Below are 121896 nucleotides of genomic sequence, written 5' to 3'. Positions count from 1 at the left end.
TTTAATTTTTAAAGCACTTAGAAACGGCAGGACTGCATGAAGTGCTATTGGTATTTCCACCAAGAAGTTCCCTTGCACGAACTTTGACAGTGCTCTGCGTGAACATCCAGCACATGTACCTAAACGTGAAAACTCATCATGTCCTGAACACAACAAATGCAGGTGCAAGCAGCGGGCACAACTACCCTGTTAATGCCAGTCCGTGAGGCATGTACCACGCTGCCCCTTTCACAAGAGTATGCATTTTCATAACATGGAACACACAGCTATGGCTTGGACCTGACGAAGGTCAGTATATTGTGAGCGCTCGTGCCTTTAACCTCGACCAAGGGGCAGTTTTCGCTGCATTTGTACCCCGTGGGTGTGCGTGAAACAGACTTAAGTTGTACTTCACAGCTCCTCACACTATCACACATTGTATCAGGCATATAACACAGGGCTGTGCTGAGGAGGTCACAGGGGCAGCTGTGGGCACGGCTTGCACTAGTGTGTGTTAATCTCTGAACCTGTCCGGTGTGCCCTGAAGCACTTGCGTTACAGGGTTAGTTCACTTCATCTTTCCAGATTAAAAAAAGTGCTTACTGTTCTTTATATAGAAGCTCCACATGTCGTGGGGATAATTGAGGAATCGTGGCCTTCTTCTTCGCGTTGATTCGGTCTCCTACGCAGCTCGCTGTCCATTCATCCATACATGTATCCATTCATCCATTGACTCGTCCCGTGCTGTCCAGTTGTTTATTCTTCTGCCCCAGATGTAACCATTCAGGACAGAGAGGCTAGAGGCGAGGTGCAGCGCTGAGAGACTGAGGCCTTGGCAGTCAGTGCGCTTTACACCATGCCTTGGATGCGTTGCGCATACGGTGCCTGGCACTGCTGCCGGGCTCTCCAGTTACAGGGATCTGTGCCCCAATCAGTGCCTAGGGGAGTCCCAGGTGGCCCCCACCGAGGTCAGGGCGGTCTGAAGCGGCCAAGAAATGTCATGGCCCCCAAGGTCAGCAACTTCACTTTTGTGGCAGCACCAAGCCCCCGTTCTGCCGTGGCTGTCCCTCACCTTCCATGGGGTGCGGCTCCCGTCTGTCCGCCCTTAGCTTTATTCGCCCCTATGTTCTCGCAGCCCCCCTCCTGCCCTCGGTCACTAGCCTGTTCACAGCCCCATCTCCACTCTTACCTCTCCTTGAACTCTCCCCCCCTCTGCCGACCTTCACATCGGCTGATGCGCCCTCTCCTACGTGCAGCTCCCCGGCTGCCTCCTCAGGCCTCAGTGTCCCTTCCCCGCCTCCACGCCTCCCCTTCTCTTCAGAGGAGGTGCTGCACACCCCGGATCCACGTTCAACAAACTTATTTTTACCATCGCCATATTCCAGTTACTCCTTATTCACCGCCTTCCCACTCCTTATCCACTCACCTGCCATTCACCCCTTTCCTGCCCATTCACCACCCTCCTGCCCATTCACCGCCGTCCTGCCAAGTCACCCCTCTCCCCCATTCACCCCTCTCATCCCCATCCACCCCTCTCCTGCCCATTTCAGTGCTCCTGTCCATTCTCTGCTCTCTTGCCCATTCACCACTCTCCTGCCCATTCACCACTCTCCTACCCATCACCGCTCTCCTGCCCATTCACTGCTCTCTTGTCCATTCACCCCTCTCCTGCCCATTCACCGCTCTCCTGCCCATTCACCATACCCCTGCCCAACACCGCGCTCCTGCCCATCCACCCCTCTCAAACCAGTAAATCCTCTCCTGCTCATTCACCGCCCTCCGCCCCATTCACCGCTCTCCAGCTCATTCATCCCTCTCCTGCCCATTCACCCCTATCCCACCAGTAAACCCTCTCCTGCCCATTCACCGCTCTCCTGCCCAGTCACCCTCTCCCGCTAATCACCCCCTCCCACCCCCCTCCTGCCCATTGCCCCCCTCCTGCCCATTCACCCCCTCCTGCCCATTCACCGCTCTCCTGTCCATTCACCGCTCTCCTGCCCATTCACTGCTCTCCTGCCCATTCAATGCTCTCCTGCCCATTCACCCCTCTCCTGCCCATTCACCGCTCTCCTGCCCATCATCGCTCTCCTGCTCATTCACTGCTCTCTTGCCCAGTCACCCTCTCCCGCTATTCACCCCCTCCTGCCCCCTCCTGCCCATTACCCCCCTCCTGCCCATTCACCCCCTCCTGCCCGTTCACCACTCTCCTGCCCTTTCACCGCTCTCCTGCCCATTCATTGCTCTCCTGCCCATTCACTGCTCTCCTGCCCATTCACCCCTCTCCTGCCCAGTCACGCCTCTCCTGCCCAGTCACCCCTCTCCTGCCCACTCACCCCTCTCCTGCCCACTCACCCCTCTCCTGCCCAGTTACCCCTCTCCCACTCACCGCTCTCCTGCCCAGTCACCCCTCTACTGCCCAGTCACCCCTCTCCTGCTCAGTCACCCCTCTCCTTCCCATTCACAGCTCTCCTGCCCATTGACAGCTCTCCTGCCCATTCACAGCTCTCCTGCCCATTCACAGCTCTCCTGCCCATTCACCCATTTCCTTCCCATTCACTGATCTCCAGCCCAGTCACCCCTCTCCCGTCATTCACCCCTCTCCCGCCATTCACCCCTCTCCCGCCATTCACCCCTCTCCTGCCCATTCGCCTTTCACCTGCCCATTTAACTCTCTCCTGCCATTCACTGCTCTCCTGCCCATTCACCGCTCCCCTGCCCACTCACCCCTCCCCCGCCATTCACTGCTCTCCTGCCCATTCACCAGTCCTGCCCATTTACCCCTCTCCTGCTCATTCACTGCTCTCCTGCCAGGTCACCCCTCTCCTGCCCACCCACCTCTCTCCTGCCTATTCACTGCTCTCCTGCCCATTCACTGCTCTCCTGCCCATTCACATCTCCTGTCCATTCACATCTACTGTCCATTCACCCCTCTCCCGCCATTCATAGCATTGCTATAAATTTCACAAGAGTGCTATAGTGATAGCAGTCTTTGGCTCCCCTATAGTTCAGGTTACCACAAACAACACAAAGTGTTGCTGTGGTAATACCACGCCCTATAAATACTGATCCTGCAGGGTGCAGTAGGTGCCGCATGGAGTATTACCACATTACTTACAGCTCCGCATCTTAAAAGAAAGGATAACAATATAGTGTTTTTCCATGTGCAAATTCAGCCAAGACTCTGCCCAGTTCCACCTGGTGAAAAACATGTGTGCAAACCCCCACTGATCTTGGAATCCTCAAGCGGGCACAAACCATCTACAGCTCATTTGGTATTCTGCAGCTCTTTGAAGGAGGGACAACAATTTTAATATGAGGTGAGGTTACTTGGGTTCAGGCTACAACAGTTACAAAAAGTCACCCTGACAGTCTTGCACTCCAGATGTTGAGGTACAACACGACAATGCTGTGCGAAAACTTGTTTATATATTTTTTTGTGCAAAATTAGAACCCACACACACTCTGCACCCTCACACACACTGCACCCTCACACACTGCACCCTCACACACACTGCACCCACACACACACTGCACCCATGCACACCGCACCCACACGCACTCTGCACCCTCCTACACTGCACCCTCACACACTCTGCACCCTCACACACTCTGCACCCTCACACTCTCTGCACCCTCACACACTCTGCACCCTCACACTCTCACACTACTCACACTCACACTCTGCACCCTCACACTCTGCACCCTTTCACTCTGCACCCTCACACTCACACTCTGCACCCTCACACACTCCACAATGGAACATACACTCCAAATACCACTCAGTGCCACATAATTACACTCCACATAATTACACTGCACTCAATGTAACATACACTCCAAATACCACTCAGTACACATAATTACACGCCACATAATTACCCTGCACTCAATGCAACATACACTCCAAATCCCACTCAATGCCACATTTTACACAGCACTCAATGCAACAAACACTCCAAATACCACTCAGTGCCACATAATTACACGCCACATAATTACACTCTACTGAATGCAACACACACTCCACACAATACCACTCAGTGCCACATAATTATACGCTACATAGTTACACTGCACTCAATGCAACATACACTCCATACAATACCACTCAGTGCCATATAATTACACAACCACATAATTACACTGCACTCAATGCAACATACACTCCAAATACCATTCAGTGCCACATAATTGCACGCTCATAATTACACTGCACTCAATGCAACATACACTCCAAATAATACCACTCAGTGCCACATAATTACACGCCACACAATTACACTCTACTGAATACAACATAACCTCCCCATAATACCACTCAGTGCCACATAATTATATGCAACATAATTACACTGCACTCCATGCAACATACACTCCAAATACCACTCAGTGCCAGATAATTACACACCACATAATTACACTCTACTGAATGCAACACACACTCCACACAATACCACTCAGTGCCACATAATTATATGCTACATAATTACACTGCACTCAATGCAACATACACTCCAAATACCACTCAGTGCCACAAATTTACATGCCACAAAATTACACTCTACTGAATACAACATACACTCCCCATATTACCACTCAGTGCTACATAATTATATGCCACATACTTACACTCTACTCAAGGCAACATAAAAACACTTTATCTGTCTATCTATCTATCGCCCTCACTCTGTCTATCTATCGCACTCACTCTATCGCCATCACTCTATCGATCGTCCTCACTCTGTCTATCAATCGCGCTCACTCTATCTATCTATCTATCTATCTATCTATCTATCTATCTATCTATCTATCTATCTATCTATCTATCTATCTATCACCCTCCCTCTATCTTTCACACTCACTCTATCTATCTATTGCACTCACTCTATCTATCGCACTCACTCTATCTTTTTATCACACTCACTCTATCTATTGCATCACCACAGCATCACTCAGCCCCACCACAGCATCACTCAGGGGCACCACAACATCACTATGCGCTACCACAGCCTCACTGAACGCCACAGCATTACTCGTAGCCACCACATCACTCAGCGCCACCACAGCATCAATCTGTGCAACCATTCAACAACAACTGGTTCAAATATGTTCTCTCAATGTTTCAAGCTTTTTTACAAATGTCACAAAAAGATGTTAATATTTCACTTCTGTTCTTGGATTTTCGTCACAAGAAAATACAATGAACATAATCTTCACAAAAGTTATTTACAAAAGCTATTGCCATTATAAATTACAATAACTTTTATTTAAGTATTAATGATTAAAAAAATTAAAAGCCATTGTTATTTGTAATATCAATACATCTAAGTCACGTAAATACAACACATATTGCATTACAAATGCTATAGGTGTCACATTTGCGAAAGTTAAAACTATTGGCATTGTAAATGACAAAGCTATTAATTTAGCTATTTTCAAAACCAACACATAAATAAATAAAAAAATTGTCATTTACAATACCAATAGCTCAAACTTTCCTAATGCGAGACCTATTGCATTGCAAAGGCTTGTTTTGCAAAGTGCCTAGCTGTAGTTTTTGAACCCTAGCTCTGCCGGCACCTAGGGAAACCTAGCAAACCTATATATTTTTAAAAACAAGACACCGAGGGGAATCCAGGATGGGGTGACTAGACTGGCTCTCACCAGGTTCTATTACCCAGAATCCCTTGCAAACCTAAACAATTGTTAAACAAAACACATTTTCCTCACATTTCTGTTGTGGAAAGTTCTGGAATCTGTGTGGATCCACAAAATTCCACCCACCCTGCGTTCCCCAACGTCTTCCGAGAAAAATGGTACCTCTCTTTTGTGGGTAGGCGTACTGCTTGCAATAGGAAAAAGCACAAAACGCAAGGTGGACACACAGCATTTTCTCAGTGAAAAATGACCCTTTTTTTGCAGAGTGCCTAGCTGTAGTTTTTTAACCCTAGCTCTGCCGGCACTTAGCAAACCAAGCAAACCTATACATTTTTTAACACTAGACACCTGGAGGAATTCTAGGGAGGTATGGCTTGCGTGGATCCCCCAACGTTTTCTTACCTTTGGGGATCCAAGCAAGCCATACCTCCCTGGAATTTCCCAGGTGTCTAGTTTTCAGAAATGTGTGGGTTTGGTAGGTTTCCCTTGATAGCCGCCGAGCCCGGGGCCAAAAACTAATGCGACCCCCTTCGAAAACCAGGTTGATTTGTGATAGGTAATTTTGATGTCGCCTCAATAGGTGTTGAGCCCTTGCCTGCTGCGGGTACTTGACCCACCCACACAAGTGAGGTAGCATTTTTCTCGGAAGACTTGGTGAATGTGCGGTGGGTGGAATTTTGTGGATCTACACAGATTCCAGAGCTTTACACCACAGAAATGTGAGGAAAATTTGTTTTTTATACACATTTTGAGGTTTGCAAGGGAATCTGGGTAACAGAACCTGGTGAGAGCCAGACAAGTCATCTCATTCAGGATTCCTCTGGGTGTCTAGTTTTCAAAAATGTATAGGTTTGCTGGGTTTCCCTAGGTGCCGGCAGAGCTAGGGTTCAAAATCTACAGCTAGGCACTCTGCAAAAAAAAGGTCAGTTTTCACTGAGAAAATGTGGTGTGTCCACGTTGCGTTTTAGTCTGTTTCCTGTCACTGGGCCTACCCACACAAGTGAGGTACCCTTTTTCTCGGAAGACTTTGGGAAATGCGGGTTGGGTGGAATTTTGTGGATCCACGCAGATTCCAGAACTTTCCACCACAAAAATATGAGGAAAATGTGTTTTTTTAGACAAAGCTTGAGGTTGGCAAGGGATTCTGGGTAACAGCACCTGGTGTGAGGTACACAAGTCACCCCAATCTGGATTCCCTTGGTTGTCTAGTTTTCAGAAGTATACAGGTTTGCTAGACTTCCCTATGAACCGGCTGCGCTAGGGCCTAAAATCCACAGGTAGGCGCAGCCTGAAGAAAATTCAGTGCATAGTGGTCTTTCTGCCGCCCTGGGGAGTGGGGAAATCGAGGGCTATTGCCCCAATATGCCCTGCAGAAAAACTGTGGCTATTCTTTTGGGGCGGTGGGGGCATTAGGATGACCATTCTGGGAAGCCCCCACCCCTACTAACAGAAAAGCCAGCATAATCGCTGGCGTCTAGTGGACGTCCTGCCCCTCCCTGGGGGGACAGATCAGGGGCTACTGCCCCCATCTGCCTCCTGACGGGGGCATAAAGCCATCACATCCTTTTTTGGGGGGGACTGTTTTAATGGCCGGGGGGTGGGGGCATTTGCGTGCCCATATTGGGCAGCGCCCACCCCTAAATAAAATATAAACAAAAATCATTGTTATCTATTGGGTTTTCTGCCCCCGCGGGGGCAAATTGGGACTACGGCCTCATCCGTCCAGGGGGGACTAAAAGATTAAAAATGCCCAAAATAATATGGGGGGAGCAAAGGCCCTTGCCCAAGGGGCAGCACCCCCTCCCTGGTGCATAGTGGGTTGATTCCTGCTTGGGGATCACCCTCCTGGGGCAATCCCCAAGCAGAGATCCACTAGGGAAATTCTTCCCTTTCCAATGATACCTTTCCTGACTTTCTACGTGCTGAGATAGCCCCCTGAGCACGTAGAAAACCTCTTCGCTCATTTCAGTTTAGTTTTCATTGCAATGATGTCAGCGCACCATGCGCGCGATCCGCATTACAATGAAAATGTAAATTGGCCTCGGGAGGTTGCGGAAGCTCTTCCCTAGCCTCCAAAGGCCAATTAAAAAAAGGGGAATCCCTCTGCTGTCTGCATCAGAGGGATTCAGTGCCCCTTTTCTCATGATGGAATCGTTCAGTCATGAGCACAGGAGCACCAATGCTCATGAAGGAACCATTCCGTCATGAGCATTGAATAGGTTAAGCAAGTCAGGAATTTATGACGCATTTGATACCTGCCTTAAGAGTTAGTTTCAGTGTCCTCTTTGTTGGCCAGCTTGTAGCAGTGATGATGTAATATATTGGAGTACACCACAATTTCTTGAGTACACATGTCAGGCGATGCAGGGGGCAACACTCCATTCCAGTCATCGGAAAGGAGCAGTAATGTGTAGGAATTATACCAACTACTCCTTTATGCCACTTTCTAAAAATCTCTGTGTTGTCAAGATGGATAATCTGTAGGTTTATCACCCCAATAGCCAAGTGTTCTGGAAGTCCTCCTTCATGAACATGTGCTAGCCACCGGGCTCGCTCATCTGTTACCCAGCCCATGTGACTGGTCTTTCCACATAATGGAGGGGAGTGTGCTTTCTTTTCTAGGAATAATGGTCTGTATTGAAACCTTTCAATATCTTTTTCACTCACCACCGTCACATTGGAAAATAACTGGCAACTTCTGGGTTTTCTTTCTGCTGTTAAATATGTTCTTTCCTTCCTGCCACTGAGGATATTCAAGTACATACAGTTAACTAGAAAATGACTTTTGTTATTGACGGTGCAGTGCTCAGAGGCTGGCTGTGCCACCACATTCACAGAACTACTGGGGGCTTGTTTTGCAAGTGTTTAAAGGAGTCCGGAAGTTTTGTGTATTGTGCGTGATTCAATAGATCGTGATTCTATACAACAGTGGTATTGGTAACCCATATATAACAGCATTTATTACACCTTGCGAGGATGCCATAGAGCGTGCAGCTGCCTTGCTGGTCTTCCCCACTGGAACTATGGGAAGCAGTAGACATGTGGCTCTCCAGGCTTGTAGCCTCCTCAGAACCAAGGCATGTGGGGAACAGGCTTCTGCTGTGGTCATCATTTGCTCCTCATCCCCTTAATGCCTGTAGACCTGATCTACCTGCAGGGTAGTTAGTGCTGCGGAGCCACTCCTACCTCCTATGTGCCTGTCCTTTCCTCTCACAATTATGTACAGACTCAAGGAGTGTAGAGAAGTGGCAGGTGCTCTAGAGCTGCCCCCTACCTGCCTTCCTATGAGTTGTCATAGGTCCATACGAAGCAAGGGAAGAGTTGGTCTTTCACCTCATACTATCTCCCTTCACAAACTCAAGGGCTATGGAGGAGAGGAAGATACGAGGTAAGTAGATTAGATATGTCTGGGCTGGGTTGCAGGTGAGCGAGTGCCATGGCTAGCACATGGTATTGAGTTGGATTACCAGAGCAATTGGTTATTGAGAGTGAATGAGAAGTTAAGATGGTAATTGCACAGAGGATTGAGTGATTGCATGTTTGTTTTCTAAGTTTGTATATGGATGCAGGGGGAGCTAGGTGGGGCTGAAGGAAAGAGGAAGAACATTAGGAGCCTCATAACAAGTTAGTAATTGTTTGGTGCTGGGACATCAGGGGACAGGATCTCCAATTGCAGTTGCTAGGAGTGCACCAAAGAATGGACACTGCAAGTTATTCCTCGTGTAACCTGGGGATGCCTGGTCCTTTGCCGCATGTCATTCTCCCATTCCGACCAAATAATGGGCCCCTTTCCTTTACATTTGCCACAGGCTCCTGTGGTGCTTTGGGCGGGCTTTGCCTCTGCCCACAGTTTCACCGGCTTCAGATCTGTACACTGTGAAAGAGGGCCTGGTGTTTTTGGATTTTAGATGACCAAATCTGCACATCCCGGATCTAGTCACCCCAGGTTGAGAAACTGCGGGTCACAAATGTGCCTAAGATGTTTTATGATGTATTTTCAAGGAGGAGTGAGGCATATGTCCATGAGCAGAAAGTGTCAGATGGCCAGCTATCTTTTTTAGAGGGGGTGGAAAACAATCAGGGGGGAGAGAATGACACTGTACACCAGGTACTTTAAAATGGTATTGTTCTGTGTATTTGCCAAGGGCCCGGTCAGTCAAACGTGACGAATCAAGAGCTTTAATTAACCTTCTGATATAGCAGTGAAATTTCATTCCTAAATATTGTCAAGTCCTTGTGTTATTGCTCATGACTCAGTTCTCTACCCTTTACCTTGCCTGTAATGGGTGCATTTAATGTGGGCTGGGAATGGATGTGAAATGGATATTTACAAAGTGTTTTATTTCCAATTTGAAGTTGCAAACGACGTAGAGAAATTGAGCGTGGCTCTTGCTCTCCAAGATATCGCACAGTAAATCGCACTAAATATTGCTGTTGTTACTAAGCCATGGATAAATGTACGTTTGTGGAAAAATATGTATCAAACAGCAGTTTAACTAAACAGTTTTACTGCAAAAAGTTGTATTTGTATCTCGTCTGAGTGTCCAGGAGTACAAAATGCCATCCTATCATTTTCACTAACTCTGTTTCAAAAGATATTTTTAAATTGCGTGCAATGATGCGTCTGTCTATACTTAAAAAAACTATATTTTCTTTCAGGCAACTACACTTTAAGAATTGACTGTACATCACTACTATACAAACTGGTGTATAATCTGACAAAAGAGGTAAAAACTTTGAGTATTGCATATAATGCGTCTCTTTTTTTCCTATTAGCTCACAGAAGCTAGATCCTTCTAGACACTTGCTGGCACCCATCCTTTGCAACAACTGAATATTGGCCTAAGCATCTGAACTGTTTTAAGTCTTTTAATAAAGACAATCCCTCTTATGGCATCGTTAATTCAGGTTCTGGTGTGATCAGGTACTGTGCGTTGTTCCTGTGTATAATATAGAAGAAGAATAGAATAGAAAATGCTCTTATATAGTTCATGGCTACCCGAAAGTATCCCAGCGCTTTGGACATTCGGTAAGGAGCAGAAGGAATTATTGTGGGAAGAGCCATGTTTTTAATTGTCTACGGAATGAGAGGTAATTGGTTTCATGGCAGATAGGGAGAGGCAGGGAGTTCCCGAGCCTGGATGCGTTGAAGGAGAAACAACGCCCTCCTGTGTGGGCCCTCCTGATTCTGGGGACCTTGGCTAGGAAAAGGTCATTGGAGGGAAGGTTTCTGGTTGATGTGTAGGGTTTAATGAGATTATTGAAAATAGGGGGGGCAGTGCCCCGCAGATTTTTGTGTGCCATGCAGAGAGCTTTGAAGTGTATTTGCTCTTTCATCGGGAGCCAATGGAGTGTTTTTAAGGCCGGTTTAACTGAGGAACGGAGGTTAGTGCCAGTAAGGAGTCTTGCAGCTGAGTTCTGGACTACCTGTAGTTTGTGAATAACAGAGGTGGGGGCTCCTAGATAAAGGACGTTTCCATAGTCCAGCCTTAATAAAATGAGGGCTTGAATTAAGATTGTTTTAGAGTTCTCAGGTAGGAGGGGCAGTATTTTCCGTGTTGAACTCAGAAGGCTAAAGCAGGTGGTGGCTGTTTTTCTTGCTTGGGCTCTAAAAGTGAGCTCATGGTCAAGCCAAATTCCCAGACTCTTTATTTCTTTTTTAGGGATTGGGGCGGGTCCCATGCATGACGGCCACAAAGTATGTGAGTTGAAGATTGCTTGATTACCCAACAACATGAGCTCCGTCTTGTCGCATTGAGTTTAAGGTGTGACTGACTCATCCAGCTAGCGACTTCTTTAAGACAGGAGCTCAGGTTTGTGGGGGCCTGACCTGCCTGGTTTAGTGCCACAATGAGCTGCTTGTCGTCTGCATAGCTGATAAGTTGAATTCCGAAGGGTGCAACCATCTCGGCCAATGGGGACATACACACGTTAAAAAGTGTGGGGCTCAGGGAGGAGCCCTGAGGAACCCCACGCTGTAGAGGAAGTGGTCGTGAGTGGGTGTTGCCTTCAAACACCTGAAAATATCTTCCTTTGAGGAACGATTCCAGCCAGGAAAGGGCCCTGCCTGTTACTTTCAGTTTTTTGAGTCGGTGTACAAAGGTACGGTGAGTCACCATATCGAAGGCTGCACTGAGGTCTAGGAGGATGATGGCCACAGATCCTCCGGAGTCCAAGATCTTTCTGGAAATAGGGATATAGGGATAGGGCTTAACAACTTTTAATTTTTATTAAGATGCAGTGCTTTACCTACAACTAAGAAAGCACCTCGATGAAGACCTCATCCCTGAGAATAATAGATTTGAACACTGGGTCAAGTAGTACATTTATAGTTTCTATGTATGGTGAGAAGGGAATAATCAGTCAATGTCAATAAACAGATGTTACACACAGCATGTCAGACATTTGGCATTCCTTAGTCCAGGATGCAAAGAACACAGAACTCTTTTCGGAGATTGGTTAACTTCCCAGGATATCCCTTTTATATTTTCCCCAATTGGTAGGTGATGCTGAAGGCCAGTGCATGCACTCAAACCATGGAGGGGGTAGAGGTCTGCAGGTCACGACCTGTGGTTGGCTGTGTTAAACAGGAAGAATGTGGTTATTTATAGTTCAGAGTTCGGGCCACAACCAGAAGGAATGCCAATGATTACATGAAGGATAAAGAAGGGAGGGTTTTTTTTCAGAGATTCCATGAAATTGAGGCATGGCAGACAAATGCACCAAAAGACAATTTAGCTCTAAACAAGCATTTTCAAAGCCAGTAGGTCTGGTGCTGGCCACCAGGCTATTGGTAATTCTAGTTTTATTGTGTCATGGTTTTTACAAAACGTTTTCTATATAGGTACAACATACAAGAGCACTGAAAGCCAACTAGAAAGCCACACAAGCAGGACATATAGACCACATTGGGTGGCAAGTGTGAATGTAGTCCTCAATTAAGATATATCATAAAGTGACCTACATGCATTTCATTGATTGCATACTTTACTAAGGACATTTTCAAATGGATAAAATCAGCTATGCTGTGACAAATGACATAGCAGCTGTCATGTAAACAAAGGCCAGCCCAGAAGGAATTTACTCAGTGGCATAGCAGTCCTCCCCACTCTTACCTGCAGCCGGCAAATGCTGGGGCCACCGGCACCCCACAGCCCCCGCTCTTACGGATGCAGCCCGGCAGCAAATGATGTGACCGCCATGGGTGGCAACAGGCCTATTTTCGCCACTGAATTTACTAATAGATTAGGAGGAGACTGAAACTAATATAGCTGGAATGTACTGTGTGCTCACATCAAAAGACATTGGGCCAGATGTAGGTAATTCCTATTTACCGACTCTTACATACCGAATCATACCGATTCGGTATTTAAGAGTAGGTAAATAGGAAGGAGGCATATGTAGGTAAATCTCATTTCTAATTTACTGATTCTGTAACAGTCGGTATTTACCGATTCGGTAAATACCGAATCAGTATTTCACTTTGATTCCTATGGGCCTTGAAGCCCATAGGAATCAATGTGAAATACCGATTCGGTATTTACAGAATCGGTAAATACCGAATCCTGCAAGGGTGCAGGGGGTGTCACTTTGACACCCTCTAGCACCCCAAGTACAGGCTTGTGTGACATGTGGCACACATACATGCCCTAAGGGCATGTCTGTGTGTCACATTGCATAGGTGTGCATGCACAGATGTGCATGCACACCTGAATTCGGTATTTTACCACCCAATAGGATTGGGTGGTAAAATACCGACTCTTAAGTGCCTGTTGCACTCTTAGGAGTGTGAGCTACATATGGATTTACAGAATCGGTATGTTTACCGATTCGGTAAAATACCGAAGTGGTAAATTTACCGATTCTGTAAATATACCGATTCTGTTAATAACTACCCAGATACATCTCAAATGCCAAATACCGGTCGGTAACGGCCGAAATCGGCCGTTACCGACCGGTATTTGGCTACCTACATCTGGCCCATTATCATTAGGCTCTAAGCGCCAGTACAACACTAACTTAAACACTTAAAAAGTCTGACACTGAAAGTAACTGCTTTTTGTGTCGAAGAGCAAAATGCAGTCACTCAAAGTGAATTTTGCCAGTGGCTGAAGTAGTCTGACCGATTGCTCCGTGCTGTGCACTGTAATGTGTGGAAGCAACATATGAAGAACACAGCAGGAGACCACTGGAGGAAAAGAGCTAACTAAAAGCCTCTTTAAGTAGGTATACTCTACATGTTATTTTAGTAAAATCAAAGGCCTTTACTAATTCCAAATCTAAAAATAGGACTTCTTCACATATACACTACACTTTTCAGAGAATTTCTCAATCACCAGAAGGAAGGCTGGAAACGTGCACGTTTCACAGGCACTTGTGCACCATTAGCTGGCCTTCCTATCGTAAACAATCGTAAACAATTCTTTTTAAATGACAAGTGATCCTTGTGAAGCATTAGAGCATTTGCCTCGTTCACAATCCATACTGACTTCTGACTGTATGTGTTACTAGAAATATTGCATTATATATTGTTTTTAGGAGCATGTTGGTTTTATCCATAAATCCTATGGATGTTGCCTTCTTCAATTGAAGATTAGATTTATGTTGGCAGCTCAATGTTCTCAGGTGGCCTTCCCTCTTACTGGTGTCACATGTAGTATAATTCATAACCTGCATGTCTACCTAGTCACACAGGATATGATTGCACTGCTCAGAGAACAGATTCAATTATTTTCAAAGTACTGGCCCTACCAAGATTCCCTTATCATTTAAAACATGGTCTAGAGAAAGTACAGCAATTGAGGGTTGCCTAAGAAACTTTTTTATTCCTAAATTGAAATTCCTAAGGAATAATAGTAGAAGTATTAAAGATATTTCTCACGGTACCACTGTTCACAGACAATGGAAAGAACAGTTCATTATTATTTGAGTAGTGTCGGATTGCAATCCTTTTCTTCATACCCCTAATGTATTAGCCAGTTCTCAGTTTATTTTTCTGGAATGTCTCACATTTGGTTAAGTTTCAAAATAGATGGTTACTTCTTTAAAATCTATCACATACCAAGAAGTTGAGAAGGTAAGATTTGGAAATGATTAACCTCTCGGGTTCCCATCTTATGGGATAAGAGTGCCCTTGCCCACTAATAGTGGCATGCTTCATCATAGGGCCTCTAACACACACCCTGTGTAACCCTCAACAGGGTGGGACCTCGGGCAGAGTTAACCATGCACGCACACGATTAGGTTGTTGTTTTTGATGTATTATATGATGCACCACGTTTAGTGACTTATGCTACTGTACCTGGCTCGCCTCCCTCACTGTGGGGTATTGTTGTTGTGAATGATATGTGGATCTGCTTACTTTTTGAAACAAAAAAGTAAACACATTTATTAAAAAATAAAGAGGGGTGGAGCAATGATTTTTGTTTTTTTTACCTATCATTCACAATGCAGTTTAAGGTATTCATGGTTCAATATATCGTTAAAACTACCACTCGTAGGAAAATCTAATTTCGTGTGGGTTTCCTACGTAGTGTCAAAAACCACCATAAGATGGTCTCTCCAAACTGTCGGCATGTTTCAGCCAATCCTCAGTTTCAACTTAGGGGCGGTGGCTTTTTTCAGGACTAACATTCCTACAGTCACTGCCACCGTCAAACTCAATCCTGCTCGTTAGGGAACTGTGAAATGATAATTTCATGCAGCGACCTTACTAGTCACCTAAATTCCTGAACCCAGGATTCTTCTGTAAAACAAATACACAACACTGTCAATCACATGCATTGAGAGGGTGAACGCATGCACTTCACACGTTCAAACATGCAATTTGTGATCTGATATTCTTAAAGTAAATCATGCCATGCTCTCCTATTAATTGTATGGCACCTCTAAATGAACTTGTGAAAACATAGGTGAAGTCAAAGGTCAATACGTTGGTTGGTATCACCTGTGTTTTCTACTTCGTGGATCACCCCCTGCTCACATGTTGCAATCTTGGGTGTAAGTTGCGAGAGCATGGGTACAAAAGAACATTTTGGGCGTAATCCCATGCCACTCTGATTAGTGGATCCCACTCTGATTAGTGGATCCAAGGGCTTCTTTGGCAAAAAATACCTTCAAGCGTATTTTGCTAAAGAATTCAGCCAATTCACAATGCAGTTAAAACATCTACCATACTTATTGGGACAAAACCCAATCTCTGCTGAGGAGACAGGGTAATGCCTGTGAGGTTCATTAAGAAACTGCTTCTTTGCTCGTCGCTGGCATGAAGTCCCATATCCTGCTCCATGTAATCTTCCGATTGAGAGATCCTCCCACGCGATCTCTTAAGATCTTTGTTTGACTGTTCCTTCCCCCTGTTGTCTCCCAGAAAAAAAGCTAGGGGTTGTGGTCGAACTGGAACAGCTGCATGGGGGGTTACATTGAGGGCCAACCAAACCTTGGCCCGATAGGGGAGGATGAAACATTTGTGGGTGTCCCTTAAAGGAAGCCCGACCTCTCTCTCTTGGTCTGGACTCATAATCACTGATGTCACTGCCCGATCTCGAGGTATCCACTGGCTTTATGCCTGGATGAGATATTTTTTCACCCCAATGCATATGATAGATCTTTTTTAATTGCAATGTGAATTGGCTGAATACTTTAGAATAATACACTTAAAGGTATTTTTCTGCGAAAGAAGTCCCAGGATCCACTAATCAGGGTGACACAGTATTGCTCCCAAAATCTACCTTGGTACCATGCTCTCACAACTTTCACCTGAGATTGAAGCATTTGAGCAGGCGGTATTCCATGGAGTAGAACACATGGGCGATATCAATTATCAGATTATTTTTTTTATCTAACTCAGAGAGACAGGCTATATAAGAACTGAGACAAACCCCTTTTATAGTGATAAAGCTTGCAGATAAGGGATGAGTTATAGTCATTTAAACTAAGGAGGTATATGAATGCCTGCATCTCCTTTCTGACCGGTGTATTTATCAGATACTGACCAGAGATCCTACCCCAGACTTACAGAAAGAGCTCATGACCCTAGTAGAGGAAGCAACCAATAATAACTGGAACTCACGATATGAGGGGGCTTTTCTCTGTAAACAAAAAACTATTATACCATATTTTTACACCCTACCTAAGGTACAAATAGCAACAGGCCACCCCCCCCCCCTACCTGGCCAACCTATTGTGTCAGACAAAAGATCTGTCCTGGCCAAACTCTTTAGTGACAATTTCGTCAGACCTCTAGTAGGGAAGATGCCTTCGTATCTGTAGGATTCAATTGATGATCCCCACACAGAAACATTGGTTGGTCTTGATAATGTTTCCCTTTATACAAACATCCCAGAAGAACTTTGAGTTATTGAGGAAATTCTTTACTAACAAGATTAGGGATTTCAGATTCCAATGCCCTTTATTCTGAATTTGGCAAAGATCATATTCAGAAAAAATATGAAAAATTCAATGAAAAACTGTACCTTCAATCGCATGGGAAGCACATTTGCACCACCTCTGGCCTGTTTATAAGTTTCCAAGTTAAAAAAGGATTTTATTTATTCACCCCATAAACCTTTTGAGAACAAGGTCAGAGACTATGGCGGTGTAGGTGCTTTGCTTCATCACTGGGTCTGCTCCTTATCGGGTCGGCGCTGCAATACCCGATCGGCACCCGTGATGGGGCCTTCTTGGTGGAGATCTTTCTTCTTAGCCATTGGGTGCGGTGCGTGTAAGGGCCCTCATGAGTGTAGATGTGTAGATATGTAATGTGTGAAATATAAAACAGGAGTTAGTTATCCACCCAAAACTATTTTAATGGCTGTGGTCACTCTCCTGATTATAAACCAAAAGAGGCGCACACGCCTGCTCTGAGGTTGCAGGGTTGTGCGCTAAAACTCTTTGCGCTAAAGCTCTTTTTACTCACATAGACCTGTGGGACTCTTTAGGAACAGCTACCTTTCTTGTTGTGAATTTGAGAAATCCCTTTCTACACTTCACGGCTTCAATTTCCAGCATTTCATTTCCTTTTCTTGATTTGAGAATTATGGCTCAAGATGGGAAATTTACTACAAAACTGTACCACAAGCCCACTGACAGAAATATTATACTGTCCTGTGAAAGTTTCCATCTTGGGTCCCTGTAGGAGACTAGCTTATTATATGGTGCACACATGTTTAAGTGATGCACCTTGTACTAAGCCAGGCAACCCTTGTGGTGATTTTAGTGGTCTTCGATAAGCAAAGACAGCTCTCTAAGTGGTAACTGTGGAGAGCAGGCTTCACGCTTATCCAAGAGGAGTGTTATACAGCTTGATTTACCAGGTTAATCATTCAGTGTAGGCTAAACAACAAAAACAACCACACAGTGTATATATAAAATATGGCTATTTATTGCACAACATTCACTGTCACAATGGTATATATCCTACCCTAAGATCTCAACACAAATACACAACAGTACTTCAATTACAATACAGTAAGTATTACAAAATACAGTGGTCTACAGGGGGAGACCAAACCATATACGGGAATGTGAGCATGAGACTCAGAGGAGCTGGTGACACAAGGAACCACCCAAGGAAAGTATCCAGGAACCCCATGGAGGGTGTGTGGAGAGTGGAAAAACAGCCAAATGCTCAATAAAAGTCAAGGGGTAAGGCATAGTTGTGGTTTTTAAGAAGGAGCCTTCCGAACGCACCCTGAAGAAACCCTGTAGAAGGCAGAATGTTGTAGAATCACCCCACCAGTGTATACCCCAGGAACCAGGATACCTACACCAGGGAAGCCAGGTGCAAAGGTGGGAAGTGATGTTGGAAACTGCCGTAGAACACTATGGAGGACTTCAAAGAAGATGACACTGGTGAAGACTGTGCAAGAGTTCAGTAGAATCCAAGGGTGGATTCTTGAAGAGGAGAACCTGTAAGCTGAGGGGATTGAGTCAATGCCACTTGGAGGCGAAGCAATACCCACCAATGTTGGATGGTTCAGTGATGATGGTGTCCTTGCAGCTGTGAGTACCAGGCGACGTTACACAAGGCCAGGAGTCCTCCACAAGCTATCCCACCTAGCGGACCAGTGGGAGCACCAACAAGCCTTGGCAGCGACAACTGGTGTGGAAAGCTAAGAAGAAGCAGACTCACCACAAGCAGGGGAGTCAAAGCAGGCCCTGAGCAAGCATAAGAGCCCACTGGAGCAGAAAAAGACCCTCAGGAGGACCCAGAGGCCAAGGGCACAGAAGTTGCAAGAGAACCTCGAGCAGCTCATCAATAATGAAGGCCCACGGTGCAGAGGATGTTGTGAGGACGCTGTATTTGGCAGGAAGAGATGCTGGAGGCTGGAGCTTTTTGTTGTCTGAAGATCTCTGGAGAGCAGAGCCAAAAATCTTTGGCAACGACAAGTTGACGCGGTGCACAGGGGGTTGGTCCCAGCGATTCCAACAAGGGATGCTGGCTTCAAAATTGCAGAGAGGACAGGCCAGGCCTCGGGAGTTGCAGAACCACCACCTGCATTGCTGAGCCATTTGGAGTCAGGAGCTGCAGACCGGTCAGCTTTGTTGCAGTGCCTGCATATGCAGGGGAGTGTCTCCTTCACTCCGAGGGAGATTACTTCAGGTGTATTTGATGCCCACAAGTCTGGTGAAGATCTTGGAAGAAGCACAGGCACATACGACGAAGACGACTTGCAGAACAGCAGGACCAGGAGCAGCAGAGTCTTCCTTGATGCAATCTTTGTTCCAGGGGAAGTCCAACTACCCAAACTATTGAAGAGTGACGTGGTTTCAGACTGGAGTCTTGTCCCACAATGAATCTAAGCCACCACCCACAGGTAAGCCCTTAAGTACCCCAGGGAAAGGATTGGAACGACTCAAGAGTCCCTCCCAGAGAGGGGGCAGAACAGAGGAGAGGATGCTCTAATGTCCTTTGCCCAGTTTCGCACCAGTGCAGGAGCCCAGGGATCCCTGAACAGACTCAAACTGGAGTATGCATGGAGGGCGCAAAATGTGACTTCAAAGCATTCTGGTGGCGCTGGTAAGCACCCCAATCCCAGTCCAATACAATATGCCCTGTTTGTTAGGTGGTCACACCATCCTGTGAAAGGAAGCCCATTGTTCTACCTTCCTCAAGCTTGGCTCAGTAATAGGAGAGCAGAATCGTGTCTGGGGTCGGCAGCAGCACTTTCTTACTGTGAGACCCTGAACAGCTCTAACTGGGAGTGCAGGGTGATACCTAAAGGGAGGTCCCTAGTACATGTGATCATAGTTCCAATGATGGAATCGATGTTGGGGTATGATTCCAACATGCTTCAAACCAAACTGTAGTGTAGTTCCTATATTCCCAATAGGCTCTGCGCATTGGAATAATGTATCCTACAGATTTGACGTACGACTTAGATCAGTAGGTCTCTATCGAATATGCTAAACTTAATTGTGTGTGTACCAGCTAACTCAGAGGTCACTAGAAACTTTCTCGAATACATAAGAAGGGATTTGTTTCTGACAACCGCATAAACATGACAACTTTGTTTCCCAAGAATAAGAATATATCTCGGAGTTGCGGAAACAATAGATAACTAGTTCACTCAGTCAATCGTGCATGCTTCGTTTCTACAGAGTTGCAGAGAAATAGAGAGAAGGGCATTTTCAATAAAAGGTTTATTGAACAGTCTTCTTTCTCATGCAAGAGAAGTGAACTGCTACAAGCGTTAAGCAGACTGCAAAGTATAATGCGTACAACATAAACAGTAATTTGAAATAATACTGTAAGAGCATTGTGTGGTTTCTAAGCCATATAAAAATACATACATAAATAACATAGACTAAAATAAATCAACTGGTGCTTCTAAAATACGCCTACCCCAATGTACCCAACCTAAGTCTAGTACGAGGGAAGAAGTAAGTATTGTTTAGCATAAGTTTTGTTTTTGCCAAGAATCTACAAAAGGTTTCTCTAGGTTCTAATCCCCTCCATACCTTAGAATGAAGGAGGTCTGGAATTTCTGTCTTGGGAACTCGATTTCCCAACACCCCGCAAGGGGAGCCGGAAACACTGGAGCTGGATTCTCGGCAGGAGAAAAGCAGCTTCCTGATCAGTGCGTCAGCTGGAAAGTCGTCTACCTTCGGCACTTGCTGTAGTGAGCTGCATCAGGCAAGTAGGTCTTCGAACTGCTCCAAACCACTGTATCTTGCTATAGAAAGTGAAGGTATATTTATTCCTTGAAGGTGTTTAGGAATGCCATAGTCTGACGTAAAGTCGGGCATATGAACGTCATGAATGAACCCCTGGGGAATAGTTGTTCATTGTAAATTAACTGAGTTAGTGGAGAAATCAATATTCAAGCAAGGGGAAGTTCCCTAATGGCTTAAGCTGGTTTTCCCAAAAATTGTTGTGACATTTGGTGAATGGATGGAAGTAGCCATGCCTGTATTTGGGTAGCATGGGCTATCCCTAAATAAGGGCTGGATTTCTATGTCTATATAAGGGCAACGTGAATCGTACCTATATAAGGGCATGAATCGGGAAAATTCAATCAAAGCCTAAATCGCCACACAACAAAGCCTGATTGGGTTCGGTGCAGCCACTATATAGCTAGACATCTTGTGATGACTGATGTCCACCATATGTATAAAAATGCCTGACTGTACTTACAACCCTGGGAGAAATGACTACCGGGTTTGTAGGGGTGTCCTGGTCATGCCTGGACACCCTCACACTTATAACCAAACACCCTGCTATCCGGACTGAAAGGCCTGACATAGGGGGTGACTTACAGGTTTTAAGTGTAGAGACCTCAGATATAAGAAAACGTATATCTGTCATGAGAGGTGCCAGCCCCAACTCACACAGGCTGCAATGGCAGGCCTGTAGTCACAGTTTGTGGTCTCTCATGGGTGGCACAATACATGCTGCAGCCCATACGAAACCTTTGGTGTACCTATGCCCTGGGTACCTTAGTACCATATACCAGGGACTGAAAAGTGTACAGCAGTAGCCAATTGTGGAGGTACAAAAGTACTTCTCATGGTCAATTTAGGGAGGAAGCACAGTGAATTGGGGTCCTGATTAGCAGGATCCCAGTCAGACTAGTCAGAAACATACTGACACCAGGCAAAAGGTAGGAGTAACTGTGCTAGAAGGATCCTAACTTACTACATTTGCCTTAGACAGAATTTGCCATATGGCCAATTCCTTTGCCTATGCATAAACTGTACTAACTTTGACAATTTCAAGCAGACAAATTAAGCATCTAACTTAGGGACAGACATTACCCAGATCAAGTAATTTCCTAAGCACAAAAGAGAGCGAGAAATAATATGTAGGCATTACTAAAAACAAAAAGGTGACCACAGCCAAATAGAACCATCTGTGTAACAACATTCTGGTCAGCTTCAAATTACATTGAGAGAATCGTTAACAAAAACTGGTTCATCTTAAATTCTAATGGATTAGGGCTACAAAAACCTATGTTTTCATTTCAACTTAATATACTTTATTCTCCTTTTTCACAACCATAAAAGTACACAGATCTTTGCTCAGTAAAACGAACTAAAACATAGAGCTTCACAATATCATATAGAAGAAATCATACATATATATAGTTTATCAAACATCCTAAGAAATAATAATGAATAAAAATATAAAAAGATTACAAAAATGTGAGAATATAATAAAATACAAATAGACACAATGCAACATATCTGAAAAAGTAAAATCAATCAACATTACAACATCAGTGATCTACGAAATGCCTATAGTTTCCCTACAGCTAAGAGAGTAGATGGGGTCCGGGTGTCTTTGTCCTGTAAATGCTTCTTAAATGGACTAATATTTCAAATCTTATCCACCACACCTGAACTATAAGCCAAAAAAGTGCAACCTTTGCTTTCTGCCCTATATACACGGGCAAGCAAACAAAGAAGCTCAGATCTTACTAATATACCTGACTTTAATTGGCCAAAACGACTATCCCAGTGCTCAACCTCTGATGGGCCAGGCTCCAGTAAAGATATTTTGTAACCACACAGATAACCATCTGACCATGCTCTATGCAAAGGAGCCTAAGAGCTATGTGGATCTGTCAACACCCCAACTGTTTACAGATGGGGACAATCCAGAATTTTCTAGGCTGTGCATACCTAGGACAAATGAACAAAAAATGGGACAATGATTCCTCTGCCTGAGAACAAGACGGGCAAACAGTACTTAAAGCGGAGTAAGTGCTTCATTTAGCTTGAACAGTGAGCAAAGGCAAAGTGCTATAGCAACATTTAATGTAGAGTTGTCTAACCCTGGTCAGAGGGATAAAATGTATAAAAGGTTCAAAAGCAGGATCAGGCTTAAAATCTAAATACAATTTATGTTAAGGACCCTTCGTTAGCATTCCTTATTTCATTTTCAAAAAAGTGGCCCCAGTAGACCTTCTTCAGGGTGTTACCAGGTAAACATTGTACAGAAGGATGGGGGGTTGACCAAAAATCTCCCAGGCCGTGCTGGGTTAATGAATCCTTTACATAACGTATCCACTTGATCTTACCTGGGGTATGTAATGGAACCACTTCTTGGACAGCTTTGTAGTAGTCATCCAGGTGTATATTTAAGCCCACACCAGTGCATTAATGGTCTCAATCTGCCTTTATTGACCTTTGGTTTATTGCCCATATCATGTCGTAATGGGACCAAAGGGTATTTGTAGGGAGACAGGCTAGACCTTTAAGGAAAGAGTGCAGACACATTGCCAATGCCCCATAACTTAGCGCCATAGACTGGACACCCTTCTGCCTTAGCCCAGTATGCCTTCATGGCAGGGGATATAAGTCTAACTCTGGATGACCTATAGAGCCTTATGATAGCTGCAGCATGCTGGGTTAAATTCAGGACACTTTTTTTAAATCTGGGTAGACCATGACATAGACCCAGTTTATGGTATTTCTATGTAGTCAAGCTCAGCCACCTTTTCCAGTGGTTTACCATTCTACTTCACCGTGCCCCTGAAAGACCTATGTGGGCTGATGGTCATGAACTTTGTTTTAGAATGATTGATCACCAGCCCACAATCAGCACAGAAAGCCTCAAACTTATCTACCAGATGTTGCAAAAGAAACCTATATTTTTGTTTAAAAAACGTGCCAGTATTACAAACAGTTTGGTACGTGCCAGACCTTAAGAGAATAATTCTATATCGGAGATTGGAGTTTAGAATTTACCACCGGTAGTGATTCACAATGTTTGTGGATCTTGTAAAGTCTGCACCTCACAAAAACCACTAAGACTGTTGTTGTGGGTTGTAGATAATTGGGTCCGAATGAGGCATAAAAATGTAATCTGTCTCATATGCTGTCCCTGCAACTTACTATATGTGGGCATAACCACTAGAAAGGTTAAGATAAGGATCTTGTAGCATAGAAGTAATGTGAAATGCAAACGAACATTGACTAAACTAATGACACATTTCCTTGAGATGAATCACTCCATGAATGACCAAGCATAGATAGTTCTAGATAAACCTAACATTTCATCATAAGTGAAGGATAATACATTTTCTGTTTTAACCAGAACAACAATGGATTTATAGGTTCCATAGCCATGTTAGAGGATTAAATGATGATATTTCCTGGCACAACCTAAATTGCCTGTGAGCCAATTACAATAGCAGACAAGTGACCTATCCTATTTCTATTTAGAGGATGTCTAGATACAAAAATATATAAATTAGTACAGGCAGAGCTGTCATGTTTTATACATTAGTATGGGTGATAACATTGAGGATCCTCGGCTGGTGGCTAAAAAAACAGCTGCAATTTTGGGATAGCCAACAGTTGATTGTATTTCTTTCTACTTAGCCAATTACTTTATTTATTTATATTTTATTAAGGAGAGCACAGTTCAAACCTAATGCCACTATCCTGCACTTTTAAAGAGAGTGACGGTCTAGACTTTGAGCCACGTTATGCACTGACGCCATTATGTGGCGGAATGCGAGGCAATTCTCATAGGTGTTACAGATGAATGTCCCAAGGCTCTCTCATTATCATCAGACGGTCAGAGAGCGGTATCCAGGGTGTCTTTGGTCCTTTGGCGAAGCAAGTGGGACACAGAGATTTTGGGAACTGCTCAACAAAGATTATCACAGAGTATGCAGATGCTGTATACTTAAGTGAGCACTTACGATGCATTTAACATATACAGACTGATATCTTAAGCGGGCTGAGATTTTGGGAACTGGATAATAATCATTTCAGACCAGCTGGTACGCACTACATGAAAGTTAGCTCCCGAGATTTGTGTAATGCATTCAGCTCGATATTTCGAAAAAAGTGATGTATGTACACAAGTCTTTTTTTAAAATAAAGCTTGCTAGATAACTGTTAGAAAAGGGAGTTTCTAGTTGACAGAGGTAGGTACCTTTGTCCAAATAGGGACCCTTGCTTCTTGTCAGGGTAAGGGGGAAAACACTTCTGAAATAAACCCTGCTCACCCCCTTGGTCGCTTGGCATATCTCAGAGGCAGTGGGTAAAGCATTTGTGAACACATACAGTAATACAGTGAAAACACTACAAATAGACACCACACCAGTTTAGAAAAATAGGTAATCTTTATCTAAACCAAACAAGAACAAAACGACAAAAATCTACTATACAGTCATAAAAATATGACTTTCAATTGGTAGAAATAGTTCAGTTAAAAGCAAATTGCAGATGCAACACTTTTCACACAAAATACTTTTGACGCATCGTGCACACAAACAGAAAGAGCCGCAAGGAAGGTGATGCGTTGGATGCTTACACTCTGGGAGGGTGATGCATCTGCTTCTTGTTCCGGGGAGGTGATGCGCCGGTTCCTTTCCGGAGAGGAGGTGATGCATCAGTTTCTTTCTGTGTGGGGAGGCGATGCGTCGGTTTCTTACTGTATCCCCCAACGATACAACAGACCTGGAGCCTTGATGTGCTGCGGCGATCCGGCACAATGCGTGGGTTCTTGCAGCTGCACAGCAGGGCTTGCGTCAGAATCGGTGCGAGGATTTAGGATTTCGGAGATCGGTACACTAGCGTGCAGCGATTTCTTGAGCCGTGGGCAGGCACTGTGACAATTTCTTCTGCAATGCATCAGAAACAGGTGCAGATGCATCATGCTTCTCATTTTTGCATTGCTTTTCCAGCTCCCAACAACCAGAACAACCTCCAGAGGCCCAGAACAGCTGCAGGCACCTCTTGGCTGGTCAGAACTCCCAGCAAGGCTGTTCAGGGGCTGAAGTCTTTGTGGGCCTGAGACTTCAGAACAGTAGTCAAACTCTTCTTCAAGCCCTTGGAGATCTTCCTCAAACAGGGGACACAGCAAACAGCAAAGTCCTCTTACCTTGGCAGAATGTAGCCACTGCAGGCCAACCTCAGACGGCAAACAGCACAGGGGCTGCAAAACAGCAGATATTCTACTGCCCTCCCTTGGTGCTGTGACTGCGTCCCCCCTCTGACCCCACTTATTAGAACTCTGCTCTCCAGGTTTGGGTCTTGACCTGACAAAATCTACGATTTGTATATATATATGTATGTAGAGCTAACTCTAACCACTAGTATAAGTAGTAGACCTTTGTACTCTATACCATTCCTATGTGATTCTTAGAGTTTATCCATATGTATCTCTTCCTTGAGTGACCTTACAACTTGTACATTTGCAATTTTTTCTGTTTCTATCTCTTCCTTGTGTGACTTTACAACTTGTACATTTGCAATTTTTTTTTGTTTATATCTCTTCTCTGTGTGACTTTACAACTTGTACATTTGCAATTTTTTTCTGTTTGTATCTTTTATGTTACTCATGTAATCCTAGGTCCTTATGTATCGCAAATGGTTCTTATGTAAAGTGCTTTGACACCTTCGTGTAATGTTCGCACTATATAAAATCGCATTACATAAATAAGGTGTCCCTCCTCAGTTTCTCCTGCTCTTCTCCTTGACAAAGGTTCCTCTTGATTCCCAGAAGTCTGGGATCTGGACCCCAATATTTATACTACAAAATCTTTTGTTCTCTGCTGGCAGAGAAGCCCTGTGCTCAGTCAAAACCAGTTCTGTCCTCTCTGGTGCTGTTTCCTGGCAGGAGGTGGAGACAGAATTGCCCTTGGCAGACCAGGCCCATTCAGGTAAAAGGAAATCTCCTCCCCCTAATCTAAACGCAGCTCAGGTCTATTCAGCCTAGCCCTGACTCATCCAGACTCTCTGGAGCCACTGCACCTCCCCGGCCCCTGTCGCTCCAAAGCCAGACAGTCAAAACACATCCTAGCAGAAGCACACTGGATGGCTAAGCAAGAAAATACCTACTTTCTAAAAGTGGTATTTTCAAACACAGAATGCAAAAATCACCCTCACTAAAAAATACATCTTAACATTGTGTTCAGGCACATCAAACTTTATTTTCCGATCTTGTTCCCAGGAGTAGTTACGCTTATAAGATTTTATAAGCAAACTCCCCATTCTTTCCTATGGGAGCAGATAGCCTTGCAATAGTGAAAAACGAAATTGACAGTATTTCACTATCGGAACATGCCACATGCATCAGGACATGTCCTACCTTTCACATACAATGCACCTTGCCCACAGGGGTACCTTGGGACTACCTTAGGGGTGACTAACATGTAAGAAAAGGGAAGGGTAATGCCTGGCAAGGGGGTGTACTTGCCAAGTCGACATGGCAGTACTAGACTGCACACAGGCACTGCAGTGGCAGGCCTGAGTTACATTTACAGGCTGCTTATGTGGGTGGCACAATCAGTGTAGCAAGCCCACTAGCAGCATTTGAGTTACATGCCCTGGGAACAAACGGTGCACTGTACTAGGGACTGACTCGTAAATCAAATAGCCAATTATGGAAACAACAATTTACAAAGGGAGCACTTGCATTTTGGCACTGAACAGCAGTGAAAAGTTCCCAAAGCAGCTAGACCAGTAAAACGAAGTCCAACACACAGCAAAAACACAGGAGGCTAAGGCAAAAATACAGGGAAAACCCACACCAATGGTGCCAGGTAATGTAAATGTAAATGTAAATGTAGGCGTATTTATAGAGCGCACTAATACTCCGGATTCCAGAGTGTCCTGGCGCTGTACTCATACCGCTAGGGAACCCGTCCTGGCTTTTCCCCGTGAAATGTCCACTCCTGGGCATCCCCGGGGTGCAACCAGGCATCCCCAGCGCTGTAGGGGCCGTTGTGGAGACTAAGCAAGCTATTGCCCAGAGTTGCAGCGTGGGACTCGTGCTCAGAGTAGGCACCGAGGCGAGAAATCAGGTCCAAGGAATTATGAGCCCAAGAACCGCCAAGGTCAGCCGAGATCAGCCGAGGCGGGATTTCCGAGCCAGGCCTCTACACCAGGGACTGCCGCTCTAAGCAGTGAGCCACACTTCTCCACCAATACAATACATTTATACATTGTTTATAGAGAGTGCGAATACAGGGCCCGCTCCCACCCCGGGTTCAGAGATAGCATACAGAAACTACGGGAACTTATGACCTCAATATTTACCTTTGACTTCACCTATGTTCTCACAAGTTTGTATAGACACCTCATGATTTTGCAGTATTTTTACACATTGAAATAATAGGAGTGCATGGCATGATTAATTTAACGAATAACAGATCACAATGTGTGGATTGTATACATTCAACCTCTCAGAAAAATCCTGGGTTCAGGAATATAGGAGACAAGTAAGGTCGCTGCATGAATTCATATCATAGTTCAATAACATACGGGACTGACTGACAGTGACAGTGAATGTAGGGATCTTAGTCCTGAAGACGACCACCAACCCTACGTGGTGACTGAGGATTGGCTGAAACATGTTGCCAGACAGTTTGGAGAGATGGTAGGGAGATAATATCCCGAGACTATCACATGGTGTGTTAACCCTACCTAGGAGGCCCAGAATATATTAGATTTACTTAGAAGTGTATGCTCCTAAGGTAGTTTTAACTTTATATTGAACTGTGAATCCCTTAAACTATATTGTGATTGATTGGTAAAAAATCATTGCTCCAACCCTGTTGATCGTTACACAAGGTATGAAATAGCAGCTCTATGCCGAAGCATGCCACTATTAGTGGGTGATTTATGTTTTGAGAGAAAGGTTGAGGAATTGTACCTCTTGCCTCTTTGTTTGTGTGTATACTGCTATAAAAAAAAAAATCTGTATGGCTGTTAGAGGAAACATCAGTCAAATGTGATGAATCTGGTATTTAATTAACGTTTTGATAGAGAAGTTTAAAGTCATGCCTAAATACTGGCTAATCGTTGTTTTTAAAAACTCTCTAAAATAGAAGCAAACGGGTGCATGGAAGACAGCAAAGACAGTAAAATCTGTAAGTCTCAATCTGGGCTCCGGTTGTGAAGGGAGGGACTTAAAGACAAATCTGCTCTTTATTTAGTTTGGCAGTATTTGTGGGACTCCATTGCTCCAAAGGTATATTTTAATTTGACTGCAGAAGAGTTGGACTATCTGGCTAGTAATTCTAGAACGTCAAGAAAGTTTTAGAATCTTAAAAGCCTTGAAACTGCTGGATATCTCATGCACCCATATGTTTTCCTTACACTGTGGACCCTATCAGATTTGTTTAAAATTCCTGAGCTTTCTGGCTCTGGTATCCATCATACTACCCTGACATGTGGGTCATAAAGCTTCGTTGGAGCATGCCACAATACAGTATGATTACCCATTTAGTCCATTACATACTATTTTCTTTTTTTGTCAGATTGCAAGTCCAGATGAAGATTCCGAAGGAAAATCTCTGTATGAAAGTTGGCTTAAAAAGTCTCCTTCCACAGAAAATAAAGATCTTCCCAGGTGAAGTTTAGACTGGTTTTATTCTTTGACTGAACACCACATACTGATTTTTTTAAAGTACTTTGTTTACAGGTCGTTTTTTCTTTGGAAATGCAAGTGGATTACGAACCTTTATGGTGTGCCAGATTAAAAAAATATTTACACCTCAGACTGTCAGCTGCATCGATACTGTTTTATTGATACATGGCTCACATGAATGCTGCTATGTCTTACACACAGTGGTATGACTGCCAACTGTAATTCATGGCATTTTGGTCAGAATGAAAAACATAAGACAAGATAAAAAAAAATGAGCAATAAAGCATGTTTTAAAGGGTTAGAAGTGCATTACAACATTGGCAAAAATGTTAATTGTGCTGAATGTTAAATGTTATGTCTTGCTTCATACCTTTCAATAAACTCCAAAAGATTTCTATACCCAATTTTTGCTGGTGGGCAAATTTGAGATAGTAAATCTTCTACCTTTTTAAGTGTCCTAACTATGTTAGAAGAAATGTGTGCATTTAATTTTCATGAACATAAGATGTCCTATGGGTGAAAGTAGACAAAATGAAGGTTTTGCCAAAACTGTTCCATAAACGTTTTGCCTTTCATGATATTTCAATATTTTAGGGAATATGCAGGCAACCATACCCAAAACACACAACAGTTTTTACTTTTAAGGTTTTGATTTTTTTCACTAAAATCGTTTAAAAAAATCTTTTTAACAAATCAGACCTAATATAAATATTAGGAAAATAAGCATAATTGCAGCAACTGACCCAGATTCTAAACTCTGGGTCACATATGTTTCTCAGTTAAACTATAAACTACATCAGTTAACCTTCCTCTTGAAACTAAAAGGCAGAGAATATTTCTCTTAAATGGACTTTTATAGGAGAAAGTTATGAGCACCTTGCATAATTTTTCTGTTTATCTTAATATTACTCCAGATTTTTTTAATGGCGTATCTAGATGAGGCATTCAAGGAGTGGGTAGTAATACATCTATAGCTCGCCTAGCCTTGACTGGGTTTTTACAGATTTTTAATTTAAATCTTTCACATGCTTACCATTCACAATTCATTAATTTCTACCATTTTCTTTTTTTTTTAAACTTTATTTATCAGTTTTTTCTTGACAAAGAGCAAGAGAAAACGGCATTCAAGTAGGTTACACTAGTCCACATTGCATTTCTAAGCATATACATAAATATAATAGGGTGTCTGGCGAGTCCGAGCAGGCCGGAAGCATGCAGACATCAGCTCCTAAGCTGCACTGCATCCCATAACCTAAAAATATAACACAGTAAGACATTACAGCAGAGTTAGTTGTCTCTGGAAGGCATCAAAAAAACATGACAATAAATTAACAGCAGCCAGGAAGACTGTGTCCATTGACATTCTTACACCCTTGTGAAACTGATTCTGTACCACTCCAAGCCACACAGCCCATATCGTATGATTCCCCAATCGTCCCACAGAGCAATCAGCAGTTAGGAGGGGGTGGTCCCGTACTCAGGAACAGATGGATATAGTATCCCACACAGAAATTTAAGGGGGTACCTTCGGCAGTCTCAGCGGAGCAGCCGCTGCAGCCTTCACACTCGACTGTCATTATCTGAGTCTGCTGATGCCGCTGCCTCTTTCCATAAATAGTTCTGCAATGGACCCCAGATATCGCCTGGCCTGCTTCGTACTGGTATCAAATCAGCATACACATTGTTCTGATCCTGGCAATAAACCATATCAGCAATCCACTCCTTAAACTTTGGGGCCCTCCCTCTGCCCCATCTGCACGCAACTCGTCTTTTGGCTAGTAGCAGTGCAACATCCACAAACCTGCGAATAGTCTTAGGTACCTCCCGTGTGTATCCCAACAGCATTATTAACGGATCTCTATCAATCACCCCTCCAGTCATAGTCTGCAAATCTTCCTGTACCTGCAACCAATAGTCTTATACACCAGGACACTCCCACACCAAGTGGACGAATCCCGCCCCTTCCGCCCTGCAGCGTTCACACCTATCGTTGTCCGCTAAACGAAAGCGTAGCTTTCTAGCAGGCGTATAGTAAAATCGTTGTAAGAACTTGAAATGAATGATCTTCAACCTGCTACTAGGCGAAATCTTAGCTGTAATGGCACAACAAAATTGCCATTGATCGTCAGATATAACCCTACCCAGGTCCTCGCTCCACTGTCTACGAGCGGAGCTCTCAGTCCCCTGTTGCTGTAGTCTGATATTGTTATATAACCTGGAAACGAGATGGCGGCCATCAGACAGCAGCATGGCATGTAGTGGCAAAACCACATCAGGTTCCCTCGGGAAGTCAGGCAGGATCGCTCTCAGCCCCTGTCTAAGCCTGACATAATAGAAAACCTCCAGAGGAGTGGGCACAACACCCTGAAACATTTGTTCCCTGGTATGGAACTGCCCGTTGAGGAACATGTCTCCCCACGTGGCAATCTTCAGGCGCTTACACATCAGCTGAAAGCCCGCCTCCTGTAGGAGCGATATACAAGGGTGAAACGTGAGGGGCAGAGCAGGTGAGTACAGCTGCGTGGCATGAAGAATCCTCGCAATGCGAGTCCAAGCGTCTATGGTGCATGTCACCGTAGTGAACGGTGTGTCTATGTCCCGCACCGAACCTTGTATCAGGCCATTGAGTGGCAGTGGCCGTGCGATCCAGTCCTCTGCAGCGACTTGTGGCATAAAAGGCGTGGGGTTAACCCAGTGATAGGCGTACTGCGCATGTGCAGCAATATAATAGGTTTCGAAGTCAGGCACGTCGAAACCTCCTTTCTCATAGGGCTGGGTTATAATGTCCCAACGCAGCCGCGGTTGTTTACCCCCCCAAAAAAGACGAAGAAGTTCCGACCTCAGCTGTTTAAAAAAAAAGACACCAGGGAAATAGGGTACGTTCTGGAATAGGTATAAAAACTGTGGCAGTATCACCATCTTTATTAGCGACGCTCTCCCCGCCATTGATAACGGCAGTGTCTTCCACTGTGTAACGTTATCCGCTAGCTTCGATACGGCTACCCCGTAATTCATCCTCAGCGTTTCCTCCCTATTCAGGGATATCATTATTCCCAGATATTTAAGATCTGAATCACACCACTCCAGTGGATAGTCCAACTGGAATCTTCGAACAGCACCCGTGAGCGGAAAGAATTGAGATTTTTTCCAATTTATTTGCACCCCTGATAGTTGTCCAAAAACTAGAAACTCTCTCAAGATAGGATTAAGATTAGTTTGCGGGTCCTTCACATAAATTGTGATGTCGTCCGCATACAATGATACACCGATTTGGCGTTGGCAGCAGCGAAAAGCACTGTCTCTGTGCAGTTGTCGAACACGACATGCCAGTGGCTCTATCGCTATAGCGAAGAGCAGTGGGGAGAGAGGACCCCCCTGTCTAGTGCCTCTGGTTATCGGTATCGGGCAGACAGCAATCCATTAATAACTATTCTGGCCGTCTGGGCAGTATACAGCAGTTCCACCCAGCTAACAAACATCTTCGGAAACCCCATCCTGTGCAATATATTAAACAGGTACGTCCATTCAACCGAGTCGAATGCTTTCGTGGCATCTAGGAATACGGCGGCGACTGGGATATCCGGGGCGATCGTCTGAATTAAAGAGAACAACGTTCTGAGATTATGCGAGGTAGCACGGCCCGGCACGAATCCAGCTTGATCCTGTAACACCAATTTAGACATAATCAACGAAAGGCGTGTTGCGAGGACTTTGGCTAGAATTTTAGCGTCGCAATTGATAAGTGACAGCGGACGATAGGAGTCCGTGTCTGTCGAGTCTTTCCCCGGTTTCAACAAAGAGGTAATGACCACCTCTCTCATCGATCCCGGCAATATCCCAGCTTCCAAAGAGTCTACATAGACTTCCCGAAGGACCGGTGCCATGATATCTATGTAACATTTATAGAACTCCGCAGGGAGCCCGTCCAGTCCCGCCGCCTTGCCATTAGCCAATGACATGATAGCGTTGCGTATCTCATCAAGCTCCAGCGGCGCGCTAAGGAACGCCCTATGCACATCGCTGATCCAGCACAGTGCAACGTCATCAAGGAAGCCACCCATGTCAACTGCAGTAGTCTGTTGCGAAGTATAAAGGTGACCATAATGCATCAGAAACTCCCTCTGAATGCTCCCAGTATCACGATACCTTTCACCGTCCTGCGCGACAATGTCTAATACAGTGGAGCTAAATCGTGGCTTCCTCGTCAGCGCAGCCAATACTTTGCCTGGCCGTTCTCCCTCGCAGTACCTACGCGCAGTCCAGTACTTCCCCTTGAAGTTGACCTCTCTCGCCGCCTCTTCCTCATACTCAGTTAGCTTATCTCTAAATGTCTTATGTAATCCCGCGTCTGGTCTTATCGCCATATCAATTTCTAGTACTCTCAGTTCATGCTCCAATCTACTTAATGTCCTTTGTATATCTCTCAGCACCCCCCCGCCCTTGGATATGCAAACCCCTCTGATCGTGACTTTGAATGCCTCCCACACTGTTTCCACACTAGCCACCGAGTCTTTGTTCCTAGGGAAAAATTCCTCAATTTCAGCTCCCAGTTCTGTCTTAAACACCGTATCCAGTAGCATGGATGGAAGCATCCTCCAGGGAGGTCTCATACGGTCATGACCCGGCACAGCAAGGGACAGCAGAACCGGGCAATGGTCAGAGTAAGTCCTGGGCAAGTGTGTTACCGTACCCATCCCCTCACAAAGTCCCCTCATCACAAAACAGTAGTCCAATCTGGCCCCGGTATTAGTGTGTGAAGTAAAGTGTGTGCCTTCCCTGCGTGTAGGGTGTGTGTGCCTCCAACTATCTACCAGCCCAGCTTCCTCAATAATGCCTACCAGCACATCTCGCACTTGTCTGTTATATTGCACGCAACCATCCGACCTATCCATACCAGGAATCAGTGTAACATTAAAATCCCCCCCCCAAATAACATGAGTGGCGCCCACCCCCAATATATGCCCCCAAAGTGTCGTAAAAAAATCCGGAGTGTCAACATTTGGAGCGTAACAACTCACAATCACAACGGTATCTGTGCCCAACCTCCCCCACAATAGTACAAAGCGACCATTAGGGTCCAGAATCTCACCCATCAAGTGAAAAGTAATGGAGTTTTTGATCAGCACAGCAGTTCCCCGTGAGTACGAGGAGTATGATGAAAATTTCCTGATCACAGCCCATTTTCTAGCAAACGTGGGATCCAATCGCGGCCTAAAGTGTGTCTCCTGCAACAGTGCTATGTGCACATTATGCCTATCCAGATATGCAAGGATATTTCTACCTTTTCTAGCATCATTAATGCCCCTCACATTCCATGACAGAATCGACAGTGAATTCCTAGACTTATCAGCCATAAGTATCTGCGCCCACTATAATGGTACACCTACCCACCCGCTCTAACCACCCGCCAGCCACCTCATAGCAATCCTTCCATTGGACATGCAATTTCCTGTGAAACCATCGTCCGTAGTAACCAACCAATTTCCTGTGCAACCATCGTCCGTAGTAACCAACCATCTCAGCCATACCCCTCATCCCGTGCCTCCCCCACCCAATGCAAACATCACAACAAACCCCCCCACCCCCAACCAAACAGTATCCCAGCATCCCAATTCCTTAACCTCCCAGAAGTGCTCTATGCATCCAACTCGTGTGCACTCCCCACCCACCCCCCTACCACTGAAGCATCCCCAACTCTCCAGCAATCCTTCCCCCCACCTCCCTTATCACCGCTAGCAAACCCCCAATGAGCTGCAGTGCAAAAAACAATGTCAAAGGGGCACACCCTAGTGGGGCCATCTAAGGTACGCACTTCATCACCCCCTTCGTCCCGCCCTTCGTTTCGAACCTCCCCACAGAGGTTTTCACGAGAGAAGGGGGTGTCGCCTGGCATACGTTACCACCATCAGTCCCAACGCCGACTTCAACAGCATCTCGTGTCCATAACAGCAGTGCTCATGCAGAGTCTCCAATTCGGCAGCACAGTTGAAGCTATTCAACGCGACCCATACTTGTCTCAGTTCAGTGAGCAATACATTTCAACAATGACCACTGAAAGGTCAATCCTCCTCTTCCTCCGCTTCTTCCTCTGCTCGACGGGGTCCTTGTTCTCTCCTCAGCGATTTCAGGAAGTCCTCAACTTGTTGTGGATTCACAAAAAAGTGTTGTTTCGCCTGGTGCGTGACTCTGAGCTTCGCAGGGTATAGTAGAGCATAATCAATTTGCATGTTTCTAAGCTTTCTTTTCACATCCAAAAACTTCCGTCTTTAGTCTTGTACCATTGGTGTGAAGTCTGGGTATAGGGAAAAATTCACTCCATCACACGTTAGTTGTTTCATGTTTCTTGCAGCCCGTAAAGCAGTATCCCGGTCTCTATAATTCAGTAGCCTCGCTATGATCGGTCTGGGCGGCGCTCCCGGTTTGGGTTGAGGGCCTAGAGAACGATGCGCCCTCTCGACAATGAATTGTTGTGAAAAGGCCTCCCCTCCCACCGCCGTTTTTAGAATCCGCTCCACATACTCTTCCATCCGCCCTGTGTTCGTCGATTCCGGCACACCTACCACGCGTACATTATTACGGCGGCTGCGCGCTTCCAACTCTTCGTTCTTTGCAGCTATCACCCGGAGGATGTTGTCCATTCTCGACAGCCTAGTAGCGTGGGACGCCGTAGTATCATCATTGTCCGAGATCCTCCTCTCAGCCGCCGTGATGCGTTCCTCGTGAACGTCCATCTTTTGTGGAGGAAAGCCGATCCACCTTGTCCACCACCGTCGCAAAACCCTGTTTCATCTCCTGCAGAATAAGATGCATATCCGGCGCAGCTGTGTTGCGGCTAGTCCCAGCTGTGGACGCGCTTTGAGGTCCTCCGGAGTCCGATTCCAATCTAGCGTTTTTCTTCGACGGCTGGGCAGAGTCGAAGGATAGTTTTGGCTGCCTAGTGTCTTGCCGCCCCATGGTAGCGCCCTTTGCCGACTTGACTCTGGTGACAGCGGTCCCTTTACCCCCTCCGCCACCGGGCGACCCTGAGGCCTCCGTCATAAACTAGCGCAGATAAACTGTGAACGATCCACCTGGCTAGCTCCGAATCCGTGAACTGTAGCTGTGGTCCTCAACAAGCGCCTCTCCGTCTCCAACACTTATGTCCACCAGATCGCTTTGCACTCTGGTATGAATCGTCCCGCTATGATGTAGGTAGTGTGCAGGGCAAGGCCGGCCTATTCTTGCAAGGGTCTAGCGCACATTGCCAAGGAGCAGGACTCACCGAATCACTCAGATATTTTTCAGCTCCACCAGCTTAGCGCAGCAGTCAATGTTCCACAAATAGTCCCCAATTTGCGCCTTCCAGTCTACAAACTCCCTTGCCAATAGCACACCAGCAGATATAGTTCTCTCCGCGCAACAGAGGGGGAATCGGCGACGTCGTGCGTGTTTCCACAATATTGCAACGAATAGTGTTAGCACCGCGTGACTACCAAGCTCTGTTCCCCATGGAAGAGTATGTAGGGCTTGCCAACGTTAGCCCAGCACTATCGGTCTGCCAGACATGTACTCACCAAAGTACCACGTCATACACTGTCCACTCCGCACACCTCCAGTGGTATGGTGCTCTCTCTCTGCTCTCCTGCGAGACTGTACGTCGCGAAGATCACGGCCGGATCACACCAGTTCCGTCTAGGAGTCCAACGGTCGTCCTTTCTCCCTGCGCGCTCAAACGCACTTTTGGCGCCAAGGTGTCCGTGACAGTACCGCCACAAATGGCACACAGTGCAGCAGTCCGCTTCGCCTCTGACAGCGGGGGGGACGGGGGGAGGTTAGGAGGGTATCGGTAAAACATGCAAAAACCAAAGCACCTCCCTTCCGGCATTCACAGCCTGCTCGGCGTCTCTCCGTGCCTCCACTCTGCCCCCGTATTCTTCAGGCTGTCGCCAATCCACACATTGGTGACTCTGACCTGGCCAAATCCGGTAGTTCCGGCAGTAGCGTGCCCAGCACCGCACCTCAGGGTCTCGATCTACAATTGGGCATGTCCACACAGCCACAATCAGGCCAGGGCCCTCTGACCTCGTGGGCTCCACGGTGTTGCGTAGGTTCGGCGCCCAGTCACGCGCAGCGTAGGCTCCGCAGCAGTAGCCGGTCGGGTCCTTTCGCGGTGATATCTCCGCAATTACGGGTCCGTGGCACTTCAAATTTTCAGCGAGTGTGGGAATACTGGCTCTCTACAAACCCACCAATTTTCATCGGCGTTGGAAGTGGTAAATGAAGGATAATAGCAGGATAGCGGCACAGGCTGCAGGAGCCTCACAAAAGTGCGGCCATGCTACTCGTGCGCCCTCTAGCGCCCCCAATTTCTACCATTTTATTAACATGCAAATTTATACATGTATGTGAGATTCCTGGTGTGGATAACTCATGTCTCCTTTTGAATCAGGTTATATAGGGGGGTAAAGCATGTTTTTAAATAAATAATCATTAGAAACCACATACATTTATTCTGTTTGTATTTGTGGCATATTCCTGTTATACATGCTTTTATTTGTTTATGCAGAATAAACAAATTGGGATCTGGGAGTGACTTTGAAGCGTACTTTCAACAATTGGGTATTGCAGCTGGCAGAGCTCGATACACAAAAAATTCAGTAAGTTATTTGCAGTTTGCTTGGAGATTTCTTGATTTGTGCATGCATTTGTATCCTTGTGGTAAATGACTTGAGAATTTACTACACTTGTACTTAAAGGATGTTTTGTTATCTGCCATTTTATTTTATTTACTTAAAACATGTTGAGTGGGCTGGTCCTTAATTTTTGTATGTAACATATCACTAGCATTCACACAGTCTGTTAACATCAGATAGAATGCATCCTGTGTACATGCCATAACATAAACAATATTGTAAATATTAATTCATGCAAAAGCTTTACAAGGGCAAGAGGAAAGGCGATTCTTATTTTGTTTTTAAATATAGGCAGAAAAATGTTTTATTTTTTACCATGATATTTTACCTATAAGTACATGCATGCTTTTCATTATATGCATTGTGTTCTTTAGAAATGTAAAATTGTTTTTGATGCTTGCATTGTGTTCATAAATGTTGCTTTAGGATAGCCAAGTAAGGCACAAGAGTGTTGAATGTAAAGTAGTATTTGCTCAGCTATGAAAATAATGTCAAGGATGCATGAACCAAATGGCTAGATCTTGTGAATTGTTGATGTGCTGATGCAGAGACTGAAGATAGATTTAGCGACTCATTAAGTTTGGCAGAGCAGAAGCCTTACCAAACGTTTGGTTTGCCTGCCTCGTCTGTTAGTGCAGATCTAAGTATTGAATTGCACTAACAGAGACCCAGCTAGCTCTACAGGAGGAAACTGTCACCTTGGTTGTAATTCCGACACAAGGCTGCCAGGTCATAGTGATTCTAGTTGCCTTATTTAGAGCAGGGAATCATCACTATATTTCCCTGCCTGGGGCTGTCATGGGAGGCATGGCAGTCCTAATTTAGGAAAATTGCCAAGTGCTCCCTGCTCACTCCACTGGACAAGCATTCTTAGTTCAAAGCTGAAAATTGGACTGGCAGTCCTGAGCAGAGGGTACGGGAGGCTATAGACTCCTTTGACATAGCGGGGCACCCACCAGGATCTAAATAACCCTGTTAGTGTTGGATAAATACACCCTGCTGAACCAGGTATTGAAATTTCCAAACATAAATACATTGGTTGTTCTAGAATGATTAAGGAGAGAGCATGCACACGCTTCTGCACAGGGTGGACTCAATGATGAGCGGTGACAGACATAATATCGACCTCAAAAATATCGACTGGACATAATATCGAGGTAAAAATATAGACTAGACAAAATATCGACCAGACATAATATAGACTACAAAAATATCGATTACTATCGATATTAATAGCCAAAATATCGAATCAAAAATATAGACTAGACATAATATCGACTACATAGAATATAGACAACAAAAATATCGAAAATAAGGTAAGTGTTTTATAATTTGTAATAATTGTGTAACATAAATCTGTAGCGGGTTGTGGGTTTATAGGGGAATAGGGTGGGAAGTAATTTAAATATAATTAATTAAATCTGTAATATAATAGTAATTGTTAATTAATTATTAATTGTTAATTAATTAAAATATAATTGGTAATTAATATTAATTGATTAATTGATCAATAATTACATTTTCGTAAAATATTTTCTGTAGCAGGTTGTGGGTTTATAGGGGAATAGGGTGGGAAGTAATTTAAATATAATTAATTAAATCTGTAATATAATAGTAATTGTTAATTAATTATTGTTAATTAATAAAAATATAATTGGTAATTAATAATAATTGATTAATTGATCAATAATTACATTTTCGTAAAATATTTTCTGTAGCGGGTTGTGGGTTTATAGGGGAATAGGGTGGGAAGTAATTTAAATATAATTAATTAAATCTGTAATATAATAGTAATTGTTAATTAATTATTAATTGTTAATTAATTAAAATATAATTGGTAATTAATAATAATTGATTAATTGATCAATAATTACATTTTCGTAAAATATTTTCTGTAGCGGGTTGTGGGTTTATAGGGGAATAGGGTGGGAAGTAATTTAAATTTAATTAATTAAATATGTAAATTAATAATAATTGTTAATTAATTATTATTTGGTAAATAATTAAAATATAATTGGTAATTATAAATATTTAAAGAATAAATAAATAATAATTAGTAAATTAATTTCTGTAGTGGGTTGTGAGTTTATAGGGGGATAGGGTGGGGAGTAATTTAATAATAACTAATTAAATATGTTAATTAATTAAATTTGTTAATTGATTAATAATTGACCATTAAATAAAATTTACTTTGTAAATAAAAGTAATTGGTTTTGGAAATTAAATTTAAGTTTTGGGTTTTTGGGTAAAGGGATATTTTTAGGGTTCAGGGTCAGTTTTGGGTTTTTGGGTAAAGGGGTATTTTTAGGGTTCAGGGTCAGTTTTCAGTTTTTGGGTAAAGGGGTATTTTTAGGGTTCAGGGTCAGTTTTCAGTTTTTGGGTAAAGGGGTATTTTTAGGGTTCAGGGTCAGTTTTCAGTTTTTGGGTAAAGGGGTATTTTTAGGGTTCAGGGTCAGTTTTCAGTTTTTGGGGTAAAGGGGTATTTTTAGGGTTCAGGGTCAGTTTTCAGTTTTTGGGTAAAGGGGTATTTTTAGGGTTCAGGGTCAGTTTTCAGTTTTTGGGTAAAGGGGTATTTTTAGGGTTCAGGGTCAGTTTTCAGTTTTTGGGGTAAAGGGGTATTTTTAGGGTTCAGGGTCAGTTTTCAGTTTTTGAGTAAAGGGGTATTTTTAGGGTTCAGGGTCATTTTTCAGTTTTTGGGTAAAGGGGTATTTTTAGGGTTCAGGGTCAGTTTTCAGTTTTTGGGGTAAAGGGGTATTTTTAGGTTTCAGGGTCAGTTTTCAGTTTTTGGGTAAAGGGGTATTTTTAGGGTTCAGGGTCAGTTTTCAGTTTTTAGGTAAAGGGGTATTTTTAGGGTTCAGGGTCAGTTTTCAGTTTTTGGGTAAAGGGGTATTTTTAGGGTTCAGGGTCAGTTTTGGGTTTTTGGGGTACAGGGGTACTTTGTAAAAATAAAGTAAAATTACATTTAAATTAAATTAATTAAATAAAATTAAATTATATTATAATAATTTTCATTAATTTATATTTAAAAAATTATTATATACTTACCAATACTTACGTTGTAATGGTATGCGTTGTAAAGGTATATGCGTTGTAAAATCTTGCGTTGTAAATGTATGCGTTTTAAAAGTTTTTGCGTTGTAAAAGTTTCGTTGTAATGGTAGGCGTTGTAAAAGTATGCGTTGTAACGTCATACATCCCTGGAGTGGGAATAGTAATTTTAACCCCTACGCTATCCAGCGCTTTCCCTACTGTTGCACCCACTGGAGTGGGAATAGTAATTTTAACCCCTACGCTATCCAGCGCTTTCCCTACTGTTGCACCCACTGGAGTGGGAATAGTAATTTTAACCCCTACGCTATCCAGCGCTTTCCCTACTGTTGCACCCACTGGAGTTCAAATAGTAATTTTAACCCGTATGCTATCCAGCGCTTTCCCTACTGTTGCACCCACTGGAGTGGGAATAGTAAATTTTACCTCTACGCTATCCAACACTTTTGCTAATGTTGAACTCACTATAGTTGTAACAATAAATTTTAACCATTTTCCATGCTACGCTAAAAATGTTATATATGTTTATTTAATAATATGTTTATATATATATATATATATGTATTCTTTTTGGTGATATAATTTTTTAAATTATATTAATTATTTATTAATACTACATTTATTTAATAATTATTTCTAAGTTTATATTAAATATATTTATTACTATATTAGTTTTAACTTAATTTTAAAACATTTAAAAAAATCGATATTTTGACTGTCTATATTTTTGTAAGTCGATATTTTGGAGTCGATATTTTAGTACTTACCTGTTTGAAGATAGGGAGTCGATATTTTGTCTCTCGATATTTTTGACTCGATATTTTTGTATCTCGATTTTTGTGAGGTCGATATTATGTCAGTGATCCTGATGAGCATCTATAAAATATCTTGCAGAAGGTTGAATTTGGGTTCAGGTTGCCACTCCCCAATAAAGATTGCCATTATACTTCAGAGAAAGAAGTGAATGCTTGAAGAAGCAGAAAATTGGGCTGGTAGTCCTAAGAAGAGGGCAGAAGAGGCAATAGACTCCTTAGGAATCTAATGATATTCAGCTGGGAAATTATTTGGGTACTAAAAGCCTCTTCTGCCTAAATGGAAGATCAAACCTAGACTGTCCAGCGAAGAAAACATTTAAATTAGGCTCACAAAATTGCCCAATAGATTACGTCTTTACGTCACCCTGGAATTTTAATTTAATTAAAGGATTTAGGATTACTAACACAGAAGGGAGTGGCCATAACCTTTTAGAACTAGACCTCCTAGATGTTCATTTGAATCCCTGTAATAAAGTCATTGAACAAAAACTGGGATATCCCAGGCGGATCACAACGAGGCTCACAGAAGTATATATAGCCCGGTTAGTAAGATTGCAGCAGAACCTAGATCTGGGCAGAGTAAGTGTTTAGTGCTTGGACTGAAAAATTGAAGAAGTGGTCCAAACCCTTTGTGATGGTCTGAGGAAAGATAAAATAAATGCTAAAAGGAAACAAAGAAAGCCGGAGAGACAAAGAAGGGGTTCTCAAAGAAATGTTTGGAAAAGAAGAGAGAACTGAGGAGAGTAGCACCTAGCCTTAGCATAAAGTATGAACAGGGTAGGGTCGATATTCTCACAAAATTAAAAAGAGAATATAACATGTTAATTAGGAGGGCAAAAAGAGCTTATAAAGAAGACTGTTGGACAAAGTTGCTTGAGGTAATAGAAACAAAGAATACATGTCAGTTTTGGAAACTGGTCAATCAGCAGTGGATCGCCCGGCGGCCAAAATGAACTCTGAGGTAGAAGAAGCTGTTTGGGAGGAATATTTGCTGGAATTATACAGCCCAGGGAGAGAACCAGAAGAGGGTGTGCAACCGGATTGGAGCAGTCTGGTAGCAGATTTAAAACCCGACTTCTCGGCCTCAGAAGTGAAAAACACAAAAAAAATCTCAGAATTTAACAAGGGCACGCGGTCCAGATAACCTCCCTACCCAGATAATTAAAACCCAGTTGAACTGGTGGGCAGAATTCTTTTCTAAGATGTTTCAAGTTATTTTAGATACTGGGAAGTTCCCAAATAATTGGAAGGGTGCAATAATTAGGCCTATACACAAGAAAGGTGATATGCTTGCCCCAAAGAACTACGGATTAATTAATCTGATAGATATAGGAGAAAAGATCTTCGCAAAAATAATACTAGGTAAACTAAAAGATTGGGCGGACCAGAACTCAGTGGTACGGGTTGAACTGGGGGCTTCAAAGAAGGTCATTCCACCATAGACCATTGTTTCACCCTCTGGGCACTCGCCTGGAAATCAATAGAGCAAAAGGGGAAAATGTACTGCTGCTTTGTTGATTTTCGGGCAGCTTTCGACTCAGTGGATCGCAAGAGCTTATGGGAGTGCCTGATGAAGTATGATATACCGGAAGGCCTACTGGCCATCCTAAAGGAACTACATAGAGGGAACTGGGCCCAAGTAATTAAGGACACCACACAAGGGTCACTGACATAGAAAATAGCCAAAGGGAATGGGCTAAGACAGGGTTGCGTCTTGGTTCCCCTGCTCTTCGCAATTTTCCTAGCTCACCTGCCAGCAGCACTGGAAGTTGAAAGAAGCGCAAGACCAGAATGAGTGGCAGAAAAGTATCAAGTCTTGTATCCGCTGATGACCTTGTGATAATGAATCAAACGGAACTTGGGCTCCAAAGGAAATTAAATGTTTTTTGAGAATACTGTTAGGCAAAGTTTTATAGTTGTAAATATGGATAAAACGAAGATTTTATGTTTTGGTGAGAGTAAGAAAAATTTAAGTTGGTTTTTAGGACAAATAAAACTGGAAATTGTAAAAGAATATAAACATCTGGGCCTTTGGTTCGACAGCTCCCTAAAATGGTATATCCACCTAAAAGCCTAAAAACAAAAATCTTTTTCATCCATTTGTGGGCTGAAAAAATGTAATAAAGATTATGGGGATATCTCGCATAGACCAATGTTAAAAGCTTATGAAGCTATGATTGCACCTCAAGCATTGTATGGGGCAGAAGATCTCCATCTAAGTGGTAAAGGAGGGTGGGATCGGGATGAAGGTAAGGCCTTAAAAACGCTATTGTCCCTACCAAGCTCTGCAATGATTCAGGCAATTAAAATGGAGACAGGAAATATAGCGTGGAGCAGCCTGGTCCAAATGTCTCTGTTAAGATTCTAGAAACAATTGTAAATCAACAAAAAAGGACACTAGTTACACTGCTTGACTTTTGGTTCTGTGCAAATTAGGAGACCCTCAGAGAAGTCAATGTATGCTTGAAGGTTGCGGTATATTGGTTTCATCCGCCCCACATTGACATTCATGCAGTTATCATCGGGTTATTCCTGTTAGTGGGTACTGCTAGCCTCATCCAGAGGCACCTCCAGTCTCGAGTGCAGTGTCCAGAGACAAAAGGACTTCCCAAAAAAGGTTAAAAATGAAAAATTGATGCCCTGAAAAACTTTATTATTGGGCAAGCTTTCATTTAGATAAAATAGTGAAATACTCGATTGTTGGCCGAGTTACTAGGCCATTTAGTATTATTTAATTGAGGTTGTCGACATGTTTCAGCTCTATTGGGCCAGGCGGTCTGTAGAGCTTTCGTCAGGACTTACAAAAAAAGAAATTTAAACAAACAATATAAACATATACACCATAATACTACTCACACGAGTTGTGCGGTAATTCCAGAAACTCATGGCATTTGCATGGGTATTGTACTCTTTACGATCTATGAGAGAATGTACAGATAACAATTTCCTTAGTTAGGAACAGTGGTTTTAGAAAAAGGGTAAGTGCAGTAAATTAACTAGTGGTCTAGATTCACCCTAGTAATACTCAAAAGGAGAATTTCTCGAAGAGCGTGCATCATACAGGTAATTATTTTATTAACTCTGCGATTGTTCTTAGCTGGAAGGAAATACGGGGTGGGTGGGATGAGTGAGAGAGCTTATTCATTGTTTCAAGCAGGCGCTACTTAATTAGTGAATGTTGTTGCCATAGGGTGAGTTAGCAATAGAAGGGGGGACTTTTTTCACCTGGAGTCAAATAACCTGTTGTTCATGGGCCTTTTGCTCGAGATAATATGCGTGCCCATCTCTTACTATGTATTAAGCATTGGTTTTACGATGTCTATCCGTAAATATTCATTGGTAATTAGGTGGTTCGTTATGATACCAGCTTTGGTTACAGATATTTCAAAACAGATATTTCAAAATAGATATTTCAAAACAGATAGAGCAAGGGGCTGGATTCTGTCCGGTGGTTATAAAGAGCCCTGCCGTGCAATATACATGGGCAGAGAGCCCGTGTTGGTTATGCCATGTGCCTCTTACCTGACGTGAATGTAAACTCTGCTTCCTCTGGGGATGCCTTTTAGTCGCTGCAGAGCTAGGGTAGAGTAAGGACTCCGGTCAGAAGAAGGGAACTTATCCGGCTTACCTTGGAACGAAGACACAGTGAAGCCTAGCGCCATTACCCGCATGTGGACCGCACTCCGGCCTTGTGCTGACTCTGCCCCCGGAGTGCGGAAGTCAGCGTGTAGTTTCTTTTTAAAGGATAGTTGGGCGCCTTGGCAATGCGCGCAATTCGGCTCCGTCCTTCTGTTCTTACGTGGTTTCACTTGATTTTAAGGCGGTCACCACTGATAAAGGGCCCTTATATATATTTGAAGGCCCAGTAATAGTTACAGGATTGCAATAAAAATAAAAATAAAAATATGTCGTGCCTTTTGTCAGATTTGGTTAGAGTGGTTCAAAAATGAAATATACTGATTAATTATTTGGGAGAATACTCATTTCTCATCTGTTGTGATGTACAAGATTTATTTTGCAAAGTGGTGCCATGCAATGTTATCATTGAGCCCAGATTCAAAAGTACGGAGACGGTCCACCCATCTTTGCTCCTTCTCGTAGAGTATTTTTTCGGCATTTCCTGTTTTGTTTGTCAGCATTTCAATGACAGTCCATTGTAATTCTTCGTGGGTATGGTTTTTTTCAATAAAGTGTGAGCACAACTTGGTGGTATTCTTTTTGAGTTTAATATTGCTCTTGTGCTCACCTATTCGAAGTTTAACTTTCCGGCAAGTCATCCCAATGTATTTTTTCTGACACGGGCATTGAATCATGTAAATTACATGCGATGAATTGCAGTTCGTGAACTGTTTTTGGGTCCATATCAGGTCGTTCTTCAAATGTAGAGTTTTTGTGGCTGTAGTAGTTTTACAAGCCACACAGGTTCCGCATGGGAAATGTCCTGACAGCGGGGTCATGCTGATGCTGTTGGTTATAGGGGCAGGAGCTGTGGACCTAGGTCGAGTATGTACCAGAGTGTCCTTGATGTTTTTGGTTCTTCTGTTAGCGAACCTAGGTCTGGGCCAGTCAAATTGTCCAGTGTTCACTATGTGCCAGTTTTTTTTGATTAGCTTCTGGATTGCGTATGTTGCTGGGTTGTACGTGGTTACACACGTGGTAAGGTCTTTTATTGGTTGTTTCGGGTATATTTGTAGAAGGCACTCACGCGGTTGGTTGTCGGCTCTCTTTTTACATTTTCTTATGACTCTTTCAGTATAGTCCCTCAATTTCAACTTTTTGCTCAGGTCCTGTGCTTGTTCCTGGTAGTCACAGTTCCTGCTACAATTTCTTTTGAGGCGAAGAAATTGGCTGAAGGGTAAATTATCCCTTAAGGGTTTTGGATGGTGACTCTTATGGGACAACAAGCTGTTTTTCGCCGTTGGTTTCGTGAAAGTTTTTGTCTGCAGGGTATTACTTTCGTTGAAAATGGTTAGATCCAGAAAGTCAAGTTGGCTGTTGCTGGAGGTATAAGTGAATTTTAGCCAGGGATCCAGGGCGTTGAGCCATAGGATAAATTCTGCGAGATCTTGGTCAGTGTTCCAAACTAGGAGGATGTCATCGATGTATCTCTTCCAGTATATAATACTGGAAGAGAACATATTGGTTTCATTAAAGACCAGATCAGTTTCAAATTGGCTAACGTAGAGTCCCGCCACCGAAGGCGCGAAGGCGCTGCCCATGGAGGTACCGTGGGTTTGGAGGTACAGCTGGTCATTGTACCTAAAAAAATTCTCTTTGAGTGCCAGTTTACAGCATTCCAATATGAAATGTCTCGGGGTATTGTACTGCCATGTCTCTGAATAAAGGACGTCCTCTAACATCTGCAATGTTCTGTCTTGGGGGAGGCTGGTAAAGAGGGATTCCACATCCAGACCCACTAGAAGCATCGTAGTGGGGTCGAAAGGCATATTCTCAATTTGTGTCAAGAGGTCCCTTGTGTCTTTTAGGTAAGAATGCGTTTTTTGGACAAAAGGTTTCAAAAATTCGTCTGCGAATTTTGATAGGGGCTCTAGCACTGATCCAATGCCGGACACTATTGGACGTCCTGGAGGTGGTGTCCTATTTTTGTGTGTTTTAGATTCTAGAAACGCCAGGATCCATGGGGAGTGCAGAAAGTCTCACACTAGTCTAGTAAGGAGGTCCGGCACAGTGGTTTAGAATGGGCAAAGGAAACGAGAAGGAAAATCCAGGTAATGGCAGGGAGTTTAAACGTGAGTTCAATACAGCACCCCCTGGATGTAGAATTGACCAAGAGTTCGCTCAGGTACCAAGGCATGGAGCAGTCAAGGATCTGGAGTCCCTGAGTAAGAAAAAATCAGTTCAGGGTATAATAAACTCCTGGGTAAATGCCGCATGATATCTGTATCTGGAAACTCTGCCTAACCACGGGCTTAGGTGCAAAATCCTAAGAATACGAATCGGCATTAACCAATGGCTAATGGAGGGAAAAATAAATGCAGAAATGTTATACCCAGACGGAACATGTAAATGTGGGCTCTGGATCAGATCAGAAATTTTACATATTTTTCTAGATTGCCTTGCAGTTTTAGATTTGAGAAAATTGTTTTTACACCCAGTATGTTTAAAATATGGAATAAGGTCACGAGACCCAAGCTATTGTTCTACTAACAGAAATGACAAGTCTTGATATTGCGATTGCACTCGAAAACTATATGAAAGGCATAAACCGCTTTGTACGGGATAAACTCAAGCGAGGTTAGACATTTTTTTTATTTTTTAAATTCTCCTATTCTGATTATATAAATATCTTAGCCTAACGACCATTTTATGGATCCTACTGTTTTAAATTATTGCTGCTATTGGGAAAGGATGTGGATAATGTACCCCTTCTAAATTAGCGTATTAATGGTACCGCTGTTCAATGAATTTTATGCTATTTTAATTATTTAATTAGTGTATATAATATTGATAAGTTGATGCTATTGGGAGAGAAGGTGGATACCGGAACTTTTTAACATATGTACTAAGCTATGCAAGTTGTAAGGAATTGCATGGTTTTATTTGTTTACGAGATCATTTCGTGTTTAAAGACTACGGTCTAAATATACAGAGTTCTCAATCTCAATCTCTCCTTAGGAATAGCAGGCCACTCACTATGGATTTAGCATAGGGTAACAGGTAAGGTAGCGGGGAGAGACTTTAGAAGCAAATCACACAACACAGAAATTGCATTAGGGCAAAAGTAAAAGTAACAACACACCTGGAAGAAGTTGTCATGGGAAGGGTGGAGGAGAAGTAAGGAGAAATATATGAGAATGCTCAAATAGTGCTAACTTTGAAGTGTGAGTTGAATAATAAGTAGCAATGTGATTGCCAGAAGTACATAGGTGAATGTAGCCGGTGAGCTTTAGTTAAAGTAGCAGAAAGAAAGCTTAGGGTAGGAGGACAGGCATCCAAGGATCTCCCTGAGAAGTGGAACTGAATGCAAGCATAACAAATCTTTGCTCTAGAGTTGAGGAAGATACAATGTCCAGTTACAAGTCCGGTTGTCAAGCACCTATGCCAGGAAAAAGGCAAAATTTGTGCAGGAGAGGGGGTCCTCTACCCATCACAAAGAGATAAATTACATGAGTGGTGTGTGTCGTGCACTGGCAGGGAAGGTGAATCGGAGAGTTTGAAGAAGCAGATTTCAAAGTGACAGGGTTCAGAGAAACAAATGCACCCAAGCATGTACATAAGGGTGTTAATAAGTGTTGATATATAGTACCATGATGTTGATAACAAAAGGCTAGATATGTGTAGAAGACAGGTACTGAAGACAGAGGGGCAGAGCTCAGACTCTAAGATAAAAGTTCAATTTAGAGCATGACAGAATAGCTCAGTAAGGTAAACTCCCAACTTCCATCCTAAATCTAAATTGAGAGGAGTTTGATTTGGAGAGGCACAGTTCAGAAAAGACACTCCAGATGAGCAAAATTCAGGGTAAAATGATTCTTTGGCTTAGTTGTGCTATTACTGATAACTTTCTCTTGGTGTTGACTTGCTGCTCTGATTAGCTACTAAAGAAAAAACTTTGAAACTTTAAGGAATGCTATGTTTGTGGATGGGTCTATTGGCTTATCAAAACTAGGCAGTTGTTCACAATAACCCACCTGAATGTCTATTTAAGGAATTAAGATTTTGATGATCTCTGTTGATATATGATACAAGGACTTCAACCTAGTACTAGAATTTGCCTGAACCAGATTTATCACTGGTAAATGTGAGAGTTGAAAACATAACCATGTTCTGATGGATATAATCTATACCAGGTGTCCTCCAAATCATCTGAGTTAAAGCCATCCACAGACTGGTTTGCCAGAAGTGTGTCTAACAGAACAATATTGCTCCAAGAACATATTGTTATAGTGACCACCACTCACATAGTGGCCTCTACAAAACTTAGCTCATAAGTAGCAGCAGGACCACCTATTTTCAAGTGAAACAAGCTAGCAAATGTGATGTTAGTTTCCTTTCAGTGCTGCAAGACAGTTCTAGCCCATGTTTGTTTGCTAGCCACATTTTTCTAACTGAAAGTCAGAGCTACTCCCTGTCTAATTTTAACAGGAAGCCCCAATTCAGAAGAGGTTTATGACTAGACAATCAACTCTTCTAACAAACTATGTTCTATTGATTAAATGGAAGATGGATCTCCTGAAAGAGAATGGTATTGGCCCTTGCGTCCCTAAACGCCCAGTGCTCATTCACTTTCCACCCAATAAAGTTCAAGATACTGGAAATATTGGGCTAGGCTACAATGCTTCTTCAGAACTTGGGTCTCCTGAAGACCTGTTTCAAAGTAAAGCATTGATTAACCCACTCTCCCCCTGTGCACTGCAACTCAAACATTTAATTGATTTATGTGGCAGGTTGTTTGGCATTATCACTGCAATCACCCAAAAGATCAACCAGGAAGGTACTGCTATTAGAAGGAGTCAACTGGACAGTTCTTTGAGGAACAAATTACTTCAAAAATGTGCAGTATTCACTAGTTGAGGAGGTGGGGGTCGGGAGTTGGTAAACAATATGCTTTCTGGTGCATGGGAGGTCAACTTTGAATGTACCACCAATATTGTTTAGATTACTTGGGGTATTCCCAGTTGAGCATAAACTCTAGTTCCTCATTTGTTACAGATGGCATTGAAGTATGCCTTCTCCCCTACAGACACCTACACCCCTAGCTTTGTATACTAATTGTATTTATACTATCAGTATTCAGTACAAAAGATGGCTAGGCCTTGTTACATTACTTGCAGAAGTTAGTGTACTTACTCTTTTTTCCCACACAATATCATCATAGCCTCTCTAACATCCCTTGGATTCAAGTCTTTTTTGACAGGTCTGTGCTAGGAATAACTTCAAAATCTGTGACAGTAGTTGGTGGGGGCAGTGTCGGCTGGTGACTCTTTAAAGTGGTGGGGTGTAAATGTTCAGAGTGAAATACAGATGAAACTTTTGAAATATAGAAGGGTAAATTGCAGACTTTAAAGCTAATTTTGTATTGTCATACGAAAAAGCTACATGTCCTAATTTGAGAACGGACTTTGTCATTTTTCTGAGGAAAACTCTTGTACTCACAGGCCAAACCTGACATACAATCTGACGCCATGGACCTGCCAATCGGATACTTTTCTCAGGCCTATTCAATCACAGGGATCACATCCAAGGCCCCTGAGACCTCCAAGAGAGCAATTAGAGACACTGTGTTTGTCAGGCAGAGATCCCCTTTGAAGTCTAGCCCAGGTCCATTTGCTAACTGTCACCTGGGATTTTTCACAGAAATGTCCTCTTCAGCTTTTTTTTAATGTTCATTGAGCCACGCAGGTATCTCCCTTATGGTCTTTTGAGAAATCTCTGTCCATGGATTTTAAGTGGAAGGTGGTCCAAACCCTTGAGGTGATTCTCACAGAATACAGAAGCCAAGTGCAGCAGGTTCAGTCCATCTGGTATATTTTTGCAAGTCCAGCAGTGTTTTGAGGATAGCTGAGTGAGGTTCCAGCTTTCTAAGATGCACTATCCTGTGGATGCGGGACACCCTAAGGCACTCCTAGCTCCTGTCTGATCAATTGAGGTGCTTAGGCCCTGACCTTTCACTTATTACAGTAGTTCCTTGCCTTACTGCAAACAGGACCAAAATGCTGTGTGTCATTTGTGAGAGGATGAAAGTCTTCAGCCACACTAAACGTGGGCTCTGAGTGTGGGTGTTTTTGTTGAGTGTTTTATGGTAATCCAAGTTTATTGGCACATTTAACACATAAATCTATATTGAAGCAGGTAACAAACCGAGAGACAGGGTATCGACACATATATTTGGCACGTGACAACAGTACCAAGTATGCAGAGTCCTTATTGTTGTTTAACATTGCAGTGAACATGAATGTGGGCAACATCGTATTTAGAACGAGTGTCAATAAAAAAAAAGATTCACATATTTATATTTACAGTGTAGATTACACAGCCTGTTATTAACACATTGTAGTTTTATTGACTTGTGGCTTTTAAGAACCTACTGCTTGAATTTAAAATCACTTTTCAAAGGAAACCGGCTGAGGTCATACCCGCGAGATATAGTTTCTCTCACTGCACGGTTCTAAACCCTTGTGCTCTGGTTACTATTACTGATATTATTATTGATTTGGTGCTAATATTTTAATTATATAACTTGCCATGGTCATGCTGAGTGCCAATGAATGCTGAGTCTGAAGAACAGCCAGGCCTGGCAAGTAAATTAGTCCTCCTGTAACTAGCAGGTGCTCTATGGGGCCTGCTGGAGTGCAAGAAAAAAAGGCAACTGCTGTCTTTCACTTCCATTGTGAACAATACAGTCATTGATGCTGCGCATAAGGGGAAAAGAAAAGCATTGCCATTGCATAACTTTCAAAATAAAGCCACATAGTAATTGGTGATGTCCTTCAAATCTCCTGCCCCCGCACTGCCTTGTAAGCACAGACCACAGGGGACGAGCCAGCCTGACCACCAGAAGCAACCCAGACTTTGCTCTCATGCTGTTTATATTTAAAGCTGCATGAGAACAATGCAAGGACTGTTTGGGGCAGGTGAACCAAACACTCAAAAGGAAACCAAAGGGCTGTGCTGTGTTCCCTCTTCCTCTTTGAGAGGCCTGAAAAGCGCATGTCAGGTTAGCCAGATTCAGAAATCTATCCAACCAGAGTTAGTGCATGTCTGGCTAACCTGACCATGCTCTAACACAGCAGCCAGGGAAAAGGGAAATTACTATTTTCACAAAACATTGTCCTTTGACTCACAGTGGGGTTCACACCCCAATAGAGGAACCACTACTGTTGCAGGGCACTCATTATGGCAAGGATAAGAAAACATATGCATTCATACATCTACCTTTTGAAAAGTAGTACAAGGTATTGGAGAAAGGTGCCTAAAATGAACCCAATATGAAGATCCTCAACGGGATATCTAGTATTATATGTAGGTGTAACAATTTAATGAAGAATACGTTTAGATCTTGGTTGTTTCACTCATCAGTTTAAGTTGTTAATAATCTATAGTTTTTTTGTTTTGTTTTTTAATTTTAATTCTTTAAAACAAAAATCAAATTAGACCCAATCTAAGCATCCAGATGCCAGACAGCTAAACACAAAGATATTCATAAACAAATCTGTAACATAAGAGACAGACTGTTGGTGGTGGATTTTAGTCTTGGTTCTTCAACAATGTAATAATAATTTTCCAAATACTTCAGTATCTTTAGATGAAAATAAAGCTATAAATGTATACGTTTATACTTTTATTTTAATGGCAATTCATCTCTGGCTACCACTGCTAATAAACCGAGTGTTGTTAGAAACTCCAAACCAACAAGGTTTCTTTAAATTGTCTGTTTTACAAGCACCAGAGGGCGATGCTGTATTAGTTTTAGTTGAAAGAAAGAAAAATATTGCAGATTAGCATGTACAACATTAATAAACATACAGAAATTAGTACCGTAGTTGTAAGAAGTAATCCATGGAGATAATGAAAGAGCATAATAACAATAACTTACATATTCATATTATAAAATATTGGTAAATAATACTTTAAGAAAATAAAAAAACATGTATATGGTTACAATATGAACTGAAGAACTAAGTAAGTAAGTAATTTTTATTTGCATAGTTAATTAAAACCATTGCAATACAACCATTAAAATTACATCTACACGCAAGAACGTATATCACTACAAACATTAAAATTACATCTGCATACATAAAATGGTATATCTTCTGTCTCAATTTTTCATTTAGAATAATAAAATGGAATTTTTTTTGACAATCGTTATTAGAAAGAGATATAACTTGGATTATAATGTTATCTGAGAGGCAATTAAGAGTGAAGTTTTGACATTTTCTTTTCCACTACCTTCATAAACTTCACAAAACTACAGTTCAACTGCGGGTCGTGGGGTGCAAAGCAGGCAAGAACTGCTTGTCTTCGTGAGCGTATTTCTTTCTGATTAAATTGAAATTATAGCAAATGTTTTCGTTACTCCAGCAATTTTTTCACAGGAGCACAACAGATGCAGCATATCCTCAGGTGCCATGCCACATAAGAGACATAGGGATCACGCCTTATCCTTAAGCCAGTGTGGGAAATGGCAGATGCAGGGTAACAGGCCAATTCTGTACTTTAAAAACTTCAATTTAGTAGTTTTTGATTAGCCCAAGTCAAGATAGCTCTGTGGTGCTTGTGCGTAATAGGAGTTTAGGGTCATCCAGCCATGTGACCTTTTCACAAGAGATGCCTTGTCTTCAGCCCATGAGAGATGTTTAATTGTTTTCCTCACCAGTTTTTTAACCGTTATATGGTTGGTGGGGGTATTCTAAAGCTGTTGTAAACCGAGATTCGCCAGGCTGCTTTTCAGATACTTAGAGGATGGTGAGTCTGGGTTTCGCTCTAGTTTCATCCATAAATAATCATTTAAGGTTCCCTGTTTGGTTTTTCGCACTTTGTCCCAAGCGGTTATGTACGCCCCCTGTCTTGCCAGAAGCTGTTTCTGGCCGCCAAACTCAAGCCTAATTTGAGCCAGGGAGGTGTGTTTGGGCAGGCTAAAAATAATCCTATATGCAGCTGTAACTGTATTGTCCAGAATCATTGCATCTCGGCCTCTCTGTACTTCACTCCCATAAGTAATTGTTGGCAAGAGCTTGGCTTGTATTACTTGTGTCAGAGGCAGTAGAGATGGGCTGGTGAGTTTACTGTTCAGTGCTTTTAAAGAGATTGCTACAGCAATGCCTTTACCTCCAATGCTGGCTTTCTGAATAGTAAACTGGCCGCCATTGTCAATTTTGACTCCTAGATATTTATACACTGACGTATCTTCAATATGGATATTGTTCCAAAACCAGGTGTAGGAATTTTTCCTTTTCTTATTGATTGACATTGTCTGTGTTTTCTCCAGATTTATTGTTAGTTGATTTGCATCTGAATATCTCTGTGTAGCATCCACAAGATGTTTCAGCCCTACTTTTGTATGGCTGATTAGGACTATGTCATCCGCATAGAGAAGACTTGGCAATGATAGCCCTCCTAATTTGGGTGCATGAGAGTTGCAGCTATTGAGGATCGGAATAAGGTCACCTAAAAACAAGTTGAAAAGTATGGGCGCTAAGACACAACCCTGTTTAAGACCCTTGTTGGTTAGAATACGTCTTGACAGGAGTTAACTGTCACCCAGCTTTACCTGGATCCATGTCTGTGTGCAAGTTGATCAGCAGGTCTAGCAGTGGCCTTGGTATACCCCACCTCTTCAATTTGGACCATAGAAGGTTCCGAAAAAGTTCAAAAGCAGCCTTCTAATCTATAAAGCAAAAGTGGATTGGCATTTAAGTTGTTTTAGCCTTGTCAATTAGCAGGCCAATGGTTAAAATATTGGTGGTTGTCCCAACCGATTTAGCAAAGCCAGTCTGGTTAATCGGAATTAGGGATTTCTCTGTGGCCCAGGCCTGCAATTCCTCCAAAAGTATCCCAGCAAAATATTTTGCCTCGTTGTCCATAAGGGCAACCAATCTATAGTTTTGTGGGAGAGACTTGTCCCCAGATTTAAAAATCAGAGAAATGATAGAACCCTTCCAGGAACCGGGCAATCTATTGAAGTGTTTAATTTCCCAAAAAAGTGGCTTGAGTGCTACAGCCCATTCATTTTCCTCCTGTTTGTAAAGAATGGGCGAATTCCATTCGGGCCTGGCGCCCCCTTTTCTTCTTCCTTTTTTGATTTGACGCTTAATTGTTTTTTGTAAAATTGTTACTCCTTCATTCGCAGTTGATCTATAGTTGTTGTTGTTGTTATCAAAACTTCTTATCTTATCACCTTATCAGTTTCTGTCTCCAAGAGGAAATCTCTGTCTTGATTAAAATGATTTCTATGATGGTTTGCCCATACTTCTGTGATATTAGAGGAGACTCCGTCTTGCCTAGGTTTTATGAAGTAATTTATGGTTTTCCAAAATCTTGCACCATCACTCTGTTTGGTATCCACTTGTAGTTTTGCCCACATATTATCCTCCACAGATCTGTTCGCTTCCCATTTAGTTTTTTTCAGCGACGTCTTTAATTCATGTAAACAATCATTTTTCACTATTTCCATTGGGTCACGCCTAAATTGTCGCATTGTACGATAGATTGATTTTTTTATGTACCTGATCTTCTCTTTATGTTCTCGTGTAAAGTGTTTCATGCTGCTGCGGATCAGTCCCACTTGTAGCTTAGGACTTGTAGTGTAAGTAGCCATTGTTGTTAAAAATTCTCCCATTTCTCAACTTCGCTAGATCTAATTCTATCCTCAAAGTGCTGCTTAGCCTTTTCTAGTATGCTTTCATTGGTCGCTGCCGTGTACTTGATCCTTTTATAGTTGATATTGTAAACTGAATCCTTAGGCACCAAGGATAGCTCAAAACTGAAGAACTAAGATAGTGTAGGTTTGTAATACATTAGAGTTGTGTGTATAAGAGTCCAGAGTAAACCGCATATTAGCGTTCAGAATAGTAGTCATTACGGGGACATAATAGTGAATATTGCTCACATTGTAGAAAAAGTATCCAATTCCACCAAATTTTAGCTGATTGTAAGCTAGCATCTTTCCAGTTGGAAGCGATTGATTTAACTGCCGTAGATATGAGAAAGTCAAAAAGCATACAATCAGCAGGTGTTAGCAAATGTGGAAGGGCATGAGATTTCTAGATAAATATGTTAAATTATAAAGGAACTTGTAGTTGAAAAATCAGTAAAATAATATTCCAGACTTCTGTACAGAAGGTAAAAAATAACAGGATAATCATACAGTATATGCTGCAAACTTCTCAAATTTGTTTTACAGTGCCAGCAATTTGGTGTGTCAGTTAGTTTCACCTTAAACATTTTAGCTGGAGACCAAAACATTTGTATAGCAGGTGTATATTACTTTGTATCAGAGTAGCAGGGAAACACACTGCAATGTTACACCACCAAATTGATTTCCATTGTATAACAGAAGGATTATCAAAGTCTGAAGACCATCTGTGTGCTAAGTTAACAAAAAGGGTTGAAGCAATGGTGAGTTTTTTTAATAAACTTTGAAAGCAATATGACCTGATCTACTAAAAAGGCTTAGAAAGAAATCCATATTAGATAATTTAGCAAATGGTAGTAAATTATTATAAGCATCTAAAATGGACTTAAATATCAGTTCATATTTAGAAAAGTGAGATTGCGATAAATGTTATGTGGTTCTTGATTCTGAAAAAGAGTAAAACATATCTCCTTGACAAAGGTCACTAATATATAAAATGCCAGTTTTAATCCAGAAATTCCAGAAAGATATAGGTTTATTGATCTTTATGTTGGGGTTGTGCCAAAGTGAGACCTTTTAAAGATCGGATATTAATATCAAATGTATCTTAAAAAGAAAGTAATGCCAATTTAGTGGCATGTAATATGGACAAAGGGCGCAACAATAGATTTCTGTTTGGGTGGAAAGCAGCTTATTTAGAATTGTTTTCCCCTGTATATGAGGAAGCAAAAGAGTAGTGTGCAATTGTTGAATAATTTAACCTAGTAGTGTGTGCTTCCTTGCATTTGATTTTAAGAAAGCTGATAATAAATAAAGAGATTTTCAATTGATTAATATATGATATAATTGGTTTTGAAATCTGTCTGGTCTATTGTTTGATTTTTCTTGGATTTGTCATTTTCTTTTGAATGAATCAAAGCCAATGTGAGTGATACATTGTGTGAAAGACCTGACATGTTTATGCAATATTAGGGTGTGATGATCAAACCGGTCCAACATAACGGGAACATTTTGCTGGATTTGCCTGCGTTCAGTGGCGAGGTCATGAAAATAATCTGCGTTGTTAGTTCCAATTACACACCCCAGTAATCCCGAATTCCACTAGGGGGCAGGAATGATAAGAACGTTCAAAATATATGTTTTTTTGTGTCAGATGATGTTTGAAAGGATAGCACCTTCTAGACGGGGAATGCCTCAGATTTTAAATTGAGCGGTCAACCTGGGTTTTTTTTATTGAAAGTTAATAATGTCGGTCACATAACATTAACTACCTATGCTGATAATTGCAAGAAATCGTCTTGCATCAATCAACAAGACTGTTTTATTTAGAACAGCCAAGGCCTATATAATGATGCATTTTTTCAAATGATCTTCCCTTTCTCTAGAAAACAGATAAGTACAGTAACTACCCAGTTTATCACACTGTGTATGAGACCTTCGAGCTGGTAGAAAGATTCTATGACCCTACGTTTAAGAAGCACTTGGCAGTTGCACAGTTGCGCGGAGGACTTGTTTATGAACTTGCCAACTCCAGGATCATCCCATTTAATGCCCAGGATTATGCTTAGGCCTTGAAAAGTTATGCTGACAGCATCTATAAAATTGCTCAGCAGCATCAAACACAACTTCAGCAGTATGGTGTATCGTTTGGTAAGTATTGGCATGCAATGTTCTAACAAAACTTGTCTAAAACTTTTTCAGACAACTTTTACCATAAATAATTTTCTAAATAACTCATTCTCACCAAAGTGGTCATAGGGTTTATGCTAGTGAATGGGGTTGCTTCCTTGTGCGCTCTTATGCTAACTGTTGCATAATCTGTCTATTAATGTGCAATTAGCAGAAAAATGTATGCATTCGGGGTCTCAAATGTTAAGCTAGATGTCCTTCTTTTGTCTCTCTTAAACTTTACATCATTTTAACACTTCAAAATATTTAACTTTTCTAGAATCACTTTTTTCTGCTGTGGAAAACTTTACGAAGACTTCCATTGAGTTCCATAAACGAATTGAGCAACTGGACATGAATAAGTAAGTTCAATCAGTTTTCAATCTTGTTATGGCCCCCAGTGGTCTGTACTGTTGTGTTGTTTCTAATGAGTAAAACAATCATGTCACACAGGTTCCTCCATGCCCTTTAATAATGTAGCTGAATCAAAAATGAAAATATATATTAAGAAAAAAGCAAACTAAAATGAGTGAAGACCTTCTCAGATATATAATCCTGGCATTTACCCAGAGTTGGAAAAGCTCCTAACTAAATTTCCAAATTTAAAAATTAGATTAGTGGTATTATGTTGGAAGTACCAATGTACACATCTCTCCCTCAGTCAGAAGACATTCTTCAATCTTAAATGTGTTCATTAATGTATTAATGTTCCTTTTGAGGAGTGTCCTGATGAGTCCAACTTATCCTCTGTTTTCTTGTTACAAAACTTACAAAGATTACCTGTTCTCTAGATTTGTCCTGACTGTCCCCAGTGTTTCACAGTCTTTTGAGAATTTGTCATTTAGAAATTCTGTTCTATGCATACCATTTCCATAGACTGCCTCGTTACTTTTATAGATGGTAACAGTGAATAATGAGGGGTGTTTTTCATTGACATGTTCTAAATAACATCAAATATACAAACTAGCAAAACTCGATTTGTCTATGATGTACCCCCAGGGTGAAAAACATCACTGTTATTCAGTTTTACCCATGTACAGTTCTATGTTATGTATAGTCTTTGCACTTACACCCAATCCATAACCAAAGGGTTCCTGTCACCCTACCGCACCTCCCTCTTTATATACCCTCACCCTGACCAAATTAAAAAATAAATGCACGGCCAAATGTCGCCCACGCCCACCTTCACCAATCTCTGTGCTGCCGCAACAGCCCCCAGAGCTCAACTCTCTACTCTTCACCCTCATTCGAGCAAGGAGCCAGTGCTGCTATGACAGTGGCTCTTGGAATGCTACTGGTCAGTGCAGCAGGCTTGTCTGTCTGGGCAGATCTGCAAAGACGTGCACTGTCAGGAGAATGGGACAGTTGGGAGACCCAGGAGAGGTCAACAAGGGTGCATGACCCTACCAGCTACCATTCTGATGCCTCGCTAGTGTCTGCAGAGAACAAGGCGCGGAGGGGGAAGCATAGGTTGATGCTAGCACTCCCCATGTGACATAACAACAGTGGACATCAACTTTTGTTTCCTACTGTTTTCACGTCATATCACTAAATAACTAGATTTCAACCTGGTTATCATTGCCTAAGGATCTCTGTAAATGTCATACTTATAGATTCTTTACTAGGAAATGATGCCAAGGATAAGCCAATTGTGGGCATAGGTTTTTGCACTGAGAGTGCCTGAATAGTCCAGTGAGCTGGTGGGCGGCTTTGTTTTTTCAGCCATTTAATTGCAGTGGAGAGGACTGTAGACGGTTTCCATGGATTGCTCCTAGAATATGCTCATGAGGCATATCAGTTATCTACCTAGTGTCTCCTCCCAGGTGTACCAGTTACATTGCACATTGTATTGTGCCCAGGCATCCTCACACATTTTCAGAGCTTTCTTTGGCAAATAAGATGTTGTATAAGATGTTGGATAAGATATTATCCCCTATATTCCTTCCTTCCTAATTCCCATCTCATCTGCAATGTAGTTAGGGAGAGTTAGCCCCCCTTAGAGACTGGAGCAGGACTCATGTTGCCTAACCTCCAAGATGGCAGTGTTTTAGTCTGGTCGCGTCTGAACATTGGTGCCCTGAGGAGCTGCAGTCAGAGTGAGTGTTTCAGATATCTTCAGTGCTCGTGATCATCTGCCTGCTACAGACCACCTATTGGCAGAAGGAGATACGGTGTGGTGATGTCCTGCCAGATCACTAAGTATATATAACCCATACCAAGGTGCCCATGCCAGCTTAATCTCTCTTGCACTGTGGTGCACGGAAGGTACACTTTGTGAAGAGTATTTCACGGTTCTGGGCATACACCACACCAGTTAAAAGTTGTCCATCATTCACCTCTCTGCTTTTGAGATAAGCAAATTGTGTATTGACTGACAATTGATCATTATTGAGCCCAAAAAAGTAACCTAATTTTTAATAAATGCACTCTGATGTGTTTGCATACTAGTTTGGTGTAGGCACATACCAGTGGAATAGATATTCAGCTGCCTCTGTGCACAAAGTACAATCACACTTGCGTGACATGAACAAACCAAAAAGCTTGATGGAGCTCATAAACAAATTCTGAGATGTTTCTCTTCAAAACTTCAAATTCACTTACCTACAACATCTGTTAGTCCTAATGGGGGATTTTACCCATAACTTGGTCCCCAAGATGGCTTAACAAATGTACGAGGATTTACCATCTGCCTTAAATATACAATATGCTTGTTTCCCAGTAAATGAAGCTACAGGAAGGGATGTTGTCTTGTTAGATTTTCGTATATCAAATGGGTTTGTGTGTCTGAATGGCTGTGTGCCTGCAGACATCCCAGCAAGGAAAACCTTCCTGTATGTCAACAAGATTTATCCAATAGATTATATATTTGTGCAAGCATGGGTCTTCAATCTTATTAGCAAATTCGAGGTTCTACGGACGGAGGGGAGTCTCCACCACCCATTAAGTGCAATCCTTAGTCTGGGCATAGTTCCAGAAAAGAAGGCGGTACTCCCTGTAAAGTTTTGGTATCCAAAACGATTAAGCGCAAGAATCTCAGAGAAATATCTAAATATATTGAAGCTTTTCCAATACACATATAGAGAATTTATTGTTGACGAGATAGCCTCTGTCTTTATTATGTGGTATGAGGACATAACTAAAGAGGTTTTTGCTTAACCTAAAAGTTGAATTTAAGGTTTTTAACAACAATCAAGATAAAAACATGATCAAGAATGATACTAGGACCTGCTGGTTTGATATTGTATGTAGACTTTTAATACAAAGAATAAGGAAGCTTGAAAGACATGCAAGGTTCTCTAGAAATAAAGAGGGTATATTCCGATTTATGAATCTAGGAAAAGTGTTTAAAAATCTGGTAGAAACTAAGAAACAGGCCTTTAAAGCAGAATGTTGGAAAATAATGCTTGAGACAATAGAGTCAAATAATGTTGGGACATTTTGGAGGCTGGTACAGAAATGGTTAAGAAAAGCCCAAGGGAAATTGACAGAGTGGGAGAGGGTGTTTGGGTACAGTGGTGGCTGGCAGGAAACAGAGGTGGCGGGGCTGGGGGGTTTAAATTTTTTTTTAAAAAACACGTATCTTTAAAACGGCTGTCGTCTCTCTGTCGCGTTGCTGCTCTTCTTCGGTCCAAACCAGGAAACACCCAGGCTCCCCATGTCTAATCACAATGCTGCGATGCAGCGTTGTGATTGGTGATAGGGTGATTCTTACTGTCTGTGGATGCATTCTTACAGACAGTCTGATTATTCTATGAAAGGATGAATTGGGGTTTTAATCATGTATAAACTGTTGAGCAATTATTTTTTACTGCCTTTATATGGAGTTGACGTTGAAGGTCAAATCTAACTGTGGGCCGATTTGAGTTATTTATGTTGTACTTGTGTTTTATGGTGCTCTGTTTAAAAGATCAAGGTTTAAATAAGCATATGCTTGACTGACTGAAATTCACTTACAAAGTCAGAGAAGTGAAATGTGTCTGAAGGTGTTTTGATGCTTTTGAAGATTGTGAAGGCAGAAATTGCAATGATGAAGATTTTTCAGATAATTAGTGCTGCTTCCACCAACAGACTAGATATAATGAATAAATGACTGACCCCTATTTGTATAGCGCACATCTACTCCATCTGGAGTGTCCCGGCGCTGGCAAGTTAGCAAGTGCATACCCTACTCTGCTTAGTTTTTAAATAGCCACGTTTTCTGCTGTTTTTTGGAGTGTGAGGGCACTGTTAAAGATCTCAGAGCTGCAGGCAGTTTATTCCAGAGGTGGGTTCCCAAAAAGTTAAAAGATCTGCTGCCTCTGCATGTCTGAAAATCTTTGGAGATGCAAGCCAGGTCGGCGTTGGACAATTTAAGTGTCCTGGTGGGTACATAACGGATGACTTGTTTTATAAGATAGGCGGCACCTGTTCCATGGAAGGCTTTAAAAAAAATAACAAGAGCCTGAAATGTTATTCTTTCCCTAACTGGGAGCCAATGTAAGGACTTCAGATGGGGGGGTCATGTGTGATCTGGGTTTAAGTTTAAGAATTGATCTTGCTGCTGTATTTTGCACTACCTGGAGATGCTGTATCAGGTAGTCCGGCAAACCCAGATAGAGGGCATTAGCATAGTCCAGTCCTGACGTAATCAGAGCCTGAACCACTGTCCTCCTGGAATCCAGGGGAAGAAGGGCAGACATTTCTTAAGCATCCGTAGTACTCCAATACAGGTTCCTACTAGGGCTTAAACTTGGGTCTGCATCAAGAGCTGGTTGTCCAAGTGGATTCCTAGGTTGTTAACTATAGATTGGGCAGTGCTGGGAGAAGGGAGACCTGATGGCCACCACTGAACCCAATTGTTCTCCACCGGTTGGCCGAAGAAAGTGATCTTTGTTTTGTCGGGATTGCACTTAAGCTGATTCTGCTTCAGCCATTTAAAAACATTGGTGAGGCAGAAGAAAATTACATCCCCATCAAAATCCTCCCCTTTCTTGCATTAAAAAAATCAGCTTCGTATCAGCATGAGACAATTTTGTGCCATGTGCCTCTGCTAATGATTCCAGTGATGATATGTACAGATTGAATAGGGTGTGACTTAAGGCAGAGCCCTGCGGGACTCCTACCTTTATGTTTGGCATTGTGGCTGAGAAAGGAGTAGTCTAGATGATCTGTTCCTTATGTTCCAAAAAGGATGTAATCCATGCCATAGCCTTCCCCTCTATGCCTATGTTTTTTAGTCCGTTGAAGAGCACCCCATGGGGCACCATATTGAATGCCGCCGACAGGTCTAACAAGATCAGAATTGCTCTTCCCCCATCATCCAGCTGATCTTTGAGGTGTTAAGTCACTCTATCAGTGCAGAATCAGTTCTGTAGTTAGCCCTACACCCAGATTGCGTGGAGTGTAAGAGATTATGTTCCTCCGTAGGTACGCAGTTAACATGTTTCCCTACTACCTTGGCAAAAGCAGGGAGAAGGGAAATTGGTCTATAGTTAGATGGATTATTGGGGTCTGCGTTAGGTTTCTTCAGGAGAGGCAAGATTTTCGCCTGCTTCCAGACAGATGGCATGACGCCCGTTGCCAATGAGGAGTTGAGAACCTTATTGACTGGCATGTATAAGGTGGCTTCTAGTGCTGATATCATTTTAGTAGGATATGCATCAGTAGGTGATCCCGACTTGAGACCTAAGAGATAAATGAGTGAGTCTTTCAGTTTGATGACGGGGAATTGTGACTGTGATGGCCTTTGTAATTGTACCTTCGAGGAAGAGATCCGAAAGACACATTCAACCTGTGAGTTGTGGGAGGGTGATATTTCTTCCATCTCCAAGGAGAAGGACTGTTGGATTGAGTGGAAGATATGTAGATCAGTCTTGGTGAATTGATCAGAAGAACACATGAAGCTGAGAAGGGGATTGCTTTTTTTAAGTTGATGTGAGTAAAATTGATAAACTCATGAAGCACTTGTGATTTAACTCCGGAAAGTACTGTACAAAAGGCAAGAGTTTGATGTCTGGTCTCAGCATAACCATGTGGACGTACGTGGCCTGTGAGAGAGGCCTGAGACTTGGACAATGAGGGAATTTGTGTACACACTTGTTCTGCTAGTTTGAGGAAAGTCTAATATGTCATCTCCGTTTCAGTTTTTTGGAGTACATAGGTTCCATAATCATCAAAGTACTCCAAGTACCTCCGTGCAGCTGGAAGACATCCAACCACATCTCCGAAGCAGACATCAGGGAAATGATTATCAGGTCCAAATACTCCTCACACATGACGGATCCGATTCCCTTCCAACTGGCTAAAAAACTGAACCTCAACCTAGCCCCCCTCTGGACCCAGATCATAAATAGCTCCCTGAGTAATGGAATCATGCCACACTGCCTAAAGATGGGCCAAGTCACGCCATTATTAAAAAAAATTGCCTCGGACCCAAACAACCCCAACAACTTCAGGCTGGTCTCCAATCTCCCTCACCTATCAAAAATCCTGGAAAGGTGTTTTGTCCTTCAACTTAACCAACACATTGGCAGCAAAAATCTTTTGGATACTCACCCATCAGGCTCCAAAAAAGACTGCAGCACAGAGACAGCGATCCTGAACATCTTAGATGATGTCTACAAATCACTCAATGCAGGCCATGGCTGCTTACTCATACTCCTCGACCTGTCGGCAACATGTGATACGGTTGACCACAATCGGCTCATAGATGCACTCCGAGATAGAATTGGTACAGACAAGGTGGTCCTACAATGGTTTACGTCCTTCCTTCAGAACCGCTCACAAAGAAAAAAAATTAACTCCACGTCTGACCTTTTCCTCATAACAAAGGGAGTCCCACAAGGATCGGTTCTCTCCTAATCACTGTTTAACATCTACATGGAACCCCTCAACTCCATACTAAAAAAAAACAACATCCCCTTCCACCTCTAAGCAGATGATACCCAGATCTACCTAGAAACATCTTCACTAGGAAACATACAGAAACTAAACAACTCCCTACGAAAAGTCCAACACTGGTTATCCCATAACCACCTTAAACTCAACCAAGACAAAATGGAAATCCTTTTAATTTCCAACAAGGAACAGACCCCCTCTAGCCACAGACTGGCTAAAATAAATTGATGCTCTTAATTGCAATCTCACCCTGGCAGACTCTGTAAAATCCCTGGGTATCACCCTGGAAGCAAGCCTAAACATGGAAAAACATATCAAGAACTCAGCAAAGAGCGCATTCTTGAACCTAAAATTACTGAACAAAATTAAACCCTTCATCTCCCCAACGACCTTAACCTGGCCACTCAATCCCTGGTGCTGTCCAGAATGGACTTTGGGAGTGCAACTTTCACGGACACGCCAAAGTCTCATCTAGCTCCCCTCCGAGTAACCCTAAATACAGCTGCCAGGATGCGAGGAGGCTTTTGTAGTTCGGACTGGACTGTTCCCATGGGGCACAGGGTCAGCGCTGATTTGCATATCGCCATTGTCTAACCCAGGGTGGTGTGGAGTGGAAAAACGATGGATTTGGGCCCAGATCTTTGGACTGGGGTGAATGTGTGACATTGATCCACATTCTGTCCATCATTGTTGTGTTTGCAATTACTGCTCTAAGTGTACTGGGGATGCTCAGACGTGAGTCCCAGGCACTCCACACCACTGGAATCAAGCTAGCCGGGCTGATGAGAGGTGTTACCTCGAAACCGGGCCGGTCCTCGGATGCTTGTTTCCGTTCTGGGAAGGACATGGCTTTTGTAGTTTGGACTGGACTGTTCCCATGGGGCACAGGGTCAGCGCTGATTTGCATATCGCCATTGTCTAACCCAGGGTGGTGTGGAGTGGAAAAACGATGGATTTGGGCCCAGATCTTTGGACTGGGGTGAATGTGTGACATTGATCCACATTCTGTCCATCATTGTTGTGTTTGCAATTACCGCTCTAAGTGTACTGGGGATGCTCAGACGTGAGTCCCAGGCACTCCACACCACTGGAATCAAGCTAGCCGGGCTGATGAGAGGTGTTACCTCGAAACCGGGCCGGTCCTCGGATGCTTGTTTCCGTTCTGGGAAGGACATGGCTTTTGTAGTTCGGACTGGACTGTTCCCATGGGGCACAGGGTCAGCGCTGATTTGCATATCGCCATTGTCTAACCCAGGGTGGTGTGGAGTGGAAAAACGATGGATTTGGGCCCAGATCTTTGGACTGGGGTGAATGTGTGACATTGATCCACATTCTGTCCATCATTGTTGTGTTTGCAATTACCGCTCTAAGTGTACTGGGGATGCTCAGACGTGAGTCCCAGGCACTCCACACCACTGGAATCAAGCTAGCCGGGCTGATGAGAGGTGTTACCTCGAAACCGGGCCGGTCCTCGGATGCTTGTTTCCGTTCTGGGAAGGACATGGCTTTTGTAGTTCGGACTGGACTGTTCCCACGGGGCACAGGGTCAGCGCTGATTTGCATATCGCCATTGTCTAACCCAGGGTGGTGTGGAGTGGAAAAACGATGGATTTGGGCCCAGATCTTTGGACTGGGGTGAATGTGTGACATTGATCCACATTCTGTCCATCATTGTTGTGTTTGCAATTACCGCTCTAAGTGTACTGGGGATGCTCAGACGTGAGTCCCAGGCACTCCACACCACTGGAATCAAGCTAGCCGGGCTGATGAGAGGTGTTACCTCGAAACCGGGCCGGTCCTCGGATGCTTGTTTCCGTTCTGGGAAGGACATGGCTTTTGTAGTTCGGACTGGACTGTTCCCATGGGGCACAGGGTCAGCGCTGATTTGCATATCGCCATTGTCTAACCCAGGGTGGTGTGGAGTGGAAAAACGATGGATTTGGGCCCAGATCTTTGGACTGGGGTGAATGTGTGACATTGATCCACATTCTGTCCATCATTGTTGTGTTTGCAATTACCGCTCTAAGTGTACTGGGGATGCTCAGACGTGAGTCCCAGGCACTCCACACCACTGGAATCAAGCTAGCCGGGCTGATGAGAGGTGTTACCTCGAAACCGGGCCGGTCCTCGGATGCTTGTTTCCGTTCTGGGAAGGACATGGCTTTTGTAGTTCGGACTGGACTGTTCCCATGGGGCACAGGGTCAGCGCTGATTTGCATATCGCCATTGTCTAACCCAGGTTGGTGTGGAGTGGAAAAACGATGGATTTGGGCCCAGATCTTTGGACTGGGGTGAATGTGTGACATTGATCCACATTCTGTCCATCATTGTTGTGTTTGCAATTACCGCTCTAAGTGTACTGGGGATGCTCAGACGTGAGTCCCAGGCACTCCACACCACTGGAATCAAGCTAGCCGGGCTGATGAGAGGTGTTACCTCGAAACCGGGCCGGTCCTCGGATGCTTGTTTCCGTTCTGGGAAGGACATGGCTGTTGTAGTTCGGACTGGACTGTTCCCATGGGGCACAGGGTCAGCGCTGATTTGCATATCGCCATTGTCTAACCCAGGGTGGTGTGGAGTGGAAAAACGATGGATTTGGGCCCAGATCTTTGGACTGGGGTGAATGTGTGACATTGATCCACATTCTGTCCATCATTGTTGTGTTTGCAATTACCGCTCTAAGTGTACTGGGGATGCTCAGACGTGAGTCCCAGGCACTCCACACCACTGGAATCAAGCTAGCCGGGCTGATGAGAGGTGTTACCTCGAAACCGGGCCGGTCCTCGGATGCTTGTTTCCGTTCTGGGAAGGACATGGCTTTTGTAGTTCGGACTGGACTGTTCCCATGGGGCACAGGGTCAGCGCTGATTTGCATATCGCCATTGTCTAACCCAGGGTGGTGTGGAGTGGAAAAACGATGGATTTGGGCCCAGATCTTTGGACTGGGGTGAATGTGTGACATTGATCCACATTCTGTCCATCATTGTTGTGTTTGCAATTACCGCTCTAAGTGTACTGGGGATGCTCAGACGTGAGTCCCAGGCACTCCACACCACTGGAATCAAGCTAGCCGGGCTGATGAGAGGTGTTACCTCGAAACCGGGCCGGTCCTCGGATGCTTGTTTCCGTTCTGGGAAGGACATGGCTTTTGTAGTTCGGACTGGACTGTTCCCATGGGGCACAGGGTCAGCGCTGATTTGCATATCGCCATTGTCTAACCCAGGGTGGTGTGGAGTGGAAAAACGATAGATTTGGGCCCAGATCTTTGGACTGGGGTGAATGTGTGACATTGATCCACATTCTGTCCATCATTGTTGTGTTTGCAATTACCGCTCTAAGTGTACTGGGGATGCTCAGACGTGAGTCCCAGGCACTCCACACCACTGGAATCAAGCTAGCCGGGCTGATGAGAGGTGTTACCTCGAAACCGGGCTAGTCCTCGGATGCTTGTTTCCGTTCTGGGAAGGACATGGCTTTTGTAGTTCGGACTGGACTGTTCCCATGGGGCACAGGGTCAGCGCTGATTTGCATATCGCCATTGTCTAACCCAGGGTGGTGTGGAGTGGAAAAACGATGGATTTGGGCCCAGATCTTTGGACTGGGTTGAATGTGTGACATTGATCCACATTCTGTCCATCATTGTTGTGTTTGCAATTACCGCTCTAAGTGTACTGGGGATGCTCAGATGTGAGTCCCAGGCACTCCACACCACTGGAATCAAGCTAGCCGGGCTGATGAGAGGTGTTACCTCGAAACCGGGCCGGTCCTCGGATGCTTGTTTCCGTTCTGGGAAGGACATGGCTTTTGTAGTTCGGACTGGACTGTTCCCATGGGGCACAGGGTCAGCGCTGATTTGCATATCGCCATTGTCTAACCCAGGGTGGTGTGGAGTGGAAAAACGATGGATTTGGGCCCAGATCTTTGGACTGGGGTGAATGTGTGACATTGATCCACATTCTGTCCATCATTGTTGTGTTTGCAATTACCGCTCTAGGATGATCACAGGAGCAAAGAAATATGACCACATCTCTCCCTCCCTAAGAGAATTAAAATGGCTACCAATCGATATGCGTGCCAACTTCAGAACTGCCTACCTCACACACAAAGCTTTTCACACCTAAAAACCGGCCTACCCGGCTTCCAAACTCAAAAAGGCAGGACAAACGAGGAACCTTGGGAGCACCAATACCCTTCTTCTCATTCCACCGAAAGCCCCCAAATAAAAAAACCCTGTCATGCTCCTTCTTGGAAAATGCACCCTAAATCTGGAACTCCATACTAGTCCACATCAGGACCAACCCCTTCTTCATAAACTTCAAAAGCCAGCTCAAAGACCTCTTCCTCAACAGATCACACCCAAAGGGAGAGATGCTGCACATTGTGACAGAGCCCCTTCACCAACGGAATCCTGCTAAACACAGAATCTAGACTTCTCAACAAGAAGACTTTCCATTGCCTTTTCCCCTTTCCTTTTAGCCTTGTTCCCAAGACCGCCCGAACAAGATTCGACACAAAACAATGCTGTCTATCATAACACTATATAAATATTTGCTTCACTATATATGTTGTAAAGTGCTCTGATACCTCCGGGTCTAGCTAGCGCTATATAAAACTCTTAAATAATACATACAAGCTTTTTTAACTTGAATTTCTTTTAATTGGTAATACCGTTGGAGATGGTAGAATAGAGAATATTCCACAGTGTTTCTTTTCAAATGTCATCCTTTTGCCAAGAGAGCAGGCCGGTCTTACAACTGAGTCAAGAACTCTTAACAAGAGAAAAAAGTAGTGTATGCCATATTGTGGTCTACTGAAATTCATGTGATGAGGAATGACTATTCTCCCTTTCCTCAAGGCTTGAAATCAGCATTGGAGCTCTCAACAATGATCTTAGCAATGATCTTGACAATCAAATGTACCATGGCTGTGCATTTAGAAGGTTTGATGACCTTAAAAGGGCATGAATGATGCAACATGATATGTTTTAGTATATTACTTAGGTCATCGAACCAGAGATCCTAAATGTGCTCTGCACATTGTAGTTGCACTTTTATTTGTTTACAAACAAGCTAAAGACTGAGATACTATTATCCACAAATGTTATCTTACCATCACAGCACATCGTTGAACATGCACCAGTTTTAAAAGTAAGTGGTTACATTCAAAGCATTTAAATGGCTCAGTGAATTCCGCTGAACTAGATGTCAAAAAGAATTTCAGTATTCTTTTGCAACAGATTACTGAGCTGCTCAATAAAACTCTACAACACCCCAAGAGGCTCATCTATTACTCAATCTTTAATGTCATGCCTTGCTCAAGTTGAAAACGGCCTAACCTACCTACAAAGCAAAGCTATGTGGTGCTCTGTACCCAAAAGTGATTTTTGAGATCAGATCACACACCTGGAATCCGTTTATCGATGATCAGACATAGCAAAAGTAAACTCTTGTGGTGCTGTGTCCTCAAACACAGTTGATCAGCTGTTTACAACTTAACCAATATATTTGTTTTTCAGGGGGATCATTAGACATCTTCTCAGACGCACACTAGTTTTGGGTTCTTATTTCCATTGGGCAACTTCTCAGACACACTAGTTCTGTGTTCCTGATTAAAAATTCAATGCGAGCCCCTAGGACTCAAACGGCGGATTCGGCGAGTCAGGACTCTACTGGTCCGGACAACGCTGCATTGATGGCGTCAATAATGCAGTCACGAGACGCTCTAGAGGCCAAGATCGGGGCAGTTGGGTTGGATGTGATGCTGATCTGCCAGGACCTCCACATATCAACCATGGAAGACCACTGTTGCATCACTCCACAAGAAGGTATCCTCTCTGGAATCCATTACCAAAGGTCTCGCGATCAGGGCGGAGGACGCCGAGGGGAGGGCCCGGAGGAACAATCTTTGCTTTGTGGGCTTTCCAGAGGGCTGCAAAGATAACAATGTGGAACGATTCCACGCCAAGTGGATAGTGGGCTGGAACCCTCAGACGTCTCTGTCTAAGTGTTTCATCATTGAACGCGCCACCTTCACTTTGATACAAAACCCTCCACCAGGGGCCAGGCAATGGCCCATCATAGCTAGGTTCTTACATTTTCATGACTGCGATGCGATACTCACGCAGGCCAGATTAGCGGGCAAACTTCAATATGACTCCCATCACATTCTAATCTTTCCAGACTGCACAAGACTGGTGCAGCAACACCGGCAACCGTTCACGGCTGCTAAAGCCCGACTGCAGGATCTCAAACTCCAATACGCACTGCTTTTACCGGCCTGGTGGAGAGTCATCTTCGAATCACGCACGCGGATGTATGACATCACAACGCATGCTTTCACTCCGCATGCCATTACAACGCGGTTTTTACAACGCAAGTCGTTACAACGACTTGCGTTGGGGGGCGCTGGATAGTGGAATAGTTTAATTTTCTATTCCAACTCCAGTCCCCGTGGATAGTAGGGAAGGTGTTGGATAGAAAATTAAACTATTCCCTATCCTACAGCGCCCTCCAGCACAAGTCGTTGTAACGACTTGCGTTGTAATAGCTGCGTCGTAATGGTAATGCGGAGTGAAAGTTGCGTTGTAAAGGATGTTCCCCACGCACGCTCTTCTTTGATACTCCAGAGGAGGTGTTCGCCTGGATGGACGCAAGACAGAGGCTCAAGCCGCACACACCACTGCGCTGTGATTTGGAGTCGTCCTCTGGGAGGCCACGCGTAGGCTTACCAAACCTAAAGGGAAAATAATATTGCAGGTCACACTCGAGGCGCCGCTTGTAATCTCAAAGCGCTTCCTGTTCCTGGGTGGATGGGTGTCCGCAAGACTCGTCGCCGTCACATTATGGAGACTGAGTGTCACGAGTGACATCTCTGTGCAGACCAGACTGGCTGGTGAACCCCAACTCACTTTCCTTATTTTATGTACTTCTCCGGATTGTACGGAACAGGTATTGGTGCCTGAGAACTGGGACTTAAATGTTCACTATGCTGATGTCACAATGCATGGGCCTACATGAGGCCTTCCCCCCCCCACTCTTTTCTCAGTATCTGAGAATATAGTATTTGTTTGGGGTCTGTTCTATGGGAAACCTTTGGTGTGGAGCTGTGCCCTGCCCCCATTGGGTAGCGGTACAATGCCCACCGCAACAGATGCTTCTACTGTTTTTGAGGTATTGAATGAGGTGGGTGGGGGGTGGTGGTGGGGATTGTTTTTTTTAATTATTCGCTGTTATATTTTACTGCCCCTACGTCTTCTGCTATATGTGCTCTTGGGATTGCCACAGTCACTCACTTGGTTGCTTTCCTATATGCATTCCATGACCGTCTATGATGCAGGATTTAGCAGGGGACGAGAGTAGAGAGCTCCGAGTCCTTAGACGGAATGTAAATGACCTACTCGATAAGATCAAATGGGGAGCTGTGCTGCACCAAGCGAAGCGACACGGGGCGGGCGTCCTCCTTCTGCAAGAGAGCCACTTAATGGGTACCAAGACACCTTGTTTGGGAAGATTTGGTTTCGCACACACTTACCATGCTGGTTTCACTAGAGGCTCTTGGGGAGTTGCAATCCTCACACACCGCAGTGTCCCTTTCGTTCATAGCCGAACGTGGTCGGACCTGCAGGGCAGATTTATTGTGATATATGGGACACTGTACAGGGAACCCATTGTTCTGGGTAGTGTATACGCCCCCCCCTCTCATGGTACCTCGTCGAAAAACTGACAACGCTCTGACCTCACATCTGGGTTGAATCTAGTTGGGGGGGAACTGGAACGATGTTATGTCCCCATCGCAGGATAGATGGCACGCCACGCCCGAGCCGCAGAGACCCCGGACTCTAAATTATTGCCCCTGGTTCAGGGTGTGGGGTGGGTTGACTCTTGGAGGACCGTACATCCCAACAAGCATGCTTACACATATCTATGGAGCCCACCAATCCTTCTCTCGTCTAGATTACGTTTTCCTCTCAGGGGCACACACTCCTAGGTTGACCACAGCTGCAATCCTTCTCAGGGGTCAATCTGATCATTCACCTGTGTCTATTCTCCTGTCTCTGGATCCCAGGCGCTCCCCATTTCGGTGGCGTTTGTCGCCATGACTGCAGTCGGATGATAAGTATAGGACACATATCCATACATCTTTAGCGGATTATCTCTTATTCAATACAGGCACGGAGAAGTCTCCAGTTTTCCTGTGGGAAGCAATGAATCCCACACTAGTGGGAGCAGGTATTGCCTTCTGTACCGGGCAACGCTGACAGCGACGTGATAAGCTATTATAAAGTGAGTCCCAGCTACTTGATCTGGAGCGCGCGAGTAGAGACACAGTAAGACAGGTTGCGCATAGACAATTACTAAACATACAGAAGACGTACGCCAGGGAACTCCTGAACTAAGTCAGACTCTATTGGCTCGCCACCTGTAGCTGGATATACCAAAGGGGAGACAAATCTAGTGCCCTGCTGCATCACCTGTGTCAGCAGACCCTGCACCCCCAGATGCTACCGAGTATACGTGGTCCCGATGGGACTGTTCCTACAGACCCGTCCACCATTGCTGACTGTTTTGCCTCATATTTTTCAGACCTATATGCCCCCCATGTAGTACTGCCCGCTGCTCTAGTACAGAAATTCATTGCTGACTTTCCTCCTCGGGCACTGTCTGATACAATGCGGGAAATGCTGGACGCTCCCCTATCGGTGGATGAACTGCTGACCGAGCTGCTTGATATGCGGGTGGGAAGGGAACAGCCCGAATGCTTGCCCACGTGAGTTTTTCCAGAAATATCACCCGCAACTACTAAAACCCTACCTAGTGGTGCTGGAGGCAACATTGGAGAGTGGAGATTGAGGGCATGTCGAGATCGTTATATTCTTGAAGCCGGGTCGTCCGCTGGAACAATACTAGTCATATCGCTCGATTTCACTACTCAATGTAGAAGCTAATCTTCTGGCCAAGGTGATTGCAAACCGCCTAGTCCTGTATATTACAGAGCTCGTCCACCAAGATCAGGCAGGATTTATGCCGAACCGTGCTACGCGGCACAATATCAGGCGTGCTCACAATGCTATTGCCGTGGTTGATAAGCTTGGTACCCCTGCCGCACTCCTCCTGGCGGACATGAACAAGGCTTTTGATTCCCTCAGCTAGAAATATCTCTTCACCTTGCTCGATCACCTAAATTTTGGCACCCGGTTGCTAAGCCTTTTACGCCTACTGTACACAGACATCCGTGGCTGACTCGTTTTCCAGAAGCTTCCCTATCTGGCGGTGGGACGCATCAGGATTGCCCACTCTCCCCTTACCTTTTCTCTCTTGCTATGGAGTTGCTAGCGGCTTGGGTACGTATCGACGCGCAGATACGCGGCTTCGAGTGGACACCGAGCATCTCCGACCGTATAGCGCTCTATGCATATGATGTTTTGTTTTTCCTCACAGACCTTGACTGGACTGGTCAGCGCCTTCTTCATATTATGCAGATTTTTGGTGAAACCTCTGGCCTTTATATGAATAGGATGAAATCCTTCTTGTGGCCACTGCGGGAGGAGATCGGCTAGGTGACTGGTTGCATGAGGTAGTAGTGGTCCTGGATGGCTTAAAGCATCTGGGAGTATATCTCTCAACATCTCAGGCATTGGCATGGAACAAGAACCTCGTCCCCTTATGGACACAGGTGAGCGACCAGACACAAGTGTGGTCCCACCTGCCTCCATCTCTCTTTGGTCGGTTCGCTATTTTTAAAATTATTTCCCTACCTTGTCTCCTTTATCAATTGCAGAATCATCCCTGTCCGATAAAAGCAACATGGTTTGGCCAATTGAATGCTATTCTAGGCCGCTTTCTACGGGGATGGGGGAGCGGTGCGCCGCGAGTGGCCGTGAGGACCTGCTTCCAGTTTACCTACTTCGGTGGAGTGGTCACCCCAGACATTCGGGCGTATTACATGGCCTCACACCTGCTCGTCCTCAACGATTGGTGGTATGGCGATCGTAGAGACCCGGCATATACTGTAGAACGCTGGGTGTTGGGGGACAATGCCCTCCACATTGTTCTTTATTCAGTGGCACTGCTTCGGGAGCTACCACCCGCTACAGCTACAATTTTGAAAGATTTGGAAGATGGCGCTCCATTTGATGGGTTGGTGGGGGAGACTCACTAGGGAAACTCCATTGTGGAAAAACGGACAATTACCACAGCTGGCGCAACTGTCAAGCTTTCGGGGCTGGGAGGCCATTGGGATTGACACGGTGGGAGCAGTTGTACGCGGGTGCACTCACTAGTCCTTTCTTGATATACAAATGGAATGTATGTCCCGCACGCAATTGTACCGCTATCTCCAGTTCTGGCACTCCTTTACCCCATACAATATCTCACCTAACAGAGATCCCTTAATTTAACCCCATGAAACTAAAGTTTTTATGGGCGACTTGGGGGACCATAAGATAACTAAAATATACAGCACACTCATCAACAATACCCCTACTGCATTACACAAAACTAGAGAGGCATGGCAGCAGGACGTAGGCCCCTTAGAAGAGGACGACTGTGTAGAGGCTCTGGAATCCCCGTGCAGTGCAGAAATCGGAGACCGTCTGCATCTTATCCAGTTTCAATACCTACACAGAGCCTACTATACCAGGCACAGACTGTGGTGTGCTGGGCTCATCGCGTCCCCACACTGCTTACGCTGTAGATCTATGAAGAGTACCTTCCGGCACACTCTGTGGTCCTGCATAACACTGTCAAAGTTTTGGAGGGGAGTCTTTGCATGCCTGTCTGAGGTTCTAGGGTGGGACATTGCATCCTCGACGAAGCTGGCCATGCTGCATGTTACGGAAGACAGAGGTGGAAATAGGTATAAGCGCCACCTCCTATTTCTGGGTCTCACTCTCGCAAAAAGAGATATTGCACGGGTCTGGAAAAATGAATCTCCACTGTTGCCTTGGGTATGGAAGAGGGGTCTACACTTTTGTATGGGCCTGGAAATCTCGGTCTTTGAAGCGAGGGGCTGCCCTCGTAAACACTACAAAATTTGGAGAAGATGGACTTATTACAGGGGATTATATCTACAGCCTCCAACCACCCCCCATCCGACACTGAAGAACCGTTGCTATGACACTAGTAGCCTGGCATTTGTGTAGTGATTTATACGCTGTGACTATGGGTGGCAAAAACTTTCCCGATATTCAGGACTGCTTTAATTGTTAAACGGAGGCAATGTGGCACAGTTGTTTCTTCTTTCTTCTTTGTTTTTTTTTGTTCTTACCTGTCTTCAAAATGTATCCTACGTACAATCAATCCTCTAATATTGTTGAAAATGTTGACTTTCATATATGTCATCCTGTGTACGTACATTGGGTGCTCCGCAAGGCCCTCGTATTCTATTGGCCGTTGACAATAAAATTATGTTGTAAAAAAATAATAAGTTAATATAAGTATAAAAACTGAAAAGGAATTTCTAAAAATGCTTTGATGAATGTGAGTGAATTAACTTCAAGTTATTATTTTATTATCACAACTTTATGCAGTATATTAAGGCATTCAAATAAAGCCTAAATGTATGTTAAGCAATGTAACATTTCTTTTTATACAGGATTATTGATCTACGAATCATGAATGATCAGCTGATGTTTTTGGAAAGAGCTTTTGTTGACCCACTTGGTCTTCCAGGGAGGAAATTTTACAGGTAAAACTGTACTATACATTTGCAAAAAGTTTAGTTTACATACATTACTTGTGTGTGAACATCTGTAAAGACTATAGGTCTGCCAGAACCTTGTTGATTATGTGCCAGGATTTACACCACAGTGGATAAAGTGGGTTTTAGGGTGCAAATGCACAACTTGTGTTGCGATCTACTTGAGAAAATCTTCACATTGCCATCTCAAGTTATGGGTTTGCCAATTTAACACATGGAGTTGAAGCTTTAATAATTTTTTTATGCATCTATGAAAGATGATACAGGTTGGTTCAGATGTAGCACTGAATGAAAGAGGAAATTTACATTTTCCTATTTTAATGCTTACCTAATGATTCTATATTGTGTGTGGCTCTAGTTCTTTAGTGGCACACTCCCCTGACTGTACGTCAACATTTTGTAAAGGTTGTGATAAAAAATGTAAATTGTGAAAAACCAATGGTTCTGAATGGTGAATTGAATACCACTTATTAATATCAATGTACTGTTATTAACTGGAAATTAGATAGTAATAGACACTTTTTCCAATCATGGAGTCACTTATTTTCTGAAACAATGCAAAACAGCGATAATCTTGGGAACAAGATGGTTATGTACATGGACTATAACCCAGAATCTGCATCATAGTCTGGGTAAAATATAAATGAGGATCAAATACATATATGAAGTAGTCATGGTATACTATGAGACCCATAGGTTGTATAATATAAATGAAGGATAGCTGAACAAATGGAATAATTTCTAGGCAATACAGCAGCTACTTACATTTATTTTGTACATTTATGCAACCTTGCCGCCAGCCATACTGTGTGCCAAACTTTTGAAGACAACAGTGTCTTCTGGCATCAGTCAAAAGTTGTATTAAAGTCCTGAAATAAAAAAGTCAGGCTACCAAAAAACACACAAGAAGGTCCGGCCCCGACAGCCAAGAGTTCACATGACATCCGCCATTGTGCTAGCCATTATAAAGGAAGATAAGTGGCATGAACATAAAGGTCGGAGACTTCCTAAAGTGAATTGTAAAGTTACTGAAGGTCGTTGTCAATGCCATAAGTAAATAGTCAAAGTAATGTGATTTTGTAAAATGTACATATGAAGGGAGATGTTAATTTGCCCCCATATAGATTTGGATATATTTGGCAGGATACAGGCTGTGGCGTAACCTCTAGAGCTGCAGACCTCAGACCTGGTAAAACTGTGCCTTCCAAAAGCCAAGAAACGGCAGTCGGCTTACGGTGGGTTTGATAATGAGGTAGATCCGTCCAGAGGCCCGCGTAGCAGTGCTGAGAATGGCCGCCAACCGAGGAGCTTGACGGGGCAGTGGCAAGACTGAACTGAGGAGTATGGGCCGGCCGACAGAAAAAAAATGTGCCAAAAATGCCATAAGTAAACCAAAATGTATGGGGACACGTAAAAGGAGCAGTCTCCCGGGCTGGTCCGAAAGATCAAAAGGCTGACTAATTAAGCATGTCCACCAATGAAAATCAGGCATTTATTGAAGAGCACTAACAAGAGCCTATTGAAAAGATGGGATGTCCCTGAAGCCATATTCTGGATACAGCATGCCTCACAGAGCAGTACATGTGAGCTGACTCTAGGCTTGACCTAAAAAAGAACACTTGTACACCATCTATTTACGGCATCTAGCCAGCTAATAGCAGTAGAATGGAAGATGGCAGACCCACCCACGTTAAATATATGATATATGAATGTCTGGAATGCAGTAGCTATGAAAAAATAATATATGGTCGGAACAATCAACGCAAAATGTTTCAAAATCTGGCTGCCTCTAATTGGGAATCGACCTAAGCTCAAGCAGGCCGACCAGACCAAGAGACTTAGATTCAATTTACTGGCTTTGAAGGGGCTAGGAAGGTGGAAAATAAAATACTTTCATATAAATGCGTGGGGAGTGTGAAACCTCTCAACTAAACTTGATATGGAGTTCTGTGTGTGGGGGAGGGTTGGTGTGGGGAAGAAGGATGTTCTGGGTTTATGAGAGAAATATAAAAGAGAACAATAATGGGCTTCTTGTGTTGTAGTGTGAATTGTACAGAATAAGTGTGTCTAATTTCTTTTCAATAAAACATTTTTACAAAAAATCGAAGCGTGCTCAAAGCTTTGAAAATGTTGTCACACCACAGACATTAATGATTTTTTATTTCCAGTAGGCTTTATTCACAAGCATTTTTCCTTCCGATAGTGGTAGGGCTCTCTCTGTGTATGGTAGCTACACGAGCAGTGCTGTTCTGCCAATCTTTAATGTGGACAGCCCAGTAGGAATTCCAAGCCTTGATGCAATATGTAGCATAGTATCTAGTTCCCTCAGGAGATGGCAGTGTTCTTTGCAGAGATCAATGTTCATTTAAAAGTCTTAGGCTGTCTAGAAAACTGGATTTAGTTGTCTGTGTCCCCAAACAATAATGTTGTCTGTTGGCTTTCACGCTGAACATGCAATTCAAAGTTTTCAACATTTACAGTGTGATACAAGGAGCTCAGCTTAGTTTCTTTTTTACAACAGACATTGTGTTAGTGCACAGTGTATTATTTTATCTTTATTGTAGGCTGTTCCAGAAGGTTCGGTCCTCTGGATGCTTGATAAATACCCCTCCTCTTCGTCTTGTTTCTGGCAGAACCTCATAATTATTAGGAATATGTTCTTGTTAATTCTGATCATTTTTGGTCTCTCCAAATTTTCATGAGAAAGACTGTTCATTATGACATTTGCCCTAAATAGATTGAAAATACGACCTGAAGAATATTTTAAAGTCAGCCTGCTGGTTCTGGCCACTGTTCCATATTCCCACATCAGTAGCTCATGAACTCATGGAAATGTTGTTTGGTCATCTAAGTATACCAGGAACATCTTCTCTATTCACTTGGTTCACAATCAACCATGTTCAGTGTCCTGCAACTGTGAACTTGGATATAAGTCCTGGATTATGGAAATACTAACTCAAAATAGAGGATACATGTGTAATGATGCCGATAGTGTTAATTTTGTTCCTTAAGGCAAATATTTTAAATATGATTTTCTGCTAGCTGGAGACACCAGTGGAGGTTGCTGTTGTGACATCACTGTGATGCTACTGGAGACTCTACTGTGCTCTGCAGGTTTTAATCAAAGGGTGCTTTATTTCTTCTTTCAAAGAGAGCCCACCGTTTTCTTGTGATAATTGTAATAATTATGCAAAAAAGGAAATTAATTTGAATTCAGCTCAGCAGCCAAATGTATTATTAAGGCTATAAATAAGCGAGTGTATCATTTGTATTTTTTTAAATAATGTAATGTACTTCATTAATAATTTGCTCAGTGCTCAGGTGACCACGCAGTGAAAGACAAAATAGAGGATTGAAACAAACTGTGTGTATATACAGAGCAAAACATTGGACTACCCGCGAAGATTCAGAGAACAAAGACAATCATCTATATCACATTGTAGTTCAATATGATCAACCAATAATTTTGGCTCTCCAATTGTTAATACTGGTGACGTTTCAACCTGTATTCATTTGGAGGGTCACCATCAGGACAAGAATTGCAATAGCAAGATTGGAAAAATATAGAGGCCAACGATTCCTAACTGAGCGCAAGAAAAATAAATAAAGCCTAGAGAAAAAGATTTTAGTCAAGACGGTCCAGTGTAAGGGGTACTGTGTAAACAATTAGACTTGGATTTTGCTTGTGCTGACTGAAAATTGATCTGAAGATGTAACGTTGTCTGACTCTAAATCACTGTACCGCATGTCTGACACTACTGTGCTCTGCAGAGCTTGGTAAAAGGGTGCTTCTTTTATTTCTTTAGCATATGTTGCAGTCTTTCATCTTGTTCAGACACTCTCTTTACAGTATAAATGTTATACTTTGAGATTTCCTGTGCTGAAAATTACAATAAAGGATATAACCAATATTTGCACTGCAGACCCCAAACAGTGGCAGAAAGTGGTTCCAGGTATGGTGAAATCCCTTGCTGTAGCCTGGTATTTGCCTCTAGATCAAGGAGCAAGCAGTCCACAAAACCAACAGCATCATTATCCTGGTGATCTAGAAGCACACATTACACCTTATGAAGCAAGTTCAGCTATGGGATGGCTTCACTGATTGTACTGCCTAGTTTACTCTTCTGACTTCAGTATCAAAGTCTCAAAGGTTGTAAGCATTTTGATGTACTGTATTACCCCCCATTGACCAACTATCAGTGCCTTCATATTGGCAGATGTGTTGTCTTTTTTTTTTTGCACCACGTTCATTGAGATACTTAGAATATGGACTTACAATGGGTTTGTACCCCCTGCATGTGAGCATGTAAAGAGACTTTATTAGCTCAATTGCAGACTGTCATCTGCTTCTAGGCTTTAAACAAATGGCTGAAATGTGTGAATTTTTGCAACAGATAATCACTGGGTCATGGTCTGGTTTTTCCTTCATGAGGAAGACATGCACAATCAGGTTGATGACATGGCAGAGGTAACATTATTGCTATTGTCATTGCAATTGAGTCAGTCCTGACACTGCTGGGTTTAAGCCATTCATCGAAATGGATTCTTATAGGACCGTGACAGCTGTATATGTTATGCTGCATGGTGACAGACTTCTTAAAAAGCAGCACTTACTAACCCCCTTAAACATGACCCAGTGTGCTGTGGCGAATATATAAGGCCTGAATTAGAGTTTGGTGGACAGGTTACTCTATTACAGATTTGATGGATATCCCATCCACCGCCTGGTGTGAGGAACTCTCCAGTTTCTTCATCAGCAAGGTTTGTGTACTCCAATATAATTTTGATACTGGTTATAGCCAGCCAGCTGCGAGCATTCCCCCAGTAAGTGGCTTCCTGCCTCTTTAGGTACTCTGTTAGCTTTCTATGCCATATCGAGGCAGGACTCTTTAGCAGCCCTCAACTCCCTTAAATCTGGCTCGCCGGCTAACCCTTGCCTGGCTAAACTGCTACCCAGGGCCTCTGAGGTGGTCAACCCGGAGTTTAAAATGCTGATTACGTATCTCTATCATCAGCCACTGCACCTCCAGCCTGGAAACAAACAAAAATCGTCCCTCTGCTTAAAATATCTGCTCTCTACCCCAATATCCCTTCCAGCTATCACCTTATTTCCCTCCTCTCTGCTGTGGCGAAAGTGAGCAAAAAGCTGTTTAATAAACAGATGTCCGAGTATATAGAGCAACATGGTTTTCTCCACCCGGCCCAATCAGGCTTCAGAGCCTCGTATAGGACTGAATATGCTCTGGTCAAAATCTTGGAGGCCTTCTGGGAAACTTTAGATGCAGGGGCAGGGCTGCCCTGGTCTTTCAAGACCTGCCGGCTTCGTTCGACACCGTGCTGCATACCCTGCTCCTGACCTGTCTCCAGGAAATGAAAGAGTATCAGGGTCTGCTTGGCGGTGGCAGAAATCCTATTTTGAGGGCAGATTGCAGCAAATCTGGATTTATCCATATTCAGCCTCTCCCCAGAGTCTGACCTCAGGGGTGCCGCAATGGTCTATATTGAGTCCTCTGCTCTTCAAAATATATATGTCACCCCTTATCCAGATGGCTGACGACCTCGGTGCCAAAGTCATCGCGGAGGCTGATGACACTCAGTTCCTCGTCACATGGAATAAAAATGACTCTTTCACCTCCCAAGTTAAATCCTGCCTGTCAGCTGTCTTTTGTTGGCTCTCTTTTGCCTAGTTAAAATGCAACAAGAAAAAAAAACAAGATTATGTCCCACTTGCCTACTCCTGAGGGCAAACCCACAAAGAACTTAGGGATCTGGTTTGTTGAGAAGTTGAGCTTCAGTCCTCCGATTAAGAAGTTAATTGGTGTGTGCCTCAGCACCTTGAAATCATTAAAAAAACAGTGTTTCCATTTCTCCCTATCCCGGCAAGGAAAACTGTCACCCGTGCACTCATAACTTCGTGGCTTGATTACGCCAGTGCCTTATACGTTGGTCTACCCGACTATCTACTGAACAAGCTTCAGGTAGTGCAGAGTGCCATGACCAGAAATCGTCTTAACATTCCTAAAAAGACCAGCATCAGCTAATACTGCATAATTTGCACTGGCTGCCAGTGAAAGAGAGGGTGAAGTTCAATTCTTTGGTGCTGGCACATGCACCTCTCTATGGGCTTTGCCCTACATACTTGAGAAAGCGTTTCAGGTTCTATGTCCTTAGCAGGCACCTTCGCTCAGCCACAATGCTTTTAGCCCAAGTTCCTAGGTTCAGACTAAAAAGGGTGGGCGGCAACTCCCTTGCCTATAGAGCAGCTGTGGCCTGGAACCAACTCCCTCTTGACCTACGCAGCATTCAGGATCCTAAGCTCTCAGGAAGAAGCATAAGATCTTCTTTTTTTATCTAGTTAGCTAATCACTTCTCTGTTCCATTCTTGCCTGAGCTCGTGCCAGGACACTCTCTTGAGCAGCTGTGCGCATTACAAATCCCATAAACATTACAAATACATTTTATCTAGTGGCACTTGTAATACGGTGGATGAGATATCTGTCATGTTTGTGATGGAGTAACCTATCCTCTAAACTCTAAATAAGGCCCATAGTCTCTTGCATGAGCACTGCTTCACACTTCTGTTTTGAGATAGCCAGTGTAAAGCAGACTCCTTCAGTGCTTCAGCAACCTATCATACCATTTTCCTTTGTAGAGATGGCACAGTGGCAGTTGACAAATAGGCCCAATTTGGAAATTTCCTTCCAGGCAAATTGAACTCATAAATTCAATTAAAGGAACACCACTCTTTCCATCAAGGTAAATTGAAAGAGATCAGCCTCCAACATTTTGGTCAACTTCACATTGTATAACTGGAGAAGTCTGTCATGTTAGTGATTTTCTTTCTTGCTGAACAGAGGCATGATATTGCTTTTTTTCTTTTTGTTGACAGTCCCTAAAATTACTTCAGTTAAGGTCTAAACCTTGGACCCTTTGGGGAGATGGAGATATCCATTTTCTTTTGGTTCCACTTGGATGTCTTTGAAGCTGACAGCAGACTTGGATTAAAGGGGCTTGTTGTCCAGACCGCTAGAGTTGGGCGCACTCATGGAGCACCATCTTCTGTACCATTATCATCATCACCTTTGACTACTTAGAACACTGATCCACCTTTCTGAGATGCCCTGTACATTTAATTGGATTTTTGTTTCTCAAATGGGCAGTAGTGCCAACATGTCTACCGAGCTCACCACTACCCACTTCTATGAGGAAATGTGTACAGTCAGCAAAATGTTCCTCATTCTTACTTGTGAAGAAATTAATTCCAAACTGGACGTAAGGTGTGTTTTAAATGCCAAATATAGAACTTGTTGTACAGCTAGAATAAGTTGCTTAGGGTGTGCTGTGGCTGAGGTGGGGGTTGCTGTTGGCGTTATTGGTTTGCAGAAGATGGGCGTAGTTGGTGGTGCCGCAGCAGTTTCAATAGAAGAGGACCTCCGCAGAGCCACTCTCTGCTTAAACAATGACCTGTTCATCATCTTAGATATGATGAGTTCTAGCTCGACTTCTGGAAAGTTTCTTTTGCTGTGTTTTTGAGGGCGGCACTTGGGAGTCCACTCATTAGCAACCCTCTTCTGAGTGGGGGCTAAAGAAGTTTCTTCTCTTGGAAAAGATGTTGAAGAAAATAATGATCCAGGTCTGCTCTTAACTTATCAGCTTTGTTTCTGTTTGCTAGAGCAATTTTGCCTCAGTCTATCATGACTGTTATCAGCTCAGCACTGAGGGAAAGGGACTTTTCTCCGATGAATCAATTATTGTGGTGATGGTAGATAATATCCTGAAGCTCGCGGTCCAGAATTAGGTGTAACAGGTATGCTGTTTGGCATACTTGTGCCAGTAACATAGGGGCTTTGATGTTACACTGTACAGTGCTGGTGCTCTTTACATAAGTGTCATATTTATCACAGGTCACACTCTTGGCAGACACTGATTTCTACAGTGCCATCTTCAGTTCTTCTTGGTCAGCTGGAAGATCTGGAATTAGGAAATTCATGAGGAGAGTAGGACTAGTCTGTCTCTGAGTTATGATTCACCTAACTGCACCAATTAAATTGTTGGGCAGACTGTCGGACTTGGCTATTGTACTTGGTTGTGCAATAACTGACAATAAAACGTCTATTCATAGTCCTGGTTTGATAGTTTGTAACCAGTGAGTCGGACTTACATCCCTCCACATTCACAGAGGATTCCGGCAAAGAGAGAGAAGATAGACCAGTAATAAATAAACCAGTATTAAATTAGGAACCTAATTGAATCTTATGGGCACTGACAAAATAAAGGCCCTTCCTGTAACACCAGAACAGAAGGGCCTGCCACATATGCAGCTACACTGCATGCATAGCTCATGACACTAATTCCCCAGAATTTCTCGATTTGTTAGTTATATATGGAACCTATTGAAAGTATCAGACTGGCAAATATCAATTAAAATTTTAAATAATATCCTGGGCCCTCGCCATACCAATAGGCCTAAAAAATAATAGCCGAACATTTGAACCAAAAAGTCAGTACAATCAGTAATAATATCTGAAGGATGGATAGGATTCCTGGGGCATTGAAGGAGCAACAGGAGGACTTTGAAAATTATGCAAAGTTCTGCATAAATAACAACGTGGCATCCACTCCACACAAAATGCCACGTACAGCAGGTTGATATACAGCCAATTTTGGAGGCGGCATGGGAAAAAATCAAAAATAATATTTAGGGACGAGTCAGGTCCCATATGTTTCCAAGAAGAGCATCAGATAGACCTGCACACAACACACTACACAGTGCATAAGCCATCACACTCACCACCACAGTAAAATGGAGTGGAGTACATTTTGAAAAAAAGTGTAAAATCAATAAGGGACCAGGCAGTTCCGCAGGAGGCTTCCAGGACAGCAACAGAGAGAATGAGCAATCAAAAGAAAAAATTCTGCAAAAATATTATCTGTGGCATGTACACACTACTAGGTGGTTGACAAAATCACAGACTAGCACATGGCAAGAAAAGAAAGACGACAGGTAGGACAAAGAGAAAATGGGTGCCTCCACGTGAGCTACTTCCCACCAAACATCTGGACAAAAAGTGCACACAATAGTCCCGCATTTGGCAAGAAATCGGAGTTTACTCATTCACCCCTATCAAGAGAGTGTGAATAATCAATTAATGCCTAGAAACAAATCGGTACCCCATAGGTGTAACACAAACTCTTAAGACAGCAACGGTGAGAAAACAGCAAAGGTAAAACTGCCACAGAGCATTAAAACTGAAAAATAATATCCGCGACCCAGAGACTGACGCAATACCCCAAGCAATTGTGGAACATTTAGAATAAAATCAGCACAGATATCTGTAGGCCCCAAAAGGAGCCTTGTAGCCCTAATAATGCCTGCAGAAGGCTTTTAAAAAGGGTAGGAACATGCATTAATCAACCATCACACAAACAGACACAGACACTTACTCATTTGACTAAATGGCGTACAAGTATGTGACAAGTAAGGAGGTATAGAGAACAAAGGGAAGGTGGCTCTTTATCCTGGTGTGGCCCGAGCTACTGCCAGTAGCTAAGATTAACTCACACATTCCTCCTATAACTTTGTTGCTTGTTCCAGTGGGTGCCCTCATTACAATGGGTGTGCCAATTTGGGTCTCCCTGGCTCACTGCACCACGGGACTGAAACAATACCTCGCTGAGCAAGACACATTAGTAAGACAAAAACTGGTCTAAGGATACTTATTGTCCCTTTATGTTGTGACCTGGCAGTTCGGGCTGGACCGTTCCTAATGGAGCAGAACCAAGGCTGGTTTGCAAAAGGCTGGTCACGGTCTGGAATGACACAGTTGGCAAAAAACCATGGACTGGCGTGTGTCGCTGTGCGATCACCAGTGGCTGTGATTTATTAGAATATTCCTGCCATTAGTTTGTTGTTTGTTGCACAACCCCTCGACACTATCAGCCACATGCAGGTTAGGAAATGCACCAAAAAGCACAACATCTGGCATGACACCCCATACCCTTAAGGTCCCCAAAGAAGAACAACTTTAAGAATGTAAAAAATCAATTACATTTACCATCTGTGGCCAACAGCAGATAGGCATACTAGACAAAAGAGTAAAACAGGACTATATCACTTATTCTGAACAAAAGCCATGAACAGTGAAGAAATATAACCCCAGGTCTCCACCACCCAGTACTGCACCAAAAATTACCTTTACCCTTACAATACATCAGGCCCTCCTATCGTTTGGGTTGAAGCCACATGTCACCAGCTACAAACAAATAAATTGTAAAACACTGGAAAAACAATTCGAGGTATTTCTTACGCCGTCTTCAACCATTATCACATCAAATAGAATTTGTGTGCAAAGAACCTTCGTTCTGATTTTCCCAAGTAGTGCAAGGAATAATGCAGATAAAGGATGAGTGATGCATTCCCTCTGGTATCTCCAGTGTGTTTCCACTGTTAAAACAAAAAACAGATTTAGTTTGAAAAAAATCCTTCCACTGTCCCATTAGACTAAAACCCACTCAAACCATTTTCATCACATTTACAGTTTCTGCAAGACCAAAAGGACAATTAATTCCACCCAGCATATGCAGTCAGTGTTGACAACACAAGACCCATGGCATGTATAAGTTTTAAGCAATCCGGTGATATATTTACCTCAATAATTGGGATTAAAATGGGTCATTACTCACGTAATGAAAAGAATGGACAGGTCTACATAGCAACACAATTAGATATCCAATCCTAGAAAAAGAACTGCTTTGAAATGGATGGGTTACGCAGGTTTCCAGTGCATGAATAAAAACGTCTGCACTTTGGTGAAGACATTTAGTAGTAAAGTACATGTGGTATAAAAACTGAGACTGAGGTTTTGTTTATTATGCATAATTGCAATATTTTTGATTGCTGGCAATTGTCAGTCTCTGTCTACTGTCTACAGTCACAGTCACTGTCAGTCACTGTCTACTTTTGTATATGTTTGAATGTCAGGTGAGTTAGTTAATTAGAATTAATATGACGTTATAACATTATACTGTGGTAAAGGTAGTTAGAATATCAATCCAAGGAGCTTAAACATCTACTAAAGCTTATTGTGCCATAAAATCATTTTCTGCAAATATGATCAATGAACATTGTTGGACATTTTTCTCAAAATCATTATCCTAATTATGCAGGTGTAACAATTCTGTTTCTGCTTTTTTTTTTGCATGTACAGGCACATCATTTTTGCACCCAGTAGTCACAATAAGTATGCAGGAGAGTCCTTCCCTGGGATCTACAACGCCATGTTTGACATTGAGAACAGAGCTGATCAGTCCAAAGCCTGGGAAGAAGTAAGGCAGCAGATTTCTGTTGCGGCATTCACTGTGCAAGCGGCTGCAGGAGCCTTGGAGAAAGTGGCGTAGAACCATGCAGTGTGGGATACAACACAGATTACCCAATACTTGAATTCATTCAAACCACCAGGACCAAAAATGTATGAACACTTGTGACTGACCATTCAGTTGAATTTGGACAAATGCTTAAACTGGTGCTCTTATGAGACTGTTTGCCTTCATCTCTTGCTGCTTTTACAGTTTTCAAAAAGTGATTCTTTTGTATATATTTTTTTTAAAAAATATATAGAGATTAAGTTATAGAATCCGATTCTGTTGATACTGCTGGGATACACAAGTAATGTATATTTAGCATCTCTGTAAGCTGACACGTAATTAGTTTATTTTGTCTTTAAGTTGAAGGTATTTTATCTGGTTTGTAAAACAAAGTCATCACTGTTGATCGAAGTGGCAATAATTTGTTTGCATTTTTGAATATTGTACTATCTCAGGGCACAGTATGCTCCTTGTTAAAACCTGGGGGTGAGGCGCACCTTGCATCTTTCTTATTCATGGAGTGGTTTTATTATTATGTTCATTTTTGTGAAATGTGGTTACAAGACTAATAATTGTACATCCCACAGACTTTCCCCTTCAAAATTCCTTTCACCAGATGTTTTAATCTTTTTTCTTTTTTTTAAACTTTGTGCATTCATAAAGCTTTCGAAAATTTCTAAGTTTCAGAAAACCTCAAAACGTGGCAAAGGAAAATTCTTTGTATCTTCATACAGATCAGGCTGTTGTGTTATGTTAGTGTATCCCTGTTGCCTTAACTCAATTAGTATTTCAGTTCGCCATATACCGCAACACTTTGGTTTTGTTCACTATTATTTTGTTCTAATCATTGAGTAGTTTTATGAGTATTGAAATAATCTTACCTGTGGTCAACTATGAGCCAGTTCACATTGAATGTGAAAAATTGCTGTATTTGTTTCCACATTTCAGAAAGATCTGGTCTTCTAGATATGTTCTTGGTATTGTTATATCTGTAAATATATCTGTAATGTGCCATGCTCCAATACTTAGACCATTATTAAATAACATATTTATAATAATAATTAGTAATGCAAAATCTAAACAGCAAAGCAAAGCATATGGCAGCACTTATAAAACGGTGTTCACATCTACATGATCAGATTTATTGTAAATATAGTGTTATTTATTTTGCTTTTGAGGAGCATATTCAACATTGATTGTTATTTTTCTCAAGATGTGTGTAATTAACAATTTTTTGACATAAATAAAAAGTTCTCAACCATGAAACTTTCTATCTGTTTCCTAGTGTGAACTCACTGGTTGAATTTCAAGGACATTTCAAGACATTCAATATCTCCATTACTCTTTCTTTAAGGCTCAAGAGTTGAGTTGAAATATAAAGGACGAACAACACAATAGAATTCCTGATATCACAATGTCCAGCCTTTCCAACAGTGGCAAGGGAGCCTACTTTGTAAGAATTACTTATGAGCCCAGTAGCCTCTTTTGTTCCTGCCCAGTAGATAAATGCACATAAAACTTTGTTACCATTGTTCTTGATCCATAGGTTAGTGTCTGCACTTTTGATATCGATTGGGCTTAATTGTAAACCGGGCAACTATACAATAGCAGAATACTGGATTTCGATTGGTCCCCAGCTAGTTGAGATCTACTGGAGGGGAAAGAACCTTTACAATGTGAGAGTTACATCGCGCTACCTGTACAATGCAGTTGTTACAACACAATACCTTTAGAACGCAAGTCATTACATCGACTTGCTCTAGATGGCACTACAACCTAAGGAATAGTATGATTTACTATTCCAACACATTCCCTACTGTTGCGCAGGGTGGATTTGGAATAGTAAATGATACTGTTCCTAATGTTGGGGTGACATCTAGTGTAAGTCGATCTAATGACTTGCATTGTAAAGATATCGCATTCTAACAACACGGTCGTTGTAACGACCGTGTTGTAATGGAACGCGACGTATAAGAATGCATTATAGCATGCTATATTCCTACTGGAGTGAATTATAATCCTTGTTTCCATGGTATCTGTCTGAGGATCAGAGAGTTCAAATAAAGAGCTAAACTTCTTACTTAACTCAAAGAGCATGCCAGTGCTGGGAGGCATGCAGCTGGGCTAACTAGCTTTAAAACCCCTCACTTTCCTATGCAGTAGGTTGAATATGTAGATGAAAATAGTTTTTGTCTGTGCTGGTATAGGTTCTAAAGAAAACTGAGTCCCCAGTGCTGTTATTCAGAGACAGCAGCACACACCAAGCACCGGTCCTGATGAGGCCTGCCAACAATAATTTTTAGAGGAGTTCAAATAAGCTGCATAACACATTTAGAGGCTGTCAGGGATAGAAAATGATTATTTACGATGTAAGGCCAGGGAGGGATGCATTTTGTTACCAACAACTCATCCACAGCCTCCTTTCCTGAGCCAAGATGGGGCCTGCATGAGGTGTTTGAAACTAAGCCCACTTCTGTCCCTTCCATGACGTATACAGAAATATCCGAACTGGTGGAAAAAGAAGGCATAATCCAATATTTCCCTTTTATAGTAATGAAATACATCTATACTGTTCATAAGAATGAAATGTTTATACTATTCTATATGTATACGTTTTATTGTTTTTCACAGAACTTGTATGAGCACACATATGGCGATAGTCACTAGAAATTGAATTTTGATGTAAGATATGGATTTATGTACCATCTGTAAATGTATCAAATGGCAAACAAGACAACAAAGAATAGCCTGATTTCACATGTGTTCCTGTAGAGTGCCCAGGTTAGTATAACTTTTATGAATGTGCTTACAAAAGAGAAATATGCTTTCAACAGTTGACACTTGCATGTGCCCTGAGAAAAACAGTAGTTTGAATCCTTAAACAGTGAGGGGTACTGTACACGCATATCATGTAAGAGGCACCACCATGTCCATACAAGGTGAACTCCCATCTTTCTTTGTTTCTTATAGCATGTATATGAGGCCGTCAGCCTTATAAGTGCTGTTATCTTCCACTGAAGGGCTGCTTCGACAAATGTGAGTCGGATCTTGTGGAGGCCTGTGAGTATCCCATTTCCATATCCTGCACATGAGATAAATGTAACCTGTATATCATTTTTGCAGCTTTCTCAAGCCGCAAATATCAGATTTTTCATTTGGGATTACTTATGGCGAAACACTTGTTATGGGTACCAAGAATGTATTTTAAATCCATGATGAGAGCTAGGAGTTTAAGCATGGTGAGCAGTTTAGACGACCCAAACACAACATGGACACACCACATTTTCACAGTGATAATTGACCCTTTTTTTGCACTGTGCCTAGCTGTAGATTTTGAACCCTAGCTCTGCCAGCACCTAAGGAAACCTAGCAAATCTATACATTCTTGGAAACTAGAAACCCAGGTGAATCCAGAATGGGGTGACTTGTCTGGCTTCCACCACGTTCTGTTACCCAGAACCCCTTGCAAAAATTCTCATATGTATGTGGTGGGAAGTTCTGGGATCTGCGTGAAAAGCCACAAATTTCCACCCCCCGCATCCCCCAAAGTCTTCCGAGAAAAATGGCACTTCACTTGCTTTACTTGTGTGGGTGGGTCAAGGACCCGCAACAGGCAAGGGCCCAAAATGTATTTAAGAGACATCAAAATTGCCAATCACAAAAACAATCTGCTTTTTAAAGTTGGGGTTATCTGGGTTTTTGTCCCCAGGCTCAGTGCTCATCTTGGAAAACTACCAAACCAACACATTTCTGAAAACTAGACACCTGGGGGAGTCCAGCGAGGTATGGCTTGCATGGACCAGCCAGAGTTTTCCTACCCAGAATCCCCTGCAAACCTCAAATTTAGCTGAAAAAACACATTTTCCACATATTTATGTGTGGAATCACGGTGCCAGCAGAAATGTCCTACCCCACTGGGTGTCAAGTTTTCAAAAATGTATGGGTTTGCTAGATTTCCCTAGGTGCTTCAAAATGTACAGCTTGGCACCTTGCAAAAAAAAGGTCAGTGAATATGTGGTGTGTCCACGTTGTGGTTTGGGCCATTTCCTGTTGCGGTCTCTACACCTGCCCACACAAGTGCGGTACCATTTTTATCGAGAGACTTAGGGGAACACAAAATTGTAGAGCAACTCTTATTATCTACTTTCAATGTATTCCTGCCTTCCAAATGTAAGACGATGTGTAAAAAAGAAGTCACTTTGAATGATGACCTTTAATTCAAATGCTGGTATGGGTACCCACAATTTCCGGGATGTGCAAATAGCTACTGTTCATAAACTCTATATTTTGTTCCTATTTCAGAAATACATATGCGACTTTCATACCGATTTTTCCCTGTTTATATTTTCCCAAATTAATTGCTTGATACCCGATACACAATAAAAAAACATTGCAAGACGCTGCTCACTTATTGGCTCTGGGGTTCTTGGTGAACCTACAATTCCTATTCATCCTCACAACCAGAAGGGTTCAGCGTATGTAACGGTATATTGCTATCAAACATCTCTCATACTTAGTAGAAGTTACAGATGAAAACGTTGGCACAAATGGCTGTTTTGTTTAACTCATTTTCAATTTCTTCTATTTTCAACTGTTAGTTTCTATACCAAAACCTTGAAGGGTCTACACAAAGGACCCCATGCTGCATTCAGAATTGTATCTAGTTTTCAGAAATGTATAGTTTTCCAGGATCCATCATTGCGTCCATACCCATTTTTAGCATTAATTGGAAGGAGGTTGAAAGCACAAAAAATAGCAAAAACTGTGTAAAAGATTTTGGTTTTCTGACAAACGTTTGCTTGTCCCTGAAAGCTATGAAGATGGTGATTTCAGCACCACAACCCCTTTGTTGGTATGATTTGCAGGGGGAAAAAAACAGACCCTTCATCTGTAGCCCTTTGTTCCCATAAAACACAACATTTTGCTGCATTTTGGCTAATGTCTGGGTCCCATCTAGGGGAATCCACAAACCATGGGTATCATTAAAATCCTCATGATGTTGGAAGAAAAGGATGCAAATTTGGCGTGGACCCCTTATGTGGTCAAAAAGTTACAGGGGCCTAAGCGCTAACTACCCCAAACAGCCAAACAAGGCTATCATCTGATATATATCTATGCAGATGTGGCCTTAAAAATATTAAATCTAACAGTACTTATACATACATACCTTGGCGACGTAGTAGCTATTCTGGAGTCCATGTTGCTGTAGGGCAATATTTTGCTGTCACTATTTTTGGCTAAAAATTGCAAATTATGTTCTCCTCTGCCAATGCAATATATTAATTGGGAAGAAGTTAACACTTCCATAAGCACATCACACAACACTGATCACTCGCGTTGCTCAACAAGTAATGCACCGCTTGTGGAGCTGATAAACATGTGGAAAACGATGATGTTTATATCATCAGTTCCCATAAGTGGGACATAAACAAGATATTAGCAGACAAGAAGTGCCTACATGAGATAACAGTAACCTAAACTCAGAGAATCCACTACATGCCCATTTTGCTTAGTATATTTTTCTATGCCAGATAAGGGCCCAAGTTTACCACAACTAGCATTGTTCGCATTGGGCAGTTGCTAAACCATAAACATCCCCCTCTTAACCCCCTTGCCAAACACTGGATGCTGTTAAGGTTTATCAAACCTCCTTCTTGATTGCCCAAGAAAAGGGCGACCCCTCCTGGTACCCACAGGTTCACAATGCACTTGTCAAGTGTCGTCTTCAGAGGTTCCCTTTTACGAGGAAAAGACAAAAAGGTCAGAAACACGTCCTTAGAAATGCTTGTAGTTTTTGAATGAAGATGGTGAATTAATGCAGGTGTTGGAAAGCAATGCACCTTAACTACACTGAACCAGGATTAACAAAGAGCACAGCATGGAACTCCCAGAACTTTAAATCCAGACAGGAATCCAAATATAAAGAGGACAACAAACGAAGATAAAAAGTGTAACTAGTGGGTGATAAATGCAACGAAAATCAAGAAAACTGTGCTGCAAGTCACCCATTTCTTATCAGTGCCTCGGTACAGAGATGTTCTAAGGCATGGGTAGAGTGGGCGCTGGCCCAGGGCCCTACCTTTGGAAGGGGCCCTCTGACAGCTCTGTTCTGTTCTTGTTCTGATTACCTTGAAGAGTTCTCACAGATTATTTTAAACACTGTTTTCCTCCTTTAATTTATTTTTGATGTGAGTGATATGACCATGTAATATCAGTAAATTATGCTTACATTTTTTGAGAGAGACCCCTTATAAACCAGGGGATTGGAGTACTTGAAATAGTAAAAAAGAAAGTTTTCCCTTGGCTATCACACTTATATTATCATGCCCATTGGCATGTGTTTCTATCCAACTAATAGGCCACATTGATTGCAATCTATCCACACAATTGTTATATCATTTAAAACATTTTTTATTTAATAAAAAAAGGCTTTGTTACTTTAATACAAAATTGTTATGCAGTTTTATAGAGAGTATTTCATAGTTGCAAGGCACAATCACAATATGACATTTTACAATACGGTTTTAAAAAAAGACACTTCATAAACACAATATCATACACTTCAATGATTAAAAAGGCGCAAATAATCAATATTTTGCGCTGGGATAAAAACAAAAGAAAATCACATCAAGGGAGAGACATACAAAAGACATAAACAATTAGTCATAAAAGGTACACATCTGAGACCCTAATATTATCAAGATCTAAACCTAGGCCCGTTATTTTCTAGACTCCAGGGTAGATTGGTTCTCTTGATTGTGTGAATGCTGCGTCAACGCGTTTCGATGGCTATTTATTGATATTCTGCCATCTTTTTCAAGACTGTGTGATTAGTCTCTCTGGGGGCTGGGCACTTGATGGTTGCCACTGACAGGAATTTTCCTGGGAATAAACAATATACTATCAGAGTTTGTACATGGAGATACAAATATCCTAAGTTTTTAATTTACATGTTTTCAAACATTTCTATGAGGTTCCTTGTTTTCACTATGCTTATGTATCTTTAGATACCTCTCCAAATAATCTGTTGCTCCATGCTGAATGGGGGCCATTATCCTATGGACCAGACTTTCTTTTTGATATGACATAGGTCTATGTGTAGATCTTAGAATGGGAGCAGTTATAACCAATGTTGTGGGATACAGCGTTTACGCGGGGAGCTCAATTCTGTTCTGTTGGACTTTGAGCTTTGGGCTTGTTTGGGTTTCTTTGGCCTACCAACAGTCTATCTTATCTCAGATGTCAGTTCTTACATCGTTTATTATATAGGCAAACCTTTTTTCTGTTTTTACCTGATCACATAACAGTTACTATCCTCAGCAGTTGTTTCACGACTTCAACACTGCGGGTGTATATTCCATTTCAAAGCTGCATTCTTCATAAAAAAAGATGCACATATTAATTCCCTGTTATTACTCAGGTTGATAAATATAGGTTTTGGAGTGTAATTAAACAAGTACCTTATGGTAAATATGTTTATTCCTCGAATCCGCCTGTCTTTGAATTTCTTTCGGTTCATGCACCTTATTACCTAAAACATATATTTTATATTTTACTCTCTAGGGTATCACTCTGTTCCGAAGATTACGATGTAGATTGTTGTTATAGTTAGTTTCTTACCAGTTATCTTTATATGATGGTATTACTAATTGGTATGTTGTCTGGCGGACTCTAGATCTTTACTCTGGGTTTCTCGTCCTATAAAGATGCCCGCGGCTTCTATCTGAAAAATACGTTTAAGGGACGTTATTATATGTGACTGTCCTTCCATTAAACTAAAATTGTGGCCCAGATGGTTCCCCAGTCTGGTTCCCCAATCTGACCCCCGGACCTCACCGTGTTGAATCTGGTAGATAACTTGATAGGGAGTGATTCAGCAGTCTGTCTCCTTGGGATAGTTCTTTATCTCTAAGTAACCTCCTTGAGCAGTCTTTAGTCTGGAAAAGTTTAAATATAATGCAGGGACTTTTTATTAGTCATGCTTTCCGCATTTTAAGTATTAAAGGCGGTCGGGGTGGGAAAGTTATCTTACCGGCTATCTTCTCCAAAGTAGCGTCTCACTCCCTTCTCAAACAGCAGTCCTGGCGTCTTGGCTAGCGGTCCCGGCAAAAACGATCAATTACTGCCATCCCCGTTGGAATTTAAACTTATTTTGCGACTCTATCATTGGCTGCGTTTTGATACCTGACAGCTGATTTTACTAATTGATGTTCCCGGCGTTTGTGTTAAGCCGCCCATTTCTTTGTTATTTTAACTGCGGCACGGGTTCCAAGCCTCATTATCGTTCTTGCGTTTCAAGCCTCGTTTTCAGTCCAGGCCGTGATCCTGGCCTTACTACGCTACCTTTCTGAGCGCGTTTCACTGCTCTCTCGATCGCGGCCATGTTTATTTATTAATAGACCTATCATTCCTAATCCGGGCACATTCATATCAATGTCTACAAGCCACTGTATGGCGAACTATACTATTCCATTCAGGGCAGTTGTATTACGAGTGTAGATTTTATTAGACGCCAAATTATTATTTATTTATGCATATCCGTCTTTTCACAATTACTACAACCGTTGTCATTGGACAGCACTTATACACACAACAACCAAGATAAATAAACAAATCCTATAGAACCTAATTATGTAAACTCAATATGTCCAAATACATAACCTCGATAATATCAGCTTATAATTTTATGTGTAGTAATTGTGAAAAGACGGATATACATAAATAAATAATAATTTGGCGTCTAAATTAATAAAATCTACACTCGTAATACAACTGCCCTGAATGGAATAGTATAGTTCGCCATACAGTGACTTGTAGACATTGATATGAATGTGCCCGGATTAGGAATGATAGGTCTATTAATAAATAAACATGGCCGCGATCGAGAGAGCAGTGAAACGCGCTAAGAAAGGTAGCATAGTAAGGCCAGGGTCATGGCCTGGACTGAAAACGAGGCATGAAACGCAAGAACGATAATGAGGCTTGGAACCCGTGCCGCAGTTAAAATAACAAAGAAATGGGCGGCTTAACACAAACGCCGGGAACATCAATTAGTAAAATCAGCTGTCAGGTATCAAAATGCAGCCAATGATAGAGTCACAAAATAAGTTTAAATTCCAACGGGGACGGCAGTAATTGATAGTTTTTGCCGGGACCGCTAGCCAAGACGCCAGGACTGCTGTTTGAGAAGGGAGTGAGACGCTACTTTGGAGAAGATAGCCGGTAAGATAACTTTCCCACCCCAACCGCCTTTAATACTTAAAATGCGGAAAGCATGACTAATAAAAAGTCCCTGCATTAAATTTAAACTTTTCCAGACTAAAGACTGCTCAAGGAGGTTACGTAGAGATAAAGAACTATCCCAAGGAGAGAGACTGCTGAATCACTCCCTATCAAGTTATCTACCAGATTCAACACGGTAAGGTCCGGGGGTCAGATTGGGGAACCAGACTGGGGAACCATCTGGGCCACAATTTTAGTTTAATGGAAGGACGGTCACAAATAATAACGTCCCTTAAACGTATTTTTCAGATAGAAGCCGCGGGCATCTTTATAGGACGAGAAACCCAGAGTAAAGATCTAGAGTCCGCCAGACAACATACCAATTAGTAATACCATCATATAAAGATAACTGGTAAGAAACTAACTATAACAACAATCTACATCGTAATCTACGGAACAGAGTGATACCCTAGATAGTAAAATATAAAATATATGTTTTAGGTAATAAGGTGCATGAAACGAAAGAAATTCAAAGACAGGCGGATTCGAGGAATAAACATATTTACCATAAGGTACTTGTTTAATTACATTCCACAACCTATATTTATCAAGCTGAGTAATAACAGGGAATTAATATGTGCATCTTTTTTTATGAAGAATGCAGTCCTGAAAGGGAATATACACCCGCAGTGTTGAAGTCGTGAAACAACTGCTGAGGATAATAACTGTTATGTGATCAGGTAAAAACAGAAAAAAGGTTTGCCTATATAATAAACGATGTAAGAACTGACATCTGAGATAAGATAGACTGTTGGTAGGCCAAAGAAACCCAGAGAAGCCCAAAGCTCAAAGTCCAACAGAACAGAATTGAGCTCCCCGCGTAAACGCTGTATCCCACAACATTGGTTATAACTGCTCCCATTCTAAGATCTACACATAGACCTATGTCATATCAAAAAGAAATTCTGGTCCATAGGATAATGGCCCCCATTCAGCATGGAGCAACAGATTATTTGGAGAGGTATCTAAAGATACGTAAGCATAGTGAGAACAAGAAACCTCATAGAAATGTTTGAAACATGTAAATTAAAAACTTAGGATGATATTTGTATCTCCATGCACAAACTCTGATAGTATATTGTTTATTCCCAGGAAAATTCCTGTCAGTGGCAACCATCCAGTGCCCAGCCCCCAGGAGAGACTAATCACACAGTCTTGAAAAAGATGGCAGAATATCAATAAATAGCCATCGAAACGCGTCGACGCAGCATTCACACAATCAAGAGAACCAATCTACCCTGGAGTCTAAAAAATAACGGGCCTAGGTTTAGATCTTGATAATATTAGGGTCTCAGATGTGTACCTTTTATGACGAATTGTTTATGTATTTTGTATGTCTCTCCCTTGATGTGATTTTCTTTTGTTTTTAACCCAGCGCAAAATATTGATTATTTGCGCCTTTTTAATCATTGAAGTGTATGATATTATGTTTATGAAATGTCTTTTTTTAAAACCGTATTGTAAAATGTCATATTGTGATTGTGCCTTGGAACTATGAAATACTCTCTGTAAAACTGCATAACAATTTTGTATTAAAGTAACAAAGCCTTTTTTTATAAAAAAAAAAGTTTTAAATGATATAACAATTGTGTGGATAGATTGGAATATATGTGGCCTATTAGTTGGATAGAAACACATGCCAATGGGCATGATAATATAAGTGTGATAGCCAAGGGAAAACTTTCTTTTTTAATATCAGTAAATTAAGCATTGAAAATGCAATCAGTCCCTCCTTTAGTTAAGTTAAAGACATTTGCTTTGCTAATGGTATTGTATAGCAAAACAAATGGCTTTAACTTAATAAAAGGCAAGACCTATTGCATTTTTAATGCTTGTTATTTTATTTTTTTAAGCACCGGCTATGCAGAATAACAGTGTGAGGAGAACAATAAACATCTTTAGCCTGTGTGGAAAACCTTTCTGTATGTATTGCATAGCTTAACGGTCTCTTTTTGTACGTGTTAACACGGGTGCAAAATAAGTTTCACAGTTTTCTAATTTTAAAAAATGTACTTTTTCATTTAGTGCAGCTTTAAAGGTATCCTACCTGCCACCAAGGGCATTACTTGCCCAGTGGCACCTTGAGACTTGAGACACTACGTGCACTAGTTGACTTAAAAGATGGTTGTCATGTTTGGGGTGTACACTTTCGAGGCGAGGTGAGTCTGGTAAAGTTGTGGCGCAATTAAGTACCGTAGAAAGCATGTCCTGGGTTCTGGTACAAACATGGAAAACTGGCCCTGTCATGCTGGGGTGGTAGTAAAATGAGCGATTATTAGGGTTTAATTGCCGCTTGGGGCCACTGCGCCTGCTGCATCGGCGGTAGCAGCGCGTCTAAGTGATGCCGAGAGGATGGGACGCATGGGCCGTTGGCTGGGAGGCAGGACTTTGCCACCCCGAGGGAGGTGGGGGTAAGCAGGGCAGAGGAGAGGGGCCATTTGTAAGCAGGGCAGGTGAGAGATGGTGGTTGTAAGCACGGTAGGGCAGCCCTGGTGCCCCTGCACTCCGCGCACAGCGCCGGGTTTACCGACGTGGAAGAGATGCTGCAGCAGAAACAGCGCCTTCCGCTGTCAGACAGATAATTCGATCTGGGATGGATGATGAAAAGGGAGCTGGCTGCTTTGAGGCAGGGCTTTGAAGCTGCAAATCCTGTGAACTTCTCATCACTAATAGGCCACAAACAGAGCTGTTTATTCCCCCTGCCTGCTGTCAGCTGCAAGGGGGGGGGGGTTTATGTGCTGTGCGTGGGGGTACCAGAGCCCCGCATCGCCCCTGCTGGCCACCAAGTACTAGTGCTGGGCTACAAATGGGGCAGCAGTTGCGATGTTTGGTGCAAGCGTATCATTGTAATTGGACTAATGGTTGTTTCCGTCTGTGTTTACCCTCTGAGCACCTCGACAGATTTGCTGCAGAGAGCGAGTAAATGATCTGTTTTTGGACGCTCAAATTATGTGGCAGAGGACCACCAAATGATGTGGCAAGAAAAGGCAGATTATGCGGCATAATGCGGAACTTTTTTTATAGTATTACTTCATTATTATGTAATGTTTACACGTGCTAATAGTGTCTTGGGCAAATATTTAGCGTCATTGATACTAGTTTAACAACCCAATACAAACAGAAGCAACTGAAAAATAGCCTTTTAAACTTGGTGAAGGGACCCTCCCGGCGTGCACACATGTCTCCAAGTCTTTAGTAGCTTTTTAAACCTCTTGAGTTTGAAACATTTTTTTTGGTACAATCTACAGATTTTTAAGCAGATGATGGATTATGTGGCAAGTCCATAATTATGTGAAAAAAGCCGCAGACAGAGAAATTGCATAATTCCTTAAAATGTCCCTGCCTCTGTAAAGCCCTAACATAAATACTGTGTTTGTTCAGATATTTATTTTATACCATTGAAAGTAAAGTGTTAAACACTCACTATTACCTACTGGGGGTCGCCAGTAAGTAGTTATAGTTACAACCTAGTTTCCATAGGAAAAGCATTTTTTGATTTGCTAATAACGTTGGCGTCGTGTGGCGAATCTTCCTGAAATTCTCCCCCAAAAAGTCTTTCCAGGTCAGCTCCTATCCTGAAAGATCGGGGATGATTCGTCAAGGGGGCGCTGAGAAAAAATGGGGTCCCAAAACCTGTTTTCCCACGTTAATTTCCATAGGAAATTTTGCAACGAGCTGCATCCCGAACTGCTTAGTGGATTTAACCTAAATTTGGCAGAAAGGTAGAGCTTGGTTCAGAAAGCGATCTTTTTTTTTTTAAATGGTGTAAATCCATTCAGTTGTTTTTGAGAAATTCAAAAAATAAGAGTAAAAAAATTAATTTCCCATAGGAAACTTTGTGCAAGGCTAGAGCCGAAACTACTGAACGGAATTACCCCACATTTGGCACAAAGGTAGTGCGTGGTACAGAGAACAAGCTTTTTAAAAATGGTGTAAATCCGTTCAGTAGTTTCTGAGAAATTAGAAAAATAAAAGCTTTGATATCTAGACGGAGCCTTTGTGCTGTGATTGTCTGCCAACACTGCAAACCAGGAAGTGTTGGCAGCCATCTTGTGGCTCGGTAGTAGGGAGTTGCTAGAAAATAGAGAATCAAAGGTAGAAAACAGGAGAAGAGGGCAGAGTAAAAACTCTCTGACCCCCTAGACCTGGTCAGGGGCTCCCAGAAGGATCCCCAAGGCCACCAATTTAAACAAAAAAATCAGTGTAATTTTTGCTGTGGTCGTGTGTTCCCGTGTTTTATTTTAATGAGACCCCGGGGTGGGTAGGTCCTGGAGGCATTTCTAAAAAAATAATAGCGGGGGCTTGCTGGAGCTGTGGGGTTCCCGCTGGGGTCCTCGAAGTCTCGGGGCTTCACTCATGTTGGGAGGGGGGTTGCGCGGCCTCCCTCCTGGAGCTCTCCACCTGCTTATAACTATGGTGTCCTTTTTTTCCAAAAAGCTTCTCTTTTTTGATCTGCCCCTTTCTTGAAAGTTTAGGGGTGATTGGTCAACGGGGGGTGAGAAAAAAGGGGTGTGTGTGAACACGTGTGTTTTCAATGGATTTTCCATAGGAACCCTTAGAGAAAGCTACAGGTCAAACTGCTAAACGGAATTACGTGAAATTTGGCAGAGAGAAAGGTCTTGGTCCAGAAAGCAGGATTATGTTAAAATGGTGTAAATGTGTTTAGTAGTTTTTGAGATATTGAAGGGAATATATATATATATATATATATATATATATATATTCAAGCTCCAGTTACACCATTCAACGAGTCACTCACAGAAGCGGGTGCTGTCACGCGACGGTGTCCGCGTGAAAAATGCAAGCTCCAGAATCCTAATAATACCCAGCCGGGTTTAAGGAAAAACAGCACTCACGCATCTTGCAGCATGTCATCAAAGGGCTTTATTCAGAACAAATGCGTTTCAGGAAAAAATCCCTTCGTCAGTGTTCACATCGGAAACACGCTATGTGGCACCATTATCTGTGTTTGTAGATGTCATAGAAACAAACAGTGGACTACATCACAGGCGCTATTTCGCGCGCCATCTTTGAGTGTGTAGTAAGTAAACATGCATCATTTGAAACATAAAATGGGTATGCACTCCATATTTAAAGCCGTGTATCGGCAAACGTTGATTCCGGTCATTGCTTGTAATCATTAGTAAGGCAAAATAATCCAAACTAAAAACAAGAATAGACATCATGCAAAATATCGCAACATCCACATGAAAACCACATTAAACGATGATCACGGGGGCATATATCTTGCCGTGGATCGGCACGGGCAGCCAAATATTAGCTGCAAAAACTAGGAATTTTTACCCAATTATTCCCTGATGCAAGAAATGCAATAGATGTATAAGTTTAGGTGCAGCTTAAGACAAAAACCCATTCTTATGCGTATTGTTTTACAAATCAGTCAAACTTACACATTAAAAAATTCAGAAAATGCCATATCAAAGAATTACAGAATTATAGAATTACACATTGATATACTACTGATTCATCATCCTAAGTGTGATGCCAGTTCTTCACCCATGTTCAGGCCCTTTGGCGCCCTTGTCTCTAGGTCAACAATATATCGAGATTCTAATCTCCTGAGTGTTTGTAACCTGTTGCCTCCTCTAGGATTTTCACTGACATAGTCTAGGCAAAAATATCTCAGGAGATTCCTGTCACTCTTGTGCTTCAGAGCAAAATGTCGAGCCACCGGATACGTGTAATCTCTATTAGTGATGGCTCTCATATGCTCGAGCACCCTTAGTTTGACGGGGTTGATGGTACTCCCAACATATCTCAATAAACAAGGACATGACAGACAGTAAACCGCATGGTCCGTGTGACAAGACATGAATTTGTCAATTTTCTTGCCATCTCTACAGCCAGGGACTACATATGTTAACGTTCTCTTGCTGGCTGTACAGGCTTTGCATTTCCCACAGGGAAAAAACCCTTTTGCATCTTTTAAGGTACCTGTTTGTTTTTCTTGAGGCTGCAAGTAACTATGGACCATCTGATCACGTAATGATCTTGCCCTTTTGAACGTGATTAGTGGTTTTTCTGGAATATCTGGCCCTACAATCAAATCCGATTTCAAAATGTGCCAATGCTTGGACATTATGGATCTCAATTTGAAAGAGTTAGCAGCATATGGTGTTATCATGCGGAATTTACCATCTGAAATGGGGCGTGTTTTCTTAACAAAAAGGTCTGTACGGGGTAGTTGTCTAACTTTATTCAAAGTATCCTGGAGAATTTGCCCACTATATCCTCTAATTCTGAATCTCTCCATACTCTCTAATGCAGCTTGCTCAAAATCCCCGGGGAATTTTTACGACTCAAACGGAACTGTAGTCAGACCAAGGATTTTGAGCAAGCTGCATTAGAGAGTATGGAGAGATTCAGAATTAGAGGATATAGTGGGCAAATTCTCCAGGATACTTTGAATAAAGTTAGACAACTACCCCGTACAGACCTTTTTGTTAAGAAAACACGCCCCATTTCAGATGGTAAATTCCGCATGATAACACCATATGCTGCTAACTCTTTCAAATTGAGATCCATAATGTCCAAGCATTGGCACATTTTGAAATCGGATTTGATTGTAGGGCCAGATATTCCAGAAAAACCACTAATCACGTTCAAAAGGGCAAGATCATTACGTGATCAGATGGTCCATAGTTACTTGCAGCCTCAAGAAAAACAAACAGGTACCTTAAAAGATGCAAAAGGGTTTTTTCCCTGTGGGAAATGCAAAGCCTGTACAGCCAGCAAGAGAACGTTAACATATGTAGTCCCTGGCTGTAGAGATGGCAAGAAAATTGACAAATTCATGTCTTGTCACACGGACCATGCGGTTTACTGTCTGTCATGTCCTTGTTTATTGAGATATGTTGGGAGTACCATCAACCCCGTCAAACTAAGGGTGCTCGAGCATATGAGAGCCATCACTAATAGAGATTTCACGTATCCGGTGGCTCGACATTTTGCTCTGAAGCACAAGAGTGACAGGAATCTCCTGAGATATTTTTGCCTAGACTATGTCAGTGAAAATCCTAGAGGAGGCAACAGGTTACAAACACTCAGGAGATTAGAATCTCGATATATTGTTGACCTAGAGACAAGGGCGCCAAAGGGCCTGAACATGGGTGAAGAACTGGCATCACACTTAGGATGATGAATCAGTAGTATATCAATGTGTAATTCTATAATTCTGTAATTCTTTGATATGGCATTTTCTGAATTTTTTAATGTGTAAGTTTGACTGATTTGTAAAACAATACGCATAAGAATGGGTTTTTGTCTTAAGCTGCACCTAAACTTATACATCTATTGCATTTCTTGCATCAGGGAACAATTGGGTAAAAATTCCTAGTTTTGACAGCTAATATTTGGCTGCCCGTGCCGATCCACGGCAAGATATATGCCCCCGTGATCATCGTTTAATGTGGTTTTCATGTGGATGTTGCGATATTTTGCATGATGTCTATTCTTGTTTTTAGTTTGGATTATTTTGCCTTACTAATGATTACAAGCAATGACCGGAATCAACGTTTGCCGATACACGGCTTTAAATATGGAGTGCATACCCATTTTATGTTTCAAATGATGCATGTTTACTTACTACACACTCAAAGATGGCGCGCGAAATAGCGCCTGTGATGTAGTCCACTGTTTGTTTCTATGACATCTACAAACATAGATAATGGTGCCACATAGCGTGTTTCCGATGTGAACACTGACGAAGGGATTTTTTCCTGAAACGCGTTTGTTCTGAATAAAGCCCTTTGATGACATGCTGCTAGATGCGTGAGTGCTGTTTTTCCTTAAACCCGGCTGGGTATTTTTAGGATTCTGGAGAGTATATATATATATATATATATATATATATATATATATATATATATATATATATATATATATATATATATATATATATATATATATATATATATATATATATATATATATATATATATATATATATATATATACTCTCCAGAATATATATATATATATATATATATATATATATATATATATATATATATATATATATATATATATACGGTTTCTCACTCCAGAGAACGAGTTTGCCTCTGATTAGCAGCTAACTCTTCAAAGCAGGAAGTGTCCTCTGATTGGCTGCTAACACTTGAAACCAGGAAGTGTTAGCAGCCATCTTGTGCCTCGCATTGAGTGACAATATAAACGAAAGGTTCCGGGGGCCATTTAATATAGCGGAGCTCTGTTTAATGATGATTCGATGCTGTGAAGGTTTAAGATTTATTAACAATAAAGGAGAAACAGCTGAGCGCCAGGCAGCATGACTTCCACTCCAGGACACTAGTAGGAAGATAACCCTTTCACGCTCCCTGTTCACAACATTACCAGTTCGGAGGTATGCCTTTAGAAGCCAGTCCGTCGGCTCGCAGCTGTCTTCCTTAGCGAGCTAGTATGCTGCTGTGCCTGTACCTCTACGAGCAACTACGCTGCTGTTCATTTGGGAGTGGACGGCTCATAGTTCTGCCTCTGTGAGTCATGCGGACGGGCCGCAGTTGTCCCTCTGCGAGCCTGGGTACAAACTGTTCATAAGTCTTACTATATGAGTACTGAAAAGCCATTTTGTGATTCAGTCCATTAGCTCGCATCTGTCCGAGGCAGTTCTGAAAACATACCAGAGGTCTTTCTGTGAGATATACCCCTTTCACGCTGCGTTCTCCCACATTAGCAGGTAATGCACCCTCTTCCCACATCACCAGCATACCCCCAGCAACTTTCTTGGGCCTGGATGTGTCCCTGTGCAGTTGGACAAATAAGAACCTCAGTCATGTATAGATTTACATATAAAACATTTTATTTAAACAAAACAACAAGAAATATTACTATGTACACCTGTTGCGTGTCATCGCTGGTGCATTTGTGATTCAGAGCCTGCAAGACAAAAAGAAAGATAAGATGGTGTGTCATTCGTCCAGCAAAGGAGATAGAGAGAGATTAAAAGAGTGAGAGAGAGAGGAAGAGAGAAAGAGTGAGTGGGAGAGTAACACAGAGAAAAAGAGATAGAGTGAGAGAAAGAAAGTATAAGATACAAGGAAGAGAAAGAGAAACAGTGTAAGAGAGCGGAAGATAGAGAGACAAAGAGTGAGCTACAAGGAAGAGAGAAACAGTGTGAGAGAGAGGAAGACATAGAAAGAGAAAGAAAGATAGAAAGAGTGATTTACAAGGAAGAGAGAAAGAGAAAATCCATGTGGAAGAGAGAGAAAGCGTGAGAGAGGAAGAGAGAGAAAGAGTGAGAGAGAGCAAGCCAAACAGAGAGAACGTGTGACACAGAGGAAGACAACGAGAGAAAAGGTGTTAGAGACAGTAAGAGAGAGAGAAAAACAGTGTGAGAGAGAGATAAAAAGTGAGAGCGAGAAAGAGAGAAAGAAAGAATGAGACAGAGAAAGAGAGAAAGTGTGTGAGAGAGAAAGGAAGAGATGGAGAGGGTGTGTTGACACTGGAGAAAATCTTGGCAGCTCACATTTTCTGCCACAGGTGTGTCTCCAACCACGTGCCGGGAGATAGTGCAGCCCTCAAGTTTGGTGATCGGAAAGATAGTATAGAATTAGTATTTGTAGAGTACATACAACTACAGACGTGTAATTCTCTGTTTCGCCAATGCAGAACAAGGCTGGTGCACACCATCCACTCTCCCCTGCTTGGAGGTGTCTGTGTGCGCTTGTGCGCACAGACTGCTGCACACTATCCACTCTCACCACCCAGAGGTGACTTCCCACTGCTGCGGAAAGAAGTCTCTCTGCTCACCTTCCGCCACCGGCGTGTGTGTAAGATGGTCCACCACGTGCCAAAGCAACCTTCTCTGGCGTTATCAGGATGGCCACGCATCATCACAGTTCTACAAGCGTTCAGCTGTGGTGGTGTGGGGGGGGCGTTGATTCGTGAATCACAGCCTGTTAGATAAAAAGCAAGATATGATTACATTATGCGTCCATCAAAGGAGAGAGAAAGTGAGAGAGAGACAGAAAGAAATAGTGAGAGGAAGACAGAAAAATAAAGAAATAGCGAGAGGAAGACAGAGAGAAAGAGAGAAATATTTAGAGGAAGAGAGAAAAAAAAGAAAGTGAGAAGAACACAGAGAGAAAGAGTGAGAAAGACAGAGAGAGAGGAAGAGAGAGGGAAAGAGTGTGAGACAGAGGAACAGAAAAAGAGAAGAAAGATTGAGAGAGAAACAGAGAGAGAGTAAGAGAGAGTAAGATATTTGTAAGAAAAAAGGAGGAACCCCCAACTAAGAAACCTAAAATCGGGGTAAATAAATGTGTATGAAAAAATAATTTAGGAATCAAAGATTAAGAGCCTAAACCTGAATAGTTAACATGGAACATCCACAGCAAAACAAATGGCACTAACCATAATTATTAGTACATATATTTATTACATTTTACAGTTAATTTATACAGAATTACAACAATGCAGAGACTTGCGATTATTTATTACCCCCAAACAAAATTCATTTGTCTCCTCAATTCATTAGGACAGAACACACATCATGAAGTGTTCTCATAAATATTTATATCATGGCTTTGTAATCTTGGGATTCCTACGTGCGTTTCGGCTATTAGCCTTCATCAGGAAGCCATGTAACCTTTAGATAATTGCGATGCCCTGTGACAATATTGTAAATCAAAGGGATAGTCAAATACTGTTGATATTGGCGTGCGACCATCAAAACTTAACTGCCATAAAGAGAACTCTGCTTAGATGGGGTCGACCCGGATATTCAAGTATATGTTGGACCGATGAAAAAATCGATGTATAATTTTCGACAAGATTGCAAAGACGAGTTATTAGGTTGACACCAATCACTGTATGCGTGTGTGGCTTGTACTGATAATTAAACGCACCACCTTGCACGGTGGTATAAAATGCCTCGTCTTGCAGACCGGGGATCGCTACCGCATGCGTCTCAAGCAACGGCTAGAGCGCAAAGCAAGGACAGAGATCTATATGTAGGCAAAGCAAGAGAGAGTAAGAGACAAACAGTGTAAAAGGAAGAGGGAGATAGAACGAGTGTAAGGGTGATAAAGAAAGAAATGAGGAGGGATACTGAGTGCCCACACTGTGCACAAAACCATCACAGCTTACCTTTACAACACCACTCTGTCTTCAACCATGTCCCGCAAACTCGTTGCACTCTGAAGCTCCTACATCTGAAAGATAGTAGAGTTAGTAATGGCAGAGCAGGGTTGGATTAGGATTCAAAATTGTCGCGGGTCCGCTAAAAAAAATGGCCCACATTTGCATATTGCCTTTCCTTAAAACACTGCTTCTGTGAACTTTTATTTAAAAAAGGGGGGCTGGGGGAAATACAAAATAAATGCACAGATTTGTTCACACTGGTGACTTAAAAACAAGTGAGGCCACTTTTGCTCAGGTCTCCTGCCCTGCTAGGTATACATACAGAATTGGGCCGGCGTGCGAGAGAAAGTGCCTCCAGAAAGGCCATTCAGACACCCACTGGGCCGCTGACTGTATCCAAACAACAGCGAAATCGCCCAAATCTTCCCCCCAGACTGCGCCAAAAAGCAGCCACAGTTGGAACTGGGCACTGGCCCCTTCAGGCATTGTACCAGTGCCTGCGTTACCAATCTGATGCCGTAGTAGAGTATATACAAGTGCGTACGGCTGAATCGCTCTGCCGTCTTTCTGCATTCAGTTATAAACAACAATTGGTCCTTCAAATAGGGGTGGGCGGAAGTCACGTAAGGAACTTACACGGAGAGGCATGGAGATTGAACCAATCTCCATGCCTCTCCGCATATTCCCTTACACGATGCCTGCCCGCCTCCCGCCCACAATATTAAATGAGATTAAAAAGCCAAAAATAAGATTTGAATCAAACGTACCTTATCGCGGGGTCACCCTTGTCCATCTATCCTCCAGTTACTACAAACCCACTCACTAATTCCTAGGTCTACAGACACTTGCACTCATTCATCTGTGGAAAAGTAAATTTTGCCATGTTCTGTGTCCCTACGTGTTCCCCATCCTATGTTATGTGTGCATGATTAATATGCATATGTATTTCCCCATGATCGATTAAAGACACAATTACAGTTGTGTCCATCTCTAGTATGTCAGTTTCCAGTTCTCGTGAATACTATAAATATCAGGCCTATGTAAAGTTACATTGCCACGTTTCCCAGTGTGCACGTTATTTCATTGAAAAGTCCCCGTTTCTAGGCCTCAAAAGGGCCCGGACACCAGATTCAGCTCCTGTCTCCTGAACCCTCGCTGAGGAGCGATACAGCCCCCACCTGTATCCTCGACCCTTCACTTACTTCCTGCCCCACAGTGCCCGGCTCGGCCTGGCTCTGCCTACGAGTCTGCCAAAAGTATGTTATGATTCTAGTTATCAGTCCAGCCCTCCTTCTCTGCATTCCTAAGCTACTGAATCGCATCAATAGTTTCCGTCATTGTCTAGCCTTTACGTCTCCATGTAAGGGAAATACTGTATTTAATGGTCATTTAATATTCCTCAGCACGCGCTACATGTAGAATAATGCATGCTCCAGTCTTAGAGTCTGTTAGCCTCTCCTCTCCTGACTCTTAGTTTATATCAACATGTCCTCTAAACATTAGATACTAGATAGGGTTTAGGTACATGTCGCCCTGACTCTCCAGACTTCAGTCTCTACTCCTAGCGCAGAGTTCATAGCCCCCAGCTTCTCCTAGTAACACGTCATTGTCAGTTTGCGCGCACCATTAGGTTAGAGGTCCCGGCTCCTTAGGTAGCCCCCTCCATGTTTCCGCCCTATTTATGACATATTCTGTTACGTTTACATCACATGTCTATGTATACGCCTCCTGTTACACCTACTTTCACCCTTATCTTTCGCGACTGCTATTGACCACACCCACTGCTCCGCCTATCGTATGTATTGTAATGCAACTGTTTTAGTATATATGCTTGTGTACTGTTATTAAAGTTAGCGCGCTCATTCCCTGTCCCCCCTGCAGGGCCCTGCCATCCTGTTCCCGTGCAGGTTGTCCTGTTCCTGTCCTTTATGCTGTATTAAACCTGCAAACTCCTACTACCTCGAATCTTGACTCTTATTTATTGAGCTATCTGTTATTGCTATGTCCAGTCAAACCTAGATCCGGTATTATTTATTTATATACCACATAATGGCGCCCGAACAGGGACTTGCCCTTTCCCCACGCGCCGGTGAAGCCACGCCGGCCCCCTGACCCTCTGCAGCCGTGACGGAACCATACCGTGCACCTGCAGATATTTCTGCTTCAAGTATCCCTCAGGCCTACGGAGGAGACGGAGGTGGCGGTCCAGCATCCAGACGAGGCGGTGGAGGAACGCGGCGAGTCCCGACCAGAGCCCAAGCCGAGAGTCCAAGGTCCGAGGTATCCGGAGGCCCACCCGTAACTGAAGTCCGAAGTTCGTCCGTCCGGCGTCGAAGCAGTCCCGTCCAGTCCGAGGCCTTCCGTTCTTGCTGCCCGGTGAGTACCGTTGCTGGGGTAGTATCTAGACAGGGTCAATCTAATTGTCTCTGGTCCGTGGGTTTTGGTGGTACACAGACCCAAAACGAAGTGTCCACTTCGGTGGATGCGGGTCCTGACGTGTCTCTTTATGAGACCGGTAAGTTTCGTACTGTTTTAGCAGTGCATCTAGTTTCTGTTCTAGTCAGTTCTGTCCTCGAGGAAATTCATGTATTCTGTTTTCAGTATTCCAGGTGGTATTCTGTTCGAACTGTTATTTTAAATGTTCTTCATGTATTTTAATGTCGTGGTATGAAAGTGGTGTAATTATCGTGTTCATTTTGTATTGTATTGTGTCTAGATTACAGTTCAGTCATGCCCCTATTTTCTAAATTACGTCAGTTAAAAACTAGAAAAGGTCTGTTAGAAGCAGCAGTTCCTGTCCCGCCTAGGGACAGTCCAGGTCATTTTATGTATCAGAAGCATGGCATAAGTGCCATATTATATCTAGATTTATGGGTGGAGTACACCAAAGAGTTAGAAGAAAAGTATAGATGGCCTGTATCAGGCACATGGGATGCCGAGTGCATCATGCGAGTAGAAGAAGCATTATGGAAAAAGAAAGCCAGACAGTCACAGAAAGATGCCATCGAGTTATGGCGCAAAGAATCTCATAAAAGAACCGAAAAAGAAATCAGAAAGTCAGAATTAAGTAGAGAATCCTTAGAACGAGCCCAAGAAAGGGAACTAATCGAGATAGGTGAACGAGTTAAAACCGAACAGTCAGACAGACAGAGGAATGCCCTTATTAAGGGTATGTACCCTCTTCTTGCCGAGGGCTTGCCAAAAGCGACCCCGGAGGCATCCAGTAATTTTCCGCCACCATTAGTTCCGACCAAGCTACGTCACAAACCGACCGCAGCTGATATTTTTATTTCGTCCTATTTGGACGACACGGTTCCAGAATATACAAATCCTGTTCCGCCAGCTCCTGTAAATAATGTAAATCCTGCTCCTCCAGTCACCGGAGTACCTGTTACGGTACCCCCGGTCCAGCCCACATTACAATTTCCCGCCGCGCCAGCACGAAGAGTATCAGTCGACGATTCCAGTATAGGGGCCGCAGGAGGAGGTCCTCCTGGTACCCCGCCACCACACCAACGTGTAACGTTAGTCGAGTTACATGAAAGTGCGTTACAGCGTACGCCCAAATATAAGTCCGTTGCAGATATCCGACGAGCCCTTACTGAATGCCGCTATGATCCAGTTGCAGGTGATGATAGTACGGTCATATATTCCATCCGTGTAAGACGGGTGACCGGGTATCTGGACACCCTACCGAATATGAAAGAAGATCTAGACAGAATATATCGTTTCATCCGTACAGGGGATGATCCAGAAAGCATTGGCGAAGCCATGTCTCAAAGGAAAGCTGAAATCCAGCTCATGATATTAAAGTTTCTGATTAATTGTTTAATAAGAGAACAAGATTATCCGACCAAAGATCCGGCCGAAATGAGAATCCTGACAAGGTGGAGTGATAATATAGCCGAGGGTAAACACAGAACCATCAGTAGTATAGAGAGTATGTACAAGAGAATTCGTAAGGAAATAATAAAGTTACATGAACAACGTAAAGCAGCACAAGTAAGCGAGAAAGAAAATGACTCTTCTACTGAAGAGGTAGAGGACGAGAATCCCGCCAGAATAGCGTATGTAGGTAGAACTAGACTTTCCGACCGACATTCACGTCTAGACTACAAGAAAACTGTTCCTCATCCAGCACCAGAACAAGGTTCTCTAGAACAAGTATTTCAAGCTACCGATCATATTCTGAAATCACGAATCGGTTATAGTGAGTTAAGTACTATGCATGAACAAGAACTAGCCCGATCAGCAGTCCGATGGACTACTGATTCTACCACTTTTCCAGATGAAATAGTGGCACAAATGTTTCTGAAACTGCCCCCAGCCGAGCAACGACTGGTGGGTATGTATATGATCCAACACCTCATTACTCTGTATGAGGGTCAACATTCTGATCCAGGTCCGTTACATGATGTCCTGAACGAGTTACTCCAGTATAGATGGAAAGGTTTAGGTACCGATTTAATTAGTGTTATTCTAGAACAGCGCCACAAATATAGAACGTTCCTGAACCCGCATTTTGTTCATGTCTCACCTCCAGAAAGTAAACCCTTTTATATAGACAGACAGAATCCGTTACGAGAAGTACATCCAGTTAGGACAGCGGATGGTGAAATGCAAAGAGTGTTTGTTTACACTCCGATTACAAAGATGGAACTCTTAGAGATGAAGAAACTAATTCCCTGTCATGACAAAGATCCAGCAGGGTTCCACCGAGAATTAAAAGACATGCTCCGTATGGGAGAATACACGTATCCAGATATAATTAAAATGTTAAAAGTCCTATTACCCGCAGGGGTATACGAAAAACTCAAGGAAAAAGAATGGGAGGTGGGAGAGAAAAAGATCGATTGGGCAGTTCTAGAAGCTGAAGATAAGATACGAGTACCAGGTACCGGTCTTGGAGAGAAATGTAAAGAATTACCTGAATTATTGATACAAGTTTTGCCAAGATTATTAGCCACTAAAAAGGAAGACTGGGATGCAATCTCAGCCTGTAAACAGAAACAAGACGAAGACACTAGTGATTTTTATTCTAGATTTGAGAAATGCTTTAGTATTAACAGTGGCTTGAAGACGAGTAGCGAGTCATACCCTCATCTTTTGGTTACTAAATTAGTCGAGAATTCAAGTCCACAAGTTAAGAATCGAGTTTTGAAAGTCGAAAGTACCTGGCAAGCTAATACCCCGTCCCAAATGTTACAGATGCTCCAGTATCACCAGAATAGAATCAGAGAAGAGCAAGATCATGAAAGAAAACGTATGAAAGACACGAAAATGAAAGTACTAGTTGCACAATCTGTTCCTCAAGACAGTCAGAAGAGGGGTCCGAATCAAGCCAGTCATCCTGCAGTTCCCGTTAAAGGGACCTGCAATTATTGTAAACAGCCAGGTCATTTTATAAACGAGTGTGCAGTTCTGAAACACAACATAGCTACCGGTAAGACTAAAGAAAGACCACGTCCGCCTAGACAAGAACAAGTTTCACAGACTTCTCAGCCACAGAATGCACAACAGACAGTTCCAGCGCCGCAGCCTATTGCTGCAACACAGCATGTTACACAGCAGATGTACCAGTATGCACAGTCCGAGTATCCAGAGTATCAGCCATATTCATGAAACAGCCTAGAGAGGGAGGTAGGCTTGCCTCTCATCAAGATTCCTGTAGATCAAGAGGGTCCCTATGTTCACAGTCAAGTATTAGGGAAAGACAGAAAGTTTCTGATTGATACAGGGGCAAGTAGGACCACCATTAGTCACGCCGAAGTTCCAGGGGCTCCGCTCTAAGGCTCTAGAAATGTTTCCCTTGGATTCTCAGGAAAGCCTATTGTAAATGAGATTTCTAAGCCAGTTACTCTAGAAGTAGGTCCATTGTCCCGCACTACTGATCTGTTACTTACGAAGTCATGTCCAGAAAATCTGTTAGGTATTAAAACACTGAAAGAATTAGGTGCAGTTATTTGCTGCTCCCCAGAGGGAATACGCCTGTTTCTACGTGACTTCAAGGGTCACTATGTATTACGAGATTTTGATCCGAGATTGTCCAATGTTCCACAGCATCTATGGGCGCAAGGTCCAACTGATGTAGGTTATATGCAAATCACACCCCATCGTGTGACTCTCAAGCCAGGTGTAGTGTTACCACGAATCAGACAGTACAGATTGCCACCTGAGGCTGTAGCAGCCTTATCCAAAATTATTGACGAGCTCATGGCTCAAGGAGTAGTTGTAGAAACTGACTCCAATGTATGTAATTCTCCGATCATTCCAGTCATGAAACGTACTGATCCAAATGCACCCCCAGTATATCGATTAGTGATTGACCTTCGAGAACTTAATAAATGTATTATTCCCCAGTACCCAGTTGTCCCAGATATCTCTTCCCTATTGACAGCCATTGATTCCGAAGCCTCATTTTTTACAGTCATAGACCTCAAGAACGCGTTTTTCAGTGTCCCCATTCATCCAGACAGCCAGTTTCTTTTCGGATTTTGTTTAAATGGAAGGAGCTATATGTTCACACGAGCTCCTCAAGGTTTCACGGAAAGTCCTAGCATTTACAGTCAAGCACTTAAGAGACAACTAGACAATATTCACATGCCAACTGACACTGCCCTGCTCCAGTATGTCGATGATCTACTGATCACAGCCCGTTCTGAACGTGCTTGCGAGCGAGCGTCACTTACAGTCCTGTATTTCCTTGCCGAGATGGGGCACAAGGTGTCCCCTTCGAAGCTTCAATTCTGTGTCCAGCAAGTGATCTATTTAGGCCACTTACTGTCCAAGAGGGGTAGGCAGTTGACACCCGACCGTATCCAGTTAATAGCGAGTCTTCCTCAGCCCAAGACCCAGAAGGAGGTACGTGCTTTTATCGGCCTTACTTCTTATTGCAGACAATGGATTCCTCAGTATGCATTTCTAGCTAAGCCACTGATACAGTTAACGACACAGGAGGCAGCCGTATCAACTGTCCTCCCTTGGACATCTGAACATACACTTAGTTTCAATGAGTTAAAGAAAGCTTTATGTCAAGCTCCTGTTCTAGCTACACCGAACTACAGTAAGCCTTTTACACTTTTCGTCACTGAACGTGAAGGTACAGCATTATCTGTTCTTACACAAGATCAAGCAGGACAATACAAGCCCTGTGCTTATTTTTCGAGCACACTAGATCCTGTAGCCCAGGCTCTGCCTGCGTGCCTCAAGTCAGTTGCAGCCACAGCACTAGCTATCAGACAAAGTGATTCCATAGTATTAGGACATTCCTTGACAGTACAAGTTCCACACTCTGTGGAAGTTCTTTTAAACCGTACACAGACTCAACACTTGACAATTGCACGTTTAACAGGTTATGAATTGACACTGTTCCAGCCACACATAGAAATCAGACGCTGCAACGTTCTAAATCCTGCTACACTGTTACCGTCAGTTAATTCGAATCCTGTCACACACGACTGTGTGGAAGTAGTTAATATTATGACTAAGCCAAGACAAGATCTGACAGATATTCCATTACCAGATCCCGACCTGACACTTTATGTGGATGGTTCATGTATGAGAACAAGTACAGGAGAACTAGTAGCCGCGTATGCAGTGACTACTGACACTGAAGTTATAGAAACACACCGTATTGACACCCTGTCTGCTCAAGCAGCAGAGCTAGTTGCTCTGACACAAGCCTGCATACACGCCAAGAACCTGAAAGTTAATGTTTATACCGATTCACGCTACGCATTTGGAGTCGTCCACGACTTTGGAGTGCTCTGGCAGGAGAGAGGTTTCATGACTTCTCATGGAACCAAGATTCAGCATGGTCTCCTTATTCAAGCTCTGTTAGATGCCATACACTTACCGACATCTATTGCTATCATGAAATGCAAAGCACATACGAAAGTTACTGACATTATTTCTCAAGGTAATGATCTAGCAGATCGCACAGCCAAGCTTACAGCACAGACTCCAGACATTTCAGTTAATCCGACACAGACACATACTCCAGCTCCGACTACCTGTATGACAGTTAAGGACCCCACTCAAGATGTCATAGATATCCAGTTACATGCTACTCCCGATGAAATTAAGAAATGGTCCGAACAAGGAGGGGTCCAGACAGATCAGGGATGGGTAACGAAGGGAAAAGCCACATGGTTTCTCCCCGACTCTATGGTTCAAGTCATTATCAATACCGCACATAGTCCAGCACATTTAGGAGAAAAAGCTATGTTAGACAGTATCCAGAACATTTGGTTCAACAAGCATTTACGAGCTGCAGCCAAGCAGAAAGTCCGTACCTGTATGATATGTTGCCAGTTTAATCCAGGTAAAAGTGTCCCGGTGGAACAAGGTGGATTCCAGCCCCCTGACCACCCTTTTGAAGTCCTCCAAATGGATTATATTCAGATGGAGCGATGTCGAGGTTTCAAGTATGTCCTTGTAGTTGTATGCGCTTTGTCCAGATGGACAGAAGCATATCCGGTCCCAGATTACACAGCCGCGACCACTGCCAAGCAGTTGGTTCGTGAATTCTTCCCCCGCTACGGACTCCCTAGGGTCGTATATTCTGATAACGGCCAGCCATTCTCATCTGAGCTCATGAAACACGTTTCCCTGTTGTTAGGGTACCAGTGGAAGTTCCATTGTGTACGCCATCCTGAAGCAGCCGGTCTCGTAGAGAGACATAATCAGACCCTGAAAATCCGCATTGCCAAAATATGTAAAGAGAAAGGTGTGGACTGGCTAGTAGCTCTGCCAGTCGCTTTGTTTTATATGCGCATGATCGCACATTCCAGATCAGGTCTGTCCCCGTATGAGGTCGTATTCGGCCGCCCCCCTAATATGTGGGGTACACCTAGACCCCGAAGTATTACAGATGTTTCAAGTAATATGCTGACAGATTACCTAGCTTCCTTGATGTCTGCCCTACACTCTTGTCGTTCACAGGTTGCCGCCGCATTTCCAGACCATACCGAGGTGGCACCGCATGAAATCGTTCCCGGATGCATGGTTCTTGTCCGGAACTTTGATCGTTCAAGTCCGCTGGAGCCTCGCTGGAAGGAGCCAAAACAGGTCCTCCTGGCCACCCGTACTGCCGTCAAGCTGGAAGGCAGGAAGGGCTGGGTCCACCTGTCTCATGTGAAAAATTTTTATGGACTAAAGACTGTCTCCAAGAACATTTCCGAGGATTTTAAGGATTGCCAAAGTACTATTCTCAAGGACTGTCCCGCAAAAGACAATGATACAGATCCCTCCCTGTTAGAGAAAACTCCGCAGCAGGAGTACAAGCTAAAATTAAGGTCTAGTAAAATAAGTCAGCCAGTTTGATTGTCTAAGTCCTCCCCTAGGTGAAACGGTTAGACCGGTTCCTGACATGTATATAATAGACCCCCACAGAGAGAGAGTTAGTCAAAACTCAATCCGATGTATCGTTTTTCTAAGTTTCATATTGTTTTTCAGCTTCATGATTACCTGCACAGGTTATGCATTTTATTTGTGTTTTCCAGTTTCTCATGTAAATAAGTCTTCTAATGTTACAGTAGAGCACACGTTTAGTGATCTGCCTCCTCATGAACTCTCTTATCGTCTTGCTATGCGTAATAATTCCTTTATCCGCATGTTACATTATTCACACCAGACCAGCAATGCCACTAATTGTTGGGTGTGTGGTCGACTCCCCCCTTTCCAGACACCGAAGGGAGTTCTGCCACTCTTTCCTTATACATTTTCACATAACGGTTCGTGTGGAGCATGGTCCACGTTAACGTCATCCTTAACAGATATGTCTTTTCTTAACAGTACATGTTTCCCAGACAAGCAAGGTCTTCCCCACAGAACAGGGTTAGATCTAGAAAATGAAGTTTACAATTTGGGTAATTATTCTTCGAATTTCATGGTCCTGAATGTTCAGTCTGATACTACTCCAGACTTACCTACTATGTCAGTACTACCAGTTAAAGGCGAATTATGTGTCCGAAAGAATGGTTCCGTACATGTAGGACATAGTGATTGTACTACTATTGTCAAGTATAGTGACAGTGGGAAATCTATTTTCAAAGCTTCACGTCATTCTTATTTTGTTTGTGGTCAGACCGCATATGTTCGTCTGCCCCTCGAGTGGGAGGGTACCTGTTACATTGCCTTCCTACTGCCACCAGTTTTTCTAGCCCCACCTGACTATCATAGGAATTCCCACCTAGTACATATCAGACACAAGAGAGACCTCCCGATTGTCGATTATACTGAAACTGCTCTAGAACAATACATAGATATCAATAAAGGTGTCTTCCCTTATTTAGGTACTGTTGTGAATAGTAAACTGATACGTAGATTAACCAGAACACTCGAAGCAGTAGTGATTGAGACTACTTCTGCTCTAGGTAATTTAACCGAGGAGCAATCCTTTATGAGAATTGTCGTGCTCCAGAATCGTCTCGTCCTTGACGTCATACTGGCCGATAGGGGCGGGGCTTGTAGAGTCATCGGATCTAGTTGCTGCATTTTCATTCCTAATAACGCGCCGTCTGTTTATTCAGCTATAACCAGACTCCATAAAATTGCCCATATGTTACACCAAGATCCAGGCACCTGGACATGGTCCGGTTGGTTCTGGAATATAATTTCCGCCTGGGGATGGAAAGTGTTGTCCTTTCTAGGTATTGCAGTAGCGATCATATTCAGTTGCTGCCTATGTATACAATGTGGCCCTGCGATTTGTGGCATTTGTGCTACCTCTTGTATTCCTAGTCCCAAGTCCCGTTCTAAATCCCGTTCCAAGAAAATTCGAGACGAGCAAATGATACTGTATGAAATGATAGATGGTATCATGAATATTGATGTTTCCTGATGGAAACGTAGTGACAAGGAGGGAATGTGGAAAAGTAAATTTTGCCATGTTCTGTGTCCCTACGTGTTCCCCATCCTATGTTATGTGTGCATGATTAATATGCATATGTATTTCCCCATGATCGATTAAAGACGCAATTACAGTTGTGTCCATCTCTAGTATGTCAGTTTCCAGTTCTCGTGAATACTATAAATATCAGGCCTATGTAAAGTTACGTTGCCACGTTTCCCAGTGTGCACGTTATTTCATTGAAAAGTCCCCGTTTCTAGGCCTCAAAAGGGCCCGGACACCAGATTCAGCTCCTGTCTCCTGAACCCTCGCTGAGGAGCGATACAGCCCCCACCTGTATCCTCGACCCTTCACTTACTTCCTGCCCCACAGTGCCCGGCTCGGCCTGGCTCTGCCTACGAGTCTGCCAAAAGTATGTTATGATTCTAGTTATCAGTCCAGCCCTCCTTCTCTGCATTCCTAAGCTACTGAATCGCATCAATAGTTTCCGTCATTGTCTAGCCTTTACGTCTCCATGTAAGGGAAATACTGTATTTAATGGTCATTTAATATTCCTCAGCACGCGCTACATGTAGAATAATGCATGCTCCAGTCTTAGAGTCTGTTAGCCTCTCCTCTCCTGACTCTTAGTTTATATCAACATGTCCTCTAAACATTAGATACTAGATAGGGTTTAGGTACATGTCGCCCTGACTCTCCAGACTTCAGTCTCTACTCCTAGCGCAGAGTTCATAGCCCCCAGCTTCTCCTAGTAACACGTCATTGTCAGTTTGCGCGCACCATTAGGTTAGAGGTCCCGGCTCCTTAGGTAGCCCCCTCCATGTTTCCGCCCTATTTATGACATATTCTGTTACGTTTACATCACATGTCTATGTATACGCCTCCTGTTACACCTACTTTCACCCTTATCTTTCGCGACTGCTATTGACCACACCCACTGCTCCGCCTATCGTATGTATTGTAATGCAACTGTTTTAGTATATATGCTTGTGTACTGTTATTAAAGTTAGCGCGCTCATTCCCTGTCCCCCCTGCAGGGCCCTGCCATCCTGTTCCCGTGCAGGTTGTCCTGTTCCTGTCCTTTATGCTGTATTAAACCTGCAAACTCCTACTACCTCGAATCTTGACTCTTATTTATTGAGCTATCTGGTATTGCTATGTCCAGTCAAACCTAGATCCGGTATTATTTATTTATATACCACACATCCATACAACCATTCATAGATGTAGTCACTGATCAATACAACACTATCATATGCACTCATACACCTATACAGACCCTCACACACCACCACTCATCCTAGTCAGTCATGCGCTCATCCTACTCAATGATGCAAAAAAACTATCAGAGTTCCATTTACCCACCTACACAATTATACCCACACCACCTCATTTATTCATACAGATACTAACACTAATAAAAGTATACACTCATCCATACACTGACTCTCACATATAGTCATTTATATACTCCAACTTTCATATACACTGCCTTTTACTTTTCTACATACTTGGACATCTACCACTGAGACATCCATTCACTCACCAACATATCCATACACACACTCACTCACCTATAGAACTGTTTCCACATGCACTCTTAAAGTCATACACCCAGTCAATCAACCACTCACGCATCAATGCACAGACTCACACCGCCCCACCCAACCACACACACTCAGTCTCCCATACAATTACTCAGGCAACTAATTAATAACCCATATAGACAGCAATAGAGATACTGACCAACTGATGCAGCAGGTTATACATCAGACAGACTGATACAGACATTCGTACAGTTTAGTCACTAACCCATGTATTCAGTAAGACACCTTTAATCACTCACTTAAACAGTGAGTCACGCATCTACTAAATCTTCCATCCAGACACTCATACATCTACTCATTCTTCAATACAGCTTAGTATTTTTATAATACATATTAAAATGTTAAAGAAAAACACATTCACTGGATGATGTCATCAGTGAAATCACAGACCATGTCATGAATTATGTAATATGTGACGTCATTAGCAGTGCTTTGCGGGGGCGCAAGTTATAGTTAGCTCAACTAACTATAACGGCAGAATGTCTATGGTTTTGTAAGAGTGAATTGTGCAACTAACTATAATGTCCTGGAAACCTATGTAGTGAATATATATTCTGATGGTGCTTTTTGTTGTAGATATGGATGGGCTGCTTCGTGCCCATTGAA

General features: G+C 42.8%; 1 pseudogene across 1 annotated transcript; it reads left to right on the top strand.

The window, feature by feature from the left end:
* Positions 1-9003: 9003 nt before the first annotated feature.
* On the top strand, positions 9004-88663 carry LOC144773913 (N-acetylated-alpha-linked acidic dipeptidase 2-like; annotated as a pseudogene). Its single transcript, XR_013600075.1, has 8 exons — positions 9004-9025; positions 10297-10364; positions 29361-29452; positions 38016-38106; positions 58209-58473; positions 58772-58853; positions 76960-77052; positions 88272-88663. The product of XR_013600075.1 is annotated as an N-acetylated-alpha-linked acidic dipeptidase 2-like (transcript).
* Positions 88664-121896: the final 33233 nt, after the last annotated feature.

Source organism: Lissotriton helveticus, chromosome 8, assembly GCF_964261635.1.
Source record: "Lissotriton helveticus chromosome 8, aLisHel1.1, whole genome shotgun sequence".
Classification (NCBI taxonomy): Eukaryota; Metazoa; Chordata; class Amphibia; order Caudata; family Salamandridae; genus Lissotriton; species Lissotriton helveticus.
Note: the sequence above shows the minus strand (reverse complement) of the source record. Positions and strands in the feature narration are given on the sequence as shown.